This window comes from Myotis nattereri (genome assembly GCF_964212035.1).
Source record: "Myotis nattereri genome assembly, chromosome: 12".
In the NCBI taxonomy this organism is placed as follows: Eukaryota; Metazoa; Chordata; class Mammalia; order Chiroptera; family Vespertilionidae; genus Myotis; species Myotis nattereri.
In genome coordinates, this window is record NC_138087.1 from 26,481,528 (window position 1) to 26,625,706 (window position 144,179).

Sequence of the window (144,179 nt, forward strand, 5' to 3'; positions counted from 1 at the left end):
GCAGAAGCAAAGAGTTCAACAACTCTCTCTGAACACAGGGGACCACATGCTGCCCTTGGGCAGCTGGCTGGCTGGCTCCTGTTGGACCACACAGCTGACATCTCAACTGGGGCAGGTTGAGTCCGGAAGCAGGAGTTACAAGCAGTGTAATGAAATGACTGCGTTGCCTTTCAGATGGACCTGGAGGTCAAGCCAGTTTATTTGTTTTTAATTTAACTAAAATGATAGGCTGGTTGAAAGATTGCTTTGTTGGTCGGGATCTTTTGAATAGCCACACAAACCTTTTGGTCTCTCTCTTACTTTCCTCCAACCCCTATTCCCATTTGCAGGATTAGAAAAGCACATTAATCTTGCCAGCGTTGTCAGGAGTGATCAGCGAGTTTTATTAAAAGCGTTGGGATTGCCTGAAAGGCCTCCTTGTCTGAGTTTTCAATGAAAGAAGCATGTTAAGAACTTGGGGCACTTTGTCGGGACCCCTTGCCCTGCCCCTTGGACTATGAGCTGACATCCCCGGAAGAAGCACAGAAGCCCTCCTTTGTTGAAGGGATTTCACCGGTGGGCGGAAGCGAGCTGGCCCTGTCGGCATGAGCTCCGTGAGCTGGGCTGGGCTGACCGCCCTGCTGCTGCTGCTGCTCCTGGGCTGGGCCAGCCCCACCTTCATCAGCGTGAACCGTGGGGTCAGAGTGATGAAGGGCAGCTCTGCCTTCCTGTCAGGAGATGACCTGAAGTTTGCCATCCCCAAAGAGAAAGATGCTTGCAAAGTGGAAGTTGTGATGAATGAGCCAGTAACCCAGAGGGTTGGGAAACTCACTCCACAGGTAGGTCATGCCCGAGATTTTCTCTTCAGTAGTGTGTATGAATATGAGTGTGGGAGTGTGTGTGTGGGGAGAGAACACAACACAGAGACAGCCTTTCCAAGAGTTGGAGTAGGCAGTCTCTTGTGTGGTGAGATATGGTCAGTCTTTATGGGTTATCCCTGTCCCAAATGATCTCACCCATTGCTCGTCAGGGCACCTGTGGATAAGGTATCAGGATTTCAAGGCATTTTTAGGACACACCTGTGGCCGCAGAATAGCAAAGTAAAACAGGAGGGCATTTTCCTTTGTTAACATCACTTGACTATTCCCTTGAGTAAGGGAAGAGACGTGGGAAAGAGGTGAAGATAATTCTTTTTAAATATTCTCTGTTCTTCAAAAATGTCTGCATAAAAAATTTTCCTTTACTCAAAACCTCGGAGATCTTGTCATTTAAGGGAATTTTATGCCCAATCCTTTTCTAGGGTGAATAATTGCCTTCTAATTCATTGGGTTTAAAAAATCTATATGATTATACATTGTATTTGCGGAAAGTTGGAGTTTACTTGCATACACAATAGAAATATTGCTTCCGGTTTTCTTACTTGTTTCTACTGTAGCTTAATTATCCTCCCAATGTAAACAATTTTGAGAATATTCAACATTTGGCTTCTGGAAAAATATACCATTTCCATTTGCTGAACTGTGAACATTAATTTTCTTTTTCCTTTGAGTAAAGAACATATTCCTTCCATAAAGTTCAAAAGTGGTGATGGAAGTTGTAGAGGTGGACTGTAGAGACTCAGCTAGATGGTGGCTAAAATTGACATCTCTAGACAGTTTCTTTTTGACACTTAAAGTTATGGTCCAGTTCTGAAGCACCTCAGAATTCTGTGAGGGCTCTCATGTTGGGAGTATTCCTGATGTGATAGTAAACAAATACTTCCCTCCAGTTTCCCACAAGCTTTGCTTTTGCCAGTTAAAGAGCTTCAGGTGAGAGTCTAAAAAATGTTAGCATAGAGTAATGGCCCCAGGCCCCTAAGTGTTTGATAATTGCAGTATCTTTTCACCTTTTCTCAATACACCTGCACTCTGAAAATGTGTTTGATTGACATCTATCACTCAAGGAGAAAGGCGAGACCCAGATGGGCAGGTGACATAAATAAGCTCAGCTGCAAGCAATGGAGACCCAACTACAGGAACAGTGGTCATACAAAAACACCCTTGGAGTTTTGGGAGCAGTAAGATAGGATCCTAATCCTTGGGGACTGAGGTCCCTGGATGGATATGTGTAAGTGCTTTATAAAGACTGATGAACTAATAATTTGATACCCCTTCCAATCAATATATTTTAAAAACATCCAACATTTATTTCAAAGTGAGGATGAATATTTTGTGGGGGAAGAAGAGAAGAAAAATTCCTCCTAGTAGCATGCTGGGGCAACCTTTGGTCTAGCAGTAGTAAGCTCTGGCCCCAAGCATGCATCCCCCACTGAGCAAAACAAAAGCCCTGTTCTTCACCAGATTCTCTCTCCTTAGAAAGCACTTTGGGGAGGAGGTGCTGTTACTTAAGTCAGCCCATGAGGGGTATCTTCCCATCCCAAAGAGCCTGTCACTTCTGAATATATATAGCCCTTTTTCTGAGAGTAATGGACTTGTCTTTATTGTATATTTTCAATGATGTTTCAGTGATCCTCACCACTTGACTGGCTGTGAGGCGCTGGAGAGCAAAAAGGAATCTAAGTGACCAAAACTGGTTTTTTAAAAAAGTTATTTGGTCACAAGGATGAAGGGTTGTAATAAATCTCCAAGTTATCTTCATCTCAAACTTTCCCTGGTTTTAAGGCAAAATTCCATATAGAAACACAATTTGGATCAGAAACAACAATGTGCCTGGCTGACTTAGGAAAGCCCTAACTGCTGGGAAAGGGAGTGAGCCAAGACTGTCCCCATATGATCCCTTAGAATGCTGTGCTCATTAAAAAGACAACACACACACAAAAACAAAACAACAAACAAGTCCTGAATGTTCAGCGACTGTATTTCCAGAGGCAAATTTGACATTTCAGATAGATTTATATCATAGAAAGTAGATGTGTGATTTACACCTTCTAAAATTTATCCTATTAGAAGGGAATCCATTAAAATGTGAAGTTTCATCACCTTTTTTGGGTCAAATATTAGAACTTTATACCATAAAGAAATCTAGATATCCAGAAAGCTTTGTTTCTCAAACTGCCAGGTCATCTTCCTATTTTTATTATAATTTTAACAAAAGACAAGATTGCCAAGGAAAGTCTACTTTTTAAAAAAGTGTGCTTGTTTTTAATGCAGGTTGATTTAACTTGCTCCAGGGATTTATTTCTTAGGGAGTTTTTGAAATGAAGCAAAGCCAAGTACACACACACACACACACACACACACACACACACACACAGCCTACACATTATTCTTTAATAGATCTTAGTAGGATGTTGAAAGCAAGGCTTATGTGAACCCATTTCTAGCAAGATGACTGTATTAGTAACACCCTGCTGGGTAATGAACAGTTTTATTTGATTTGCACAGGAAATGTTTTGTTTAACATCTGTTCAATTAGTGTTTTCATTTCATTACTGAAGTTTGTCTTAGGACCAACAGGTTCATTTTCCTATTGGATATTTGGAAAGGGATTTCAACTGGTAAACACCAGTATCTTCTGTTTAGACAACCCTCCTGATATAGTCAATTAGATAAGGTCAATGGCTGTGTGTGTTTTTTTCATGTTTTAGGGCAAGACTTCCTCACACACAGCACTTCTCACACCTGTCCCAAAGCAAAAAAGGCCCCGGGTAGAAAAACACCCAGGTTTGGTGCTGAGCTTGCTCTTTTGAGTAAGAAGTACAGCACTAAGAAAACATCTCTAGTTTGAACCAGTTTACTGTCATTAAAGTGAGTAATGAGTTAGGAATGTGTGACAATTTAATTATAAATTGTAATTGAAAAGCAGTTGAAGTGGAAAAAAACAAAGCTCGACAGTAATTAGAAAAGGATTTAGCTCTTTTTTGTTTTAGTTAGTAAATTTATGGACAATTATGGTTGTCGCCTTTTATAAAAGGAAAACATACTACGAAACATAAAACAGATGTTTCTTTTAACAAAACAGATTGTCTCTTTATTACCCTGACTATTTGTCAATGATATGGGAAAGGTCTTTCCTTTATTCCTTCTTTGTTGTAAATTAAAAAGAGGAACCAATGATGTCTGTGGGAAAAGATCATTTGTATTAGTGGTAAAGTCTTCTCAGAGAGGATTATGTTGTCTGTAAATGTTTGAAGCTATAACGAGGTACAGGCTAAACATTGTGAACTCAACAGTGATGATGTGTGAATACCTCAAGGGAACAGTAAGTCCTCACTTAACATCATCAATAAGTTCTGCGACTTTAAACTAAACGACGTGTAACAAAACCAATTTTACCATAGGCTAATTGATATAAACAAGAGTTAAGGTCCTACTGCATCTCATCAACATTATAACAAAATGATGTTGAAAGAAACAACATTATCTGAGGACCTGCTGTATTTCCTAGTACTCTACCAAGTCAGAGTGGGCAGAATGAGGGTCATAGTGTAGGTGGAAGAGAAAATACATCTTTTAAAAACTAGAGTTCCCAGTTCTGAATGAGGTGATCCAGTTAATTATAATTTTAATTGAATAGAAGTAATTGCCTTTAGGTTGCTATTTGTCTTACCAGCCATTTCCGTTATTACATGAAGAATAACAGCAGTCTCTCAAAAGTAGATGAGAAACAACTGTGGGTCAGGTTTGGCTCTGACGAACAACATTAGTGTCCATAGTTAGTACCTTTGTTTTTTTTAATATAAAAATGCTATTTGGAAAGGAAGAAATAAAAGGAGAAGAAATATATATATATACAGAACTCATCCAGTATATTCACAGGTTGGGTAATGCATGCCTTTTCATGCATACACATGTAGACCTCCCTTACCCAATTGCTATGAACTATGAATTCCTGATGAGTGTGGGTAAATAACATTTTGATTTATGGAACCATATTTCAAATGCACTGTAGACTATAAAAAGATAATTATTTAGAGAGATGAAGCCACTCCTTAATTTATCTGCTCAAACTACTTGATCTGATTTTCATAATTTAGATATTCTCAAAAGAAGACAAAACTGTATAAGTGGAATGATGAGTGGGCATAGGTGGTGGTGATTAAAACACACACACACACACTCACACATGCACACACACACACCAAAACAAAATAAGATGTTAATAAACCATAATTTCTCCAAGCAGTACTCCACTCACTGCTGGAAAAATTAACTCTTGTACCAATTTTCTCATTTCTTTATGTGAACTAGGTCTTTGACTGCCATTTCCTTCCCAATGAAGTAAAGTATATTCATAACGGGTGCCCAATTCTTGATGAAGACACAGTGAAGCTTACACTTTACAGGTGAGCATCACAGGATCCTTGTGCATTCTTTGCCAGATAATTATTCTGTGCACTTCTTTTTCTGTGGATAGGCATTACTGTGGGGGAGTTACTAGATTCCAAACAAGAAAGCAATCAGTAAGACCTGAATGGGTGAGGTGAGAATTGCAGTCAATGTTCAGTGTTCTTTATTTGTATCATCTTTCTTGGGGCTTTTCTGGGCAAATGATTAGCCCTGTCCCGTTTCCCATTAGAATTCTTGTATAGGTATCTCTGCTTAGATCCAACTATCCCCTTATAATAGAAAATGGAAATTATAAACTATAAATTCTTAATGAGAATTTGGAGGAATATATGTCCCCAAATTCAGTAAAATTATTCTTTTTGATGAGCAGCTGCTTAATTATAAGTTTATCATCTGTTTTTAAATGTATTAGGTAATATCACTCAGCCATAAAAAAGAACAAACTCTTGCCATCTACAACAACATGGAAGGACCGAGAGAGTACTGTGCTGAGTGAAATAAGTCAGACAGAGGAAGACAAATGTCATATGATTTAACTTATATGTGGGATCTGAAAAAACCAAAACAAATGAATAAGCAGAGCAGAAACAGACTCACAGATACAGAGAACATTTTGATGGTTGCCAGATGGGAGGGGGTTGGGGAGACGGGTGAAGTAGGTGAAGGGATTAAGAAGTACAAACTGGCCCTAGCCGGTTTGGCTCAGTGGATGGAGTGTCATCCTGCGGTCTTGAGGGTCCCGGGGTCGATTCCGGCCAAGGGCATGTACCTTGGTTGCTGGCACATACCCAGTGGGGAGTGTGCAGGAGGCAGCTGATCGATGTCTCTCTCTCATCGATGTTTCTAACTCTCTATCTCTCTCCCTTCCTCTCTGTAAAAAATCAATAAAATACATTTTTAAAAAAAGAAGAAGTACAAACTGGTAGTTAGAGAATAGTCACAGGGGTGTAAAATACAGCATAGGGAATATAGTCAATTATATTGTAATAACTGTATGATGTCAAATGGGATATATATTTATTGAGGTCATCACTTCATAACTTATATGAAGGTCTAATCACTCTGTTGTATGCCTGAAATGAACATAATATTGTATGGCAACTTTAATTGAAACATAAAAATTATTTTAAAAAATAAAATAAAAGGGGATGTTGGGGATGGAAAAAAAAAAGTACCTGAGCACCAATAAATGTTGCCTTTGCTTTGTTTTCCCCACAGATTTACTGAGACAGACACTTTCACAGAAACCTTTATCCTGCGTGTCTATCTCCTGGAACCAGACTGTAACATCATCCGTATGAGTAACAATGTCCTGGAGGTGTCTGAATTCCACGGCCTGTCCCGAGCCATTGATAAGAACCTGCTTAGATTTGATTATGATAGGACGCCCAGCCTGGAGTGTACGGTCCGGCTGGACCCTGTGGGCACTCGGCTGCCAGCCCACGGCCAGGTGGTTATGGTGGAGCCTGGGCCAGAAGAACCCCGTGGAGATCAGCCACACAGTTTTTTCCCTAAGTCTCGTACGAAATGTTTTAATAATTATCTGAGGGTTACTAAAACTGACAACAATATCTGTAAATGGTCATCTTCCACTATGAGAGAGTTTGGCTCAGTATAATGTGTAGCTGGTTGAAAAAAATGTAGGGCAGTGGTTAAGAGTAGGGGCTTTGGAGTGAAAGAGATCTGAGTTTGAAAACTGCCTTTGCTATTTATTTCCTGTGTGATTTTACTTAACCTGTACAGCCTCTATGAAATGGGAAAGGATAATAGCTGCTCCATAGGGTTGTATAAGGATGGAGTAAATGAGCACTCAGTACTTCACACAGTATGGCTCAAGAATTATCAGTTGTTATTCACAGCAGCAATGACAGTGGTAGTAAGAATAATTGGTGTATTCATTAAGTATTATTAGGTTACTAGAGGCCCGGTGCACGACATTCGTGCACTTGGGGGAAGCAGTCCCTCAGCCTGGCCTGTTCCCTCTCGCAGTCTGGGAGCCCTCGGGGGATGTCTGACTCACAGCGGGCCTAAGCCATCAGTCGGACATCCTTAGTGCTTGCCAGCCGTGAGCCCGGCTCAGGGCTTCTAGCTGAGCAGAGCTCCCCCTGTGTGAGTGCACTGACCACCAGGGGGCAGCTCCTGCATTGAGTGTCTGCCCCCTGGTGGTCCGTGCACATCATAGCGACTGGTCATTCCTCTATTAGGTTGATTTGCATATTAGTCTTTTATTATATAGGATGAGCAGGTAGAGCTGGTGGGTAGCAGCCATGGTTTAAATCAGGAAAAGTTAATAGATCATTTTCTTCTGTTATTCGTTTAATCAAGATATTTTGGACAACTCTTATATGGCTAATAGTGCTCTAGGCATTATGGGAAGACCAAGAAATATAAAGGGTAATCATAGTCATAGCAACACCGTGAATCTGGACAGCAGTTTAAGGCTAAAGACATGTTTACACATGTCATTGCATTCAATCTTCTGGTTAAGAAATAGAATACCCATTTTGTACTTTAAAGAAATATATAGAAGGCCACTCAAAAACTGACAGGAAGACTGTCATCGAGATGATTATGGTTTTCAGTGGGAGCGAGCAGGTTGGTTCAGTTGGCCAGAGAATGTTTAAGGGGGAATTCACTAAAAGACTAAGTGGAGCTGGAAAGGTATGCAGGGACTCCAGTGTGTGACAAGCATGATGGGGAGAGAATGTCAGTGTGTAGATCAGCCTAATAGAGGTTGTGTGATGGATCCATGGAAGTGGGTGCTGTGAAGGGAGACTGCGGCTGGACCTGGGAAGGCTTACAGTGAGTCGCTGGCTTGTTTATCAGAGATGTTCAAGCATCAGAAAATGCATTTTATTATTTTTTTCTCTCAGTGTAACTTCTGGTGGGCAAGGATCTCATGAGACAACTGGTCAACTATTCTTTTTAGTGAAGGAAATTACAGGCTTTAAGAATAATAACCACCCACTCAGTGAATGATTGGAGGGTACATATGAGCATTCTTGGGGGCACTGAGAGGGAATAAATATCCCCAGGAGAGAGGATTGGCTTTTAAATTTTACATTCACATTGTTCAAATGGCTATCTTAATTCAGTGCTATACATTCCAGAGCTGGGAACAGAACTCAGGTGTCCAGGCGGAAGCTGTGCCCTGGGGCTGAAGAAAATAGGAAGTCTCACGGTGAGCTGTGAGGAGTTCCTGCTGATGGGGCTTCGCTATCAACATAAGGACCCTCCTTCTCCCAACATTGATTATATCTCCATCCGACTGGACCTCACAGACAGCAGGAGTAAGATCGTATACAAGGTAGAGTTTGGGTTATGTGTCTGTGTCCCCAGCTGATCCATGGGGGTGTTCATGTTGGTTCCCATGTCAGGGAGAGTTCCTGAGCCTTGTGGGTGGAACTGCTAAGTGACTCATTAAAACTGTAGGCTTGTTTATTCTGTCAGTAAGTGCTTGAAACAGAGGCTTTTGGATATAACATCATTATAAACAGCTGGGGTGACGGTTACCAGCTAAACAGCTTGGCAGTTTTCTATCTCTGGACTGGGACCAGTTTCATGCTTCCCTTCTTCCCCACTCCCCCCTTCCATGTCTTCAGCTTGTCATGTGACCTTTTGTAACACCTCTTGGATGCCTCACTTCCCCCTTCTTTATTAGAACCACTTTTCAGCTGGTAGAGAAAATCAGGGTCCACATACCCCCGCTGTGAGGCCACAGGAAACTGGGAGGGAGGGGACCTCAGCCCCTCTGTTATGGGTTTAGCAGATTACGTCCTTTTCACTCTTTCGGATTTTGAGGTGGAGGACTGGATCATCAAGGAGACAGGCCTCCAACAGCCTCCCCCATCTTCCAATTTCTTTTAAACTCTCCTGCCCTTTCCTCCTCTTGTTCTCTTCACATTGAAATGATGACATAAAGTGGAATCAACTCATCTGAAATATTTAACATGCTACTCTACCGCGTCATGTACTCTATGATTTATTTATTTGGGTAGTTGAGGAGACTGTGTACCATCTGAAACAGTTTGGATTTTTTGCTGATATTCAATAGTCCAAGATTATATTGGTGAAAGACCGTCATTGCTCACAGTCTGATTTCTCCCTAGGATTTCTCCTGTGATCCAAACATTGAACATTATTATCCCTCAGGAATTGATAAGACATGATATAATAAGGAAATGGTAAAATAGGATCAGAAAATTTTAGAATTGAGATTTGGGAAAAACTTTGAGGTAGATTTGAGTCTAACATTTAATAGTTAAGATCATGATGCTGGGCACAGATGGTTTGGGTTCAAAGGTCTAGCTGTGTGACTTTGAACTTTATGCTTTATTTCTTTAATCTTAAAATGGGGGTAAGAATACCTACTTTTTAGAATAATTGAGAGAATTATATGATGTAATACTTATAAAGCACTCGGCACAAAGCCTGGCACATAGTAAGCACCACACAAAAGCCAGTTAAAAAGCCACCCAGTAAAAAAAACCTGGTCATCAGCCAGGGTTGAAGTAACTGGATTAGCCCATCTTATTGTATAGTTGTGGCCAGAGGAATTGTATACCTTGCCCAAACATACACGGCTCATTTATGGCTGAACCAAGACTAAACTCTAGGTCTCCTAACTACTAGGGGATGTCTTCTGCTTGTTTTGATGTTTTGATGTGAAACTCCTTTACTTTTAATGCTTTCTTAGCTCCATAAAAAACAAAACAGTAGATCCCCCCTTTTTTTTTAACTTGATTGATTTTTCTTCTTTTTTCTTTCTATACTGAGTTAGAGCTTTATTTATATTTTCAGATCAGTTTTATTGGGAGTTGACCCCTTTAAAGCACCTTCTTAGTTTATTTAGAATTAACCTATTCCATAGTCAATTTGGCATGTCATACAACAGATTATCTTATGAATATAAAGTTAATATGCTCACTGCAAAGAGTATTTAAAAAAAAACACTGAAAGCAAAATAAGAAGTAAAACTACCTATATTTCTACCATTTTTAGATACACACACACACACACACATACACACATACACACACGGCGGGGAGGCATGCACACCAAAGTTAGTTTTGTTTTATGGAGTTAAATTTATGCTCTATTTAAAATTTTATATTTTTATGCTTGTGTAAGTCTATACTTATCAAATTATTTTACCGATAATTTTTTTCTAAAAATTTAAAGGTTTTCTTGTTTATCTTTGCCTCTTTAATCCACTTGCAATAAGTTTTATTATATTTTGAAACACAGGAAGAGTTTTTTCCAAGTAGCCAAAATTTTCAACACTATTGTTGAATAATTAACCTGTTAACCTTGATTTTCAATGATTCTTTTAAGGTATAGAAAGATACTACTTCAAAGTTATCTCTTCTGTTCTTCGATTTGCCTATTTATTGCTTTGTCAATTCTGGGTTATTTTAAATATAATGGGTTTATAATACACTTTAATATTTTACAGGCGGGTTCTTCCTCATCACTCCTTTACAAAACTTTCTTATTCATTCTCACCTATTCTTAGTTCTAGATAAATAATTTAATCATTTATGTTAGTTTAAAAATAAGCCCCTATGTATTATTATCAGGATTCAGTTAAAACTACAAGTTATTTAGGGAAGAAATAGAATAGTAGAAGATTTACTGTATTTAGTCTTCTCACCCAGAAGCGAGGTGTCTTACTTCATCTAGGCAAATGTTCTTTGATATGTCTCTTTAAAGTTTGCAGTTTTCTTCATGCAAGTTGACCACACTTATGAAAGCCAGTCCTAGGCAGTTTGTTTTTGTAAACTTATTGCGAATAGGCTCTCTCCCCTCCATTATATCTTCTAATTGGTTACTGATGAGAAATAGGAAAGCGATTTTTTTGGTATAATTTTCTTCTCTCTGGATTTTTTTTTTCTCTTGGATTCAATTATTCTAAGAACGTTTCAATTCTTTGGGCCTTTACAAACCATAATTATATCTTTTACTAATCATGATAATTTTATCTTTCCTTTTTCAGTAATTGTTCCTGTTATTTCTGGTCTCTTCTCCACTGAGTTGGCCAGAATAATATTAAATATAATGATGCTTATCAGAAACCTTGTCTTGTATAAATTATCATATCAACTGCCCACTCTGTTTTTTTTTTTTTTTGTTTTGTTTGTTTTAGTGCTTCTTGCCTTGGATTTATCTTTCTTTGAAATTGATATGGTCACTTTTGGTTTTTTATTTTCTTACATGATAACTTTGGGTCATCCTTTTACTTCTAACCTTTGTATATAATTTTATTTCAAATGCTTCTTGTGCAAGACACACATAATTTTATATTTAACTTCAAAATATTTGTCTTAAAGAAAGGCATATAAGCTATATTTTTGTATATATATATATGAGTTTTTTTCCTTTTGTTTTTTTGCGTTGCTTATTAAAAAGCTGCCTTACAAGACAGGCTAAATTTTTTCTGGCTTTATCTGTACTTATTTGGAAATCCTTTATCCCACTTTGTGTTTTACCAGATTAAATTCTAGATTTAAAAAAATTATTTAACCTATGTTTTTATATTTAAATTAAAAAAATAACAAGCTCACTGGCTCCTTCCTATAGATGATAAGGCTTGATCCTAGTTATCCTTTTTCCTGGCTATTACCCACCTCTCAGGCTTTGTTTATATAATCTGCAATTTTAATTCTAGCATATGTTTGTTATATTTTATTGTTTCACACATAGTATTATTTCTTACATCTTCTATTTCAAGTAAGCTCTTTTGACATTTGTATTCATTTTCTTAACATGTTTAAATTAACATTTATTTAGACTTAACTCTAGGTTTAATTGGTCATATTGTTCAGCACCAGTCCTTTTATATGGTGATTTCTCCATTTTTGAATTTTCAAATGATGAATCTTCAGATAGATTTTTAAATGGCAAGTGAATACATTCTTTTGTCTTCATAAACCACACAGGAGGGGTGCTGATTGTCTTCCCTGTTTCTTGCAGGGCTCTCTTCTTTAGAGCGCATTGCTAGCTAGTTTCTGAACTTCCAGGCTGTGGGGCAGGTGGTTTGGCGGGAGTGTTGGAGAGAGAAGTCTTATTTGATCAGCCACTATGCTGACTTCGTGCTCTTTGAGTCTGGCAGATGTTTCAAGCTGCTCCTTTGTCTCTGGGCCAGTTTCATGGTTCATTGGGAGACACCCCTGAATGGAGGCCTCTTCCCCCAGATCGCTCATCTCAGGAGGATGCATTTCTGGCCTGAGTGGGCACTTGAAATTCCTCCTGCAGCTCCTAGGATATGATGGCCACCTCCAGCTTCTTGCTGCGGGGATTCTTTGGCCTTTCAAGGAAAGGCCAGGGTCCAGGGTGACCCTAACGGTCAGGGTCCAGGGTGACCCCAGACCAACTCTCTGTCCTCCTTGGCTTGTATCTGGGAGCATTCTTGTATTATTTCCGGCCACACACAAGGACAGTAGGCTGAGCCCAGCACAGCCACCATTATTCTCCTGCCTCTGGCCGCATAGCTTCCTCAGGTCTGAGCCCAGCATCAGCCCTCTGTATGTCCCACCTGTAAAAGACACATCTGAAGGCTGGTCTCAAGGAAACTGCTCTTCTGACACCTGAGACAAGAGATGTAGGGTTGCCCCACCCTTCCTCTTTGTGTGGCTTTGGGTGTCAGGGGAGTGACTCCGCACAACACAGCACTCCTCTCTCTAACAAGCTCTCTTCCTCTTACCTCTCTCAACCCTTTCATATTCTTACAGTGGGTAAGAGGGTTTGTTAAACTCTGCCCACTGTACCTGTCTCACATTCACTTTGAAATCTGATATTTTTCTTATTGGAAGTTCAATTGAGACAGAGATCCTCCCAGATTCCATTTTTAACTTTCTGTTATCTACAGAATAACACTCATTGTTCAATAGCCAGTGTTCAGCACTCTTAAACCAATTCAACTCTGATTATCGAGCCTGGTGCTCTCAACAGTGGGAAACATCACATCCTATGATAACCAGCATCTCCTGCTAGGAGGGTGCTTCCACCTGTCGCACTTGCTGCTACCTCAGCTCCCAAGATGCACATTCACGGTTCCTCTGGAGACCCCCCCCCCCCCCCGCCCCCTGGCTTGAGGGCTCTTTCCTCACAGCTCTCTCATTTGAGGAGGGCGTGTTGCCAGCCTGAGTGGTCACTTGCAATTCCTATTATCTGCTTCTCACTTGGAGACCCAGGGATTTAACAGACTAGAAAACTGGTAACCATTTTCCAGTTGCACGAATATCAAGTGATAAGCTCATTTTCCCTCATTCTGCCCTTGCCTGGTGTAAAGCTGCATGACAGGAAGTGAGGGGGCACTTCCTGTCATGTACTTGGGAGTCTAGCATTCCCATTTTACAGCTGGGGGAAGTGAGATTTGGGAGTTAAATAACGTGTCTAAAGTCATGCAGATAGATCATAAGTGGTGGAGATAGAATAAAAGGCCAGTTCTTTCTGATGCGAAAGTGGGTGCCATTTTTCAACACTGGCTGTATATTATTCACCAGACAGCTTTAATAATGACAGTTTTTTACCCACCCAGGATGGCTCAGTATTTGAGCATCACCTATGAAGCAGGAGGTCACAATGCAATTCCTGGTGAGGGCATATACACGGGTGTCGGGCTCATTCCCCAGTCGGGGGCGTGCAGGAGGCAGTTGATCAATGATTCTCTCATCATTGATGTTTCTATCTCTCCCTTCTTCTCCCTTCCTCTCTGAAATCAATAAAAGTACATTGTAAAAAAAAAAAAAAAAGCCAGTTTTCTGGTTCCCTCCTCAGAGCAATTAAATTACAGGGAGAGGGAGCGTGGGCATCAGAATGTGTCAGAAGCTCCCCCGATGATTTACTGTACAGCCAGGTGTCAGATCACTGCCAGATACACCCTCCAGGTTGTGGTTGTATGTTAAATGTCACACTGCTCACCCTGTGTGTTCCAGCTTTATTCACATCATTTCCCCCTTCATATTTTCTTTCTCCTTCAAAAGTCAGAGAGTGCGTGGTTGCCCGTCTACATCAGAGCTGGCATTCCCAACCAGGTTCCGAGGGCAGCGTTCATGGCCATGTTTGTTCTGGAAGTGGACCAGTTCATCCTGACCTCTTTGACTACCTCAGTTCTTGACTGTGAAGAGGATGAGACCCCCAAACCCTTGCTGGTGTTCAACATTACTAAAGCCCCGCTGCGGGGCTTTGTGACTCACCTGTGGGATCACACCAGACCAGTCTCCTCATTCACCTGGAAAGATCTCAGGGACATGCAGATTGCCTATCAGCCACCAAACAGCAGCCATTCCGAAAGGAGACATTACGAGGTAAGAAGGAAGGGAGACGACACTTTTAGCCTATTTGGTGGTCAGACTTACAAAGCCACTTCCCTTAGCTTTCAGGTGAGTTTGTATATCCATTGCCCCAGAAGAGAAGCAATCACTGTCCATCTGGGTGCAAACTGGAATGCCCAGAGGAGCCAGGCTAGTGACGCAGATAAGCAAACCCTCCTGGAGGGACACTGTGGGGGACTGAGGATCGAGCTGGTGCCTTTTGAAGCAGCTGCAGCTCAGCTCCAGCTGATCCAGAGGTGCCTAGAGTTGCTCTGGCTCTTGTTTGTCAAGAAAAGTTGGGCGTCTATAATTTCTTTGTAAAAATGTTCCAGTTTTTAAAGATAGAAAACATATTTAAACATTTTAAATATATTGTGCCAGCTAGGAAATATATCTAAGGGCCACATTTAGCCCAGGAACGCTGCTGCCCTCAACAGCCTTCCTGCATTACACAGACCATGGAAGTTAGAGATGAGTTTTGTTTAAAATTTTTTAAAATAATTTATTTTTGTTTATTTTTATTTTTTAAATTGTTTTATTGCTTAAAGTATTACAAAGGGTATTACATATGTCTCCTTTTTTTCCCCTTAAAATAATTTTTAAATTAATTTTAAATTCTTTTTTGTTTGCACAAGTGTTTTCCTGGGGTCCTTAATTTTGATTAATAACACTGACTTGGAGTAGGCGATTCCATAGTCTCATATGAGGACTAATTTCACTATCCAACACTTCCCATCAGGAAAGTCTTCTTTCCATTTAATCTAAATCTTTCCTGTTCCCACTTCAGCCTCTTGCCTCTTGCTTTGTATTCAAAGGGAGTAGAGAACAGCTGGTTACAGGCTTGCACGTAATAACCCTTCCCACACTTAAAAACCCACCAGCAAGCTGAAATTTAAATGAGCAGATTGATACAGACTTGAGTTCAGGTTTATTACGGAAAATGAGTGTCCCTGGGGTTACCACATTGCCCTCCATCTAATTTTGGCATTTGCAGCATTTAGTCCTAAGGGCAGACAAAAGACTTCAGACTGTAAGGGCTGCGTTTTGCCCTTTGCTTTGATTTCCTTCATGTCATAAAAGTAAGTGGCAGCTTTTGTTTCTTTCCTGTCCTTGCCTCTCATTCCTTCCATATTATGAAGTAATTTCTCATTAGCCACCGGGTTTACCTGCAGCTCAGAAATAAAGCACTGCTCTTCTGCTTCCTGTGTGCATTTTCTGGCATTGTGTCGTAGAATCTCAATGCAGCCTTTGTTCAAATCTGTGATATTTTTGTTAGAAGGTAGCTCACTTATCTCAGTGGGGACTACGCCCTGTTCCAATACTGTGGGCGGGAAGCCCTGCCTCTCTGCAGAACTTTGCTCACTCCGCCACCTGGGGTGGGACTACTGAGGGCGGAGCCTTGGTCAGAGCCCCTGAGCCAGCTGACCTTCTCTGGGTGAAGGTCAGTCTACCTTCCAGTCACGTTCGCCTCTTTGGGAAGTTCAAACTCATTTTATTGGGTATTAGACATATTTGAGAGGAGTTTCTTAGTGAGCACATAACATACAATTTCAAGTGGTTCAACGTAATATTTACATTACACCTGCAAAAGTACTTCCTCCTCAGTATAGTTTCATTTTCAGCCCGTTCCCTTGAAGCTGTTGCTTCTGTTATGTTGGAGTGGCTGACATGCTGCGGTCTGATCATTGCTCTTATCCTCTCAGATGGACCACACGTCCTTCCAAAGCAGGCAGTGTGTCTTCCATTCCTGCCTCATACCTCATCCTTCTCTGTCAACACCTGCTGAGACACATACATCTCACCTAATAAGGCTCAAACTTATATAGCCCCACTTAGTAGTTATGGATTCCACAGGAGCAAGTTAAACCTGGATATTTAACAGTATGGCTGTTGGTATAGATGCCGCTAGATCCGGGTCTCAACAGCAGCGACAGTGACATTTGGACTAGGTAACTCTTTGTCATGGGGGCTGTCCTGTGCATGGAAGGATGTTAGCAGCACACCTCATCCCTCTCTCCACTAGATGCCAGGAGCACCCCTCCACACACACACCCAAGTATGAGCCCAGAAATGTCTCCAGACATTCCCAAATGTCCCCCGGGGGCACAACATCACCCCTAGTTGAGAACTGCTCTAGACCCTATACCTTTGAGAGAGGCACCATTGGTCTGATGCTAAGCAAAGTCAGGGGCACTTTTCCAGCATGTTTGCTTATTTCAGGTTGAGAATTCTTTTATTGAAAAGAAAAATTTAAAGATTATAAACTAAGCAGCAAGATCTAGAGCCTGAAAAGGTGAGATCAGGCTGTCATGAAGGAGATCAGGCAGCAGCAGCCTCCGTCTGTGGTGGGAAGGTATTTTATGCTCGAACATCTCCATGTGTGGCTCATATGCAACTGTTTGCTTACAGGTGGAGTTGGAGGTATACGACTTCTTCTTTGAAAGGAGCACGCCAATTACCATCCACATCTCCGTCAGAACGTCAGACACAAACGCCCCACGCGTGTCCTGGAACACAGGTGCAGCTCAGTGTAGGATGTCAAGCAACCCAACCCTGAAGGGAAGAACGAAAGTACATGTGCCAGGAAAGAAAGGCAGTTTTATTCCTATTTCACACACGAGGCAACTGAAACTCAGTCCAGTTTGGGCATCAGATAGTTGGTTTCATTTTGTTTTTCCTACTGGAAGGGTGAGAAGCTTGAATCCAGGATTCCTGAGTCCTGGAGACGAATTCTTTCCTCGGTAGGAGATAAGCCAGGACAACGTTCGCCTGACAGAGGCACGGAGTGACTGTGATATTGAGCTCCAGTTGGGCTGAGAGAGAAAAGGTCTCCAACTCAAATTGTCCAGAGGGATGGAAGGGAGGCATACATTTGTCTTATTGTTAAATTGTGTTGCTTGGAAACCACAATACATAAAGAAGAGCTTAAACGGCTTAATTTGTTTTAAACGAAGCCTTTACTCTGCCTCTCATTTCTAATTGAACTTACAGTGCAATGTATAGATTTAGGTCAAATGTAAATGTAGAATGTAAATGAAGATTTTATTCTTTCCCATTAATCCCATCAATAGTATTCAAAACATACTTATAAGCAGTGATGCTAAGTTTTGTTAAGGGGATCATATCTGTGTCTGATTTAAATCCTCTGGTGGCAGCTTAAATAAATGTGTGTGTGTGTGTGTGTGTGTGTGTGTGCTTGCATGTGGGTAGTATATGCATGCACACATGAGTATCAGTAGAGATGGATAACATTGGTTGAGCAACCTTCATTTATAATTTTGACTCTGTGTCTCATCTACCTCTGTTAGAGGGATAATGAAAAGAAAAGAAGGAATCGGTGTCCTGTTATAATCACATATTAAGTAGATTATTACATGAGCATTGAGACTTAATAGTCTGTATATTTATGTGTGATCAGGCTTGTTAAGAGAGCTCCAAATCTGGTTTGGCTACTCTGGACATTAGACTCTGTTTTTAAAATAAAATAAAATTTACTTATGAACTTATGTGTTCATTGTTAAAAACTTGGAAATTACAATAAATAGTAAAAAAAAAATGAATAGTAATGAATGGTCAAGAAAAAATGAATGATATAGTAATAAGTGAATAAAATAATTTATTACTTCAAAATCATTTATTACTTCCACGTGCAGACATCACCACTGTTAATGTTTTGCTATTTATACTTCTAGTCTTCTTGCTTGCTCTTTTGCTGTGTTCCTTGTGATGCCTTGTCCTAAGACACACTGTACACTCTTGGCTTCAAAATTGTTATTACCAGTCACAGAGATTCCTTATATGTACTTCTCCCTCCCTCCCTCCCTCCCTTCCTCCCTCCCTCCCTCCCTCCCTCTCTCCCTCTTTCCCTCCCTTCCTCCCTCCCTCCCTCCTTCCCTCCCTCCCTCTGTCGCTCCCTCCTTCCCTTTCTTCCTCCCCTTAAATATGCTGTATGCCTTAGCTCAGGTTCCCTAGCAACAGCTACTGAGGCAGGTTGCATGCACTAATCCTACACTGAAAACAGGAGAAAGGGGAAAAGGGAAAATTATGAGGAGGATAAAACACATTTACAGTATTTATTGGAAAAGGCTGTATAAATGGACTTGTGCAGCTCACACCCCTGTTGCTCAATCAAGGCTCAGGTTTATTTGTAAAAGTACTTCTGCCGCCTGTGCCCACAAAATATCTGGATGTGGCCTTCGGAAAAGTCCTTGTGGACATGTTGCGTTAGAGGCCGCTGTGAGCATAGCATCTGTTCTTTCCTTGGTGTTCACTGTCTGGCACTGCCATGTCTCTAAAGGGTATGTCCCGAGGAGCCAATGGCCAGATTGGAGGTGAGAGTACTGAAAGTGAAAATAGTACTAGCAATAAAAGCTAACTTCCAGGTTCTTAAAAAGCTTTGAGAATACAATTTCAGCTCGTTTTGTGAGTTAAAATGCATTCATTTTGTCTTAACGTTCACGTGTTGGCATGTCATAGAACATGTTTGTTCTGTCTTGCAGGTCTGAGTCTCCTGGAAGGGCAGTCTCGGGCCATCACCTGGGAACAGTTTCAGGTTGTCGACAACGACGACGTTCGTGCTGTACAGCTGGTCGCCGTGGACGGCCTGCAGCACGGGCGGCTCACAGTAAGAGGTGAAGGATCCACCTTGGTAACCGAGCAAGGAGCTGGAGAAGAAACTTCTCCAAAAGCAAATCGTGTTTAACAGGATACACACAGCATCTCTTGGGCCCCATTTCTAACTGAATTGTCATATCCCCCAAATCTAGAGCTCTTGAAACATTTGTGTTAGGTTGCCTTAGGCGCAGCTCATTATTTAAAGTTCAGATGCCTCATTGGGCTCCTTCTAAATATACTCCTTAACTGATTATCTCATCCCAGTAGGAAGACAAAATATTTTCCTCTCATTTCTCTGTCTCATAGAAATGTATTGAAAAACATGCTTTTAAAAATACTTTTAATCATTATGTTATTATGATATTAGGAGCAGTTACCATAGTTTAAAAGAAATGGATTTATAATTATAAGGATGGTAGTTAAGGTTAATGAGCCTAATAAAAATAATAGCCATACTTTATGATGATAGAGTCCATTCCTGTTAATGAGCTCAGAGGATTTAATTCAATTATCCTCTTAGTTTGCCTAATTATAAAGCAGAAAGAGAGCTCTTATTTATCATCATTTATGATAAGGAAATTCTGAAATCAAAAATAAAATGATAAATTTTCCTGTCTAATCCCAGGACTGTGCCAGGTCAGCTTATGCCTGAGCCTGCCAGTTAGGGTGGATGTTCAGCTGCATGTAGGGAAACTCAATTATAGTGGCTTAAAAATTCATATTTCCCTCATGTGACAAGTTGTCCAGATGTGGCATTCCATATCCATGATGCCAGATGCTCTTTTCTGCTAGGTCGGTGCTCACAAGATGGCACCTACACTTCTAGCTTTGGGTCTGCATTTGAGGAAGGAAGGAAGGAGGGAAGGAAGGAAGGAAGGAAGGAAGGAAGGAAGGAAGGAAGGAAGGAAGGAAGGAAGAAGTTATGCCATCTTAGTTTGCTTTCTAGCTTGCTTTCTTTAACCACTTGTCCCAGGACAATGACTTTCACTTATATCTCCTACCAACTCACATGCTATCCCAACATGCAGTGGAGTCTGGGGACATGATTTTTTAAAAATAGTCCCATGTCATTCCAAATAGAACTGGGATCCTGGTACTGAGCAAGAAGCAGTAAGTGGCTATTGGGTAAGTAGTTTGTAGCATCCATTATGCTAGTGTTTAATCATGATTCCAGTGAGGTTTTTAACACAAACACATGGTGTGGGGAGAGTAATGAGGCTCCTGCCATCAAAAATGATAAATGTTTATACAAAGTGAAGCAATGTTTATTAATACTATGAAATGAAGTATAGAGAGAGCAGTAGCCCATAAGACAATGATGTTCTGGGCTCAGAGACTATAGGAAGTAGTACTAATATTTATTAAGTATTTACTTTGTGCCAGATATGGTGCAAAATATTCTACATGCTTTATCTCATACCACTTTATGAAGTGAGGTACTATTACTATTCCTACTTTACATATGGGGAACTGAGACTTAGAGAAGTCAACTTGTCTAAGGTCATGTATCTAGTAAGTGGCAGAACTGGGATTTGAACCTTGGCCATTTGATACCAGAGCTTTAGCTCTTGGTCAATAAGCCAATGATTCTCAAGTTTTAGCATGCATTCGACTCTTGGAGGGTTTAATAAAGCACATAATGCTGGGCCCACCTCCAAAATTTCTATTTCAGTAGGTCTAGGGTAGGGCCTGAAAACGTGCATTTCTGACAGATGGTGCTGATGCTGAGGTTTGAGACCACACCAGTAAGAAGTTCTGCCGTGTAGGTTGATAACAATGAGTGAAACAAAAATTAACATTTATTATCGGCTTACTTTTAAGTTCTCCCATCCATACTAGGGACTATGAGGTAGGTATTATTTCTGCTTTATAGATGAGTCTCAAATAAATTAAATACCTGGCCCAATCTACACAGCTAGTAATTGTTACAACCAGTGTTCAAAACCTGATTTGTGGAGGTGGTTTCTCCCAAAGAGGGAAGTATCAGCTGCTCCCCTTTCCTCAGTGCCCTTTTGCCTAGTGCAGCTTTCCCTGTAAGGGCTGCCTTTGCGCCCCTCCCTCAGTCAGCGCCATCTCTGCTCTCTCCTTCAGGGGGGAAAGGCTTTCTCTTCACCGTGGCTGACCTGCAGGCTGGCGTTGTTCGCTATCATCACGATGACAGCGACTCCACCAAAGACTTTGTGGTCTTCAGGATATTCGATGGTCATCACAGCATCCGCTATAAGTTTCCCATCAACATTCTGCCCAAAGATGACAGCCCGCCGTTCCTCATCAATAACGTTATTATTGAACTGGAGGAGGGCCAGACCATTCTGATCCAGGGTTCCATGCTGAGAGCTTCAGACATGGATTCCAGTGATGACTACATCTTCTTTAATGTCACGAGACCGCCTCAGGCTGGAGAGATCATGAAGAAGCCAGGGCCAGGACTGATAGGTAAGTTCTGGGCAGTTAAGATATTTGTGCGAAGATGGGCATCCGTTTATGAGGTGAGATACTATTATTATTCCCATTTTATAGATGGGAAGCTTGGGACTTAGAGACTTGAAGTTGATTCATTCAAGGGTGGGCATCCAGAAACTTCCAGAGCTGGGCCTGAAAGTAATCATTTCACTTGGAAAAATTAAGTCAGCCAAGCACAGTGATAGAACAAATAAGTTTGAAGAGAGATGTTTGGCTTATTGTAGATTTTTGATAAAGTAATTTCATGGATAACATTTCCTTATATTTTGTTAGAATACTTTCATAACTAGTTCTTAAAATAGTCAGGAGCATCAAAATAGGGATCAAGTAGTGTTTCTTAAGACAATGTTTCTTAAAAAGACTTTTCTAATGCTAATTCATCCACATATTTTAAGACAGATGTAACAACTTTAATTTTCCTGCTTTGTTATGTATAAGCTTTTATGAAGATTCCTTAGGTACATACAACATGGTATGCTGAGAAGACTTGAGGTAAGTCCGATATCTTTATACCCAAACACTTGCAATTGGTTACAAAAATATTTGGTGTTTTGTGGACCCAATAGGCTATCCTGTCCCTGGCTTCCTTCAGAGGGACCTGTTTAATGGCATCATTTACTATCGTCACTTTGGTGGAGAAATCTTTGAAGATTCTTTTGAATTTGTCCTTTGGGACAGCCATGAACCTCCAAATCTCTCAATGCCACAGGTAAGAGGCCATTCTGAACACTTCTCAAAGACTTGTCCGCAGATATCAGTTCTGGGGAGATGTTATTAGAGACTATATGAAAATAGGTTTCAAGATTCAAAGACTGAGAAGCAATGGAGTAAGCAAAAGTAAGTCAATTTCTTTGTAACACCACTTCTCTACCATTTACTTTTTGAATGAGTTCTGCAAATTTTTGTGTGTGATATTTCCAGCACCTTTATACAGGACACCTCACAATATTTGCTGTGCTCATATCACTCAAGAAAACACTGACATTTTATATATAGTAGTGGAGTTCGGTTATAAATATAAGCTGTGGAATTCGGCTGCCTATGTTTCTCTCCTGTATTTGACATAATTATCTGATTGATCTGTGGTTCAGTTTCCCCATCTGTAAAACAGGGACTAATACAACTTCCTTATAGAATGATTGTGAGAGTAAGTAATCTACACTAATAAAAGAGAAAAATGGTAATTGGCGTACGGCGAACCGTTTTCATTGGCTAATCAGGGCTATATGCAAATTAATTGCCAACTAAGATTGGCAGTTAACTGCCAACAAGATGGCGGCTAATTTGCATATGTAGGCACAATGCAGAGAGGCGAAAGGGAAATCAGGAAGAAGCCCCCTGCCACTGACAGTGATCGGAAACCCAGAGGGGAGCTAAGAGCTGGGGGGCAGGGCAAAGGCGGCCCTGGGGCCGCCTTTGCCCTGCCCCCCAGCCATGATCAGAGAATCAGGCGCCTTTGCCGCCCTGGCCAGTGATAGCAGGAAGTAGGGGTGGAGCCAGTGATGGGAGCTGGGCACAGTCGAAGCTGGCAGTCCCAGGAGCTAGGGGTCCCTTGCCTGGGCCTAAAGCGGAGCCCACGATCCCGGGCCGCTGCAGCTGCGGGTCCCCACTGCCCGGGCCGGACGCCCAGGCCAGAGGCGTTAGGCCTGGGCAGGGGCGGAGCCTGCAACCGCAGGGAACTGGGGGGGCGGAGCCGGGGATTGGGGGGATATGATGGTCCCCTTGCCCAGGCCTGAAGCCTGGGTCAGAGGCGTCAGGCTTGGGCGGGGGGTGGAACAAGCGATCAGAGGGAGATGGGGGTCCCCTGCCCAGGCATGATTCCTGGGCCAGAAGCCTCAGGCCTGGGCGGGGGCCAGAGCCAGTGATCGGGGGGAGATGGGGGTCCCCTGTCCAAGCCTGACACCTCTGGCCGAGGTGTCAGGCCTGGGCAAGGGGCAGAGCCAGCAATGGGAGGGGTCTGGGGGTCCCCTGCCCAGGCCAGACGCCTGGGCCAGAGGCATCAGGCCTGGGCTGGGGGCAGAACCAGTGATGGGGGGAAATGAGGGTCCCCTGCCCAGGCCTGACGCCTGGGCAAGGGGCCAATCCTGCGATTGGAGGGTGATGGGGGTCAACGCCTGAGGGCTCCCAGTATGTGAGAGGGGGCAGGCTGGGCTGAGGGACACCTCCCCCCCCCCCCCCAGCGCACGAATTTCGTGCACCGGGCCCCTAGTATATATATAAAGTACTGTGAACATTCTGGCACATGGTAAGCACTCAATAGATAAATTAGCTATTATCTATTGTTGCTTTTGGAGAACGAAGAGTTTTACTACCACTCAAGGATATCATTTAAATTCACAGAATGCAGAAATAATTGTAAGGAGGGATTCTCATATAAAAATTACAGTGATGGAGTTAGTATAGTATCTGGACAACTATAAGATAAGCTCCCTGCAAGGAGAGGGTGGTTAGTGGCTGGAGTGAAAAAAGGAGAGCTGCACATAAGTGATCACCTACTACATATAGTTTATTTTTCTAGGCATTTTATCCCTATTATCTTGGAAGGGAGCATATGCAGGGCTCTAAGCAAGTCTTGAATCAGTTCTGGAATGGCTATTTACAGCTTGTGTCCCTGTTTGTTATATAATGTCTTCTCATGTCATAGTCACTCACATTAGCCAATGCATAGATGATTGAGCTATTCATCTGTTTGCTCCGATAAAGGTAATCAAAATGGATGATCAGGAAGAATGATGTCAGAGAGCTCAGAAATTGAAGGAAGTAGGTGATCCCTATTAAGAAAAATTGGAGAATGAGAAAATTCTCAATTTAACTGCTTATTAAGTAACAAATCAACTCCTTTACAAATAACAGTCCCTTCTTTTCTTGTGTTATTATATTCTACTTCTAGATTACATTTTGCTTGAGACCTTAGTTAATTTGCTATTCCTAAATGACAACTATCAATAGGATTTCTTTCTAAATCATCTGTTACATCTATTCAAACTGAGCTTTGTTTTCAACTAGAATATCATGTCACTATTAACAGACTATATGCCTTTTTAAAAATAGAAAGTTAGGGACTGCTTTTTTCTTTTCTTTTCTTATATATTTTATAAATTATATTTTTATTTCTATCATATTTAAGTTCAAGTGTAAATGTTAGATCCCTTTATAATGAGGACCAGAGTAATAAAAACTTTATTCAGTTAAAATTATTTCTAAATCTTAGAAAATAAGTCAGACTAAATACTGTAGGTCCAGTTATGAGATTATTTCTTTGGATGGATGGATGGGTTTCTAAAGAAGGAGTCATAATCACATTTTTCTCTGCTTTCATCTTATTAATCTACTAGAGGCCTGGTGCACAAATTTGTGCATGGGTGGGGTCCCTCGGCCTGGCTGGTGATTGGGGCTGATTGGGGCCATCTTGCCCAGTCCCGATTGGGGCCAATGGGGGCTGGCCGGGGAGGAACCACAAGAGGTTGGCCGGCTGGTTGGGGAGGGACCGTGGAAGGGCTCCAGGGCATGTCCAGCCTGTCTCACCTAGTCCCAGTTGGCTGGACCCCAGCAGCAAGCTAACCTACTGGTCAGAGCGTCTGCCCCCTGGTGGTCAATGCATGTCATAGCGACTGGTCGAGCAGTCGACACTTAGCATATTAGGATTTTATATATATAGATGTTGAGGGAGAGAGGAAGAGAGAGAGAACCTATAAATTACTCTATATTCATGTACCATATTTTGTTTGGCTCCTAAATATTCTCCAGCTCAGCCTTGTGTAATCACCTCTCTACTTGTCATCTCTACATGTCAATCTCACCAGGATTTTAAAAACACCATGTCCACAGACATTTAGTATATTTTCCCCCAAACTTGCACAAAACCACTGTAACTAGAATCCCCTGAAGTCATCCCTAACCCCTTCTCTCTCTCTCTCTAATATCTGAATAACTAATTAGTCAGCAAATCTAACTAAATCTATCAGATAAATTTCTCTCATCTGTCTATACTTCCCCACCCATTGCCATTGCTTTAATTCCAACCTTCATCTTTTTGGGACTAGATTAACTTAAGAATCCCTCACAGGGTCTCTTGAAGAATAGATCAGCAATATCCTTATAACTGAGGACAGTTAAAATCCACTGATATAGTAACTTTGTATTCAATATAATTCATCTAGTATCCATTCCCCAATTCTCCCTCTTGATTTGTGGCAGTGCCAGCTCACTTCCTCTCCAGACATGGACCTTCTCTCAGCGATAACAGCGCCTGTTCCAGGAAGCCTTCTCTGGTGCCTTCATCCCAAAGTTCCCCCACGCTGTGTCAGCTGGTCCTTTTATGTAGCTGATCCAATATCAAAACACTATAATGTGAGGCCATTATTTGTTTTATTGGATCAACTATGAGCTCATTGATGACAGGAATCCTAAATTATTCATCTGTGTCTTCAGGCCTTGGTATGTGACTCAGATAGAACCTCAAAAACTGTTCTGGTTCTTTCAACTTCTATTGAAACTAGGAAAAAATAAAAAAAACCTGAAATATTTTGTAAGAACTGGGGAGGTAGTGAGATGAAGAGGTAGTGAGTGGAAAGTTTAATTCTCCAGAGTTTCCAGGAATTAGTGTGTGCATAACAACAGAACAAGTATTTTATGTGTGTGTGCTGGTGAGAATTTTTGTGTTGTAAAACCCTGATACCTTCATTGAAAAGCCCAAATTTTAAGGGACTTTAATGATGAGCTAGTCTATTTGATGATTGCCTCTCCAATTTGGACAAGTATTTAGCCATGCCCTACATATAAAATTGTATTTAAAGTATTTTTAAAAATTGTAACTTTCAGCTGTTCAACTAAAGGTCCAGATAAGATGGTTACTTAATGGGAGCTTCTGTGATCTGTAGATCCCATGGTCACTGAAGGTTAAGTTAAACTCAGATGATTGTTTAGGCCACACGTGAAAACACGTCCTTTGAGAGAGGCAGAAACCGAGCATCTCCTCAGGTGGGAAACAATTTAATAAATGCCGGAAGGAAGTTGCACAAGCAGGGATGCTCCTTACCTCCTTTCATGCTTCCTAACTGGATACTCCTGCTGAGAGATCTACCTGTACATCAACAATGTGCTCACATATCAGCAAGAAGCCCCTCCCTCTTTCTATCTTGGTTGTCATGACTGTCATCAAATAAAGCCTCATGCTCTCAATTTGCCTTTTAAAAATATTCCCTTCTTTATCCTTCTCTGTAGAGAGCTTTATAGGGTTTAAGCCTCAGGAGATCTTAAACCAGGAGAGAGTAACGTTGGAAGTAAGATGGAAAATGCAAACTAAGGATAGAAGAGAGAAGCAGAAAGATGACTAAGAAATGAAAGCAGGTGCCCCAAAGGCCTGTGGGTGAAGTGGAAGGGAGCAATGAACTGAGGCCGGACGAGAGAACAGGCACCCAGGGTGTGAGCATTTAGAACAGCGGTTCTCAACCTGTGGGTCGCGACCCCTTTGGGGGGTCGAACGACCCTTTCACAGGGGTCGCCTAAGACCATCGGAAAACACATATATAATTACATATTGTTTTGTGATTAATCACTATGCTTTCATTATGTTCAATTTGTAACAGTGAAATTGGGGGTCACCACAACATGAGGAACTGTATTAAAGGGTCGCGGCATTAGGAAGGTTGAGAACCACTGATTTAGAAGAAGTCAAACCTGTTAGTGGGGTGCGCAAATTGCATTAGAAGTAGTTCCTGAGGGCAAAAAGTAGCACAGGATAAACTCAAAGGAAGCTGTGAGATAAAGAATCAGGCAGGAATCCAAGATCAGGGCAAAGAAAGGATCAAGAATCGATGTCAACAAGGAAGAGATATCAGCCCACAAAATACCGTATTATGAGCACTGGGGGTCAAGGTTAGGCTTTGTCACTCTGTGTACTGATTTGTTACTTTGTATTCGGATTCCCTAGAAGCCTGTTTTGGGGTGCTTGTGACCATAAGTAGACTGGAGGCATGCAGGGGACCCCAGCAAGTGAGAGCCCTGCGATTGGGCTGCGCATTACTTTCCCTCCATTGGGGAATGGCTATTTAGTAACGTCTTTGTTACAACCAAATTTCAGTGAAATGTAAATGGTTCATTTCTCTATGGAGTTTGTTAAAATAGGATTTTTCTCATCCACAGACACACACACAGTAATTGTTTAAACATGCATCAATATGTAAAGACACATCAACCTAGGCGATCATAAAGCATGTTGAAAAATGTGCCCACCAAGAATTACTATAGGAGTATAAAAAAGCATGCCTTGTACATTCATTTTACACAGAGAACACACTGGAGACTAAATTAGCATGGAAAATGGTCTCTTTAAGGCACAATAACTATTGTTTCCTTATTAAATCCAGTTTTTCAATTAAGTGCAGCCTCACTGATCCACACTGTGGCTGGGAAACCCCACAGAGAATTTCTGAACTTTGTAGATTAGCAGAAAACTATAATTGGGAAAAAAAAATGTGACACAGACTCCAGGAGACTGGAGAAATGACTGTCATCGTGTTTATTTATTTTGATAACTGCCTTTAGTTTTTAATTATTGAAATGCTTCATAATGGAGGAGCACATATGCTGTAGGCTTTTGTAAGAGCAATGAAGAATGGAGACGAGGAATTAACTTATTGAACACCTACTACCAAGTACTCACAGTGTTACTAGCTATCTCATTTGATCCTGACAACACTTCACTACAATAGCCATTATTATCATTCCCAATGTGCAGAGAGAAAAACTGACCCCAAAGGGGCTCACTGATTTGCCTCAGGGGGCACAGCTTGCACAGCTAATGTTCCGGTATTTTCTATATTGTAGTTTTGTTTTTTTGGCTTTGTATGTCAATTTAAAAAGGAAGTCACTTTATTTTCAAGTTGGGTGTTGTGAATACTATTATTGTAGACAAAATTGGCATTGTTGCCAGCTGGTGTTGCTCAGTGGTTGAGCATCCACCCATGAACCAAGAGGTCACCAGTTTGATCCCCAGTAGGGGGCATGCAGAAGACAGTCATTCGATGTTTCTATCTCTCTATCCCTCTCCTTTCCTCTCTTTCTAAAATCAATAAAAAAGATATTTTAAAAAGTTGGCATTGCAGATCTGTGCTTCAATGACAATATTAACTTTATTAAAATAAAGTTATTAAATTAAAATATTAAATTCATTAAAAGAAATAAAAACCAGAATAAGAATACCCATGACACCAAGCAAATGTACCATTGCAAGAGAGAATAAGTATATGCTTTCTCACAACCAGTCATGAATTATTGTAAGAAAATGTGATGATAAAAGCTGTTCGGCTGCCCAGCTAGCATGACTCAGTGGTTGAGGGTCGACATATGCCCAGGTTGCGGGCTCAGTTCCGGTGTGGGTCATACAAGGGGAAGCCAATCAGTGATTCTCTCTCATCATTGATGTTTCTATCTTTCTCTCTCTCCCTTTCTCTCTGAAATAAAAAAAATATATTTAAAAAAATAAAAAAAGCTGTTCAGCAAACCCTCCATGCCCTCCAGTAGGATCCAGACCTGTGAGTGTGCTTTAAGAATTCTTAAAATCACAAACAGGACATATTGACTCATTCAGTTAGCAAACATTGATGAAGGGCTTTCTACCTACAAAATACTGTTCCAGATGGAGAGTACAGAGATGAGCAGAATATTTATTGAGCACCTATTATGTGTGAGACATTTTTATATACATAATGGTCTTTGATCCTCATAACAACTCTGTGAGGCTGTTGTCATTATACTTAACTTACATATAAGAAAATTGACATTTTAAAAAGTTTAGTGACTTGTTCAAGATCAATAGCTACTAAGTGGCATACTTAGGCCTTTAATGGTCTGTTCACTGCCAAATTCCATGTGGTTTGTACTACTCTATGATCCCCCTCTTACAGAACTTTCAATCCAGGAGAGACTGACGTGTGAACTACTAACTAATAATATAAGACATAAAATAATAATGTTTCTCAAGGGACAAACAAATTTAGGAACAATTAATTCCAACTGAGAAATTGGGGAAAGTTTCAAGAAGAGCCATTAAGGGTAAGAAAAACCCAGGCTGCTGGAGAAAGCAGGAGAAAAGAATTCCAGGTTGAAGAAACAGCATGACCCAAAGCTTAAAGTCTAGGACCCACACCTTTGTGTGCAGCTGGAGTGCTGGCTTAATGCTGAAAGGAGTAGCAGATAAAGTGGAAAAATAGGGTGTGCAAACTGGGGGAGGGGAGGTTACATATCCTTTTCACAATAAATGTTAAAAATAATTTAAAAAACACCATAATATTGCCAAAAAGTCACTACAAAATCAAAACCAAACTGTAGAGGCCCTTAGATGCCATGCTAAGGAGTTTGAATAAGTCTGTCCCTCCTGGGTGGTTGTTAAGACTTTGAGGAAGGGAATAACTTAATTAGATTTGCATTTTTTAAAAGATAACACTAGAGGTATGTGAGTCTAGATTAGCTACTGAAGTTAGGGCCAGCAGAAAGCTGTTGCAATAATGTAAAGAAGAAATTATGAGAGCTAGAGCTAGACCAGTAACAATGGGAATGACAGCTGGGGTGGGAGTGGAGTGTGGTCCCTACGGTATTTAAGAATTTTATAAGTAGAGACTCTGGGAGGTGTTTTATACATATGTGGAGAGAGAATGAGGAGCCAAATTTTATGTCACAGTTTCTAGAATCTGAGTAGAGGCAGGTTAAAAAATGCACAGGTGGTTGTTGGAAGGGAGATGCAGAAATACCCATTCTATATAGCACTCACGAACGATTACCTATAATTGTGATAATTATATCCTTAAAATGTAATATCAAATGGGTGGAGAATGTTCCATTTTTGGTTCACATTCTTACTACCTCCTAAATCATTTCAGTGAAAGTATATTATAATTGTAAGTTTTCAAAAATCACCGTGACTAGGTGATTGTGGGGTGTTGCCTTTGGTGTCTCTTTGGTACCTCAAAGTAATGGTACAGATCATTTCTTTTCAGGTGGTGACAATTCATATCACTCCAGTGGATGACCAGCTTCCAAAAGAGGCTCCTGGGGTTTCTCGGCATCTGGTTGTCAAGGAAACGGAGGTGGCCTACCTAACTAAGAAACATCTGCATTTCATAGATACGGAATCGTATGACAGGGAGCTGCTCTATACAATAACAACTCCTCCGTTTTTTTCTTTCAGTCACAGGTATCTATGAAAGGTCATTAGTGGAGGGTTGTGTTCTAGGACTGGAGAGTCCAAAGGGTCAATATATGGTGCTGTGGTTCAATTGCTTTCTTGTCCAACATGAACATACATTCAATTCAGCATTTACTGTAATCTCAAACTTATACCTCCTTCCAAAGCTGTATTAATGGGTAAGTGACCTGTATCTTGGAGTGTCTTTAGCTTAGGTGGCCTAAAAGCAGTTTCTAATCCCCTTTTCTAAAGAGAATGCTACGTTTTTCTTTTTAGTAAAATGTAATGAGTCTCTATAGCATTATTTTTAGGTATTGCAGGCCACAAAATGGTCATATTCTATGATCCCAATCCAAGGAAGTGACATGAATATACCATAGCTGGTGTCATGTACCTGATAGCAAGGGAACATTTTTAGGATGAGAACAATGATTCTCTTTCTTAATGTCAAAGCAGAAAATAGCGTACATATTTTTTTGCAGCAGTGATGAAAATAGCATTGATGAGATTAAGCATAAGACTAGAATCCCTAACATAAAGAGAATATAAAGATGACATATTTAATTTCTTCCCACGATGAGCTCTTTTAGTTTAAAAAAATTTGGTTGTAGGCTATTTGATTTAATTCTCATTACTTGAAAAATGAGCTGATGTGTTTAATATTTCTCTTTAGACACTTGGACGCTGGGAAATTATTCATGGTGGATAGCATACCAAAGCTGACCAAGAATCCTGCAGCCCAGGGCTTGAAGTCCTTCACTCAGGTGGGATGCTGTGCTACAATGTTGAAAAAACGTGATGGAAGGAAGTATCCTCGGAGAAGTCATGGTGTTCCTAGTATTGCCCTTGAGAATGATGGCCTTTGACGTCCGTTACCAGTGCTCGATGTCTTTATTCTTTCTGCCTGTGCATTTACATTAAGCATGCAACATCTATTTGACAATGCTTGATCAAGCTGGATATGATTTCACAACCTTGTAACTCAGTGCAGACTTTTGCATTGTTTTGCCAGCAAGGACCAGGCACATATGTCTTTATTCCATTAAATTCAGTTCATTTAATATCCTGCCAGATTAGTGTACTAGTGCTGCCGTATCAAAGTAACACAAACAGGATGGCTTAAAACAACTATGAGTTATTGTTTCACAGTCTGAGGCTGGAAGCCTGAAATCAGGGTGATGGCGGGGCCATCCTCTCTCTGAAACCCCATAAGGGAATCCTTCATTTCCTCTTCCTCGCTTCTGGTGGTTTGCGGGCTGTCTTTGACATTACTTGGCTTGTAGATATATTGCTCTAACCTCTGCCTGTCATCCCATGGCTGTCTTCTTCTTATTTGTCTCTCTTCTCTTCTTGTAAGTTTATCAGTTATGTTAGATCAAAGGCACACCATGCTCCACTAGGACCTCACCTTAACTAATTACATCTGCAACAACCTATTCCCTAATAAAGCCACCTTCTGAGGTTCCGGGATTAGGCCTTCAACATACCTTTTGAGGGACACAATTCAACCAGAACATCTGTTGATCCAATTTTTTTATCAGTCTTCTCCCTACTCCTGTGGACTCTTCTCTGAAGACCTCCAAGGGTGATAAGTGTGCAGACAGCAGCTATAGCTGTAGCTTGGGTCCAATTATGCCTAATCTCCCTGTAGTTAGATGCTGTAAGTGAATATGGCAACCCTATCTCGTAAGTACTGTTATTTTATCGTTTCACTTATTTTACCGATAAGGAAAAAGAGACCTTGCAAGTTTCAGCTGCTTGACCAATACCATGCAGCTACTTGAACTGGTAGAGCTCTACTTCTGGCGAAGCTGTTAAAATTCAAGTGTCCTGTTTTTTACAGAGTTGGTTGGCTTCAAGCGCTTGATATATTTACTTACTTTCTTTGTCCTTCTCCCTCCTGATTTTTAGAAAATGTGGTTTATAAAGTGGACTTTTTTGGAATGCTCAAATTGATGATGGTGGCATTTACAATAGCTCAAGTCCTTATCAGGATGGTTCTCTGAGACCTAAGTCTCTAAAAGTCTCTAATCCTTGCAAATTGGCGTCCATGTGTCCATCTCGGTTTACTTTGTAGGATGCTGTGAACTACATGAAAGTGGCGTACATGCCACCCCTGAGTGACATAGGCCCCCGTCTAAGACACGTCCAGTTCACATTTTCCATCAGTAACCAGCATGGCGGGGCTTTGCATGGGATCTGCTTTAACATCACTCTTCTTCCAGTGGACAACCAAGTTCCTGAGGTATGTGCAATGTGTGCTGTGAAGGATGAAGAAGAGGGAGGGCCTAAGGAAAGCCTTTAAGAGTTATTTTTAATAAAGTAAAAAGTACCTTCAGGCATTTTTTAAAGAACTTTTTCCATGTTCCAGTCACAGTGTAGGAAAAAGCATGGGGAAGGGGGGCTCTTCACCTCCCGCGGGACTTCTTGTCTAAAAAGTGCGATTTTTCCAGTTGCTGAATTTGGCATTATTTTCAAAGCTTTATCAAAATCTCTTTCATTTGCTTTTCTTTCTGCCGAGTTCCACATGTTGATCAGGGGAAGGGGATTAAATTATGGGTCTCTTAGCAACCGGAAGGGCTTATTTGCTCTCACCGCAGGCCAGCTATGCTACTCTGTAATCTACAGAAGCTTTTAATTTTCCAAAATGAATTAAGATGGGCCCTTCCATTCTATTCAGTCCTACTCCCCAGTTTTTATGCAGCCCTAAAGCACTGGGGTCTGTCATGAAAACTGACTACAAAGGCAATGCCATTTCGTGTGTCTTATCTGAGAGGCTGGGGTTATACTGAGTTTGTTCCATACCCCGCCTCCTCCCATCAGAGTGCTAGGCTTAATTAGTGTGGCTATTCCTGGGCTCATTTTCCCCCTAAGAAGCCAAAAGACAAAGTAGGATTGCCCACCCATTAGGAATTCGAGCGGACTAGAACCTACACATGCCTCATCCCCAAAGGTCACCTTCACAGGTAGCTACCTGGAATATAGCCAGGAAAACACTGATGTTCCCTCTTTTGCTCCCTCCTCACCATCTCTACACCAGCCCACAGTTGTGGTGCAGATGGTTCACCCCGAGGGAGTAAGGGGCTTACCTACCCCACAGAACTTGGGTGAAAAACAGTATTTTTGAATAATGAGTTGCCAACACTTAATCACCAGGAGGTTTCTTATGAAGTCTTGATTTCTGGATTCCATTGAAAATTTGGAAGCTCTGGCAACACTGAGCCCACATATCTCATAGCAACAGTGAGGAAAGGTGTGTTCTCCAGTCCCCAAAGTCACCATTCAGTTCAGCACAGTCATTTAAATTGCCAGCGTGAACTTGTAATTTTTTGTAAAAGATGCACCAAGGAACCCAGACAGGATAATCTAAACTCTATTCTTTGACTCTTTCTCTGTCAGAAACCAGAAACTATTTCTGTGGAGGAAATAGTTTAGAAAAAAACAGTTAATTTGATTAGATTTTATTCACACCATCCTCTTCTTTATGAGACAGAGGCCTGAAGTAGTCTGGCATCTAAAGAAGGTAAAACTGTTCTTGAACAATTATGGGGAAATACTCTTTTATCCAAAGCAGTGTAAGTCATTTCCCGGAGAAAGATGACCTGTGGGGAAAGCCAAGAAGAATGCAGTGAGCAGGTACCTGCTTCATTTGAAGGCTGATTGAATACTTCTGAGGACTTGGAGCTAACCTGGCACACTGACTTCTTTTTTCTACGGTCTACGGCAGTGGTCGGCGAACTGTGGCTCGCGAGGCACATGCGGCTCTTTGGCCCCTTGAGTGTGGCTCTTCCACAAAATACCGACTTCTGCACATGGGCCACGAAGTTTCCATCGCACTGTACATGTGCTCCCGCATGTGGTGTTTTGTGGAAGAGCCACACTCAAGGGGCCAAAGAGCCGCATGTGGCTCGCAAGCTGCAGTTTGCTGACCACTGGTCGATGGGACAAATGAAATGGTATCTTAGAGACCTGAGAATAGTAGAAATAAAATTAAAGAGTTAGTTTCAGTGAAACCGGTCACAGGAGTGGTTTCCTGATTTCAAACACCCACATCACACTAGGCTGAATGATAACGGCTAGGGATCTTGACACCATGCTAACCTGAAGACCCAGCGCCTAAGCAATGATAATGCGTGGGGTGCAAATTAGCCTTGTGCTTTTATTTTTTGAAAGTTGTTAAATATATATATATGTCTCATACTAAATCATTTACTCTAACAAGGTATATTCCTTGGGATATTAATCAATGCAACACAGGAAAAAATGTTTCAAAGATAATACTCCTTTCTCAACAAGAGCGCCCTTTATTCTTTCTCCTACACACAGTGAAAATGTTAGGCTTGGCAAAGTGCGAGAAAGGCCTCTGAGGAGGGATGGGAGTGAGGGTGGCTGTAGGGAGAGAAAGCTCTTGCTTTTATGTTTTCCTTTTCTGGTGGCAACAGTTTATTAAAGAATAGGAGGCAGCTGTCTCAGGGTGGTCGGTCTCATGGTTTCCATGGCCCAGCGGGCTGTCCTTGGGCCATCCATGGATGCCCCTGGCAGCTGTGCCTGGTGGGCAGGAGGGTGGAGCAGGGCTCTGAGTGGAGCTGCGCCTTCTTCTCGCTGACTTCTCTGTCCTGGCCCGTTCCTGGTCTCATCCCTTTAACACTCTTCTCCTGGGATCTGTTTTCTTTCTGGCGGCAGCCGTTCTCTGAGGAGAGTGGCTGCTCCCATGGAGAAGGCTGTGTCCTCAGAGGGCAGGGCATCCACCAGGTCATCTGTGAGGGCTCTCAGAGCCCAGCCGGATCCGCTTGCTTTGCTTCTGGGTAGTAATACAAATTTGAGAAAATGCCAGGTTAAACAGACCTAACCTTTTCTTACTGTAGGATCTCAGAGCATTGACTGTATTCTGTGCCTTATAAATCTCCAAGGTGAAGACGTTGTAGGTAATATTTTTCCAAACTTTCTTGACTGTGGAACATTCCTTGCTATACCTTCTAACTTGCTTTTTATTTACAAATGAATTATTAGTCAGTTGAGAAGTGAGTTTTTCGATTATAAAAATATATTGATGGCTTCAATATTTAAGTCAAATGTTTGGATAACTCTATCTATTTCCTATGGAATCTTAAAATTCCAACCCATTTCCATCTTTCTTAAAAATATATTTTATTGATTTTTTACAGAGAGGAAGGGAGAGGGATAGAGAGCTAGAAACATCGATGAGATGAGAGAGAAACATCGATCAGCTGCCTCCTGCACACCCGCTACTGGGGATGTGCCCGCAACCAAGGTACATGCTCTTGACTGGAATTGAACCTGGGACCCTTCAGTCTGCAGGCTGATGCTCTATCCACTGAGCCAAACTGGTCAGGGCCGACCCATTTCTATCTTTAAGATACTCTTTATAACTGGTGTTTAAAAACTCCAATTTCCCAAGTCTTTAAGATTTTCTTAGGTTGAAAGAAAGAGATGAGTGATTTCTCTAGGGGAATTTGATAAAGCTATTGATTGTTTTGTAGATTAAGGTATATATGTCGAACAATGGTTGGTGTGGATATGATGATAAATGTTATTATTTTCTCACGTTAGCTCCACTGATAGTAACCAGTGTGTTGCTTTTACTCTATAGGGTCTGGGATAAATGAAATGTAGATAATTTCAGTTCCACAGACTTGCCTTGATTCTTCAGATCCATCCATGCTTAGAATCAGAAACATTTAGTAAATCACATTTTTCAGCTGAGATGTTCAACTATGAGCTTGACCCCTTTATCACATTCTTAAAATATTATTTAGCAGGTGAATATAGTACTGAAACTTTTTATTGATTTAACGAGCTCTTTCTTCAGGGATACTGCATGGAACAAAGCTTTCAATGTTGCTGTCCTTATTTCCAGGTACTCACCAACCCCCTAAGAGTGGCTGAGGGCGGTCACTGCGTCATCAACACGGAGCACATCCTGGTTTCCGATGTGGACACAACACTAGACAGTATCTACCTCTTCCTGCAGAGGCTGCCTCAGCACGGGAGGGTGGAGCTGAATGGATTTCCTCTGAGCACAGGGTGCACATTTTCTTGGGGAGACCTCCATGCCTTAAAAGTTAGGTTAGTACATTTCCTAGCTTTTTTCTTTTACACGCTTTGGCCCCCATCTGGATCAATTGGTGAGGCAGAGGAAAAGAAAGAAGTTTGTCTAATTCATTCAGAAGTGCTTTCCTGCCACTTAATACTTTCAAGGGTCAGTTGAAAATTAGAAATGACAAAATTTTAATTTTTCTTCAGGCATTTTCTTTCCCTCTGGCTTGCTGTACCAATGGGAATGATTTTATGGATATTTAAACAACAAAAATTCATTACCACGAATATTAAATTTGCTGAAACTGCACATATTGCAAGAGATAACAGTCAAACTAGATGAATATAGAATGAAATCATCTGTAAGGTGAATCTACGTAATTGAACTTGGCTTTAAGAAAAGCCAATTTCATAACCCTGGAAACTCTGGATAGAATTCTGTTGATCAATGTCTTCAGTGTAAATTTTATTATATTCTACTGGGAAGGGGATTTGTAGGCAAACGAATAGGGTAGGCTGTGTAGGTATGGCATGGAGTAGGACTTGGCTCTCTGACAGACACAGACAGATAGAGCAATTCCTGCCTCATGGTTCTACAGTAGTTCCCCTTACCTTGAACCTAGTCTTTAGGTTCTGTAAGAAACTTTTTACAAAATCTAGTAAAAAAAAACCAAACCTTCTCTGTAAAAACAAAAGCAACATACTAGTTAATTTCTCACAAGTTCAAGTTATAGATAGGAATTTTGGCCTTTTTGATAGAGTATAGTACAAGGTGTTAAACATCAAATGCTTAGTTCCATACTTGAATATTGACTAGGAACTAGGATTTGTACACAAGAAGATCAGTTTAATCTGACAATTTAATTTATTTACGTTGTTCAGTCTCCAATATCTTTATCTCTTTTCACTACTCTTAATCTCATTAAGATTTTGTTTTCTTTTGAGATCTCAGCTCTTAGCTTCATGTTAGAGAGCTGTTTAAGTAATTCTTACTAGGGTGTGAATGATGGGTAGAAAAATAAAAGTACCAATATTTTCCAGCATATGTAGTTCAAGTGTTCTTCTAGAAACTTGCAATTATGTTTTTTAATTTAATTTTTACATCAGTCAAACCCGACAAGGTAGATGATTCTATTCTCATATTTTAGTTGAACCTAAGGTACAAAGAGGTAGAGGTCACTTAGCTAGTACATGGAAGAGTCTAGTTTTTTCCCCTTTTATTGTTGAAAGTATGTAGGAGCCTTGTTTTAAAAGAAGTTCTGTTTGATGTCATAGACATGCTTTTGGATGTGTACTCCTAGACCTACTTGGCCCTTTTAGAAGTTTAGCATGGTAAGATAGCTTTAGCACATTATCTCATATCAGCCTATTTTTGATGAAAACATCAGGGAGCATGACAAAATAAAAAGGAGGCAGCTTGTGGGAGGGATGCTAGGGCTGGGAGGGGGACCTTCTCCACCACTGGAATAGAATCCCAAACATGAGTTCCTAGCCAGAGTATCGGGGAGACTAGTTCTGAGTAAAAAAAAATAAAAAAAAAATACACACACACACACACATACACACACACTCAATATACTATACTATTTTTAATGCAACTTTCTTTTCTACTTTGTTTTTTTAACCAACTTTGTTGAGATAAAATTTACATGCCATACATACACAATACACTTATTTAAAGTATACAATTCAGTGGCTTTTTGTACCATAATCATAGATTTGGGCAACTCTCACCATTATCAATTTTGAAATGTTTTCATTACCCCAAAAAGAAATGCTGTACCCTTTATCTGCCACCACCACCCCTCCCCCATCCTTTTTCTCCTCCCAGCCCTAGACAACTACCAATCTATTGATTTACCCATTCCGGGCATTTCATATAAATGGTGTCATACAATGTGTAGTACTTTGTGACCGGCTCCTAATTTAATTTCCTGTCTTATTTTCTTTCCTATGTATCTTAAACAGACCATTGATAAGCTAGAAATTTGGCTCAATACAACAGCTGTTTAGAACTTACTGTGTATCACTACAGTGGTCTGTAGGGTAAAAGGAAAGTCTAGGATTAGACAATTTCTTTAAGACATTTGACTGAGAATTAAAGGAAAATGAGGCCAAGGGTAGGCCAAGGCTAGACCAAAGAAAAATATTTTTAAGTCTGAATTTTTTTATAGATTGAGAGGAAGGGAGCTAATAAATAGAAAAGGGAAAATGGCAGGAGAGAAGCAATAACTAATACATAGATCAGAGTTTGAGAGAAGAGCTGAATAGATCAGAGCACAGGCATAAGGATTATTCTTAAAAGTGGGGAAGGAGGGAAAATCATGAAAATCCACACAGTGTCCTGCTTTTACCTGCCTTCTGCTCAGTCTCAGCGTCCCCCTGGCACCAACCAGCATTTTCTGTAAGTAGCCTGGTTCCCATTGTCACAGTGGCAAGCTGAAGGACTGCTTTTTTGATTTGGGAAGACATTATGTATGCATGTAACACATTTTTTCCAGCGTGGAGAAATTTTACATTCATGGACCCTTGAGTGATAAAATCTGTGACTTCATGATTACCTCGCCATCTTCCAAGGTCTCCTGCTGCATTTTTGATGCTTATTGATTAAGCATATGGCCAAAGCCATGGAAGAACTCTTGTGTCAGGCATCTCAGTGTGCTCTCCGAGTGATAATGTCATCCCCACAGGTATCAGCACGATGGATCTGAGACACTTCAGGATGACATACTCTTGGAGGTCACAGACGGCACCAATTCAGTAGAATTTGTTCTGCACATTGAGGTGGGTAGAACGTTTCCTTCCTGGTTCATATAGAAGTACAGCATCTGGTTTGGAAGCCTGCTTGGAGTCCCTGGTACAATTTAAAACAGAGACTCCAAAGAAGAGAATGGCTGCCTTCATCTGTGAATGTCTCAGGACAGGCAATAGAGGGCAAAGTTGTGTTGGTGAAATGGGCACACTGTTTCTCTCTCCAGTCCATTTAAACATACAACTGCTCTGACCTCAAATCCATATACTTAACTTGAAAAGCAATTGCTTTTACATATAAATTATTTCTAATATTGTTGAGCTGTAACCCTCAACCTGCATCTGGGCAGATTAGACCAGTATCAGTAGGGTTTTCTCTGTAGTGGGGGAGAAGCTGTGTCTGTTTATGTGTGGTGCCCCTTTGTGAATTCACCTGCGGTCTGTTTGAAAGGCTTATTTCCCCCCTTTTGACAAATGAAGAAAAATGTGCACATAAAGGTTGAGTACATGCCCAAAGGCCTGATGGGAACCCCCAAGTTTCGCTGTTGAATGACCACCCAAGTCCTTAAGCATAACTCATAGGATTTGCAGGCATTTATAGTTAGTGACAGAGGAAGGTTTTCAAAAAGTCTCATCATGGTCCTGGAAGAGTCACTGAATATCCTTACTACGCTATATCCTACTTCTGTTTGAATTTTGTCAGATCTTTGTGATATGAAATTGTGATAATAATGTGTTTGTACGATGTTTTACAGTTAATAATTAAGAATGATTACATCCATCTAGTGTTTTAAGAAGTAGACAGGGAAGGAATTCTCTCCATTTTATGGTGAAGGAATGCAGGTCCAAGAAGGTTCAATGACTTGCCCAAAGTCATTATCTTGACTGTGTAGACCTGGGCTGACATTGTCTGGTACTTGGGCCAGTGTTCCTTCCTCCTCACCACTGCCTCGATTGTAACTTACCAGGTGATTATAATTTTCATGTTGCTAACCTTTCCAGTCACCATGCAGAACCCCTCCTTCCATTTTCCCACTTACTCCTCCTGAGGGCCTTGGGGTCTAGATGAAGAGCAGCATGTTATTTCAGCTTCAATAAGAAAAGTTAGATTTTATTGGCAGACTTTTAGATATAGAAAACTTTTCTGAATTACCTTTTTTTCCTGAAAAGCAAATTTTAAGGGAAAATAATCCAATCCAACCTATTTTCTATTGATGACCATCTTCTTATTGATGACAGTGAGCAGTACATTTGGGGAAAAACAATGTGTTTATTGTTTCTTTTTAGAAAAAAGGGCATGACCTTTGAAAGCCAGTCAGATGCACAAGCAATTTTTGGCATATGATTGTTTTTTTATCTAGGAGGAATGTTTTAATTCTGTTGCCTTTGGACTTTATTATTCATTTGAAGCAGAGGCTATTTTGTGAACTGCAAGATGGTCATCATGAATGTATTAGTGAGATTCATTGATCGAGTCAAGAAAAATAATATAGAGGGTCTTCAATAAACCCACTCAGAGGATTTGAACAAAGATATTTTTTCCTAATAAGCCAATAGAAAATAGAATATTGCTTACATGTTTTTACCTGTGATTAAATAAATAAGGCTACGTTTCTATCACCCCATCCCTCTATCCATTAAAGGAGAGCGTCAACAGTTTCATGTATACTTCTTGTAGAGTTGAACAGTTGTTTAACTAGCAGGATAATTGGTGCAAATATACATGGTTACAATAATTTATTCCATAAATATTTAATTAGTGTCTTCTCTTTGCCAGGTCCTATGCTAGATGCTTGGGATGTGATGATGTACAAGACATACAAGCTTACAGGCAAGGGATGAAGGCAGACATTAAAAAGATTATTGCTGACATAATTAATTATTTAAAATACTAGAGGCCCGGCACACAAAAATTTGTGCATTCAGGCGGGGGGGGGGGGGCGGGGGGTGTCCCTCAGCCCGGCCTATGCCCTCTCCCAGTCTGGGACCCCTCGGGGGATGACCACCTGCTGGCTTAGGCCCGCTCCCCAGGGGATTGGGCCTAAGCTGGCAGTCAGACATCCCTCGGGCAGCCCGGGAGTCCTTGGGGGATGTCCACTTGCCAGCGGGGAGCAGGCCTAAGCTGCAGTCGGACATCCTTAGCGCTGCTGAGGAGGCGGGAGAGGCTCCCACCACCACTGCTGTACTGGCAGCTGGCAGCCTGGTTTGTGGCTGAGCAGAGCTCCCCCATGTGGGAGCGCACTGACCACCAGGGGGCAGCTCCTGCATTGAACATCTGCTCCTTGGTGGTCAGTGTGTGTCATAGTGACCAGTGATTCCCAGTCGTTCTGCTGTTAGGGTCAATTTGCATATTACCCTTTTATTATATAGGATGCATGTGTTCTACAAATAAATGGGGTGTTAAAAGAGTGTAAATAATAGAAGTTCCTAAATGAGTCTGAGTCCTCATGAAAGTTTTCCCTGTGAAATTCACATATAATCTGGGGGAGGAGGTAGCCAAGCAGAGAGCTGGGGGCAGAGCATACCAAGCCAAGGGGCAGAGAGCAGATGCAGAGATGGTGCAAAGACCTGAGATGTGAGGAATGCAGTGTTTTGGGGTGAAATGGAGTGGAGTGGCAAAGGCACCCCATAGCATGAGATGAGGTCAATGACATCCTAGGAGCAGCACTTGGAAGAAACCATGGAAGGTTCTCCCAGGGCAGGGACTTGATGGGAGCCAGATTGTAAAAGATCCCATTGGCTGAAGCATGGGGGAAGGAAATGCAGGGTTGAGAGTATTCACGGGGCTGGACTTGATAAATAAACATGCAGCATACACCAAGCTGCCCTTGTGAGCTCAGAGGAGGAATGCCCTTCTTTCCCATTTAGAAGACGTGCTTTTTTCAATTTCCCCATCATCTTTTTAAAATCTGAGAGCCAGTGTGAGCCCATGTGGCTTTTCTTTCCCTTCTACTTGGAGTTTTATTTTCATGACTGGGAGAGAAAAACGTTTTGTCAAGCTGAAACCTGGCATTGATTTGATGGTTATGGAGTTTCAGATTTAACTGAAAATGTTTGACGTGCAGCTGCTGCTTATTGTAAGTCCACAGAAACTTCCTGGGTGGCAGGAAGTGGAGGGTAGAAGAAAGCTTTGTAATCACCAAGTAATTTGAAGTATAAATAACTTTGATGTGGGAAATGTAAATGCATCAGGCCATGAGGACCAGACTTCCTCTAGAATACGCGTGAGTTTAATGAAGGAGGACAGGGGCTTTGGTGAAGGATGCTTTATATCACATTTATATTTTGTCTGCCTGGAAACAAATGGGATATTTGAGTTCCAAACCATAACTGTACTCTCCCATTCCTACCTCAAATGTCTCTCAGGTGGGTCGTTTCTTGCACGATGGTTCATGTGGGGAAAGTTAAAAGATACAAACTGCTTGGCCTAATTCCATGGCTATTGTTTCATGTGCCTGGAAGATTGAAAATGCCTGTCATTCTGACTATGAGCTATGGGTTACCAGTTGGGCCATTTGTCACTGCTTTCTTTTTCTTGAAAACATGCATTTTTTTCTTTCCTACTTAGGTGCTCCCCGTCAATGATGAGCCACCCATCCTGAAACCTGACCTCAACCCTCAGATGCATTGCTCAGAGGGCGACGAGGTGGTCATCACCTCTGAATACATTTTTGCTACCGATGCGGACAGTGATGACTTGAAACTGATGTTTGTGATTTCTCGAGAACCTCAGCACGGGGTGGTGAGGAAAGGTGGAGTCACGGTGGATCAGTTCTCTCAGGGAGATGTCCTCTCAGGGGCCGTGACCTACAAACACACGGGTAAGTGACAGTGCTGTGACTAGTTTGAGAGAAGGAATGTCAGTAACGTGACAGAGTCTTAACCTAGCAGTCTTACCGCGTCCATGAAAAGGAAGCAGCAGCAGCCTGTATCCCGTTGTTCAGTAAGCTCAGCATCCTTAGAAGTATTTCTGATCTCTGTAATAGAATGCAGTTCAGAGTAAAAAAGAGCAAGTGTTGTTGTTGCTGTTCATGATGCTCACACATAGACCGTCCGTTCACTCTGGGCTTGTCCTCACCCCGTTTTGGACGATGTCCTTTTTTGGCCATCACAGTTTCTGGGTTCATGAATCATAACATCATAACAGAAATGTTATTAATTGTCAAAGTTTTACTGACCACTGTCTAGCTCAGGGGTGGGCAAACTTTTTGACTCGAGGGCCACAATGGGTTCTTAAACTGGACCGGAGGGCCGGAACCAAAGCATGGATGGAGTGTTTGTGTGAACTAATATAAATTCAAAGTAAACATCATTACATTAAAGGGTACGGTCTTTTTTTTTTTTTTAGTTTTATTCATTTCAAACGGGCCGGATCCGGCCCGCGGGCTGTAGTTTGCCCACGGCTGGTCTAGCTGCTAAGAAGTAACTGGCCTGCCTTTTGAGTTTCTGAGAAGCGAAGATGAAGTCTTAGGCTGTGTGTAGCTTGTCCACACTCACAACAGTGAGGGACACAGATGAGAGATGCAGAAAACACATAGTGATCAGCATCATGCTTACATTTCTGACATCACATTATATCATTTCCCAGGTGGCATGCATTCCCAGGTAAAATATTCAAATAAATGTAATATTAATTTGCCATCTGACATCTGCAAGGCACAGTACTAGGCACTGTGGGCTACAAAGGAGTATAATCCAGACCCTCTTGTGAATAAATTTTCCTTTAAATGAGTAGACAAACCCACTCCCATGCAAAAGTGACAGGAAGTGACAGATGCATCTGTACTTCATCACCCCTTGCTCATCCTCAGAATTCTGCATTGAGGGCACTGCCTCAGCAATGACACTGTATGCTTCCTCTAACGTCCTTCCATTGCCTCTGTTACCATTTCATGTTTATCACCTGTATGCCTCTCTCGCCTGTACATTCCATGGGGGGAGTACAATTGGACATGTAGGCCACGTGACTGGTAGTGGAAATAAGAGGCATCAGAATTCAAATCATTTTCTTATTTGAAGAGATATCTAGAGAGAATGCAGGCAGTGAGGGGGTAGGGAACTCAAGGAGGGAGGATTGAAATAGCTAAGAATTTAGAAATGGGAGAAAACATTTGGAAATAACATTTTTATGTGTACTTTGGAAAACAATGATTTATTAGGATACCAATAGTCTCATGTTAATTAGTTAGTATGGCACATTTTATTTACTCCTAGACAATTTTTTTCTTTAAATGATATCTCCTTATATTTTCACCTGCGTTTAGTCTTAGATAAGGTTTATTTAGTTATTTCCTTTTCTCAGGGAACGTCGTCCAGATGTTTGATGTCTTTCAATGTCTCTCAAATATTCATAAGTAGGTATTTCTTTTTGATTTCCCCAGTCGATCTCAAATAGACTGGCAGAGAGGGACCCAAAGACCAGCGATTGTCATTTACAACGTAATTTTAACATCTTTGGCAGGCTCATGCAGCATAGATGAATTAGGGTGAGATGAATGTGTCTTCTCTTCCAGTGCCCTGTTCCAGGTGCTAAACACCAGGGATACGTGCCTATAAATCTCTTCTAGTGTGATAGCCATGTAAGGGAGTGTAACTATTTTTTTTCATAAGACCTAGTAGGACATTGGGGCAAATTATTTCATGGATGTTTTTGCTCTGTTATTAAGTTAGCAGAAATACTATATTCAAAAGGTATTTTCTTTTTTGAGTGTTATGTTTTCTTATAACGAAACGTTCACTCAGTTACTCAATTGGTAAATATTAGCGCTGTGCTAAGATCTGTATAAAAAAACGACAGTATTGTAAGATCTAGTTTCAGTGGCCTAACTCTTGTCTACATACAGTGACTATAAAGGCCACCTGAGAATGATTTTGTCACCATTATTTTATTTGCTTTCTATGATTATGAAAATAATACATTCTTACTGCAGAAAACTTGGAAAGTATCATGAAGTTTTAGAAAAACTTATCTATCACCTTATTTATCTACCAAAATTGAACAATTCAGTATTACAGTATTTTATTTTCTAATCACAATTTTTAACATAGTTGCAATTTATTGTATGTCCAGTTTTATAGATTACCTTTTACATTAAAACATCTCTAAAATGTTTAAAATATTTATTAAGTGTTATAAAGTTACTATAAACATAAGCTTAATAAATATTTTATGATATAAAATGCATTATTAATTTGCTATTCTCCCATTATTAAACATGAAGTCATTCAAAATTGTCCAACACTATGATTAAGAGTTTTAAGGATAAATCATGTCCTTAGACTATATTTTATTTCAGGGTAAAGAATTCCTCCGCTTGTGCTGTAGTTCTGGTTTAATGCTCAGGCTACTTTTCCAGCTCTTTTTGACATGTTTGCTATACTTCCATTATATTGAAATTACAGTTACTGAGTGTACTACACTTGACTTTCTCTGGCATGTGTGCCCTCCCCTCAGCCAGTACTCTCATCTTCTTCACCCTTGGTGCTTTGTACAGAATCAGACTGAGATATATGTATTTTCTGGATAATAGGTAAAAATTGGCTCAATAGTGGCAATTTCATATCATTCCATTTCATAGATGCACACATCTGTGATATTTTAAGTAAATTTGCATCTCTTTTTCTATAGACTGTGTCAGTGCCTGACACATGGTAGGTCTTGTGACATTTGACATTCTTTTGAAATGTCTTTTGACATTTTCAAAATGTCTTTGTTTCTCTGCTGAAGCACCCAGAACACTAATTGTCACATAGTAGACATTAAATATTCAATATATATTTATTGAGTGAATGATGAATAAATATATTTTAAGCCAACTTATCTTTTAAGTATATTAAAGGATGATAGGCCTCTTTTTTTCTTTTTTTTATACAAAGGTGGAGATTTATTGAAGAACAAGTACAGACTCCCACATGGGGAGAGGGAAAGAGTCCCACAGAACGGACTCCCTCGTGTGGAGGGGGAAAGGGCCCCCAGCCTCTTATTTTTTACTTTTCCTAAGGTTGAAGGCTGATTGTTTGATTCTATTTTAATTTTTGAAAAAATCTATTGATATATTTTTAGAGAGAAAGGAAAGGAAAGGGAGGGAGAGAGAGAGAGAGAGAGAAACATCAATTTGTTATTCCACGTATTTATGCATTCATTGGTTGATTCTTGTACGTGCCCTGACTGGGGATCGAACCAACAACCTTCGCATATTGGGATGACGCTCTAACCAACGGACCTTCCCAGCCAGAGCTGGTTGTTTAATTCTAATTTTCTCAACTTCAACTCTGTTTTTCCTTAAAACTGGTTTCTTGTCCTTTAATCATTTAGTTGCTCAATAATATAATTTCTCCATTATTCTAGTGTTGTTTTTCTTAAAATAGCGAGAATAATGCCAAGCATAGTATGCTATAGATGTGACGAATGTGTCTTGTGAAACAGCGATGCCGTCCCTGATCTTTTGTGCTCTAGCTCTCATTAAAACTTCAAACCTAATTGCTTCCCTTTTGGCACTTTCAAAGCCATGCATGAGAATGACCAAAAGCACATCTGATGAGCGTTTCTGTCCCCGGAGGCTGACCACTACTACCTCAGTGCTGTTGGTTAGCAACCCGAGTGGATTGTCCCGTTCGCCGATAAATGATCTAATCTTCCCTCCTCCCCTCACTGCCTAAGTTGGAGGCATTTTGAAACGCATAGGTGTAAACCCTAAAGAGTAAAAAGAAAGTGAAAACAAATCTCACTTCTTTTCCAGGTGTTGTTCTTATTTTGATAACATCGTGGCGATTTTATAACGAGGAAAATGCCAAAAACAAATGACAAGAATGTGGATTATCTTTGTGTTTCACCTATCCGTGCTCTTCTATTTCTTGGAACTACTATGTGGTTGATGGTTGTTCATTTATGGTGGTTAATGCAAATGGGCAGACAATTACCACAGGGACAAGGGTGCCTTCTGCTCTTCCTGAACAATTACGAGGGAAGAATGAAACCATCACTAGTCTAGTTTTGTGTCTGTTCCTTGATCATTTGTGAACTGTCAGGCCCTCGTTAGCCCCTTTTGCCCCTCCATATGGTGAGAGATGTCTGGCAGGGATCTCACCAAAGGCAACAGATGGGCAAGCATTTTTGCATTATTTTCACGACTCTATTTGATTTCATAGTGATAAAATGGAATTTTGCATTTTAGCCACATACTTTTTTTTTCTTGACACCCTGCGCTCATAGAAGGGGTTTGGGTAGAATACCTTGGTATTCTATATTTTTAAAAAGTCAGGTTTCAGCTACAGTTGTGTCTTCCAGGTGGCGAGATTGGCCTGATGCCTTGTTATGACACCATTACATTAGTGGTTTCGGATGAAGAAGCAGGCCCTTTTGTGAATGGCTGTTGCTACAATGGACCTCATCCATCTGTTCCTCTTCATGCGTCCTTTCCAGTGTATGATCTCAACATCACAGTGCATCCAGTGGACAACCAACCACCTTCACTCGCAATAGGTGACAGTGGTTTTCTGTCAAAGTCCTATTATCTCACCTAGTCCCATGCCCATGTTCAGTGAAATAATGCACATACAGTCAAAATGGAAAACCACCATTCAGAATTGCCTCCAGTAATTGCTTTAATACAAATTTGTGGAAAATCCCAAATCTGTAAAAGATTACAGGGCAAAATTATTTATTTATTTAAAAATTTAGATAATTCTGAATGGAGAGAGCATGCAAATGTGTGTGTGGGGGGGTGGGGGGTGGGGGGTGGGGGGGTGTTGGGATGAGGACAACATTGGAATCCTAAATTATTCTGGTTTTATTTCACATGGGAAAATACTATTTGCCTTCTGGAGAGAGCGAGAGTAATTTATTTTACCCATAATAATTTCTATCAGAACAGAATGAGTATACCAGAGAGACCATTTATATATATTTAACCTTATTTGCTTTTTAGAAAGTCATCTCTTCATAAGCATTATGTATATGTTCTGTCTCTCAGAAAAAAAAAATACAAACATATGTATGAATGTTATTGTAATTTGCAAACCATCTCCCAAGCAATGTTCTGGAAAGAAAGCATTGTCCCTGCAGAATAATTAAGCACCAGGCATGAAAAAAACGTTGGTTATGAGCAATTCATAATAGCTTGCAGGCAATTAACGCTCTGACAAACAGAGGTAACAACTGATCTTGAAGAGTACATAAACCACATTTAGTGCCTTATCATTAAAACAGTTTGGCAATTCTTATTTTCATTTGTCACTTCTATAGAGACACAAGGGAAATCAGAGTTCCTTGAGAATGACTGAAGGGCTAAACTGGAGCATTTAGCATTTCTGCTGTCTTTCCATTATTGTCTGGCTTGCTAGTACAAGAAAAAAATATAATTCCGTAAGTCAAATTAAATTCCACCCATTACCCCTGAATATTTTCACTGTAAGGAGAATTAGGCTGAAGCAAATGAACATCTCCCATGGAAGTATATGTGAATTGGAATTTCAATCACTCCCTCTGTCCTCACTATTCTGATGGGAGGATTGCACGCTAAGTCATAACTGTGCTGTTATCTGCATGCAGGTACCATGTTCGTGGTAGATGAGGGTTTCTCAGCAGCCCTCACCATTAACCATTTGTCGGCCACTGACCCTGACACTGCAGCAGATGACTTGGAATTTGTTTTGACTTCTCCTCCCCAGTTTGGCTACCTTGAAAACACCCTCCCTTCGGTGGGTTTTGAAAAAAGCAATATGGGCATAAGTATAGGTAAGTCGGTTTCATGACCAGCAGTAACTCACCTATGTTTATGGGTCTTACCGGCCATCCTATGCTTGATAACTGGGTAAGGACTTCAAAAATGTTCAAAGCACCATATACATTTGAGGAATTGTTACAGCTGATACTTTTGAATATTACTATTTTTTTCATTTTAACGTTCAGATTTCCCATGCATGCAAGTTTACTTCAAAATAAATGGAAATGTCACTTATAAGAATGAATAATTTCTGGGCACCTAAGGTGCAGCATGGGCACTGTGGTTAACAATAGTGTGTTGTATATTTGAAAGTCACTTTGTGAATCTGCTTTACTGTTCTCACTGCCATGACCACAAAATGTTAATTATGCGAGATGAATGATGTGTTAACTAACCTTATTGTGGCAAACATTTTGCGATATATATATACATATATATCCTCACCTTAAACTTACACAATGTTATATGTCAATTTTATCTCAGTAAAGCTGTGGGGGTAGATTAATTGCATTAAAGTTTATACAATTTTCCTGTGACTTAATGCACAACATAGAGCATTTTTCTCTGATTTAAGACAGTGTCAAAATACCAAAACAGCGGGTCAGCTCATTCTACTCAGTCCAACCAGTTGCTTGATATGGATGTCAAGCATGCAGATGATTGACTGACTTTGAAAGAGATGGTTCCTTTCTTTTATTTGATATTTTTAAAAATTGCACTTGATTAAACCCTCTGTTGGTAGAAAATTAATATGTAAATGAGAAATTGAGGCCCCCGGAGAGGAAAGGTAAGTCTGCAAAGGGTAGGTGGTTTCCAAGCCCACACTTTTAACTCAGCACCTCGCTTAGAAAACATTAGACTCCTGGTCTTTTCATCTGACAGCGATGGTACAGGGAACTTCCTTAGTTTCTGGTAAAGGCAGAGAAATGGCCTCTTTTCAATGACGCACGACAAGAACTGCTCCCACAGAAGTGGTTTTAATCAAGAGAAGATTTCACTGACCTAAGTGTATGAAGAATGGTCATGAAGTCCCTGCCCATCCTGGCTAGCAGTTATCAGTTATGGCTCTTCTGTTTTCCATGCAAATTTTACCCCTCCTGTAGGATTTATGGATATCCGTCTTTATGTCAACAGCTGTTAGTCTTTGTCGCAGCCCCTGAGAGCTGATTCTTAGGTCAACTGCCATGATGTTTTGTTTGATTTGCTGAGAAATAGTCTGTTGGCTAAAGGATTAAGGCCTAGTAGCTTGGAAAAAAGGCTTTTCTTATTCACCAGCTTACTCTTGGTGTGCTCCAGCCTCGTTTCAGTGGAAAGACATGAAGGCTTTGCATGTTAACTATGTGCAGTCCAGGCACCTGAGGGTGGAACCAACGGCTGACCAGTTCACGGTGTATGTCACAGACGGGAAGCGCCGCTCCCTGGAGATACCGTTTTCTGTTATAATCCACCCCACCAATGATGAAGTTCCTGACTTTGTGGTGCAGAATATTACCGTAAGATCAGAATTTTCTATTTCTCTTTTATCATTTTCTGATTTTATTTTCACCTTGTCTTGTTTACACAGGTTCAGGTGTACTTAACACATCAAGTTGATGAGGAGTGGGGAGGGAAAGTAACAAATGTCATGTAATGCAATCACTTAAAATAGTCTAATAATCATTATGCTAATGATAATAATTGCTAACATATAGCAAATGCACAGATGCAATTATAATTGCATGTATATAGGATAAATACTTTCTAGGTTGTAGGTACTATTCCATACTCCTTTACATGTGTTCATATCCTCACAATAGGCTTTTAGAGTGATGCTATTATTATTGCAATTTAGTAACTGAAAAAATGAGGCATAAAGAGGTTAACTAAGTGGTCCAAGATTATAGAGCTTGGAAGTAAGGGGTACATAGGGAATTTGCACCCAGTAGTCTGTCCACACCACACCCTCTTCAACAATGCTCATTGCAAGGACTCTTGACTCACAACTACAGGCATCTTATTTTATATAGTTAGATATATGAAATTAAAAATAATATTTGAACCATTCTTTTTATGCAGATTCTTTCTTTGTTCTTGTTTTGTTGTTAATCAATATTTTTCCAATGATTTTTTTAGCAATAGTGGAAGGGAGGGAGAGAGACACAGAGAGAGAGAGAAACATCAATGTGAGATAGACACATTGATTGGTTGCCTCCTGCACACACCCCAACCAGGGCCTGGGATCAAGCTTGCAGCCGAGAGGTACATGCACTTGATTGGAATTGTACCCGGGACCCTTCAGTCCACAGGCTGATGCTTTTTCCAATGAGCCAAACCAGCCAAGGCTCTATTTATGTAGTTTTAAAACTGTTTTTATATAATATCATTTGTTGGTTTTATTTAAAGATTCAGATACATAGCTAAAATGACCCATAATATCACCCTCAGATAACACCTGTTATTTTTTAAATAATAATAAAAAATAATGTTATTAAACAAGTCATAATGTTGATAAACATATAAGTGAAATATGAAATTCTCCCTTTTCAAGAGCTCTTACCCATAGTCACTCCCCATCAGTTGAAATTTTAGTAATTAATACTACCAAAAAATGTCTATGCACATGCCAGTATGTTTATGTGTGATTTTTCTACATGTTTTTACTTACAAATCAGGGACCTTATTATACCTACTACTCTCCACTTAAAAAAAATAACTAATTATGTATGATGGAAAATTTTTTATATCAGCATAGAATTCTTTTTAAACACTTTAATTTTTTACATATGATGATTTAATCCACACAAATATATAGCCAATTCTGATTAAATGGATGAGCCCAGACTTTGATCCACGTGAGGGAGAAACATCCATGGGCTGCCTCCAGTACACACCTAAACGCACAACCTAGGTACATGCCCTGACTGGGACTCAAATCCGCAACCTTTTGGTGTACAGGACGACACTCAAACTAGGTGAGCCAACAGGCCAGGGCTCTACTACATCTTAATGGTGTGTGAGAGCCACTCCCCAGTGAGATTTAAGTGCCAGCTCCTGCCTTTCTCCTTCCGTTGGAACATGGGTTTCTCTGAAGCTCACCTATGTAATTATGAGACAGAAAAAACCTACAAATCATTTCCTCTATACCTACCTCTATTGTCTTATATGTATGTAGGGTTTAGGGGTGAGGTTTCTGGAACAATTAGGCCATTGGACACTGTTCCATGCTCTTCTCTGAAGGTAACCATGTCTTTTCCCCGAGCATTCCGTAGAGAACCCATTGAAGACTAACAGATGTGGAGCCCCATGCGTTATTAGCAGAGCTGGCTTCAAGTGCCAGGTGATTTTTTAAAAAGTCATTTATTTTGCTTTCTTGTCAAAAAGTTTATTTTGTAGACAGCCGGGTTTCCGTCAAGTTGTGTGCAACCTGAAAAAAAGCTGGGGTTTTAGTTTAAGTTATTATAATCCATTTCTAAATCTACTAGTGAGTATCTGTATTTTGTGTTTATTGATCTAAACCTTTTATTTATCATCTCAATAAACAATTAAATGGGCACCAAAAAAAATTCCACATTTTTTTTAATATAATGTCCCAATCATCTTGTGCACTGATTTACCATTTTGCCACATTGTGAGTCTGGGAATCCCAAGCTCTCTGAAGAAGGGTAATTAGAACATATGTTTAGATTGCTTTATTCAATTTCTTGGAGGAAAGAACAAGTTAGATCAAAGTTGATTTCATAATTATATCAGTGTGCATTAAATTGTGATGCCATCTTCATCCTTAATAAGAAGGGCCAGACTTTTTTTAAAGAAGGCATAATTTTAGCTCATGTATCAGATATGGCAAGTAATTCTTCTTTATGCAAATTCAGTGAAAAGTGGTTGCAGGAAGACTGTCTTTAAAGTCAATAAGAGAGCCCTAACCAGTTTGGCTCAGTGGATAGAGCATCGGCCTGCGGACTGAAGGGTCCCAGGTTCGATTCCGGTCAAGGGCATGTACCTTGGTTGCGGGCACATCCCCAGTAGGGGGTGTGCAGGAGGCAGCTGATCGATGTTTCTAACTCTCTTCTTCTTCCTTCCTCTCTGTAAAAAATCAATAAAGTATATTTTAAAAAATATGAGAGGCTGAAAAAAAGGGCATTTTCACAAATCTAAACCATGTACATCTTAACCTGCTCAGCCATAATGACATTCCTCATCTCCTCTTCCCTTTTGCACTTCCTGTTCATCCATATTTAATAGCACTAGACATTTCCTTCCTGGCATTATAATTATTGATGGACAGGCCTTCACAGTTCCATCTAACATTGACTCGTTAGAATATGTATAGTCTCCACAAAATATAGCACAGTGACATGGCAGATTTCTGATAAGCAATGTTAAATTGATACACACTTTTTAATTAGATCTTGCTGCATTTCAAAATATAAAACAAATATTTCTTTGTTTATTTTTACTGTAAGAGAAGACCAAGACAGCTAAATACAGCTAGTCAAGTTGTAAATGAAATAAAAACATTCAGTTTGTACTTACAGGAGTAGGAAGCCTGATGGGTGTGAGAGTGGAGGAAGGTAGTTCAGGAAAAGTAGAGGTGTGAGGGTGGGGGAGAAATGAAGGGTCCGGATTAAAATTTACACCATGATGCATCCAGAGGACCCTTCTCAATTATTGTTGGTTTTAATAGAAATACAGAAGTTTTTGCAGTAATGATAAAAATATAAAAACACCAAAAAAGATACCCCCAGTGTGTCTAGCAGATATTTGTGCCATTTCTAAAACAGAAACATAAAAATTGTAAAAGGAACGGGGTCCAGCAGGTTAAAATGACAGCTTAAGATCTGAAGGTCTGTCTACACTCAGTTTTACAAGTGAACTTCTCTGTAACTTTCAGAAAGCAAGCATCTTTTGGTTGCTTTTTTCAGAACTTTAGAATGATGAAATTTTATTTGTACACAGACAGAGACACACACTCAGAATATTTTGTCCATCATAGAAATGAATAAACTGTTTTGAAATCTTCAGCAAAAAAAAAAAAATATGAGAGAGATTAATAGATTTGTTGTCATCTCCTAAGGTTATGTTAAAACAGACATATTTAGGACTCCTGACACACAAATCTCATGGACAATTTGCAGCAGCATATCTTAAAAGCAAAGAAAGACCAGTATCAGTGTGCACACAGCTGACTTTTCTGACTTGCCGTTCAGGTGTGTGAAGGTCAGATGAAAGAGCTGGATTCTTCCGCCATCCATGCAGCCGACCTGGATGTGCCCGAGGACCCCTTGCTCTTCAGCATCCCTCAGAGACCTCGCCACGGCCTCCTCATCCACGCGGTGCTCAGCAAAGACTTCCCTCAGCATAAGCAGCCAGCCAACCCCGGCCGGATGCATGAACTTGTTTACAACTTTTCCATGGAGCTTCTCAAGAACGGTATATCACGTTCCACTTGGATTTGCTTGTTACTGACTGAATAATTTAACCCAGAAAGGACAAAAATTAATCGGAGGAAGAAGAAGTAAAAGAATGGCATTTACCTACTTTATTCATTTGTCTTTCAAGGGTTTTCTCTGGGCTCTGCATTAATGTAGGGCGTAAGATCCAGCTAAAGATAGTGGGCAATTGAAAAGGAAATAATATGTTTCCATTCACTTTTAGAGCATCAGTAAAGATGATATATGTGATTTTGCGTATTTTAGTGCAAGCTTTTAACGTCATAATAAAAATTCCTTTTTAAAACTATTGAGATCATGGCACTAAACTTGAAGAGATTCATCTGCCAAAATTTCCACATTTGAACCATATATATAATAATTCATTATTCTCTGAGGAGACAATTTCCTCTTTAAGGAAATGACGCATTGGAATAGTAGTCCGAATTATATTTTTAATTAGGTGTTTAAAAACATCGATCAGAACCCATTTTCTATATGTGAAAATACTTTAAATCTTCGAGAAAAGTGTGTGAGTCTAGATTCACTGCCTACTCGCTTTCCTTCCTGTCTTCACTATTCTGTTCCCCAGCCTGAGGGTCCTTCCCTTCCTTCGCCGGCTGCCAACACTGTGCCTTCAGAACCAATTTCCTACTGGCCTCCTCCTTGGACCCACCCAGGCCCTCTGAACTATTCCTTTTCTATGCCCATGTTAGCACTTGACCAACATTTCCTACTGTCTTTTCATTCTTCCTCTCCCCAACTAGAGTGTAGGCCAGTGATGGTGAACCTTTTGAGCTCGGCGTGTCAGCATTTTGAAAAACCCTAACTTAACTCTGGTGCCGTGTCACATATAGAAATTTTTTGATATTTGCAACCATAGTAAAACAAAGACTTACATTTTTGATATTTATTTTATATATTTAAATGCCATTTAACAAAGAAAAATCAACCAAAAAAATGAGTTCGCGTGTCACCTCTGACACGCGTGTCATAGGTTCACCATCACTGGTGTAGGCTCTCTGCCCCAAGGCTTATTTTGCAATAGTTGTACAATGTCATCTCATGTTTGAATTTGGAAAGCTAATTCATATATTTCTCAGTTTTTATCAATTGCAAAGATAAATTCTGGAGCTTAAATGATGTTACCAATTAAAACCATGTGTAACAAATAATACAACATATTGTTACAATATTCTTTCTAAATTTACAGCAGAGGAAAAAGGAATAATAATTCAAATTTTACTCTTAAAAAAGTTTTTAAAAAATAACACTCATTGATTACTGTTAGGGTAAATAATTATATATTTACTGTATAAAGTTTGCACTATATAACCATTTTAAATAAAAAATAAAAATTGTTCATATAAATTAATATTTTGATGATATTCTCAGGGATTAGATTTTCACCTCTTTTTTATTTTTGGTTCATTTATGACTACTTTCTTTTTTTTTTAACTTTAGTGCAGTCTCACACACATTTCCTGACCCTAAACATATAGAACTTATAAAACTGCTAGCATTGCCCCAGCCAGTGTGACTCAGTTGGTTGTCAACCCATGCACCCAGAGGTCACCCATTTGATTCAAGGTCAGGACACAGGCTTGATCCCCAGTAGGGGGCATGCAGGAGGCAATGAATTGATGGTTCTTTCATTGATGTTTCTCTCCCTCTCCCTCTTCTTTTCCCTCTCTCTCTAAAAAAAAATCAATTTAAAACATATTTTAAAAAACTGCTATCAGATTATACAATCTGTTTATGATTATTTTAAGCATCTTTTTTACTTTTAAAATATTAATTGAAAACATGGTTTGTGTTAACTACAGTTTTTCATTCTATAGACATACTGCACTGTGATTTTATACAAACTGTCTTTTATTTTAAACTATGCAAATAACTTAATTTCTTGATATTACAAGTTACATATCAATAAGCATATTTTACATATATTTATATAACATAAATCTTGGTGTACATCTCAGTATTTCTTTTTCATAAATTTTTATAAGATTACTTGGTAACAAAAGGTGAGCATTTATAATATTTGTATGGGAAAATGGCCATTGCCACCATATGCATAAGCATGCCTATTTCCTAGTCAATAATGAATATTATTTTTTTAAAAACTTTGCATATTTATTAGTCAATAATAGTTTCTCATTGTTATCTTGATTTGAAAAATTCTTAGATGAGTAAAGTTGAACCTATTTTTATTTTTATTGACCATATATGTTTCACCTTTTGTAAATTACCTGATAATGCCATTTGCCCACTTTTTCATAGATTCAGATTGATGTTTAAGAGATAATTAAATATTAATGTTTTATTTTTGTCACATATTGTGAATAAGATTTTTCATATTTCATTTGCCTTATAACTTACGTTTTAAAGTATAGAAATAAAAAATTGTGAGTCCTCAAAAATTGTTCTTTCTCAAGACTGTTTTGGCTTTCTGTGTCTCATATTATGAATAAGATTTTTCATAATTCCATATGAATTATTTTGTTTTTTTATTTGAGGTGGGGATTTTAAGTATAATTTTCCCCAAGTAATGTACTAATTTTCTATTTCATGTGAGCACCTTGACACCTTTTTCTCATGTAGTTTATCAAATACTATACCATTTTCTCATTTATTTTAAATAGGCCTTTATCAAATACTAAAGTATTTAAATAGGAATTTTTAGATGAGCTAAGAGGATATTCTTACTGCACAAAACAGTTTAATTTCACCCTGTTGCACTGATTAATGATGGCTTGGAGATTAAACACTTATCTGTGCTATGTTTCGGAATTGTCCAATCACAAGAAAGATTTACTTTCTCCCTTTTTTTCCCCTTTTCCAGGAATGAGGTTGATGTATGTGCACGATGATTCAGAGAACCTTGCTGATGACTTTACAATCCAGTTGTCAGATGGGAAACATAAGATACTTAAGACCATTTCAGTAGAGGTCACCCCGGTCAATGATGAGAAACCCACGCTGAACAAGTAAGCTACCTGAAGAGAGTCCCCTTCAGATTCTCTATAAAATTCTGATCTGGAAGGCTAGGTGTAAATGCAGCCTTATTCTGAGAGAAATAAGTCTTTTGTTGCTGCTGTCTATCACAGTCTGTCCCACCTACCCAGGCACCTAGAACTTACGTGCAAATGTTAGTTAATGTAACTACTTCTTAACAATTCTCGAATGAGCCCTTTAATTATTTGGTTTTTCTCTAAAAGTTCTACTTAATTTTAAACAATTAAGAATGACTGAACATACAATATAAAATGATCAGTATATTAAATATTTAAACACATGCACCAAAGTGTAGTTAATATGTAGATTCAACTAAAATGTGACACTGTTAACTCCAGAAAGTCCTCACTGTGGATTTGGTCAAACCTTTAACTAAGAGTGGCTGAGGGAGATATACCAAAGCCACTTCTATTACTTGGTATTTCCTTGTCCACCAGCCCTCTACCATGCTCCATATGAATCAACATCCCTGGCCACCTGATGTAAAAATAATAGCTCTTTAAACATTCTGGGTTGATATTATTAATTGCAGACTTTCTCAGGATCTCCCTCTGTAGTTGATCAGAGTGTGATCATAGGGTACAATCTTTATCAATTATATTTCTACTAGAGGCCTGGTGCATGAGATTGAGATTTGTGCACTGGGGGAGGGTGGTATTGGGGGGGCCCCTCAGCCCGGCCTGAGCCCTCGCGCAGTCCAGGATCCCTCAGGAGATGTCCAATTGACAGCTTAGGTTCACTTCCTGGGGGGAGCGGGCCTAAGCTGGCAGTCAGACATCCTTTGCGCTGCTGCGGAGGTAGGAGAGGCTCCCAACACTGCCACTGTGCTTGCCAGCCATGAGCCTGGCTTCTGGGCTTCTGGCTAAGTGGCGCTCCCCCTGTGGGAATGCACTGACCACCAGGGGACAGCTCCTGCATTGAGTGTCTTCCCCCTGGTGATCAGTGTGCGTCATAGCAACTGGTCTTCTACCGTTCGGTCGATTTGCATATTACCCTTTTATTATATAGGATAGCTCCAGCCATTTCTCTTATTATTGGCAACTGGACAAGTTTAGACGTTTGTTTTCCAGTGATGAGTGTAGAGAAGTGTCTGCCCTTTGACCACCTTCATCTCTATAGTCAATGGTGCAGTGAGAAGCTGAGTAGACAGTCCAAGTTTTCATCAGGAAGTGAACAACTTTCTGAAAGTGTGTAAACTCCCAGAGTCTCCTCCACTTTGCAGAAAAGAGGGCCTCAGACAAGTCCCTGCCAACTTTCCTGCTATTATCTTAGGGGCCACCAGCAAGGCCCTTGAAAAGCATTATGGGAAATACTGATGTCAGTATTTTGGAGGGTTGCATCTCAGACGTCAGTTTGACTAAGAGCACCCAACAGAAATTTCTTCTCTAGCTAGAGTGTTGGATTGGTATCACTTGATATTATTTATAAAAAAGAAAATAGGAAGGATATTGCAGTATTATGAAACCTCCTTTCTGAAAGAGGTGGAAACTGGTGTTTCTTAAGTGCTTATTATGTGATAGTGTGTTTGATTCTTTCACAAATATTATGTCCTTAAAAACACCAAAATTGGGGGAAGTAGATATTATTGTCCATATTAAGAAAATCAAGACCAGACAGGTAAAATTACTAAGACACTCAATTCTATCTAACTATTTCTTGCTACAGTCTTGCTATTAAACTTCCTGGGATAGCTTCACCTACAGAATCACCAAATCTCTTCTGACCCTGCTTTGAAATCCCTCCTTTCTCTTTCCTTTCTTCTTTCCTTCTGTCCTGTGGTGAGGAAGTTATATTCCCACTTCTCTTCCTTCCAGCTGTGTCCTTGGGTATATCACCTCTTGCCTCCTCCCAGAATGCACTCCATAATATTTTTTCTTCTGCATTTCCAATATCTCTCTTTTTATTCCTCTTCTAACAAAACATAGGGATAGAGTTAGTGGTTGAGCAAGCAAATCCTGGAGCCAGATTGCCTTGGTTCAGCCACTTACTGGTGGTGTGACCTTGAATACGGCCTTGAACATGTTACTTAACCTCTTTGTCAACCTCTTTGTAAATGGGGATAATAACATATCCTATTCACAGGGTTGTTGCAAGGATTAAATCAGGGGTGGGGAACCTGTGGCCCGTGGGCTATATAAGTACTGTAAAATCATTTGTCTGTTCCTGCCAAGGCATTAGGGGTGAGTTAACTAAATGTTGGACCAAATATAGCAGGCTAATTTTTAAGTTGATAGTTTTATATGGCCCGTGAATGATGTTATAAATATCCAAATGGCCCTTGACAGAAAAAAAGGTTCCCCACCCCTGGATTAAGTGAATTAAACTATGTAAAACTGCTTGAAAAAATGAGCTAGTGCATAGTGAGAGCTCATAAGTGTTAGTTATTATTATTACAAGCAGGTATCCTCATTCTGAAACTACAAAGATGACCCATTTCTCATTTATTTCAAACTTGGGGGGGGGGCAGGAAGATATTAACCAAAAAACTTGTTTGCATATATGCATAACCCATGGACACAGACAATAGTGTGAAGGCCTGGGGCAGGGGACAGGTAAAGGCTAGAAGGGATCAATGGGAAAAAAAGGGACATATAATACTTTTAACAATAGAGATAAAAATAAAAGAAAGAATAGATCATGTTCACTTCCTCCATTTCTGCCCACTGTCTCCATCCTCAACCGCTTTATTAAAGCTGCTCCCTTGATTCCTACCAAATGTATTGGCTCTTCTCATCTTACTGGACCTGTTAGGGCATTTGACACCAGTTCTTTGACATTCCTTGTGGATGCTGCAGTAAACTCTGTTGGTTGCCTGGGCCACATCCCCACAGCCCACCTCTGACTGCGGCTGTGGCGGTGCTGAAACATGCTGTGCACACTGTCAGCGCCCACCCCTTGTGCCCACACTGTGCTGCTCCCTTCTCTGCCTCAGAGCTTCTCTGAAGCAGCAGTGGCCCATCCAGCTGGTGTTCAGGCACAGCGGAAGCACTCGGGACAGCCTTTGACATGTGGGAGACAGTGGACAGATAAATATCCCAGCCTCCTAGCCTGCAAAGCACAATTTGAGGCATATTTCACACGTTTCTTCAAAGGATCCCAGCAGCACTCAGCCCCACAGCAGTAAAAACACCCTTTGTTGCTGCTTCCTCCTTCCTTCTCTCCCTCCTCACTCTATCTCCTATTCCTGGAAGTACTTCCCAACGAAATTACCTGCAAAGTTCTTGTCCTCGGGTCTCTTTCAGTGTAATTCAGACTATGGCACACTTTCCTCTCTACTTCTCCGTGAAGAGAACACTAGCTATGTGACAGACCCCGTAGTAAATCCTTTCACAGATATTACCATGGAGACGGAGAGGAACGTAGAGGGCCACCAATTACCCAAATATCACCAAACTCCTAGTGGCAGATCATAAACCATTATCAAAGGACCTCTGTGGGTGTCTAATCTCTGTAAGTTTCTGTCTGTAAAATTAGAGCAATCATACCTGAACCACTTACTTCATGGAGCTGATGTTGTATGAAAAACAATATTAGAAACAAAATAATTTTATAAAATAAGTTATAACATAAACTTGTAAAGTTCTATATGTGTGTAAACAATTAGAAGTATGTGATTACCTCATAGCATATGCATTGTTGCTGACTGTCTTTTAGGACTTCTATGTGTAAAGGGAAATGAGAGGCTGTTGTATGAGACTGACTCATCATTTTCAGTCATTAGGATATTGAATATTATTTCCTCGTTGTTGAAGACTGGAAACTGTAATAGTCATTATGAGTGTCCCCTGCTAAAGCAATACCTTCTATTTTCATATCAAGCCAGACGCTTTCTTTTTACAGGAAGGCTGAAATTACCATGGATATGGGCGAAACTCGTGTTATTTCTGGTGCTGTTCTTTCAGCCACAGATGGAGACACTCCCAGGGAGGAGATTTACTATCTATTTGACAGGCTTCCCCAAAACGGGCAACTTCAGCTTAAGGTTAGTGGCCTTCTTACCTTTATTTTTCAAAATAGCTATCGCTGATATAAACTTTCTCAATTCACAAATTTCTACAACTGAATTTATTCTCTAATAGCCATATTTTCCCCAGAAGTAGAACATTTAATTTTCCTAGTTTGGGGATAACTCACACTATTCTAAATTTTCTTACTGAATTCAGGGTAAATTCAACCAATATTAAGGTTCTTCATTGCTCCCTCTTTACTGAGATTGTACCTAAATTTGGGGGGAGGCGGAGCAAGTTGCTAGGGTAAAGCTAGTTGTCTAGTTTCTGCTGAGAATCTTTAAAGTATCTTCATTCCCACCAGATTTTTTTAAAAAATTTAAAATAAATTTTATTCTTTAGAGCAATTGTTGTGACTATCAATAAACTGACTTTAAAGTTTATATGGAGAGGCAAAATGCATAAGGAAAACAACATCAAAGGAGAACAAAATTGAAGGACTGATACTATCTGACCTTCACACTTGCTATAATGCTGCAGTAATCCAGACAGTGTGGGATTGGTGAAAGAACAGACAAATAGGTCAGTGAAACAGGATAGAGGTCCCTCAAATACACACACACACACACACACACATACACACACACACACACGCAGCCAACTGATCTTTGACAAAGGAGCAGAGTCAATACAATGGAGAAAAGATAGTTTTTAACAAGTGATTCAAACCGTGTGCCTGATGCCCAACACAAATTACAGATCAGACACTTGCAAAGGTCACTTGGGTAATCCATCAGTTGCTTATTTGAATGGTGGATTACGGCGGGCAACAGCCACCACCATCCATCCCCAGTGTGATTATCTGACTGAATGCTTAACTCTTAATGCCATATAGACACTCCTCCATAGGCAGCAAGGATTCATTCTGTGTGGAACAGCTTGATCGCCTTAGAATAGATTGTAGGTACTATAGAGAATCAAAGTGAAGAGCAATCACTGATTTAAATTGAGGTACAGCTGTGTCCTTAATTCATTTCAGAGAGTAATGAAGCAGAAATGCAGTGAGAGCTCACACATTTGGGTGGCTTGGGAACTGAAGTGTTTTTGGATACGCGGCAATCCAGATGGGTCCGGGTTCCCAGCATGGCGCCACGTAATTCTCTCCCAGCTCTTTAGGGCATCTCCAAGACTCTCCAGAACCAGGGACCAGGCCTCCAGGCCTCCTGGAATGTCTCCAGGTTTTTGTTTTCTTGTTGACTTCCCTTAGTTTCACCACCTTGAATCTGACTCTCTTCCTCTTTGGTGGTTTGCAAATGACTTTGTCAAGTCAAAGCTCGCATTCCGGAGTGCAAGTGGGGAACTAGATGGAGATAAGAGAGCAAAAGATATCATTTTCTGTACGGACTTTCTGAGAAAAGATTACAAAGGAAAAGGTTAAATACAGTTGTAGGCTGACCAGTTTAAACCCTGAAAGAGAATCTGTTTTTAGTAATTAAATTTGCAAACAGATCTTAGGATGGAAACAGTGAGCTTAATTATTACAATGTAATTAATTTTTACCCTGTGAGCACTGGAACAGAACATAGCTGTGTACAAATATCAGTTGGGAAAACATCTTAAAAAGAGGACACTTTACCAAAAGAATGGCAAAAAGAGAAGTGGTAAAACAGCGAGAGGAGAGGAGGACAAAGCAGTTTTGCAGGAACTGGGAATCTGATGAATTAATGTGTCAAGAAAAAAAAAGAGTGATTTAAATTTCTGTTTTAGTCTCTTAAACCAGACAGGAAAAGTGCAAGATAATATCATAAAGTAAATTTTTAAGATAGTATTTTTCTTGAATTATGTCAAGTGACTTTTATGGCTTATTCTTGGGGAAAGCTATGTGTTTTGAGGGAATTATTAATCACATACAGATTTATTATTATAATACTTTCTAATACTCTCGGTTGTCAACTCCTCCTAGCATAAGAGCCTCTTTTAATTGAATATACCACAATTTATGAACTGAATTCTGTACAAAATATATGCATAACTAATGTTGACTTGTTTTAAAACAATTCTGATATTTGCAGTTAAATGTTTTTGCTGACTCAGGGTATAAATGCAGATAGTAAGAGAGAGCTTGATCATTTTCCTTTGGCTTTAGCAAGGCTGTAAAATGTATAACAAATAAGTACATCCATTCTATTTTTGTTTTAGCTTCTTCACCCATATAACAAACCAGTTTGATCATATAGTTTTTATTAGTTGTACAATGATATGAACTAAAGAAATAGAAAACCCCAGGTGAAACACATTTAATATTTAAAGAATCAATTCCAGTAGCTCAATTACCCACCTGCTCTCATTAATTGGAATATTTAATCAGCTCTGATTGCTTATGATAAATACCTCGCAAGTAGCATTGCTGTTGAATTGCCACAAAAACCCCCACAACTGTGTGAAAACCCTTTGGCTGACACTATTCTCCCCACCACCCCCCTCCGCCCCTGCCGAAGTCTTAAATTGTTTTAGTATGTCTGTATGAAAGGAAAAACAAAGGTAAGTGGTAAAAAAATTGAACTGGAGTTTCTCTGAACTATCATTTATACTGGAGGTTTTCAGGGAATATAGAAAATGTTCACTAACACAGCTTGGAGATAGAAAGCATGGGCAGCTGACTAACGCTGGCACCTTTCAGACAGGGAGGGACTGGGTCCCTCTCCACCCTGGCATGAAATGCACTCAGGAGGAAGTGGACCTGAACTCACTGAGATACACTCACACCGGGGCGATGGATTCCCCAAACCAAGACAGCTTCACCTTCTACCTCTGGGATGGCGACAACAGGTCACCTGCATTTGACTGTCAGATCACCATCAATGATATGGGAAAAGGTAAAAGCATTTCTACCCAGGTTTACTGGGATCAAGTTTTATAACCAGAAGTGAGCTGTTGTAAGCACTCCAAGTTTTCCCTCCCTCCCTCCTTCCCTTCCCTTTTTTCTCTTCTTTTCCTTTTATTCTTTACATCTGAAATTCCATCATTTATGATTCAATCCTTTGGCCCCTCACCTACTTTGCCTGAGATTTCTGAGGTTCATGACAGTAGCCAATATGTTTGTTATTTTTTAGTATTTACAAAAAGCCTATTGGCTATCCAGACTCATCCACAACATGACTGCACACCCTACTTTAATGACCAGGGTGTTTTGCTTTAAGGAAAAAATTGCTAAATCAATGTGTTTTATCATCAGAAAGTGAATTATTACTTGAACATGAATTTCAAAGGAAGGGAGAGAATGAGCAAGGGAGAGTAAGCCCTTGAAACCCAATGTCACTACCCCACACTTCTGCTTAGAGATTAGTGAGGAGGGTAAGGATCATATTTCATTCATATGTATATAGTCTAGGATCTATATATTTCCAGGACCAGGCATAGTCTTAGAACCTCAGTACGTGCTTGATTGACCGAATACTTCCTTTTTATTTATTTTTTAACTAGTGGCCCAGTGCACGGATTCTATTGCACATTGAAAGAAAATCTGGTGCAGGTGAACCAGATTCGGAGCTGACAGGGCCCAAGCAACAACCTAACCCCGTGGTCGGCAAACTGTGGCTCATGAGCCACATGCGACTCTTTGGCCCCTTGAGTGTGGCTCTTCCTAAGCCTTAGGAGTACCCTAATTAAGTTAATAACAATGTACCTACCTATATAGTTTAAATTTTAAAAATTTGGCTCTCAAAAGAAATTTCAATTGTTGTACTGTTGATATTTGGCTCTGTTGACTAATGAGTTTGCTGACCACTGATCTAACCTACCAGTTGAAGCATCTTCCCCCTAGTGGTCATTGTGCATCATAGCTACCGTTCAAATGGTTGAATGGTCACTTAGGCTTTTATATAGATTTTTATTTATTTATTTTTTTGCCTTGGCTGTCAAGAACCCCAGAGCTAAATCAGATGCTTAAGTGCAATAAAAATCTTACTTAATGTGCATGGTAAAATTACAGTTCTCCTGAATCTTTTAAAACAAAATTTAAGTTAGTTTGATTGATTGTGAGATGTTTATTTTGAGCTGTATAATAATATATTTTATTTATTGGTTTCTCAGTTGTAAAAATGTATATTCCATCAAGATGTCTAATAAGTGACTCTCAGATAAGCTAGATGTTTCTCTCTGCAAAAATAAGACTTGTTCATCATAAATATACAAGTAATATATCAGGGCAGACAACTAATGTGTTAGGACAGACATCTTCTCATCGCCTTTGCACCATACATTCCTGGGGAGCGGGGTGGGGGGAGGAGGGCTATGTTCCTCACAGACATCTGGGGACTCTTTCTAGCTAGGATTCTTCATCTCTGAAGGCCTTGGAGTCACTCCAAAAGTGAGATACGGAGGAAAATGAGAGGATTTCTTGGGTGAGGCTTGGAGACAGGTACCTGTCTTCTTATATCCCAGTGGCTGAATTGCAATTACTTTCTAGGCTAAGGGGAGGCTGAGCAATAGAAACTAGTTGCCTGCCCCAAAAGAAAAGGAAACCAGTCTGCCTCAGCTGACATGTGGTTATTTCCTAAAAGGACTTGTGAATACATTAAGCTGTTAACATTGTCAGAGGTTCCGAATTTATTCTCTTTGTTTCTTTTTTGAAAAAATATATTTTTATTGATTTCAGAGAGGACGGGAGAGGGAGATAGAGAGATAGAAACATCAATGATGAGAGAGAATCATTGATCGGTTGCCTCCTGCACGGGCAATGCCCACAACCCAGGCATGTGCCCCAACTGGAAATTGAACCATGACCTCCTGGCTCATGGGTTGATATTCATAGGTTCATCTCTCTTTGAAACTACACTGAATTGTTAGACTAAATCATAACCCTAATATTGAGCACTTGGGTTAATTTCATTTGCGAGCTATTATATAAATAACAGGCCCTCCAGGTGTGCGTGTCTTCTGATTTGCACAGTGGCCAAAATTATGTCCAAAAATGTCTCCAGATATTGCCAAATGTCCCCCGGGGGACAGAATCACCCCTCATGAGAAGCCCTGGGCAAAAGTTATATCTGCTTGCTGTTTTATTTTTACTTCTTAGTTCCTCATGGGACAGAATATATTTTAAAAGTTTTATTGACATTTATCTATTTAAAATTAGAATTGGTTTGGCATTTACTTCACTCACATTTCCTTTTGGCTATTCACCCATTTAGTGTTGAAGTATAAGAAATCCCTATATATTGAAGAGAGGAAACAAAATAATATAGAGTTTTAGTTTGTGCTCTTGAGTCAGATGGCTTGAGTAGAGACTTTAGCTCTACCTTTTATTAATTGCGTAATAATTAATGAGTTAGCATTTCTATACCTTAGTATCCTCCTCATTTATAACCGGGGAAATATGGCAGTCCACCATCTTATAGCATTGGTGTGACGATGTCAGAGGCCCGAGGCCTGTGCCTGGCACAGAGTGGAAGCTCTTTATTTTAGGTATGATCATATTTTTGAATGAATAAAATTGGATTATAATCCTTAATTTGTGGAACTCTGTATCGCTGTCCATGTGTGACCCACTCTGCTTCACTCATTCATTCATATATTCTTCTAAAAATACATAATAAACACCTATGCAACCACCATTCAACTCAGTCCCTGAACAGTATGAACAGTAACCACCATCTACCTCTTCCCATCCTCCATCCTGACTTTTGTGCTCATTTTTTTCTCACTGTTGTTTATAGTTTTCTGGGACTTGCTCACGAAACTAATAAATGTTAGTAAGCTGCATCTCTCTGGGTGATTGCAGGGAGCTGTCGTTCATCCATTTTGCTATTGTGTAAGATTCGGTTGTATGAATAGACCACAGTTTGTTTATATGATATTCACTTTTTAAAAAGGCATTTGGGTTGTTGCCAGCGTTTTCAATTAGAAGCAGTGCCGCGGTGACCTTTCCGGTCCCCGCCTCCGGGGTGCTCCTCTCCGGTGCACAGCTGGAGTGGAATCTCCGGGTCAAGGCGCACGTGATATTCAACTCTTTACAAATTAATGCCCAACTGTGTACCAATGTGTTCTACCAGAATCACAGGAAGGATGATCTTGATCTACATCCTTTTCAACACTTCACGTCACCAGACTTCCACATTTTTCTAATCAGTCGATTAGGAGATGGCAATTTATTGTGATCTTGATTTGTATTTCGATTATTGAGATTGAGCATCTATTTGTATTTTTATTGGCCATATGTGTTTCCTCTTCTGTGTAATATCTACTCATAGCTTTTGCCTAATTCTTTCATTAATCATAGTTACAGAAACCTTTCTACCTCATGCTAGTTTTGATTTCTGCACAGTTTGGCCTTTGTTTTTTGTGGGGTTTTTTTTTTTGTTGACCTTGGACATTTTTTTTTTAAAATTTGGGTTCTTGACCACAACCTCTTCTGCCCTGTAGGTGATATTGTCATCCTTGCAAAGCCACTTGTGGTGCCGCAAGGTGACAGAGGTTTCCTGACGACCAGCACTCTCCTGGCTGTGGATGGAACAGACAAGCCTGAGGAACTGCTCTACGTCATCACCTCCCCACCGCGATATGGCCGGGTGGAATATGTCCACTACCCTGGGGTCCCCATTATGACTTTCAGCCAAATGGACATAGCAGGACAGGCAGTCTGCTACGTGCATAAGAGGAAGGCACCCGTCCACAGTGACACATTCAGGTGAGCCCCTAACTGTTTCAGAATTCCTTCCCTGGCCCAGCTGGCCTGACTCAGTGGTTGAGCGTTAACATATGAACCAGGAGGTCAAAGTTCAATTCCCAGTCAGGGCACATGCTTGGGTTGCAGGTTCGGCCCCCAGTGTGGGTTGTGCAGGAGGCAGCTGATCAATGATTCTCTCATCATTGATGTTTCTCTCTCTCCCTCTCCTTTCCTCTCTGAAATCAATAAAAATATATTTTAAAAAAAGAACCCCTTCCCTGAATTAATGCTTAGAAAGATGAAAGGAAGGGAAAATGAATCCTTTTCCAGCTCTGGTATATCTGTGCTCTTCTACTACCTAGTTGTATAAAGGTGAAGGTGCACAATTAAAATGACAGCAGCAAGGCAAGAAATGAGGGCTTGTTTAAAAATAAACACATAAGCAGATTTCAATGCAAGCTGTTCTATGAGGAGGAATGTAGAAACATGAGGATGCCTTCTAAAGGGAGACATAGAAAAGGAACTTACCACTTTTTTGAGGATTTTTCCTATATGAGGGAAAGGTATTTACTAGTAAACATTTGGCATAAGCAGATACTGCCTGTGACACAATGTGTTTGGGTAACTATATCATAAATCATATTGTCATACAGTGGATCATATTTCCCCATAGAAACAATGTTATGATGGGGGGCTGTGCACCTGTTCAAGGATTGTGCATCAAATAAATCATTGGGATGAAAAACAATCTGGTGGAAAGGCAAGGAAACGACATTAGTGAAAGTCTACCTTCATTTAAAATACTGAAATCTGTTTCCAGTCACTTAAAGCAGGAGAAACTCTAGAGGGCCCGTCATCTGGCTGTTCTCAGAGCTGGCAAAGTCAGCGTCCTTGAGAGAAATGCAGGTCTTCAGGGCTAGGATAAGAACCAGGAAATCCTGGGCTAGCCTTTGGGGGAATCATGGTACATATCCAACCCTGAGTTTTACCAATTAAGAAGGAGGCCCCGAGAGCATTGGTTCATCTGTCATACCTGCAGGGACTCTGAATAACTTTCACCATGTCAGACAGAATACAACATTCAAAGGAGTGTCATCCAATAACATAAATGCAGCATACTCCTGTATTACTCAATGGTTCCTCATAAATTGTAACGTGTACCAGGACACCCAGGTTCAAATACCACACTCTGTCATACATTTTTATCCATCTAAATTCAATAGGTTTGCTGTGATAACCACAATTTAAATGCCAGTCAAAATGATTTTTGCTTGCTTTTTTTTAGAATTAAGAATCAAGGTTTGGATAGTTTAATAGTTAAACAGAAAAACCCAAGGAAGTTTGAACGAATACCTTTTTTTTTTATCTCTTGACAAATGTCCTTAACAAGCAGATAATCATTTAATTAATCAATATCTTCAGAACCAATTCAGTGCTTGAATGTTGCTAGTCATCAACTAAATAAAACAGGAGATGTAGGGATTCCTTTTCACACTGGTTCTTTTGCTCAAGAAGTGATGCCGTATAATGGTTGAGGCACAGGCTTAAGGTGAATTGCTGCCTCCATTACTCGGTCCATTTACTTGCACTTACTGCCTCCCCTGGCCCTGATCAAGCCACACTTCTCCCTGTGCTCCTGTTTCCTCTTTTGTGAAAAGGAATGATGCTCAGCGTACCTGCCTCCGGGTTGTTGGAAGGTTTCAATGAGCTTATACATATAAAGTACTTAAAATAGTATGTGTCGCTCGGCGTGTGTGGGTCAGTGGTTGAGCATCGACTAGTAAACCGGGAGGTCATGGTTCGATTCCCAGTCAGGGCATATGCCCCGGTTATGGGTTCGATCCCCAGTATAGGGCATGCAGGAGGCAGCCAATCAATGATTCTTTCTCATCATTGATGTTTCTCTCTCTCTCTCTCTCTCTCTCTCTCTCTCTCTCTCTCTCTCTCTCTCTCTTTCTCTTTCTCCTTTCCTCTCTGAAATCAATACAAATATATATTAAAAAATCAAAACAATATGTGGCACAAAAGAAGAACAAAATAAGTACTAGCTGCTATTATTACTACTGTTACCATTTTTTATTATAGCCTTTCCTGGCACCTTTTCCCCTCCCATCTTTACAACACCAAACATAATATTAAGGGAGGAAAGAAGTTACATTGTTCTTTTCACCCCATTAACTACTGGACAGTGGTGCTTCTTGGTTTAATCCATGCCTATTAGATTCAGGGCTTTTAATTTTTTGCTTGTTTCTAGAACCTTTTGCTCTCCTCTATTCCCATTCCTCCCCGTCAGTACCCACCAGATAGTCTACGGAAGACATCACTAACTTTATTGGAGAAGCCAGTAATCCTGCTGAAGAATCCAATGGATAAATGAATATTAGGTATTAATCAAATGGTGGTAATGAACTAAGAATGGAAAACAAAATCTCCACATTTGGTGATACTTAAAAACTTACCTGATTCACAGCCATAGAAAGCCTTACTAGAGGGCACTTTAGAAATCATTTATCCCAAGAATCTCTAAATTTCTAGATCCTCAAGATCTTGAGGATCTAGAAATTACCCAGGAGATTTATAAAAATCCCAATTCTTGGGCCTCCGTGCAGAGGAGGCTTTGGTAAGTCCTGTGTGAGGAATCTGTGTGAGATGGATGCAGTGAGAACCAGCCATCCCTAGCCTGGCCCAGTCCCTTGTTCTAAGTGCGTTCTGAAGAGCTTTGGGGATATCCAGAAGACACCTCAGGGTTCCCAGAGACAGAGAATCAAGGGGCTGAATTGGCGGGGCCCTGGGCCCTCACCCCAACTTACTAATAGAGCTTTGTTTTATTTTGTTAGAGCTTTGGGGGCCACACTGGACTTCTTCTGAGCAAGGTTTTCTTTTAGCAAAAAGACGGTGGCCCTGTGGCCCAAAGTGAGTGATAAAAAGATGCAACATGAGTCAGGACAGCCCAGGTGGCAGGGAATCAAGAGTGAGAAGCCACTCCCTTACTATTCCCTTCAGTGTTCTTTGTGCTTCGTATGGTTGCCAGAAGGACATCTCAGGCCCGGGCTCATATGTCCTGAACAGCTTTTCAATATTGACAGTTTTCCCTTTTTAACAGAGAGTACAAGCCGCAGACTCCAAGCCATCAGGCAACAATAGCTAGCTAGAATTAAAAACATTATTTTCTTATATGTATTTTGTAGTCTTTATGGTGGTTTTTAGTAGTTAAAAGGTTTCCTTTTAAGTACATGGATTGAAGTAAAAAACGTGAGTTGATATGAAGCGAAGTATTAGGTAATAAGAGTGCAGGTAATACAGGAAAATGGCCAACATTATGAAGGTGATCTTTGAATGACTCAAGAGTAGGCGGCAGGTCTACAGGGAGAAAATCAACAGCAGAGGTTGAACGCATTGATGGAGCCCAATCCTTCCATTGACACATGGCAACGATAGCACTGCTTTACCCCCGCATGCACCGCGCAGTGTGCTACCCCCTTTTCCGGATATCATTCCCTCCACCGCCACCTCGAGAGCGACGGTTTGTATCCATTTTATGCCTGCAAAAACTGAGGGTCCCACAGGCAAAGAAAGCCACCCCAACTGAAAGTCCAGAATCAGAGCTGCGTTTGGGCTGAGACCTCCTTTTGGAGAGTTCTTCCCATGAGACCTCACTGCACCAATAACTGGTGGAGACTCTTCACTCTGGGGAAGGAACCTCCTCGCTGTGTCGTTCTGAGGTTGGGCCAGCACGTTTGCATATTTATAACGGAAGAGCCTAGCATCTGCCCCAGGCCCTCGTTTTAATCTTGTCATTCCCTAACCCAATCAGGGGCGGCTGTGCTGTTTGTCAAGCGGCGCTGAACCAAAGCCGAAAGCCTGTTTTAATGAAAGTGTGATCGTGGTGCTTTTTAAAAATTAAATATAGGCAACCAATCTAATCACCTAAATTTATGTTGCTTGCTGTTAAATCTGGCAAGAAATTTGGCTTGGGTCGGAGAGATAAATTCTGTGGTAGAGGATCCCCCGCCCCCTTCTCTGTTTAATGTAAGGTATGGCAGCATTAATTAAACGGGGAAAGGGGGCGTTTAATGATCAGATTTTACCTTCTGCAGAAATATTTTGTGAATCATAAATTTCCCCCGCATTGTTTGGTGCTGCTGGCCTGGAAGAAAGATTTGGCAGCACATTCTAGGACAGATGACACCAAGTGATTAGCAAGCTGACTTCAGCTGCTGGCAGCCGAGCACGAAAAGAACATGCTAATGTCCTCCATTTTGACATGCCGGCTGGACTCCCCCTCCCCCCCCCCCCCCCCCCCAAGGAACTGGCTCTATTTATGATTCCATTTTTATCCTTTAAATGCCATGACAGATGGCAGATTCTTCAGCCAACTCTATTGCCAGGAAATGCAGAAAGCCTGAAAGCACCATGGTGATGGTGAAATCAGACCAGGCAGCACCAGGACAAATCGGAGAGTCATCCCCCAGATTTCAGGAGAACAATGGTCATCTTGGCTGCGCCTCTTCTCGGGGAAGTGTGATCAAGGAAACAAAACAAAATAGACCCACGGAAGGAGCTGCTACCTGCTACCACCAGCTTCCGAGTCTGGGAATGGGTGCCATCACGGCCATGGCATCGCTGTTTGGCAGCTTGAGGCTGTATTTGGAGGGTTTCTTTGCGGGAGGGAGGGCAGGAGGGGGACATTTGGAAGGTCATCTGGTTAACCTTCGCAGACGTGAACAGCGCTGCCCTCCTTGCACTCGAAGGTCCTGCTAGGCTCACTTTGACGGCTCACCCTGCCTCTGCCCCCGGCAGTGTTTCCCTGCCTGTGCGTAGTCTGCATTGTCACTTGTGAAAGTGAATGATGGGTTTGAGCCAGTCATGTTTAGAAACTGCATCCCTTTCACCACTGGCTGATTAGCTTTAGGTCAGTGCAGACAGCTGCCTGGCTGTCCCCGCTGGGAACACTGGCCTCGGTAAACATATTTCTTTCTCTTCTGTGGTCCCTGCTCTGCTTGCCCTCGCTCCCATCTGTCTGATGTCAGGCAGCCGAGTTCCAAGGCGGGCACACCTCTGTGACCAGGCAGGGAGGCGTTTGAGACGGGCAGCTTGGATCCTAAGGCAGCAGCAGCAGCATCCTCACACAGGTCGCAGGCTCATAGGTAAATGCAGCCGCCCTGAGACTGAGCTCTGTGGACCCGGTTGGTCAGGCATTGTCGGGGTGAGTTCAGTCTCCAGAGAGAAAAAACAGAGTCAGAAACTCACATTGGCGGCCTCTGATCGAGCCCCTGGCAGTGCCCGGAGCTCCCACCCAACCTCCTGGCTCCTGAACCCGCCTCCCACCTGCCTTCCCCTCCCTTCTCCTGGGAGAGTTGACGTGCTTTAATGGGGCACTGAGTCTTTAATTCCACAATTAATGCTAATACCAGGAACATGTGGCCCTGGGCTGAAATTTGTCCTAAACCATAAATGGCTGGCTGAAAATTCTCCGTAAGAGCACATTTTGATAGAGGGATCTGGTAGGGAAGAGAGGGCCACTTTATTTGTGGAAGAGGGTCCGTGGGGAGGCATGAAACGAGTTTCTGGGTGGGGTAAGTGGGAAAGGGGGAAATTGGAAGTGTTGAGGGAATGCCTAGCCGCCTCCTCGTTTTGCCTCTGGTCTGATGACAGGCTCCAGGGAGGGCATGAGAAAAAGTAACAGGAAAACAACAGAGTAAAGGCATCACCCCGCGGAAAGCTGTCCCTGAGAAGTAGACCATGATTTTCATACCTAAAAATGCACATCTCTTGACCTTTGACACTGTCAAGGTGACTAATAAGTAAAAAGTTGGACACATATTTTTGTGGGTGTGCTTCTATTTTCTTTTTTAAAAAACACTAATTTTGTTAACACTTCACGATTCAGCAGTGAACTTACCCTATTTGCTTAGAATACATTGATTAAAAGTTCAGTTTGAGGAAAGGAAAGCTGATGGTTTTGTTTTAAGGCAACAAGGTGAATTTTGTTCAACCTATAATTCTAAAGTTAATGTGATACCCGTATTCAAACTATAATGCTGTGGAGGGAAAAAAAACACACACACACACAGAGCAGGCTCTTTACAAGTCTAGGTATGTGAAATGTTGAGATTTGCTGTATTTGTTATATTTCTCTTAGCATTTTAAACTCTTTGGACATAGATTCCATTTTCTACCATTATATTTTCCTTGTAGGCAGAATCATCAACTAGATTATTAAAAAGCTCAAACATTTTAGCTCAGCCTTCAAAGCAAAATCTGGGTCAGCCAAACTCATCTCCTTCATTTTGTGTCCAGCTGCTCTTCTCCCTCAGTCCTTTGCCTCGGGCCAGCTGCTCCACTGCTTGTGTCCGCACAACCTGGTTCCAGGGTCCTTCATGTTCAAAAGCAAGGCAACAACCCTCAAACCTTGAAGGACAAGACTCATTTTTGCAAAGACTAAAGAACTTGTTAGTCAAATTTGTCAGATTCGTAAAATAAATATAAACCCCATTTCTTCTCTGGTTAAAAAAAGAACCTCCAACATGGGGGGAAGTAGGAGAGAATAAAGGGGGATGAATAACAACGGAAGGAAACTTGACTTTGGGTGGTGACTACACAGTACAATATATAGATGAAGAATTGTAGAATTGTACACTTGAAACCTATATTATTTTATTAGCCACTGTCACCCCAATAAATCCAATAAAAAGAAATAAAATAAATAAACTTGACCAAAATAAATAAGTAAATATGACCCACCATAAAGTTCTTCTATAATTTAAACTAATCTTGCTATATTCAGCTGAAATTATTTTGAGAGATTTTTACATTCATGTAAAAATGTAAGAGTGTGTCCACCATGAATATTTCTAGCAACTATAGTACCTGAAGAAAAACTAATAGACACAACTCCATGATCATTTTGAAGTACATTTTGGGGGTCTATGGTGAATTTGTCAATTTCATTTTGAGAGTAGTGATTTCCTAACTTTGGAGTTTTAATAGTGCATTTTGTTTGCTGAATTGAATGACATTCTAAATTTTCCTTAAAATAAAAATCACACATTGCAATTCTCTAAAGATCATTTAAATTAGTTTTATTTTGAGATTGGCAGTGGTGGGTATAATGCGATTTAGTGATCAATAATAATCAGAAGCACATTGTGGTATCACAAACTCAAGATTGAGAGAGAGATTTTGCTTACCTTGAATTTACATCATTTCAGCTTTCTTTCTTTTTTTTATTGCTTAAAGTATTACAAAGGCTATTACATATGTGTCCATTCCCCACCCCCCCAGCCCTAGACAGTCCCCTAGCCTCCCCTATCCCCCAGTGTCTTATGTCCATTGGTTATGCTTATATGCATGCATACAAGTCCTTTGGTTGATCTCTTACCCCCCTACCTCCTGTCCCCCAACCCTCCCTGGCCTTCCCGCTGCAGTTTGACAATCTGTTTGAGGCAGCTCTGCCTCTGTATCTATTATTGTTCAAAAGTTTATAATGGTCTCTATTATCCATGAATGAGTGAGATCATGTGGTGTTTTTCCTTCATTGACTGGCTTATTTCACTTAGCATAATGCTCTCCAGTTCCATCAGCTTTCTCTTTATAATTCTGCAGTGGTGCTCAGATGCACCACTCTTTCTCAGTGGATTGCTAAACTAGTATTTACTAATAACTCTGTAAGAGCAGAAGGTATGGGGTCCAGAGACCTGGGTTCTAGTCCCAGCTCTGTCTCCTATCTGCCTTATCATCTTTCTGCTATAATTTTCTTTTCTTTAAAGCAGGAAAATCCTTGTCTACCATAACTCTCACATACCTTGTAAGGGGCAAATGTAGAAGCACAAGAAAAAGTAAGGGATTAGAGCATCACATGATATTTTAGAGTTGGATGGTACTTAGCTATCATTTGGTCAATCTTTCACTTTGCAGAAGAGAGGAAATGAGGCCCAGAAAGATAAGTTGGACATGATTACATGGCTCATTTATGTGACCTGTCCTTAAGAAATATACAAATACAGTGAATTAGCCAAATTCAGCCTACTCAGCTCTTGATCGGCCTCCAATTGTTAGTCTTAAAAATTTAGCTTATTAAATTCCCACAAAAAAATACAATAATACAATTGAAAAAGTATAAATATATAAAATGAGTTCTGTGCAAGCTCATGCAATTGGTCTAATTGGATGTGACATTCCTATTTGGGGCAAAGAACCATATTTAGCCAGAGAAATATCACTGGCAGCATTTGCCTGCTCCACCACAAGAGTCTACCATTGATGTGAGTGAGGAAATACTTTTGGATGTGTAAGGGGCAATTTGTGTGTTACCTGGTGACTTATTTAATAGAATGGTGTCCTCTGAAAGACCTGCCCTTGATTTTTCATTTGAGTCCCAACACGACATATCCTTTAGTAAAGGTGTGTGTTGTTATCATTTCATTCCAGTAGATGGTGACACAAGAATCCATGCTGAAGGCTGCCTTGCCTCTCTTTGCCAGATTCATTGTCAGCAATGGACTGCAGACCAAGCATGGGGTGTTTGAGGTCATACTGGAAGCCGTGGACAGAGCCTTACCCGTGGTGACCAAGAACAAGGGGCTGAGACTGGCCGAAGGGGCCACGGGCCTGCTTTCCGCTGACCTCCTTCAGCTGACCGACCCTGACACTCCAGTGGAGAACCTTACCTTCCTTTTGGCCCGGCTCCCACAACATGGCCAGCTCTACCTGCGGGGCACAGTGCTGCTCCAACACAATTTCACTCAGCAGGACGTAGACAGCGGGAAGGTGGCCTACAGGCACTCGGGAGGTGGCTCTTGGACTGACTGCTTTACTTTTGTGGCCACAGATGGGACCAACCAAGGCTTTGTTGTGGATGGAAGAGTGTGGCAAGAACCTGTTTCATTCATCATCAAGGTAAGTATGAAAAATGCACAGTTCCTTGTCAGAGAGGTGTAGAAAACAGCATCAAGGAAAACTATTTCCTTTTTCCTTCCTTCACTCATTCAAATAAAATTCATGCGTGTCTACAGATGCCTGGCACCAAGCAAGGCACCAGGCTTCTTAATATGAACAAAGCAGATGTGGTCCCTGCATACGGGTAATGCTTGACCTCGAGTCAGTGGTAGGTAATACAGAAAGGAAAAAAAAATACAGGCTTTGAAGTCAGACACACCTGGGTTGAGATTTCTGCTTTGCCATTTATTAGCTGTGTGACCTTGCGAGCGTTCTTGAACTCTTCCGATTCTACTTTTCCTTCTTTGAAAAAATATGCCTTACAGGATGATGGTGAGAATTAAATAAGATGAGGTATTCAAGCCACTAGCGTGTTGCCTGAGACATATTTGTTTCTCAGTATCTTGTAACTACTGTTACAATATTTAACGACACTATTATGATCATGCTTACTGATCCAGGTCACCTACTGTAAGTTTAATGGTTTTTAGCTGAACATAGGAAAACTTACAAGGCCACATCATAATTACACGTGTAATAATGGTGAGGATAATATTTGGAGCAGCTGCAATTTTTGAACATTAACTGTGTCAGACCCACTTTACATATCTGAGATATGTTTTGTTCTCTCTATTGTACAGATGTTAAGTTTAGAAGTTAAATAATTTGCTGAAACACATAAAAAGCTCAATTCTTCCTGATCCAACGTCAGGACCCTTTCTGGGCCCTGTCCTGCCACATTTGTGTTGACCGTGATGATGATTCTGGAGGGCATCATGTGTTTTTCTTTTTTTACCCAAAAACACATCAAATATGTCTGGCTCTCAAAGTCTTGAATCTGCTCTTCTTAGATGTAGTTCACCCTATTCCACACACTTCCAGCCACTACAAAAAAGAGATATCTGTCTCTTACTTCAGAGTACCTTCTGATTATACAGAATAATCATAATTTCTCCTTGCTCTTTAGTCTCTGTACTAATCAGGATTCTCCAAAGAAACAGAACCAATAGAATATATCTATATCTATATATCTATATCTCTATATCTCTATATCTCTATATCTCTATATCTATGTCTATGTCTATATCTATATCTATATCTATCTATCTATATATGTGTATATATATATAGATATATCTATCTATATATATATCTATATATATATATCTATATATCTATCTATCTATATATATATATATAGATATATATATATATAGATAGAGAGAGAGAGAGAGAGAGAGAGAGAGAGAGAGAGAGAGAGAGATTTATTTTCAGGAATTGGCTCCACAATTGCAGGGTCTGACACATCCAAAATCTGCAGGGCAGGCCAGCAGGATGGACATCCCAGCAAGAGCTGATGATTCCTTGAGTGCAAAGGCAGTCCTGGGGGCAGACTTTCTTCCACTTCAAGGGACTTCAGTCTTTTCTCTTAAGGCCTTCAACTGATTGGATGAGGCCCACCCACTTTCTAGAGCAGGGGTCCTCAAACTACAGCCCACAGGCCACATGCAAATACAAATATTGTATTTGTTCCCGTTTTGTTTTTTTACTTCAAAATAAGATATGTGCAGTGTGCATAGGGATTTGTTCATAGTTTTTTTTTTAAACTATAGTCCGGCCCTCCAACGGTCTGAGGGACAGTGAACTGGCCCCCTGTTTAAAAAGTTTGAGGACCCCTGTTCTAGAGGGTAATTCGCCTTATTCAAAGTCTACTGATATGAGTGTAATCACATCTAAACAATATCTCCACAGCAACATCTTGACAGGTGTTTGAACAAACAACTGGGCATCATTGCTCATCTATGTTGACACATAAAATTAACTCACTGTCTCTGTCTAAGAGGGGATCTGAATAAAAAGGTGAAGAGTCATGATGACATACAGTGGGTGCTCTTCTCCTCCGCCCCCTCCTCCTCCTCCTCTTCTTCTTACTCCTCTAAAATGGGTCCTTGTGGTATTAAGTCATTATGTTTTGGAGTCATTTCTTACACAGCCATTAATAACTGGTACATCTCTGCCCCATGAAAGCCCTAGCTTTTCTTTATTCTTCCTAAGTCCCAGCTACTTTCAGGGATTATTATTTTCTTCACAAAACCTCCTCTAAATATTCCAGGTCAAGCACTTTCTCCTATTTTTCTGCAGAACCTTTCAATACATGACTTCTTAAAACAGTAATTATGTGACTTGTTTTATATTTTTTAATTTCTTTATATGTACTAACCATATCTTGTTATGTAACCCTTTATGAAGATAGCCTTCTCTTTAAAAGCAACAACAATAATGTCCTATACTCCAGTATTTTAAAATGCTTCCATTTATTCAGAGGCAGAAGACTTGCTTTTGAAGAATCTAGAGTTTTAATAAGACTTAAAATATCTTTTAGCACACGTATGACCAAAGACACAACAGGCGACCATATGACCAGAGTTCAGATACTAACATTTTTAAGAAACAAATGATCCCAATAGATATTCATTCCTCTTGTAACACTTTTGTTTTCAAGGAAAACATAACATTTTATAAAACCCACCTACACTCAGATATTTATCAACTTTCAGAAATTCTTACTTGGGAAGAAGCATTTTGATTTTCTCTCTCCTGACATTGACCACCCAACCTAACGGCCATCAGAGCTGTAATACCTTCTCCATTCCAAAGGTCCTGAAAATTAAGGTTCCCCACCTTCCACCCAACTGCACAGCAGAGTTCGCCATCCATACTTTTCAGAAGAGGAGAATGACTGTAACTTTTAAAAATGTGTGTTGCTTTTCAATTTACAAAATAATTGTTTATTGTAAAGAATTCATAAACTGCCCGGCCGGCGTGACTCAGTGGTTGAGCGTTCTGCTATGAACCAGGTCACAGTTCAATTCTGGGTCAGGGCACATGCTCAGGTTGCGGGCTCGATCCCTGGGGGGGGGGGGGGGGGGGGGGGGGCAGCGGTTGTGGTGCAGGAGGCAGCCAATCAACGATTTTCTCTCATCATTGATGTTTCTATCTCTCACTCTCCCTTCCTCTCTGAAATCAATAAAAATATATTTCAAAAAAAAAGAATTCATAAACTATAGAAAAGGACAAGAAAAAAATATCCTTCACAATCATACCACTCAAAGATAACTATTGTTGGTGACTTCCATTCTTCTGTGCAATAAAAATGGCATGATATTCTATGTATTATTATATATATTGTCTGTTTCCACTCTTCAGTATATTATGAAAAAATTTTCATGTCATTAAATCTCCCTTGAAAACATGATTTTTAAAGGCTGCATAGCATTCAGTCTCAGGTAGAGATGGTTTATAAATCCCATGTTGGACTTCTATCTTTTCTGGAATGTTAGTAAACATCCATATATATGCATTTTGTGTACATGTCTATTTCTGCAGGATATACTTAAAAAGTGAAATCTTTAGATCAAAGTATGTGCACATTTCAGTGTACATACATGCCAAATTTCTATTCAGAAAATTTTCACTAATTTGCACTCCTATCAGCAAAATATAGAATGCCTGTTCCTACAAACATTAGTCAACATGATTTATTTCCAAAAATTTTAAAAGTATACTTGACATACAATATTTAATTAGTTTTATGTTTACAACATAGCGATTTGACATTTATATACTTTACTAAGTGATCACCATGAAATGTCTAGTAACTATTTGTCACTGTACCAACATATTATAATATTGGCTATATTCCCTTTGCATGCATTTCATTCCTATGAATTATTTAGTTCATAAATAGAGGTTTATACCTCTCTATTTCTTTCACCTTTTTTGCCCATCCTCCACTGCCCTCCCCTCTAGAAACCATAAGTTTGTTCTCTGCATCTATAAGTTTATTTCTCTTTTGTTTTGTTTATTCATTTATCTTATTTTTTAGGTTCCACATATGAGTGAATCTTTTTGTCTTTTTTCCATCTATATTACTTTACTTATCATAATACCTTCTGGATTCATCTGTGTTGTCACAAATGGCTAAATTTTATTTTAATATGTTTTTATTGATTTCAGAGAGAGGAAGGGAGAAGGAGAGAGGGACAGAAGATGAGAGAGAATGATTGATTAGCTGCCTCCTGCTTGCCCCCTACTGGGGATGGTGCCCACAACCCAGGCATGTGTCCTGACCAGGAATCGAACCGTGACCTCCTGGTTCATAAGTTGATGCTCAACTACCAAGCCACACTGGCCTGACCTGATTTTATTTTTTAATGACTGAGTTATGTTTGATATATACCAATCTTCTTTATTTATTGATCTACCAGTGGACAACTAGGTTGCTTCCATATCTTGATTATTGTAAAGAGTGCTGTATTGAACATGAGGGTGTATATACTTTTCAAATTAGTGTTTCTGTTTTCTTCTGCTAAATATTCAGAAGTGAAATTGCTGCGTCATATGGTATTTCTATTTTCAGGTTTTTTTGAGGAATCTCTGTACTGTTTTCCATAGCGGCTGTGTCAGTTTACAATCACACACCCGTGCAGCTGGGTTCTCTTTTCTCAACATTCTCCCCAACACTTTTTGTTTGCTGTCTTTTTCATAATAGCTATTCTGACAGGTGTGAGGTGATCCATAGCTCATTGTGGTTTTGATTTGCATTTCCCTGATGCTTGCTGATGGTGAGCATCTTTTCATGAGTCTGTTGGCCATCTGTATGTCTTTTTTTGGACAAATATCTATCTAGATCCTCTGCCCATTTTTTAATCAGCTTGGTCTGTGTGTGTGTTTTTATGTTGTGCTGTATAAGTATTTTATATATTTTAGATACTAACCCCTTATTAGATCTATCACTTGTGAATGTCTTCCCCCATTCAGTGGATTGTCTTTTTGTTTTGTTGATGGTTTCTTTTGCTGTGAAAAAAATTTTTAGTTTGATGTCGTCCCATTTGTTTATTTTTACTTTTGTTGCACTTGCCTGAGGAGACATATCTAAAAGAAATTTGCCAAGAGTGATGTTAAAGATTTTGTTGCCTATGTTTTCTTCTAGTTTGATGGTTTGAAGTCTTACATTTAAGCTTAATCCTTTTTGAGTCTATTTTTATATGGTGAAAGAAAGTGACCTAGTTTCTTTTTTTTCTGCGTATAGTTGTCCAGTTTTCCCAAAAGCATTTATTAAAGAGACTGTGTATTCCCCAGTGTATATTCTTGCCTCCTTGGTTGTAAATTATTTGACTATATCAACATGGGTTTATTTCTGGGCTCTCTCAATTCTGTCCCACTGACCTGTGTGTCTGTTTCTGTGCCAGTACCATACTATTTTGATAACTATAGCATTGTAGTATAGTTTGAAATTAGGGAGCATAAAACCTCCAACTTTGCTCTTTCTCAAAATTGCTTCAGCTATTCAGGGCCTTTTATGATTTCATATAAAGTTTAGGATGGTTTGTTCTAGTTCTGTGAAAAAAAAATGGCATTTTTGCTAGGGATTGTATTGAATCTGTATATTGCTTTGTGTAGTATGAATAGTATGGATTTTTAATGATATTAATTCTTCCATGAGCACAGTATATCCTTCCATTTATTTGTGTAATATTCAGCTTCTTATGATTATTTTTGTTAATCAACAAGGACCTTGTCAACCTGAGAGGAAAAAGTATTTGGTTGTTACAAAATTCCATGTAGAAATACACAAGGAGGAGTGGTGCGTTTTCGCCACCCCAAGACAAATGTACACATTTGTGCAAATGCTCCCACAGTCTTGCCTATGTCTGTATGAATATATATATGTGTTTGATTTGAACCAAAATGGTGTTATAGTTGTCTTCTATTCTGCAAAAAAATAATAACTGGGTTTTTAAATCAGTTAACACTAAGTTGTAGAAATTATTATCAGTTCTTCCTACCTCTTTTTCTTTTAAATATCATATATGTATATATACATATATACATATAAATATATATACACACATGTGTGTATATATATATCTATAATAATGAAAACATAATATGCTAATTAGACCAGATATCCTTCTGGACGACCTTCCGGATGAAGCCGGAGGCTGCGAGGGAGGCCCGGGTCCTGGGTACTGGCAGCCGGAGGGAAGGAAGGCCTACTCTTACGCAACTTTTGTGCATCGGGCCTCTAGTGTGTATATATATGCTTATCATTGGCACTTATTCTCACTTTGCTATGATGAACTAAGATTTGTAGTGGTATTATTTTGGGGTAAGTGAAGTTAAGAACTGAGTTATTAGGGGTAAAGGGAATGAAGGTAAGTGATCTTGTACTTGTTTTCTGATATCAGTGGTGAAATGTGCTAATCCATCTAAACCTGCTCCATCCCTAACATACAACTGTTATTTGCAAGATGGACCAAGCTCCCTGCCACACCTGAATGAGGCCCTTTGTGGTGTTTGAACCTCTACATCTCTTTGCCCAGGAACCATCTTCACAAATTGAGTTCACCTGTTCTCATCATCCATGAGACAGATACACAGATACCTATGCATCATTACCTCTCATCATTTTCTTAGTGAGGGATTTCTCTTTTTATTGAACATTTTTGCCCTTTGAACAAAGGCATGACAAAAATATCCAATGCATTTGTAAACCCTTGTAACTTTGTTTCTGTAAATAACCAAACACTGGGAAAATGGGGGAATCTTTCTGTGGAGCTAACATTAAGTTTGCGGTACAATTCAGTCTTAATATATCCATTGAGCCAACATTCCCTGAGCTCCTGTTATGGTCAGGCACTGTGCCAGGTGGGGGAACTTACGTCCTAATGGGGGAGTGAGACAGGTAAATAAAGCTGGGTCAAGGTTTACAATGGAAAGTCCACCTCTGTCCCAGGCTCTATGAGATTTGCTGAGGGTATTGTGAACAAGACAGTCTTTAGCAGAAATTAACAAAAGAAGAGGAAAAGGGCTCCGCATAAGGTTCAGGAACGTTTGTCATCGTTAACCATTAAGACCACATGGGGAGGAGAAGCCTTTGTATAAACTTGTAATGATTGACAATTTAGGTGGACCAGTTGGACAAAACAGCCCCCCACATCACACATTTGCATTCCGCCTCTCAAGTGGGACTCCTGAAAAGTGGCTGTTACGGGATTTACATCACTTCCCGTGTGTTGAAGGCGTCAGACCCCGACACTGAGGACGATCAGATTATCTTTAAGATTTTACGAGGCCCCCAACATGGACATCTGGAGAACACAACAACAGGTACTGTCTCCCTTCATCTTGTTCTTGCTCATTGTAAAATACCCAGTGCCTGGCAATGCTAGAAAGTAATTTAATTAAGCGCAGGCCCATTTGGTAAACACTCCCCAGGCCTTACTGATAGATGCAGTGTATACATCAATATTGGTGCAAAAGAGAGTTTGAAGATGAGCCTTTCCAAGTTCATCTTAAGTGGGAGAACCAAATACTGACATGTGGTTTCCTTATATACTGTTGTTGTTTACAAAAAAACAGCTAGATTGTAATATAGTCAGAGGAATACTCAGTGTCAGAGCCAAGTTCATATTTGTGAGTTTTTTTCTAAAATAAATTCTAAATGATATCAGTTTACTTTTTTTAATTCTGAGTTTTTTGCATGGTGGTTTTTCTGGATTGCATACTACTTCTGCTTTATGAAGACAGTGATCAAAATAAATCACTCAAGAAGATGGCAAGAATTACATATTTTATTACTGTCTCTTCCTAGTCTTCCTCTATTTTTGTATTTTCTTTAAGGCACAATATTTCTGAGACAGAGTAAACTTTAGAGACCCATTTAAGTTCACTGCATATGAGTTTTAAGATAGTCGCGACAAGTGTCAATGTCTTTAAAGAATATACTTCAGAGATTTTGAAAGCCAGTATTTAAAATAAAATAGCCATACAATTTTATCAGCTCTTATTTGCTATTTTGTTTGCTCACCCACTAAAGTCCTTCCTCTCTCATTCTCTCTTTGTAGGTGAATTTATCGGTGAGAAATTTAGCCAAAAGGACTTAAACAGTAAGACCATTCTTTACGTCATAAACCCGTCTTTGGAATTTAATTCCGATACCATGGAATTTCAAGTCATGGACCCCACAGGGAACTCTGCCACTCCGCACATGTAAATTCTTTTGCTTATTCAGTAGTCCTGCATATAGTATCCAGCACGTATCTGATTAGGAAAGTGAAATGTTGTTTTGAAGCAGAATCTAAGGGGATAAATTCATAGACCATTTCACAAGCTCATGGAGTGTATTTTGGAGGGAGATTATTCTTTCTATTACTGCTCAATAATGGGAAAACCAGTAGTTTACAGAGTATTGAAACGTTAGACAGTTAAGGTGGATAGCGCTGGGTCATTCCATTTATGCAGGTAAATGCATTCACTTTCACGTGCAGACAGGTTTCTGTCTTGACAATTCACGGGCATCCAGGACCGAGCTTGCAGGCTCATGTACACATTGTGCAGCAAGAGGTCACTCTAGGACCACGTTAGCACCGAGAGTCTGAAACATCTAGAGCGGGAGGCATGAGGCAGCCAGGAGGGGTTGGCAAAAACAGCTCTTGGCTTCCAGAAAATCAAACAAAAAAAGGGACGGCTTGAGACTGCCTTTACCAATTAACGAACCTATCCTGGGTAAGATGAAGACAGTGTAAAAAGGAAAATAGACATGCAGGTGTTAAGTGACACTTAGAAGTTATATAATATGTCCAACCCTCAGAATAACAAGAGTAAGAAATCCTCAAAATTAACAAGATTAACAGGCCGCTGTAATTTCACTCACTGGGTCCCTCTTCTAGACTCTTCTTGGAGGTAGACCTTGAATAATTTACCAGTTTATCGGATGGCTGTGGAAGATGTATTACAGTCCGGTTCTTGTGGTGCTGTATTTTCTTTCTATATAAATTTGATACCCTTCTCCCGTCACCTCAAAGAAAAGTGACTATTAGCCAGATCCTAGTAAAATGACACCTTGTAAGTGAGTATAGCCTCTTTATAGGATTTTTTATGGTAGTATATGGACAAAGGAAGAAAAAATGGAGAAATTCATCTCTGTTCTCTTCATTCTTGCTTTTTCTTTCTGACCCTGATTGTAGTTCCAACATGTACCAGCAGAGGTCTCTGTAGTTATGGTTAGAAAAACCGTCATCCTTCTCTTAACAGAACACATTCCCAGGCTTCACCTCCATTGCCCTGATAAAGTGTAGTATCTGGGTGCACAGTATTAGAAACTGATAAATGGATATGAACAAGGAAGGCCTCACCACCACCAATTCAACTGCTCTTGCCTAAGAGAAATGATTCCTCAGGATTTCCTTTCTAGAAAATGTACTAACTACTTGCAATTTTAATCAAACATCTTGTAACTTAAGCCTAATCGGTTTGGCTCAGTGGATAGAGCATTGGCCTGTGGACTGAAAGGTCCCAGGCTCGATTCTGGGCAAGGGTATGTACCTGGGTTGCGGGCACATCCCCAGTAGGAGGTGTGCAGGAGGCAGCTGATTGATGTTTCTCTCTCATCGGTGTTTCTGACTCTATCCCTCTCCCTTCCTCTCTGTAAAAAAATCAATGTAACATATTAAAAAAAATCTTGTAACTCAAGAAAATGTTTTTAAAATCTTGTTCCCAAAACATTAATACATTGACTTCACTTGTGTTTAGTAGATCAAATAAGAAATATTAGAATACTGGTCAGACTTGCTACTGGCCTCATGCTGACTGCTGAGCTTCCATGTGTGAACACAGCAGAGCTGATAGGAGATATCTCCCCCCTTCCCCCCACACACACACCTCCAGCAATAGATTGATGTTGCTTCACTTACTTACATGCCCTTTTTATTCTTCATTGTTACAAAGAAATTGCTTTTGAAGATGATTTATGTTTTTAAATAATCCTCAGATTTATAGGAGAATCCTGGAAGAAATTATAACCTTAATTGAGGCTATTTTAAATAGGCTCCTGCTTGTGTTGGATATTAATGTTCATATAGCTATGCTGACGATGTTTCTAATTCAGCTTGAAATGAGTCGAACCAATGGAACAAATGATGCCTACCAAGGACTAATCCAAAAATGATTTAAATTTGATTGTAATGTATATTATTTTCTTTAGAATGAGCAGAGGGAGGTAGAAATTACTCAGCATTTATGCCCATAATTTTTGAGTGGCATCGTTGTCTCCAGCCTCATTTATTAGATGTTTTTGGAACAGGAAGCACATTTTTCCAGTAAGAAACAATCTTATCAGTAGTGGGTTGTCTTTCCAAGACAGCCAGAAAGAACCTAGTTATGCGTACAATATAAACCACAGGCATTTGCAATATAGTTGTTTTCTGCTCTGCTTCATCGCTCTTCATTCAGTCATCACAACCACCTATGTGTTAGGTGCCATGATAATACAGAATTTACACGTGAGGAGACTGAAGCACAAAAAATAGGAGGTGATTTTTTCCAAGCTGGTACAGCTAATTAGTGAAGAAGCTGGGATTCGGGCCCAGGAAGTATGGCTCTAGAGTCCATGATTTTTCTCGCTGCATGAAAGAACTTGCCCATTCTTATCGAGGTGTGCTAACTGGCCTAAGGGGAGGGAGCTGCAGACTTATCTCCCTTCCTTCTCTTCAGTCATTGGCCTACCCAGCCAGCAAGAAAGGGGAATACTTACTCTTCAAGGACCTTAAGTTTCAGTTGTTATATGTTTTTTGTGTGTTTGTTTTTAATGTAAGGCTTGGCAGGTGTGGCTCAGTGGTTGAGCATTGACCCAAGAATCAAGAGGTCACCAGTTCAATTCCTGGTCAGGCCCCATGTGGGCTCGATCCCCAGTAGGGGGTTGTATAGTTAATCGATGATCAGTGGCCAGCTAAAGCCCCACCTCTCTCCTCCTCTCTCTCTAAAAACTCAGCAAAAAAAAAAAAAAAAAGAACATTTAAAAAATGTAAGTTATAGCTATTAATATTAGCATGTACTCCATGTCCAACACACCAGGAATTAGTATAGATAATAAATAATAAACCACTGGACTTAGAACCAAAGAGTAGGGTTTGGGCTTTGACTCTGCCATTGACTTAGGTGGTTGTTCAAGCCTCAGTTATCTCATCTGTCAAGTGGGGCAATACCAAAATGTGTTTAAAGAAACAGATGAGGTAAAACATATGAAAACATCTTGTATATTCAGCATCCTTAGCAAGTTTAACTTGTGGTAGTGATTACTATTGTTGTTCATTCGTGTGGGTGTAAAGATGGACCGTGTGAAGAAGTATCCCAGAGACACTGGGTGGCCAGCTAAAGCCCACCTCTAATTAGAAATTAATGCTGGGATGATACACAAAGCAAACGATCAATATGCTCCGTAATCAATAGGCTAAATGCTGTAGTGCTTCGTGTTCTTCTCTGGCTTAGACAGTATGAGCACATTAATATTCTGCCTATTTGAATGAGTGAAGACCTGTAATAAAGCTAAAGGGACTGGTGGGTGTGCTCTGGAGCAGAAGGGGAATTCTTTTACAAAATAAGAAGGATCTATGTTCAGAGGGAAGGTCCCAGAATCTTGATTGCTAGTAAGTTTTTGCTCTTGCAGCATTTCTATGGAATACCAGCTCTGAAGAGTCAATGGTTGCTCCATTTACAAAGGTATTAGGAAAGCTGATTCGAATCAGCTAAACAAATCAAGTTATTAGTAGGTAGTTAGATTGTGTGCATCACATCCCAGAATCATAGAGAAGCTTGCATGGGATATCTCAGAGAGAGCTATAGTATGTAGCACATCTGAACTTGATTTGACCACAGAACTACTTCTCCCTCCCTTTAGCTCTCTTGTCCCCCTCAATAGCTCATGGAACAAGCTGTTCATGGAATACATGTGGGAGGCATTTTATCATGAATAGAAATTACTGTATAACACTGAAATCCACGGAGATTTGCATAAAGATTTAGACTTGGCTGAATGCCTGAATTTCAGGTACTGTGCTAGGCACTTTCACATATGTTGCCTAATTTAATTTACAAAGCACAGTCCTCTGAGGGCGAGAGGGACATCAGGCTCAAAGTGTTTAATCAATTGGCCTGAAGTCACGTAAGTGGATGAGGAGCAGAGCCGAAAGAGGACCCTGCCCTCCTGACCGCAAAGTGCACGCTGCTCTTATTCCCCTGGGTGGCCAAGCTCGAGTCTGTTCTCCTGTCCAACTTGAACCTCAATGTGCTCTTCAGAATTCTCCAACTAAACTACACAGGACCCACATCATTCATCCCAAACTCCTCTGCAGACCACAGAATGGAGCCGACTTTTGACCAGTTTCTTCATACGCCTTCTATGTTGACCTCTTCCTCGAGGGCACCATAAAGAGCGAACTTTGCCAGAAGCCTGACCCACATGGAGCTTCTTTATCGCACAGAGGCTGCTTCCCCGGCCGCTCCGTGATCCCAAGCACCCGATTCCTCTCCTTCCTCTGGCTGCCCTCACTGCCCTCTGAAGCTGGTCTAGTCTTCACTCCTGGCCTTAGAAGAGAAGGCATGAAAGAAATGAAACAGAAAAGGACTGTCCAATAGGTGAACTCTGCAGTGCTTTGGCGGCTTTTGTGAAGCACGTTATAGGGGAGGAGGTTGAAACAATCGGCCAGGTAAAGCTTTCATGTTCCCTGCGCGCCAGAAGTTAACGTATTTATTTCCAGATTCGATCTGGGAAAGCACAGAGGATGGAAAGGGAAATAGCACTTATTAAGCACCCACTGTGTACAGGTGCTTTCCACCTATTAGCACTTTTAAATTTTCATCATTTGACGTGAGTATAATTCTCCTCATTGTAAAGATAATGAAAGCTGAGACCCGGGGAGACGGAGTAACTGACCGTAATCGCACGCTAAGTGGTTGCAAGATGTGTCTGACTCCGAGGCACTTGTCTGGGTCTCACTGTGCTGCCTCCTGGCTAAACACTGTTTCCGCATTATCATGAGAGAGAGACAAAAAGGAAAACACAGGTGTTCATAGCATTGCATACAGACCTTAATAGCATCCTCTTTGAATTGATAAATCTTAGATTGACTACTTGGAAAAATATTTTTTATCATCTTCAGTCACATGCTACTTGATTATAGATGAAGACTTAGTTATAAGAATAATTTAATCACAATTTTAGCTTCTGTAAAACCTTTCGCTGAGAGGCTCAGAATACTTACTGGGTACTCATTAAGGTTCATTCGACTCCTTTGAAGCACAGACTCATGATTATGACACTTAGGGAGGTGAGGAAACTGAGGCATAGATTGGCTGCGTACTCTTTTTTACACACTCTTGTTAACCTAGATTATTGTCCCAAATCCCAAACTGGAGTTTGAATCACAAGTGTTTCTTTAAGTTTATTGTTCCAACATATTAATGAATCAGGTAGCCACAGAATAAAATGTCAGGAAGTATATATTTTTGACTTTAATCTCAACACTGTTGACATTTGGGGCCAGGTACTTCTTTGTTACAAGATGGGGGTGGGGTGGGTCCCGTGCGTTGCCGGATGTTTAGCCGCCTCCCAGTATTACCCTCCTCCCTGTGACAATCTTAGCTCTCTCTCAACATTGCCAAATGTCGCGAACCATGCAGGCACTTAGACAAGAGCATACTTGTGCGCTAAGAAATCAGGATGCTGGTAGAATGCTCTTTTATCGATGCCATCTTTCTCTCTAATCAAGTCCAATAATAGCCACAGAACCCAGAATAAGTCAGAGCTAGAAAGAACATAGAAGGATCATCCTAGCCTAGTTGTTTTGTTTTTTTTTTTCTCGAATTGTTTATAATCTAATGTTAATAGAGATGTGGGGCGGTGGGGAGGTTTGGTGTCAACTGAGCTTAGGAAACAGTGGACTAAAGGAGATTCATTTAACAAATATTTATTGAACACTTACTATATCCTACGCACTCGACAAGGGACTTGGAAATACATCAGTGAGCAAGGCCCCTTTTAACTTGGAGCATACATACTAGTAGTATCTAAGTAAATTAAATAGTATGTTTAAAATGTATGTGATACATACTTTGGAAAAGGAAAGAGTTGGTTGGGATATGGGGAATCACAGATGCTGGACTTTGGGGATGCATTGTGATTTTAAATTGAATATTTAAGTAGCTTTTCTTATACCTGACTTAGTGTCAGTGAGTGACAGAGGGGCCAGAAGCCTCATGACTTACTAGTATATTCCAGTTTAATTCCTACTGCTTCATCCTGTGTCTTCCATTTGCAATAGTGGTTTGGGGAACCCAAATTTAGTTTTCACATCAAATCAATGTTTCTATTTTGGTGAGTGCACCCAAATCACTTAGCTAAGTGTCCCTCCACTGGGGATGACTCCCCCTAAGGGACATTTGGAAATGTCTGGAAAGAGTTTTGGTTGTCGTGACTGAAGGGAAGTGGGTGCCACTGCATTTGGTGGGTTGAGGCAGGGATGTTGCTAAATATTTTAGTACCCAGGACAGCCTCCCACAGCAAAGAATGATCACGTTCCAAATGTCGATGGTGTCAAGATTGAGAAACCTTAACCCAGGGGCTACAGGAGTTCTCACCCCCTGCTAAATGCCTTGAAACGATTTCCACGTGGGATTTGCAAACCTGTATCAAGAAATTTCATTTCTTGCCTTAGAATGAGCTTTACTCAATGGTAATAGGGGAAGGAGGGGCCGTTAAAAGGGGCAGGTTTGAAACACCTTTGTCTCCATGACACCCACACGCCCAGAGCATTCCCAGGCTCTCTCCTGGGCTCCTGCATCTGGTTATCTACACGATGTCGAGCACACATCTGGGTGGCGTCCAGCAGGGGGAATTCCCGCGTGGTTGACTACACCTCTTACTTTTCTTGCAGGTGGTTTGTGTAGAGTTTAAGCAACCACAGTCTCAGCATAGAAAGATCTTCTCAGATAAAGTCCTGCACAAACCAAAAAGCATTCGAAACATGTGTTGTACACACCCTGTAGGTATACAAATGCTTCACAATTTAAATATTTTTTTTCTGGAAAATATATAGCCTGGCTTAACCTGTATGTCTTTTCAATAGCTCTTTATTATTTGTAGTGAGTCATTTCAAAGAAATAAAACAGAATATTGTGTAACAACAACCTGAACCGCTAAGCCAGCAGTTCTCAACCTGTGGGTCGAGACCCCTTTGGGGGTCGAATGACCCTTTTACAGGGGTCGCCTAAGACCATCGGAAAACACATATATAATTACATATTGTTTTTGTGATGAATCACTATGCTTTAATTATGTTCAATTTGTAACAATGAAATTGGGGGTCACCACAATATGAGGCACTGTATTAAAGGGTCGCAGCATTAGGAAGGTTGAGAACCACTGCTCTAAGCATTCTCTGGTGCATCCGGGAAACGCAGGCACATCCCAGATGCCAAGACCCTTTTTGCTTTGAAGCTGAGCAGCACGCTGCCTCGTCCCTTTATTGATGTGGTCCAGCCATCAGGCTGCATTTAGCATCAGGCCTGGAGGTCCTCTGGATCTGCACAGTAACACTGATGAATTTCCGCTTGTCCTGGTGAGCGTCAGCAATGGCTAAATCCTCAGGAGACTGGGCAGGACAACTCATCTGAACCTTGCTGAGTCTTAGCTGAAATGCATCCGTATTTATGTATTGCACACGTTCCCATTGCTTTTCTGTCTTTCCTGTTTCATGCTTTTGTTCTTTCCCCCAATCTCTCTGCTGGTTCCTGTAGGAATTCTTTGCAACATGTTATTTAGAACAATAACAGAATTAATTAGAAGACAAAGAATAGAATGTTATTTCTATTGGCATTTATAATGTCCTTGTTGCTTGTTATCTTGTACTTTAAAAAAAAAAGCATAGTCATTTATTTCTTTATTTCTTGATCTGTTTCATGCCAGATTTGAATTCAGGTGCATTAAAGACCCACGAGGTTTCCAATATGATTTAAAGTAAGGATCCTATTTTTATGTTAAAATTGTATGAAGTCCAGCATGCCAGTGACACTACATTTCTACTGATAAATGAACATCAGTGCTCACAGAAATTCAAGAACCTCTGCAATCACTCCAGGTTCCCACATCTGTCGTGCTGGTCCATGGTCACTGAAGTAGGAGGCATGCCAGTGAACTTAATATAGAGGATATGACTGTGACACATGCTTGGTGCAAGGACATAAAGGGATCATCAGAGGATAAACTTACTCTCTCATCGGAATGGTCCCCAGGAAAACCCGGAGAACCCCGTGAGATCTGAGAACTCACATTCCATCCACATGGTGGCACTCAGAATTTCTACATCTGCAAGAAAAAAAAAAAATGATTAAAAAAATGTAAATCTAGAGGAAAGAGCCTGAATCCAATTGGAAGTTTGAAAATACAGAAAGGCAACCGCTGTGGGTTTTGTAAATGTAGAATGAAAGGGAAATGAATGCGACAAAAGTAGTGGGAGTGTGTTCAATGATCATAATGAAGATTGCCTGTGTCTTGTAGATTGCTGAAGGTTACAGGGGGTGAAAAGTAACATGTTTGGAGAGACATGTTTGGGCGGAACATTTTAAGTTTTCTAACCTCACAAAGAAATATTTCACGATACAGATAAAATTGTATTTTTCTGCATGAGTTTAAACACAAGAGGCATGAACTTCAGTTGGGGAGAAAGATGGTAGAGGAGGAGGAGGAGAACATTGGCTTCAGATTTATGCTGGGAATTTCGTCTCTGCTATCTATTAGATTTGACACAGCTTTTTGTCTTTGAGCTGGTTATTTAATATCTCTTGCATTCAGTTTTCTCTTCTGAAAAAGGAAAATAAAATAAAAAAAGGTTCTCTCCATTTGAGGATTAAAGAAGACAGTTTATATCAAATGGCGGGCTCCCTGCATATATTCCAGGGGAAGGCGACCCTCCGCTCGGGTTACTCTGTTGTTTAGCTGCGTCTGAGCCACATATTAGGATGGTCCTTTTAAATGCATAGATGTGGAAACAGATACTGCTTATAAAACACCTGCACATTCTAATTCTTAGGCACATCCTCAAAGATAACTTGCTATTTAACTGAACCCAAGTTCAGAAAAGGTCTGTGCCGGGAACAGTTCTTGGGGCACTGATGGGGAAGGCCAAAGATAAGGGAAAAGGTTTCATATCAGTGTCCTTTGCAAAAGTGAATGTCTCCTTGGACTCCACAACTGCTGGCTCCTCTCCTTTCAGAACACTCAAATTGGAGCTCCCCCCACCCCACCCCCACTTTTCTTTCTTTCTTTCTTCCTCTTTTTCTTTTCTTTTCTCTTCTTTTCTTTTCTTTTTTTTTTTTTTTTGTCATTAATAACTGTGGGAACTCCAACAGTCCCTTTATTTTTTAAACAATGACACTTTCCCGACTACAGGGAGATGCCATTTTTAAAAATATATATTTTATTGAGTTTTTACAGAGAGGAAGGGAGAGGGATAGAGGGTTAGAAACATTGATGAGAGAACATTGATCAGCACACCCCCTGCTGGGGATGTGCCCACAACTAAGGTACATGCCCTTGATTGGAATCAAACCTGGGACCCTTCAGTCTGCAGGCCAACGCCCTATCCACTGAGCCAAACCGGTTAGAGCCCTAAAGTCTTTTAACCTTAATTTCTGCATTTGTAAAATAGAACTCTAATCATTTCACTATCCCTTATAGTGTTGGCAAGAAAGTGTTAAATGAGATGATGTTAGTAGAAGTTTTTTGTGAACTAAAGTGCAGCAGACAAGTGTAAGGATTTCTAGCATGGATTTAGGTTGAGGAACCACTTCCATCACCAGGATGTGCACCCAGGGGTCCATCTCCTCCCCAGCTGAGGACCTCGATCGCCATGTGTATGAACTTCTAATGAGTTTCCCTTTTCTTTTTCGTGCGTGCAGCCTGGAACTGAAGTGGTCTCATATTGAGTGGTCACAGACTGAATATGAGGTCTGTGAGAGCGTGGGCATGTTGCCCTTGGAAATTACCAGGAGGGGCTATTCCATGGACTCGGCCTTTGTGAGTGTAAAGGTAACAACTCTCAAATGTACACTGTCAAGCTAAAACATGGGTTGCTGGGTGATGCCTTTGATTGTTTTCTTAGAAAAAACAACAACTCAGAGTCACCAAGGAAATGTTAAATTGTGGAAGTGTCAACAATAGCCTGCTGGTTTTAGGTACAGAATCTCCTTATCCCTCCCTTCTTTATCTGGCTTCATTAGCTCCTAGATAGGATATGTTCAACCCATTCTTAGTTTTTAAATCTGGTTATTAAGTCCTGAAGTTTGTTTCACAAAGAGATATATCCAACCTAGTGAACTTGGGCCACACTCTGCCTTGGTAAGAAATGTTGTCGGCAAGGCATTCTGTGAGGTGCCCAGAGCCAATGTCAGTCCCCAAATGGCTTTCTCTTAGTATGCACCAGGATCACTTGCTCCAGTCTCAGTGGGGAAGGAAAATCAGGGGACAAACCTATCTTAAGAGTCCCTAAGTCTTAAATGCAAAATTAAGAGAGCATATTTCCATATAGATGCCCTGGAATAGGAGGAATTTTCAGTAATCCCTTTGGAATTAGTCCACTTGCGATTTCTTTCCATTGACGTGGACCTGGAAACACAACCTATGGCTTCTGGAATTGAAGGATTTTTTTAAGGAGTTGCTCTCCCAATAGCACTGCAAGAGAATGAACGTATGAAAAGCATTTACATACTGATGACAACCACCTTAACACTCCCCTCCTCCGTCTAATGAAAGGAATACTGGTATTACTAGTAGCTTCTGGGGAAAACAGCATCTCAGTTAAGTCTCAATTACAATCACAAATTCAAATCAGAACCTTGTGCCCCTAAATTCTGCCATCTCCAGACTCGGTATTTATCGTTCCCGTGGGCCTTGGTTCTTTGCCCCGGATCTGTGGGTGCTTTGTTGTTGGTAAAACATCAGACAGTGTGGTAGGCCCTGCCATTTTCCAGCAGATTGTTTATGGAAAAAAGAAAGAGTCTGCCTGGCTGGTTTTCTCATCATCCTCTGGTCCTCCAGAGAGAGCACCATATGCTCGAGTCTGGAGATTTGGGCCCCACTACCTCTCCCTTGCCAGGTAGAAAGAACATACGTGGTGTGACATGGAACCTTGTGTCTACTTAAGCGAATGCACACCGTGAACCTGCCAGCTGAGTGCGCAGGCCTCCGTCAGACGGCCCCGGGTCCTTCAGGGATGACTCTACCCACACCCAGAGCCTGTGCCTCACACCAGAGCTGATTGGCTACTTGACCAGGAGCCGGGAGAGAGGAAGCGCTTGACCTGGTTCTTTGCCCTGGTTTACATCATGCACCTTCACTGGACTGATTTCTCCAACCACTTTGCCTCAGATCATTCCTCTTCCCACGAAGGATTCTGTAAGCTCAGTGGTGGTAAATACTAGGTAATTGCACGTGCAAGAAGCATGCGGGGATATGCAACTCCCGGCATATGGTGGGTACAGGTGCACCATGGGCTGCCTTTCCACGGTGAAAGACTTCAGGAGGAGCCCTGGCATTGCAGGCGCAGAGCACATGGTGTTTGGGAGGTAATATCCTTCTTGAGCAAAATGTTCCCACTGCAGACCCATTGGCAGGTGGTAGGGCCTTTGATTAGAGATGGAGCTAATGTCTGAGGTCATAGAAAGAAGAATGTTAGAATTTTTAATCATGCATTTCATTCCTTGGTATCAAAATGAAGAGACATATTAACCCACTTTCCTGACCACCTGAAACATCTAAAAAATGCAAAAGTAGCAGCTGCCTGTGCTTTCCACAGGGTTCTCACCGGATGGCCTCTCCTTCAGCCAAGGGCACTGCTCTTACCATACATATTTAGGCCCCTCCGAGGGAGGTGAAGGCCATGGCTGTAGCGCCCTGAAATCACCCTGGTTTTTAGCTGTAGGTATGGGGAACAGGAGATCAATCAATCGTCTCATTAAATTAGAGCAGTTTTTGCATTGTGTGTGTGTGCAACTTACCTGATAGAGCTTCTCGATTCAAGGTGTAGATTGCCTTTCTGGGGTTGCTCACCAGGTCTCTCATCCCCACAAAGCCCTCATTCATGTCTGTGAAGAGGGATGGTGTCGTTCAGACAGGAAGATGGAGCAGACTTGCTTTAATGCATCCAGTCTAAAGGCTCTCAGGGCCCTGGAGCTTGCAGGAGGCCTCAGAGCTGGCTGCACCATCAGCACCAGGTTGTCAGGGGCACCTGTATTTCTTCCCCTCTTCACTCCCTTTCCCTTTCCTCTGAGGCATTATTTTAGAGTAAGGCAGGGATAAAGGGAAGGTAATGAAATAAAATCCTACTCGTAACAAAGAGAAAAGTATTGTTTAAAATCCATGGTACTTTCTCCAATAACTGAATTATTTTTAAAGAAGCAAAAAAAAAAAGTTTTACTTCCATTGATATTAGTTTATAAAAATGTTAACTTTAGGGAAGATCCATGTAGCTTGGATCAAAAATGGTTTATTATAATGAAAAACACACATGTTAAAAATAGTGAGTTTAGTCTAGACTAGAGGTTTCTCTATTACTGAATATTTATTTTTATTAAAAAAGGACATATTTTTCCTTTTTAGGTTAACCAAGTGTCAGCTACAGTTGGAAAAGATTTTACGATGACTCCATCTAAACTGATTCAGTTTGACCCAGGTACGTTTTGTGTCTACAGTTTATTTCATGTTTTTGTAAGAAAGTCTAGAGATTTGGGAAAAGACAGAACATTATGCAACTTCAGCCAACTAGAAACTCCTCAGGGAACCGTATCACCCACTCCAAGAGAGATCAGTTTCGACTTGAGGTTTTGCCCCTCACATTTTATTTTATTACAAGTGAATATGTATTTAAAATAAGATCATAACAGCCAGTTGGTTGGTTGGTCATCATCCCATACACCGAAAGGTCACCGGTTCAATTCCCAGTCAGGGCAGATGCGTTGGGTTGTAGGCTCCATCCATGATAGGAGGCGTGTAGGAGGCAGCAGATCTATGTTCTGCTCTCACATTGATATTCTCTCTCTCCCTTCCTCTCTCTCTCTCTAAAAATCAATTAAAATGTTTTTAAAAAACGAGATGGTAACAAATAGAGAATATAACATAACAAAGGAAACATCTAAATATCTAGGAAAAACAAGGGATGTCACTTTAAAAATAATTTAAAGCTAGGATAATTTAATTGTCTCATCTTTTTCTTTTTCCTTTTTAAAAAATTGCCTCTTATTTTGATGGAAAGTTTCAAAATGTTATATTCCTGTGGATTCCTAAAGGTCATTTCTAAATTATTTCTATTGGAATAGGTTGATAGGAGGACATTCCAAAGGAAATTATTATTTAATTAGATAGCACATATTTAGCATCCAATCTGTGAAAAAATTTTGTTAGGTGCAAAAGGGGATACAAAAATATGCTGCCTGCTCTCCAGGATGTTCTGTCATGTGGGAAATACAGACATGAAAACAACTCACCCACAGTACATGGGGACCCAAAGGATGAGTCATTGTTCTGGCTAAAGAAAATCCTGGAATATTTCCCAGAATTCTGAGCAGGTGGAATAAGAAGAAGGGGACTTTCAGTTGAAAGGCAGACAGACACACTTCGGGGGAACTGTCTTAAGCACTCAAGCTGGAGCCATGCCTTCTCTCCCTGGCGTCCGTCGGTGGGGCAGGCAGCACTCACTCACTGCTCTGCGTGGTTCTCTCTCCTCCCCTTTGCTCTGGATCAGCTGTGCAGGGGCCAATGGCAAAGGCCTGGAGAAGCAGCCAGACGTAGGGCTTTGTGGTCTCCTGCAGAGGAGGTGGTCTGTGCTCAGAGAACACACCGCAAGTCCAAGCTCTTGCTGTTGTCTGTCACTGACACATGATGTCTATGGCAAAGGCAAAATGAAATGGCTGAAAAAAATACCATCAACACTCCGAAACCGATGACTTTAATGTTAAACATAGACAAGAAACACTTTTCTGCAGCTCATTACTGCAGGAAGCATGATGTTGGACCACTCTATGCGTTTGCTGGGACTGCCCTAACGGAGAATCGCAAACCGGGTAGCTTAAAAATGGAAATTGATTTTCTCCCAGGTCTGAAGGCCAGAAGTTCAAGGTCAAAGTTTTGGCAGGTTGATTCCTTCTGAGGGCTGTGAGAGAAAAACCTGTTTCATGACTCTCTTCCATGTTCTAGTGGTTTGTAGAATCGTTGTCATGTCCTGGTTTCAGCTGTCTTCGTGTCCATATTGGCATCTTCCTCTTATGGGTGTCTCTGCTCAAATCTCCCCCTTTTTTTAATAAGACCTTTTTATTTTCAAATCAGGTCACATTCGGAGGTACTGGGAATTAGGACTTCAATATATGGATTTTGGAGTGACAAAATTCAACCTATCACAATGAGCCTTAAGTTTACATGGCAACAGCCCAAATACTGTGGTTGGCCTCCCTCCTGTGAGATCTATGTTTCTGATTTGCAAAAGTTTGTCCCGTAGGCTGACCACACTTGGTGGGAAGAGCTGTTCCCATCATGTATTTGACATTTACCTTCAGGTTGCTGCAGGCTCTTGTGTTTTGGTCAACCCTCAGGTGAAAGGGTGTGGTGCGTTCTCAGTATGCCCTTTTCGTACTTCATGTTCAGGGAGTCCCAATATGTCCACTTTTTGAGAGCCGAGAGTCTTTGTCATATGTCGTCTTTATTACTTGAGCTCAGTTTGTCACGAGATTGTGACTTTGGCTCACAGTAGATTTGAGCAGCCACCAGGGGCTCTGTTTGGAACTAGAATGTATCACACTAGAGCAGTGATGGCGAACCTATGACACGCGTGTCAGAGGTGACACGCGAACTCATTTTTTTGGTTGATTTTTCTTTGTTAAATGGCTTTAAATATATAAAATAAATATCAAAAATATAAGTCTTTGTTTTACTATGGTTGCAAATATCAAAAAATTTCTATATGTGACACGGCACCAGAGTTAAGTTAGGGTTTTTCAAAATGCTGACACGCCGAGCTCAAAAGGTTCGCCATCACTGCATTAGAGGACTCTCTGAAAGCTTCTTGCAGATTCCACAGGATAAGATAAATGCCCATTTGCCTAAAGGGTTTATATGCTGTTTCGTGTAGATACTAATGGTTTCTAGGGGCCCTAAATAGTCATGACTTCAGAGCTTATTTAGACTTGTTAAGAAATAAATAAACACATATTATCAATAAATAAAAAAACAATACTTGGTTGTTCATTGTTTAGGAACTTATTAGTCATAAACAGTTTCATAACTTAAAGGCTTACTTCAGAGAATTTCAAAACTGTGGTGCATTTATACTATGGAATACTATGTAGAGTGAAAAAGAAGGATCTCTTACCCTTTGAGACAGCATGGAGGGACCTGGAGAGTATTATGCTAAGCGAAATAAGCCAGTCAGAGAAAGACAAGTATCATTTGATCTCACTTATATGTGGAACCTAATGAACAAAATAGATCCAGAGACATAGAAGCATGGAATAGACTGTCGTATCTCAGAAAGAAGGTAGGGACGGGAGGTTGGGTGGGAAGAGATCAACCAAAGAACTTGTAGGCATATAGCATAACCCATGGACACCACAATAGTGTGGTGAAGGCCTGAGGTGCGTGGTAGGGGCAGGCTAGAAAAGGTCAATGGGGAAAAAAAGGGGACATATGAGATACTTTCAATAATCAAGATTTTTTTTAAAAAAGACAAAGAAAATAAAGTTTCCCATGTCCACGGGTCCTGTAAATATTTATTTACTCCCACTTGTCAATTCTTGCCCCTTTTGGGCCTGATGTCTCCATCCTCACACCCAGCCCTTTGGCCCAAGCAATCTGTTCATGTCTTTAAAAAAAGCAGTCTCCATGATTGGAGAAGAAATTGAGAGTGCAAAATCAAAGACAGTGGGCTATTATAAGGTTACAGAGTTCTTGGGAGGCAGCTGGAGAGAAATGGAGTGATTTTTCAAGGCTAAGGAGCTATACTCAAGTAAGCTTGCCTTGCAGCCATTGGACCAACCCAAAAAACAAATCCTGACTCCTTTGCATCCAGCTTTTGTGATTAATCTTGAGTCTAAGTATACATATTCATAATACAGGGATTGTTTTCCTCTAAAATACGTTCTTAATGGAGACTTCATCACTCCTAAGAGTCAAAATGTTTTCCAAAGGAACAGAGCTCTCATGTGGCATTCACTGAAAAACGTGGAGAAAACGTCTTCCGATGGTGAAATCTACTTTGCAGGAGACTAGCCAGGAACGGTCCTGCTCTGTAAAGTGGAGTACGTCTGCGTAAAATGACACCTTCCTCTCCTCCTCCACACCTTTTGTTTTATGGGAACAGGGGGTCAGTTCAAACCTTCTGAAATGGCTTATAATCTCTGTCATTTAACAAATACTTTTCACCTTGAAAGTGGGAAAGGAAGGAAAAAGCAAAAACAAGAACGTTCTTGCTTCCAATCTCATTAACCTAAAAAAGTCAGTCCTATGTGCACACCTGCTCGGCATAGAAACAAAGTGGAAATGCAGGCAAACAAATCAGAAGCACTTAAATGAAACTGGGAATAGTTTTTCTCTAACCATCTGGTTCTACTCCATAAAAAACGTTCTTAAAATAAGAGGACCTTCCATTAGGCTTGGAAATGTTTTCTGCTATTGGATTTTTATTTGAATAGTGCTTAACTCTATGGGCTTTGAGAGTCCAAACAGTTCTCTGAATAGTGAAAATCTTGTATTCATATTTTTTCTTCATTGTCCAGCCTCTCATTTCTTCATGCCAGTTTCATTACAGCTGTTACCCACGTGGTCTCCCAACTTTTAGCCCCTCTGCCTGGGCCCCTAAATCTTCCCACGTCACACTTTTAGTTTCATTTTTTCAAGACATCCATTTTCAAGAGCCTTCCCTGTTGCCTATGGTGTAAAGTCTGAATCCGGCCACCTAGTCAGTGTCCAGGGCTCTCTGCAGTCTGACTAGAAACTGCCACTGCAGCCTGGCTGGTGTGGTTCAGTGGTTGGGCACTGTCCCATGAACCAGGAGGTCATGGTTTGATTCCTGGTCAGGGCACCTGCCCGGGTTGCAGATCCCTCCGCAGTAGGAGGCATGCAGATGGCAGCCGATCAATGTTTCTCTCTCATTGATGTTTCCAGCTCTCTCCCTCTCCCTTCCTCTCTCTGAAATCAATAAAAACATGTTGTTGTTTTTAAAAAAAACTCCCACTGCAGCCTTATCACCCCTGTCCACCCTGGTGACCTCTCTGTTCCTGCAGCTCATCCGCTCGGCGTTCCCTGAGCAAGGCTCTCTTCACCATCTTCCTGACTCTGCGTTTGCTGTTTTCCCACGTCTTCCCTCCAAATCCTTCCTTCCTCCCCCACCCCCCTGCCGCCTTCAACTTGAGCCTTTCCAAAGAGGTTTTAAATTCCTTTATGACAGGCTTGCTTAGATGACACCTCTGGTGTTTCCCATAGCATCTAATGCAAAGGCAACTACATAATAGATACAAAATAAAATAGTTTGATAGACGGATTTATCCATCCATGTGGTGAGACTTTATAAAGGGTGTCCCAAAATTCACGCAAGAAGTAATTTTGATAGAAAACACAGGTTTATAATGAAAAATTGTACATTTTTTATTGATTCTTAAAGTATACAGTATAGGGTTATGTATAGAATAGCATGTCAGGTAAATGGCCTCCGTGGCTTTGCTGGCACATACACACTCTTTTGTTATTGCCTGAGCAGCCGCATTTTCAAAGAAGAATGGCCGGATGATGCCTCCAGCCCAAAATCTGCACCAAACAGTGACACGTTGTGGATGCATTTGTTTCTTAACAATCACTCGTGGATTTTCTGAACCCCAAATGTGACACTTTTGTCGATTAACCAAGCCATCAAGATGAAAATGAGCCTCATCGAAATTCAGCCACATTTATGCAAAACGGTCATGGAAAATTTCAACGAAAGAGTGCATATGTGCCAGCAAAGCCATGGAGGCCATTTACCCGACATTCTATTCCATACATAACCCTATACTATATTCTTTATGAATCAATAAAAAATTTACAATTTCTAATTATAAACCTGTATTTTCTATCAAAATTACTTCTTGCGTGAATTTTGGGACACCCTTTATAATATTTTATATTAGAGACTTCAACGTCTATTTTTGCAGATTGTGAAAGTAACTGATTCAAGAACTCAGCTGATATTGAAGACCTAACAAATTAGCTGTCAGCCTGTTTTTTAAAAATAAAATTATTTCAAATGCACTTAATATTTTCCCTTTGAGTGCCGCCAAGAGTAGTATAAGTTAACAGTTTCTTTCCATTGAACTCGATTGGGGATTAATGAGCCTTCCATTAGCTCACGAGGTCTATATTGAATGCCTTCAAGAAGGATGTCATGGTGCAGATGGCACAGTTGGGAGGCACAATCTGAAAACAGTCAGCAAAGTACTCAGTTCTCAGAAGGCTGGGAATAAAATGCACAACTGTAGATGCAGGTGAAATGCGTGGGAGTGCAGGCACTTAAATAGCGGATGAGTCAATGATGGAGTAAAGTTTTCAAAACTTAGTCCTAGAGGGTAAACCATAAGTTTATTATCTTTTCTTCCCCTTCAATTTGAGCCTTTTTTTCTTCACTAAACAGTACTGTTTTTTCCTGCTGCCACCACTTTTCTTCTAAATAAACTCAAGAGTCTGTCCTGTGATTCACATCATAGAAACTGGTCAAGATTTACCAGTCTCGGCGGTTTTTTCTAGCTTTCATGGTTTGTGTTTCTGGGTTGCTATGTGTCCCGGACGGCCTGGGATGTGTTTGAAACATCAAAACTGTTTATATTAAGTTCATAAAGTTACTCTAAACCAAGCTTGATTGTCACTCCATCAACAGAGGCAGACAGAAAGAAAAAAACACACAAATTGGCTCGGTCTATTTCTAGAACTCCCAGCCCATACACTCTCTCTAGGAGGATATCAAGCTACTGAGTCTGACATCATCACAAAAAGCATTTGCAGGCCAGAAAGATCCCAGGAAGTGGGGTGGCCGACGGAGGCAGCTGTCTTGAGAAATCAATCATTTTTCAAGGGTTCCATGAATAGCACCAAGTACCATCCAATAATCACTTATAACTGTCTGTACCGACCTCTTAAGAGTTTTGAAACTGGTGAGCTTTTAAGATTGCAGTACTTGTTTATTCTTAAGTAGAGAAGGGGCAGGTTGGGGGGAGGGGTGGAATGAAATCTTGGCTCTCATCTACTAACCATTTTTTTGTGCATCCCTTGCAAAATGCAGCTTACTTTTTTTGTTACAGTGTTTGCATTTAAATGAAATCATCATTGTCCGGGAACAAATGTGGTCTTTTAATATGATTTGGGAGAACAGCAGGACTTCAGGGAGTTGGGAGCCGTACAATGGCTCACTCAGGCCACTGCCGCGGAGCTGGAGACATGTTAATTAATATATTTCTCTGACACCTAGGTGATTGAAATAGCAATTAAAGAGTAATTAAAATGTTTACTTCTTGTAGGAATGTCAACTAAGATGTGGAATATAGCAATTACCTATGACGGATTAGAGGAAGATGATGAGGCCTTTGAAGTCATTCTGAACTCCCCCGTGAATGCGGTTCTTGGCACAAAGACAAAAGCTGCAGTGAAAATTTTGGACTCAAAAGGAGGTATTCTTTTTGATCCTCATCTTGAAATCAGAAGCGGTCCTCGCGCTGAGGCTGCTTGCTTTCAACAGCCAGTGTGCCTGATAACGCCTTCACATCAAAATGCTTAATTTCTTGTCAAGAAAGCCGAACCTCGGTGGTGGTGCGGGCCCTTTATTCTGCTCTCTGCTTCATGCGGTGTTCTTCCCGCTAAGAACTGTGGTTTCAGAAAAGCAACAAGTCAGTGCCGTAGTTCCTTTTTTTTTTTTTTTTTCCCCTACCCGTTTGTTGTTCTCACCGAGGGGGAAACAATGTTGGTGAGAATCTATGGACAATTATTTTCCCTCCGGGTTTGGAGGGCTGTAATTATCTTCCTCTGTTAAAGAGAGTTCTTACAGCCGAAAATCAGAGCCCCCACTGGAGTGTGACCAGGAAAGGCCTAAAAGAGGAAGAAATGGGAGAAAAATAGACATGAAAGGTGCAGCTGGCTTGGGGATTCAGGAGCAGCTGGAGAACATGAATGAATAACCTTAGATTGCAGAGCCAAATGGGTCCTGGGTAGTAGATGCTAAAAAACAACCTGTGAACTAAATAAAACAAAGATCCACCAAGGTTTCTGGTGCTTTGATTTTTTCCCTGCCAAATACCTTCTTATTTGTCTGTTTTGCCTTTGACAACTGTCCAGTTACCATGCTAGCTCGTAGTCCTATGTTTTTAGACCTGTTATGCACTATGGTCCATATGTTTTCCTTACTTTAAATCTATTATTTCCTCTTCTTTTGTCATCCTACCATAAGAATAGATATTATCATCTTTCTCTTATAATACTCATATTTCCACATCTCTCCCCACCACCTTTCCTCACCAGATTCATGTCTTTTTCAGTAGAATTTTCTGAGCACATTAAGTCTGTAAAATACATGAAGCACACACTTTTCACATGAAGTCTAACATATCCAGATGCGAGTTCTGGGTTTAGATTCTTTTCATACTACTTGGCGATGTTTCCAATAGAAGTAACCCCATTAAGACTTATTAGACCTTTGCTCTGTAGCAGATGAATGTTAATTTTTGTAACTGTGACTTGATTTCACTGCTATCATCACACAATTCCAATTTCTTTCCCTAGGAGATTGGGAAAAGGGTGGTCACTTCATGGAGTAAGGCGTGATCAGTGGCTAAACCTGAGGTATTGAGGAGAGCGATAACAGGAACAGCAGCGAGGCCCTTAGTGTACAAGTAGGATTCTAAAACCACAACAATGATTTTCATTTGTGGTTTGTGAAATCAATTTCACCTCTTTACAACCTCCCTGTGGATGGGCAGAAGGGCATGGCTTTCATGGATGGAAACTGATGAGGAGTAAAGGATTTCCTGGCAAATGGCAAAAAGGCAACATCTGCTGGGAAAACCGTCCATCTGGGTGTCATGACAAGCTGCTGCAGGGGCTGTGTCGATGTGATCACTTATCTGTTTGTGTAAATGGATGAACTGACCTGCCGTCTTGCCTGCCTCCAGGACGGTGCCATCCTTCCTATTCCTCCAACCCGAACAAGCACCACGCGTGGAAAAAGGGCTCTTGGCACCCGCCGTCCCCAGGGTCTTCCTTCCCCACCATTTCTGGTTCCTTTCATCTGGAACGAAGACCTCGTCCATCTTCCAAGCGGCCAGCAGTCACCAGGGGAGACACCCCACGGGGCTTTGATTCTGCAGATGTTTATGGAAGGAGGCTTAGAAGCCGAGGGAATGGCAAAACAGTAAGGGTGGGGACCTCCTGGGATTTGACGTGTGGGGTACATATTAAAAAATCAAAAGATATTCACGACTCTTGCTAAGCACGGAAGAAACTGTTTTGGTTCTTCTAGTGAGTGGAGACCATGGTTCCTTGCACAATCATGCAGGGCCTTTTGTATACAAATGCAGGGCCTTTTGTATACAAATGGCCACAATGCTGTCCCACTTCATTGATTATGCTAATTGAGGTGATAGACATACGGGCTCATCCATATAATTTCTGCTTTGGTTTCTTTTGTAATCAAGAAGTGACCAGTGACCCTGGTGCAGAATGGGATTAAGCAATCTGCTTGAGTGTGGGTGGAAACCATGGCTTGGACCTTATTCGCACAGCCGTCTAACCAGGCACACATTCATTAGTGTGTGTGCATGTGTGTGTATTTGAGAGAGAGTGTGTGTGTGCGTGTTTCCTTGGATGGTGTCCACTATAGATATACCAACAAAATAAGGATGGCTTTCCTCCCTAACTGGGGCTATGAATATATGAATCAACATTGATAAGCTGCGATTAGGTTCGGTGATTTTTAAAATTCCAATGATTGGAACACGGAAAATCTTGAGAAAGATGTTTTAAAATTTTTCAGACATTAATAAGATCTGACTGGAAAGGTTTTAACCTGCTGCTAACTATTATTCCAGCCAATGTTGTTTATATTTTGTTCTCTGTTGGTCTTAGGTCCGTCCATCCTCTGTTTACAGAAATGGAACAGACATTATCTATAATGTAAGCATAGTCTGAGAGAATCGCTAAATTTCTTGTGTTTATGGATGCAAAATAGTAATCTATTTTTCACATCTTATATTAATTTCTCTTAAACACCTGGTTTGACATTTGTCCTGGAAGCTTGGGTGGTCGGGAAAAAAACACCTTTTAGCTTTTATGCATTTTTTTTAAGTTTGCTTCTCTGTTTTTAATAATCTTTTACAATAACAGAAATAAACATGCCAAATACTTACATAGCACTTGCTTTATCACACATTATTTTCACAAAAGATCTTTGAGGAAGATAAAATTATTATAGCTGTTTTATTTTTTTTAATTTGTATACTGTTACTCAATTCTTTGAAATTCTCTGTTTTTTATCTTTTTTTAATTAAAACTTTTTTTTTTGAATGGCTCATTTTTACAACAAATATTTTTGTTTGCTACCATGGTGTTTATTTTTTTTCTGAACTGTTGTGTATTGATTTTCTCAGTATCATGGAATAGTTTCTCTGCAACTGGAGGATGACAGTTCCCCAGTTCACAGAAGGAAGACCAAGGTGCCCATTATTAGTCGGCCACAAAAGACAATTAAAGCGGCAGAAGGACCGCAAGCAGAGAAGGTGGAATCCACAACCCACTCACACTTCCCCAGACAGGTATGAGAATCCTTTTCCTCCCTATTCACCTTACAACGAGCTGTTTCCTGGGCCATAAAATAGCCTTCAAGTTCGGGGGCAGTTTACTCAACACAAGTGCTACTCAACAAATGAGGACCTAAAGGGGGTGAGTATGCGATCTGCATACATTAAGTCAAATCTCAATGGCCTTTCTTTCCCACAGAGCCATTTGCCCTCCTTCCCAAAGAACTGCACGCTGGAATTGAACGGACTCTTCCATTTTGAAGAAAGCCTCCAAAAGCTGTATAAGTGCGACGGGATCGTCTGGAAAGCTTGGAGCCCTCAAACCAAGGTGGGACACAGGACTGAGCAGTGTGCCCTGTGATAAGTAACAAAGGGAATGATTTGTCAACCCATGCTACGTCTGCCTGCTCTCATTGAACTTTGAAGGAGAAGAGGGGAAAATTAGCCTAAGTAGCATTTTTTAAATCACAAAATATATTAGTTATATTGATGCAGTTTAAAAAGGGGTATTTAAATCACAAAACACATTAGTTATATCAATACAATTTTAGAATTTGAAAAAAGGAAAATACATTAGTTATATCACTACAATTTAAGGAAGCACTTGTTGCCTGGCTGGCATGGGTTAGCGGTTGAGAGTCAACCTATGAACCAGGAGGTCATGGTTTGATTCCTGGTCATGGCATATGCCTGGGTTGCAGGCTCAATCCCCAGTGGGCAGTGTGCAGGAGGGAGCCAATCAATGATTCTCTCTCATCATTGATGTTTCTATCTCTCTCTCCCTCTCCCTTGCTCTCTGAAATCAATAACAATACATTAAACAAAGAAGCACTTATTTAACTATCAGAATATCAAAGGTATAAACATTTGATATTGCTAAGTGAAACATTGCTAACTTTAGTCATGTTTTCTGTAGGAAGCCATTGCATTTTTGAAGGTGGAGAATTGGGATTAGGGCTGACCTTCTTCCTAGTGACAAAACTCATCTATTCAAGGGACTCCTAGGATGCTTTAGGCTGAGAATAGACTCTCTAGATTGAAAGACCATTGTGATGTGAACACAGACACTGTTTTCCAGGAGGTGGGAGACGAATCCTGTCCAGCCGGGTGGCACCCTCACTCAGGATACTGCCACTCCCTGATCACAGCACCGAGAGGCTCATGGAACACAGCTGCCCGAGCTTGCTGGGAACAGTAAGAAACCTTGTACATTTGACTGATGTTTTTGTTTCTGCTGTCTTTTTATTTCTTCATGGAATCACAGGGTTGCTTCATCACTCACGTGTTGTCTGATACCTACCCGGCTTTGTTTTAGGAGCCCAGAGAGAGTTCTGTAGTTCAGGATGGATTTGGGACTGATGTAGCTTTTTCATGGTAAAACAGTACCATTGCCACATATCTATTGTCTTGCCTCTCTGTCTCAATCTCTTGGAGAAAGCCAGAAGGAGCTCTTCTGAGTCAGCAGCATTGCGGCTCTATCATTTTTTAATTAAATAAGCATTCCTGGGTATTGATTTGAAACTATGTAGCAATGAAAGGTCTGATAGCTTCAGACCTAGGACTCTGTAAGAGGCACTGATGATTATGAAACCAGACAAGTCGGACAAAGGGTCACTGGGTAATGGAGCACTCAATGAAGGATGATTTGTGGTCAAATAATAACATCAAAATTTGCCTCATCCAGGAAGACTTTAAAAATCATAAATATCGCTGACCCTCCTTTTTAGCCTACCTGGATATTATCCAAAACAATGCAATTAGACTGATATGCCCTATGGCTGGAAATTGAGACTAGAGAAGTCCCTGGTGGATATCAGTCAAATCTTGCACGTTATCAAATTTAAAAAGTTATGCTCTCTGAATACTCTAGTAAAAAAAAAGAAAGGGAAAGCCACCTTTGGGAAAAACCAATCTCAACTCATATATATGATGAAGATCTTGAATCTTGAAAATACAAACAACTCCTACAAATAAATTACAAAAAGACAGCCTGCTAAAAAAAAAAAAAGTAACTCCTGACTTGGAGACTTCACAAAAGAAGGTATACAATTGATCACTGGGTACATGAAAAAGTGCTCACCGCCATTAGACATGGGGAAATGCACACTAAAATCACAATAAAATACCACTTTTTAACACCCACTAGAATAGTTAAAATCACAAAGACAGACAATACCACGTGTTATAGACCAAATGGAATTCTCATGATTGTTGGAGGATGTATAAAATAGCACAACCACTTTGTAGAACTGTGTGGCAGGGTTTTTACAACTTACATGCATCTACCCTCTGACCTAGCAATTCTACTCCTTAAGATTTACCTAAAAGGAATAAAAATATATGTTAAAATAAAAAAGTTCACAACAATTTCATATCAGTCTCATTCATGATAACAATTTGGGTCATTTGTCTTTTTTGTTATTTATAGGAGTTCTTTATATTTTCTCTTTCAAAAGGCAATACTGTAGTTTCTTTTTGATAAATCTATATATAAAAGCCTAAGCAACTGTTACGATGGAACAACTGCAATGACCGGTCGCTATGATGAACATTGACCTCCAGGGGGCAGATGCTCAATGCAGGAGCTGCCCCCAGCCCACAGGCCCTGATTGCCAATGGAGCCTGCCAGCCAAACTCCTGGTCCCTCCCCCTGGCCAGCAAGCCCCCGGGCTGGGACAGGGAACCAGGGGTGGATGGCAGCAGATGCGACCCCTTTCCCAGGGGGGCTGAGGGCCGGCTCCCTCCTTGGGGCTGGCAGCCAACCTCCTGGGTCCCTCCCGCTGTTCCTCACCCCGACCAGCAGGCCCCAATCACCCGATCGGGCCGGGCCCCAGGCTGGGACAGGGAACTGGGGGCGGGTGGTGAGAGAAGGAGGATGTGGGGAGACTGGAAATCTGATTGGTCCTGATCGCCAGCCAGGCCTAGGGACCCCACCCGTGCACGAATTTCATGCACTGGGCCTGTAGTTATTTTATAAACAATAAAATGGAATGAACTTCTGAAACCTCCAATGATGTGGACAAATCTCAAAAACATTATTTAGAGAGGAAGCAACCCAACAGAAAAGAATACATATTGTGTGCTTACATTTAAACAAGAGAAAAACAACTAATCTATTAGTTGGTGTTAGAAATAAAAAACAATAACCCAGCTATCTCTGGCAGGAATTGTGGGGTGACAGGAAAATAGATGAGGCTCTAACTGTTCTATGTTTTGGTCTGGGTGGTTGTTACATGGATATATACCACTGTCAAAAATTATCAAATTAAATACTTTAAAATGTATGCATTTTATTGTGTGGACATTATACTTAGATTTTTTTAAAAAGTTAATAGGCAAAATAGAGTTTAGTCAGTGGCTGTCATGTCTTTGTTGATGTTGGCAGTATACAATAAGTTAAATTTTTAAAAAATTCTATGAATATTCTTTAAGTACATAAATTCCCATAATATTATAGGTTAAAGAACAATTAAGACATTTTCCACCAAAATAACCAAATGTCTTTGTTGCTATGTGTCATTGACTTGGCTATGGCTCTGGCGTCTATAAGAATGAGTGATGTCTACAAACCCTGCCCCCTCAGCAGCCCTGCTCAGCTCCTGTAGAGTCATGCCTATGGCTTCTTTTATGGAGTCAACCCATCTCATATTCAGTCTGTCTCTTTTCCTGCTGCCTTCTCTTTCCTCCAGCATTATTATCTTTTCCAAAGAACCCTGTCCTCTTACGATGTGCCCGAAGTGGGACAGCTTCAGTTTTGTCATGTTTGCCTACAGTGATGTTTCAGGCTGCATTTCTATAGGACTCGTTTGTTCGTCTTTCTGGTGGTCCAGGGTCTAGATGTCCTGCTTTTATTTAATGTTTGTCTTAGAAATAGTGGAATAAGTCTTGTTTACTCCTTAAGGACAGAGTTTTGATGTGTAATCAAAGCTTTCTGAATGAGCAAGGATGAGATTACAATGCTATAGAGGGGAAAGAGAATAGTTTCTCTACTGACAAAAATGAGGGCAAATGCAGAAGAGCATTTTCTGCTGGGATTTATTGGTAAAATATGATGCGCAAAGCAACAGAACCCCCAAACCTCAAATTTGCAAATAGCCTTATTGTTCATCTTCCAGTGGTTTTCAAATGATAGTGCCCTGATCAGCAATCGAACTGTGGCCTCTTGCTAGGTCAGTGCTCAACCACTGAGCCACATTGGCTGAGCTGGAACTCTGGTGATCTTAATGAGGCTTTACTTGATTCTTAATGTTATGAGAAAAATAAAGACATCTATTGAGTGTTACCTTTCCATGCATTCATCAATGTTGGCGTAAGGTCACCAACCGTCTCTTTTTTGAAGGACTAGTCTTTATTCTGAGGTTATTATCCTCTAGCTTTTTGGTGTCAAAAATTATTTCTATGGCAACTTATAGTAATATTGCTGATAGTTTCATGTTGACAACCCTACATTTGTCCTCCAATATTTCTGTTTATTTTATTTTATTGATCCCTCTAATTATAGCTTGATTTTAATGATGAGTAAGACTAGTTATAAAGGGGTTCTTCATATACCTATTACTATTACACAGTCCACTTAACCCAGTAATAAAATAAAAGCCCAAATTAATGTAAAGGCCTTTCTACTCCCTCCTGCATTTGCTCTACGATTTCAGCTACAACTTGGTTTGAAGCACCTTCGCATCACGACCCTTTTACACTGACCTTCTTCTACATGCTTCTTTGCCAATAACACCTTACTTTTAGATTACATTTTATAGAATTCTTTCACATATATGAGTTTATTTGACCCTCCCATCACTTCAGTGAGGAAAGCAGGTATTATTGTTTATATGTTACTGATAAAACAAAGAGATTCAGGGGAGAAAAATAACTTACTCATGGTTATACAAGCAAATAAATGAGAGAGAGAGAGAGAGAGAGAGAGAGAGAGAGAGAGAGAGAGGATTTTTTTTATAAATTTGTTATTATACTCTCAAAAATAGTTTCATAATTATCGGGGATATCTCATCTCAGGTGTATTGATAAGGACACTGATTTTAACTTTAACTTTGTAATGGGCTAATCTAAGTCAGGTTTTCAAAATTATATGTTAATCATTTTGTACCACAGCAAAGACATATTAAGGTTTTTTTAAAAAATTAAATTATGAATACTAAGTTTTCTTTGGGTTAGAATCAAAACAACCTCTTGGAGCAAACCTAAGGAAGATACAATCAAGTTCTGAGTTTATAGGTTCATTCATTCAATAATTATTTATTTGGACACTTACTGTAGACCAGATCACACCTTTAAGTATTATCCCCCAGTATTGACCCCACAACCCAATAACTAAATTATTCCTCATTCATGTATGAGCTTCAGAGATATAGACACCATAACTCTTCATGTGGCAACTCCTTACACCCTGCATTTTACATCAGTAAAGTTGTCATACAGTCTTGATAATTTCCTCCCACATAACTCTTCCCAGAAAGCTCCTTTAAGAATGTAAAAGTCACTGAATATAAATGACAGAATTCATCTTTCATTGAGTTGATGTTTTACTATAGATTGAATTAAAAAGTTCTCTGAACCTAAATGTAACCATAGGGCTTACAAGCAATATGTGTTGCTTGCATATACAAAAATATTAATGATATTTAAAAACAATATAAATAGGTAGATATTTTGTTCTGCAATAAACTATTATAAAATCTATTATAATGATGTAAAATTCCTATCTCTCCTATTAATTCAAGGAGATTAGTGATATATCTAGCAAATCAAACACAAAATAAGCAGTGTCAGAACTAATTTGTTCATGTTTTGAGGTTATTTTAATAAACTCTGGTCTCAGAATTGTTTTCAGCTGTAGGACTGTTCCTTATTTTTAGATGTAAAATTCAGAAGCTTTCAGAACAAGAAAAAGCTTTTAGGGGCAAGTAGAGTTTCTATTTTTATAAAGTGACTATATAAATATCAGTTATGTAAATATTTTTTTTTGAATTACACATTATCTATTCACCGTATTGGTCCAGAATTAAAACACCTATCAAATATCATTTCTCATAGTTTTCCAGGATGTATAAGAGAGGCAAAGAAGATATATATGGTTTACAGTTTTTAAAATATTATAAAAAACTTCTGATTTGAAAATTTTAATTGAAAGAATGGGTATGAATGTTTGATCTGATTTTATTGGTATGGTACTTTAATATGCATTTTATTTCAGAAGGACAAGAATGATTACCCCAAGAATAGTTAATACTAGTTACAGGCATTTCAGAAAGTGTCTAGCTGCAGATAAAAAGCAAACTAAGAGAAAAATGAAAAATCTCCAAATCCCTTTGGATTAGTCATTCTAAGAGGAACATTTTTGGAAGCAAGGGCACCTCCTCAGTACAATTTTTCTCTGAACCCCAATTTCTCCCTTACCATTCAACATGTTTTCACTCGCTGTGGGCCTCCCTGCTTTCCTTCCCCCATTCCTTTTCAGGTTCATTTTCTTCATTTTTTTTCTCCAACCCATATGGCTTGAAAAATGGCATTCCTCTGGGAATTATCAACTCTTTCTGCAATGTAAAATTATAATTTCAACATTTTATAACCTCGTGTTTTCTTTCTTATAAAATATGTTTATGAGATGGTTTTAAATTCTATAATTAGAATTAATAAGCACCTAGTATGTCTTTGAGTTGGTCTCAGGGACCATTATTCAATTTTGAGCTATGTTTCCCCTGGCTGCCTTGCTACTTGGAGGTCCTTTACAACGGGTCCTTTACAGCACCCATGCTTCAAGAAGAACAGCCAATTTTACTTTATCCCTTGTCCCTAATCAGATCACTAGCTCAAGTCAATCTTTATCTCCAATCTCCTTTCCTCCCCATTGATGTTTTATTATTTTTCTAACCCAGAGGAGCCAGACTGCTAGATTGGGTATTTCTTGAATTTACATATTGTAATCTCATCTGCTCATTTCCTTAGGTAGTCATTGTACATTTGATAATTCTATTATTATAGATCATTATCTTTCAACCCATCTTGTTTTTCCACAGGAGTGTCTGGAACCCCTGCTGACATAGTCGTAAAGAGTTACTCTGAAATATGTCTATGCTTAATCAAAAAGTATCAAAAAAGTAGATATGTGTTTCTAGAAAAATTAAGGTTTCTGTTTTAAATACTCCACTTTGAATGATTCAAAATTTCAAAGCCGTCAAAAGATTTATTTGCATGTAGATCTCTGTATTTTATTTTTGTTTCTCTCTGTATACGTAGTTATCTATCTCATATCTATCATACTTTCTGTATGTAAGCATCAAAGGAATGATATTTTTATAAAATAATCAACATTCAAATGCCTAACTATTTTTTTTACGAATAACTATGGTCTCACATTTTATCTATCCTAAACACAGCTATTTTCTCATCTTGATCTTTTAGGACTTTTTGCTTCTCAGCTATTTTCTCATCTTGATCTTTTAAGACTTTTTGCTTCTCAAGAGTCAAAAAGGGAATGAAACTTGCACTTGACCAGCTAAAATGGATTTTATAGGCTCTTTTAAAGATAATTTCAAGAATCTTAAAGCAGGAGGAGGTGCTAAATACAACTTGTTGCTTCCTGATGGTGAAGATGAGGCTGAAGTTACATCTATAAGGGAGTTAGGGTCAGAGGAGAAAGTGGAAGCCAGGCCTCCCATACTCTGTCCAATATACCATGTAGCCTGAGGAAGTCCCTCAAGCCTTCCTTCAGCCTATATTTAGCACACATTTAATGTTCTGTGTCCTAACTCTCATCACATTAGAATTACCACATTGGATGTGAGGGGTCTGGGAAAAGGTGTGCTTTCATATCAGCTGAACTGTCAGACAGGAGCTGACAGTAAATAATGAAATCAGAGAGAAGTCACAAAACCCAAATCCAGATACCTAAGGCCATTCAGAAAAGGAGTAAAGAGCCTTACGCAGGGGTCCTCAAACTTTTTAAACAGGGGGCCAGTTCACTGTCCCTCAGACCGTTGGAGGGCCGGACTATAGTTTAAAAAAAAAACAACTATGAACAAATTCCTATGCACACTGCACATATCTTATTTTGAAGTAAAAAAACAAAACGGGAACAAATACAATATTTGTATTTGCGTGTGGCCAGTGGGCCGTAGTTTGAGGACCCCTGGCCTTACGTATCTCAGAAGGCCTAGAAGTACCACTGCATTATAGAACAGTAAAGGACTGGTATTGGTGGGGGGAAAGCCTTAAGAAATGGCTTAATTATGTTCACTATATGTAATCTGGAAAAACAAAGAAATGGATCTGAAGTTTGGAAAGATATAGGCAAATTGAATAAAATTCAATTCAACTATTTTCTGTTGCCACACTTGTTTTTTACTTTTTAATATATCAGTTGATATTAACCAGGCAAGAAGATCATGGTTACTTCGTTTCTTGTTGGAAACTTTCTGTTCTAAAAAAAGAAGAAAATAATTACCTATTAGCTTTTTACTTGAAGCATCTTAAAAGAGCTCTTAGTGAGCACTGCTGGGGAATTATACACAATCAAATATTGCTTATAGGAATAATTCAGCTAGCTGCAAAAATAATTCACAAAGAATTGTGCCAGTTAGAATGTCTATCATCAAAAAGATGAGATAAGTTCTGGCAAGGATATGGAGAAAAGGAAACCCTTGTGCACTTTTGGTAGAATTGTAAATTAGTGCAGCGGCTGTGGAAAACAGTATGGAGGTTCCTCAAAAAATTAAAAATAGAACTACCATATGATTAGGCAATTCGACTTCTGGGAATATATCTTAAGGAGATGGAAACACTATATTGAAGAGATATCTGCACCCTCATGCTCATAGCAGCAATGTTTGTAATAACCAAGACATGAAAACAATCTAAGTGTTCATGACCAGATGAATGAATAAAGAAGTTGTGATATATATATATAATGAAATAGTACGTGTGTGTATGTGTGTGTGTGTGTGTATGTGTGTGTGTGTGTGTGTGTATATATATATATATATATATATATATATATATATATATATATATAAAATGAAATAGTATTCAGCCATAAAAAAGGACATCTTGCCATTTGTTTCACATGCATGAATCTTGAGGGCATTAAGTGAGACAGAGAAAGACAAGTATTGTATGATCTCACTTATATGTAGACTCTAAACAACAACAAAAAAAAATCATAGAAAAAGTGACCAGATTTGTGGCTACCAGAGGTGGGGGATGTGGGGTGGGGAAATTGGATAAAGATAGTCAAAATGTACAAAGTTCCATTTATAAGATAAAAAGTACTTGGAAATGTAATGTACAACATGATGACTGTAGTTAACACTGCTGTATGGTATAACCAAAAGTTATTAAGAATTCTTATCTCAAGGAAAAAAACTTTTCTCTCCTGGTATCTACAGGAAATGATGATGTTAGCATATTGTGGTAATCATTTCATAATATATGTAATTCAAGTCATTTGCCATACACCTTAAACTTATAAAAAAAAGAATAATATTTTATAGGAAGGTATATATCTATATATATAGATATAGACATAGATATATAGATATAGATATATTTATATTTAAGAACAGGTGCTTTAACTTCTACACAACATCAAAAGGTTTGACAGTGAGACCTGCTCATTTCACTGGGTATGATAAAACAACCACAATTATTGGGATATTTAACTAAACACACCAAGTTCAAAATGTAGGCCTCAAAGTCATTTTATTTGAATTGTCTGGGTTACCTTACTGATCACATTAACTGTATAATTGCCAAATTTACTAGTATGCCAGATAAATTTCCTATGAAAGGAGTAAGTTTTGGCATTGAGTAATTAATCTTTATAAGTAGGGTGACTTTCTACTTAAGATATAGAAAGACCTATTGAATTTGTGGTTTAAAGCCCAGATATTATCATAAAATGTCACTTTCTTGCTAGTCACTTATCGCACCCTGGAGGCGCTCATTAAATTTTAAAAAAGGTGTAGTATTAAAAACTTGGAAAGTTTTTTCTGCATATGTATATTTTTCTGTTTAATCTGGGTTTGATTTCTGCTATGCAGATCATATCAACAAAAATGCTGAACTCCTTGTCATTGACGCTCTCATTTTCATTCATTTGCATGTAGTCACCTGGGCAGCCTGGTGACTGTCCTGTCCAGGCAGCATATGCGGTGGCTCTGGGACTTCAGTGGAAGAAAGCCCTTCTGGATAGGCAAGTATTTGCGCGGCACTGAGCAGGGAGACAAGAACGCGAGGAGACTGTCTCTCTTCTATGGGCCAAATGGTTGTGATTTATAATCTTTAAAAACTCATCTTTTTAAAAATTTCTTTATTGTTTAAGGTATTACATATAGTAGTACATACGTCTCATTTTCCCCCCATTGACCTCTCCCCGGCCACCCCCACCCCCCAGCAATGCCCTCACCCCCCCGGTGTCTGTGTCCATTGGTTATGCTCATAGGCATGCACACAGTCCTTTGGTGGATCTCTCTCCCCCTCCCCCCGCCCTTCCCTCTGAAGTTTGACAGTCTGTTTGATGCTTCTCTGTCTCTTGATCTATTTTTGTTTATCAGTTTAGTAAAAACTCACCTTAATTACACAAAACTTTCATTTTCAGACACATCTCAAAGAAAAAATAAGGGATGTGGGTCTATTTATAGATAAGTGAATTCAACAGGTGGTATTTCTAAAAGTAAAAAAAAAAAAAAAAAAAAAAAAAAAAAAAAAATAGCCGAAACCGGTTTGGCTCGGTGGATAGAGCGTCGGCCTGCGGACTGAAAGGTCCCAGGTTCGATTCCGGTCAAGGGCATGTACCTGGGTTGCGGGCACATCCCCAGTGGGAGATGTGCAGGAGGCAGCTGATCGATGTTTCTCTCTCATCGATGTTTCTAACTCTCTATCTCTCTCCCTTCCTCTCTGTAAAAAATCAATAAAATATATTTAAAAAAAAAAAAATAGAAAGAGCTATAAATAGGGGATGATTAAATAAATTATAGTATAGTCATGTGAAGGAATATTTAATATTTAGTGCTTTGTGGAAGCATTAAATATTAATGACATGACAAAATGTCTCATGCTTATTAATACTCAATAAATATATATTGGATGAACATTATACATAAAGTATTTGTGGCAAGGTACTTAGTAAAAAGGCAGAGTGTACAAACATGAAACATGAAATAATTTAAAATAAAAAAGAAATTTATATACATGAACTATATATATTTATATACATGTAACATATACATATATTAAAAGAAACATGTCAGAAAATTAGAAATGTTTAGCCTGCAGTTGAGAATTATAGGTGATTTTAATGTTATCCTTGTTTTCTGAATTTTTAATATTTCCTACATTTTAAACAATAATACAAATCCTTTCAAGCCCCTTAAGAACTAGAATTCTCAGGGCCCCTCAAAGTCAGTGTTCTCACCATCTCTCTTGAAAGGTGGTGTGTTTCAGGAAGACACTAATAAACCATTCTTGGCTTCTCAAGATCTCTTTACCCCTCAGGGAGTCTCTAAATTTAAAATTATCTGAAAGTATTAAGTTAAAGCTGAAGGATGAGTTTTCTTTACATCCACAGCTAATCTCAAGGCTCTGTCCCCACAAAGTTCTAGGCATAGTGTGACCTGGTCAATAATTCAAGGAAACAATCTAGAACAAGATAGGTTATTCCTAACTACAAGTACTTCATTTTATTCTACCCCAAAATATTGACTGAGAATCGGTTGAGAGAAGATTGTATGCTATGTAACTAAGATTGTTTTCACGGTCACGTGATTTTGCGATTCAGATCATGCTATTGAAGGGGATCCTTTTCTCATTTTCTTCTTTTTTATTTCTCTTATAAAAGAAAATGAGGGGGAGGAGCACTTCTTTAAGAGAAATTCCAAGAGCTTTGCAACATTAAAGTGTAATTTCCAAAAATTGCCAGTGGGAATAAAGAGACAAGTTGAGAAAAGCTGCTTTTTGTTGAAATTGTCACAGATGGAAAAAGTCTTAAGCTTTAGACTAAAAATAAGACTGAGTAAGCTAGTTTCACATAGGAAAATCAGGACATTTAAATAATGAGGAACAAGAACAATAGACAAGAGTGTATCTGTGTCCCTGTGATAGAAGTTCTGCCTATAGGATAAGATAAATAATAATTGCCATTTAGTAAACACATATATTTCATGTGCTTAACATGCATGATCTTATTTCACCCACAAAACGGCCTTAGATATACTATTTTTAAAAAATACTTTTTATTGATTTTTAGTGAGAGAGAGAGAGAGAGAGACATCATCAATCAGTGCCCTCCCATTGCCTACCAGGAATTGAACCCACAATCTGGGCATATTCCCTGACTGGGAATTGAACCAGAAACCTTTTGATGCACAGGACAATGTTCAACCAACTGAGCCATACGGACAGGGCAATATGCTATTTTTATTCCAATTTGTAAATGGGAAAACTAAAACTTAGAGGGGTTGAGTAACCTTCCCGAAGATGTTCAATGCATACATGCTGAAGCTAGGTTTATATATTTTTATTGATTTCAGAGAGGAAGGGAGAGGGAGAGAGAGATAGAAACATCAATGATGAGAGAGAATCCTTGATTGGCTGCCTCCTGCATGCCCCACACTGGGGATTGAGCCCACAACCCAGGCATGTGCCCTGATGGGGAATTGAACTGTGACCTCCTGGTTCATAGGTCAATGCTCCACCACTGAGCCACACTGGCCATGCTGGAGCGAGGATTAAAACTCCGATCTGCCAAACCCCAAAGCCTTAAGTGCTTAGTTGTGCTGTGTAGGATCCCCAGATCCAATCCCATGTTTTAGAACATCATGTTTGCATGTGGCTATTGAGATTAGAATAGACTGATATGATATCCAAGTATAAATGTAATAAAATCGTTTGGCACATTGTTTTGGTTCACATTAGGTTTGAATAACAAAGTACATGCTGGCCACTGGGAGTGGATTGGCGGTGAGCCTGTCACCTTCACCAACTGGAGCAGGGGTCCCCCTCGACGTTCAAAGCCTGGCAAGAACTGTGTTTTGGTTCAAAGACAAGGAAAATGGCAAACCAAGGACTGTAGGAAGGGCAAAGCTCACAATTACGTGTGCTCCAGGAAACTCTGAATGTAACTGGCCTTCCAGGTACCCAATGGGATTTCTCACCTATTTATTTACAAGATTTATGCATATTGCTCAATAGAAAACAAGGTGTCATGACTAACTTGCTACATTTTTTTTGTCATAGTGTATGATTCATTTTATTTAGTAAAAAAAAAGGGGGGGACATAAATGAATACCTTCAGGAAGACTGATAAATGAATATTTCTTACAGGAAGAGATACAATTCTTACATCTCAGTACTTTTCAAAATAAATGCCTGATGTATTATTTGGAACAAGATTTGCTCATTCTAGGAGACCACCACTCCAACCCCATTCGGTATCTCAGTCAGCCCTAATTTCATGGTCTTTGGATTTTTTGGTCCCAGTACTTCAAATGAGTCTGTTCTGAAAGCCATACTGCCGGTGCTTCTGCCGCTTCGGCCTGAGTGAAGCTAACCCTAGTTCATTCAATCGGGGTTGGACGACCAAGGGCTGCTTTGTCCCTTTGGAGCCCTTTCAAATGTGAAACCGGAGCTAGGAGGCTGTGGATCAGAAGGAGAATTCTCTGTGGTGAAAGGGAAAGCTTTAGATGGAAGAAATTTGCCAATGGAAGCTCATCTGCAAAGCTCTAGTTCCGGTAAGAATTCGGAGGCCACCTGTGCTTCGGGGGGGTCTACCCATCAGTACTCAGGAGCCAGATCTCCTTTTGGAATAAGATGTTGGCCTTGTGCCGTTCCAAGGCTGATGATTGCATTTCTCCAGCCTTACAGAGTCATGAGAAATTTGAAGGAACATGAGCCTCTCTAATCATTTATGTTTGTAACACTGACTAGGATTTGTCAAGGACATTTTGGATAAAGAGTATATATAAATGATGCTTAATATATGGCAGAAAAATACTGCTTCCTCAGAAGAGTCCCAATGAACTATGCTGATGAAAAACAACAACAACATAATACTGAAAACAAAGCCCTTGAAAGCCTGTGCTCTCAGAAAGGAGTTTGATGCGAATTTGAGCCCTTCAACCTGTAATATCTGTAGAAATGCCACGTGGACGCGATTCTCTGATGTAAAGGTACCGTGTTAATTTATAACGTCGTCCGAGTGAAACATTGCTGTAGCGGTGAAGCATGTCGCAGACTTATAAGAACTCCCTTCTGAAATCAAGGTTTAATTACAGGAAATTAGAAATTTATTTCTAAAACATTTACTCAACGTTTTCCTCTTTTCATAATCACTAAAAAATATGGTTGTGCCAAATGTAACTTGCTACATGAGCACCAGAGGAACTTCAGAGTCAATATGAGGTTACCCAGAAGACCAGTGCTTCAGTTCAGGGTTTATTATAATAATTCTTTGGGCAAAACTAAAAAAGACTGAAGAAATTCAGTCAAATTTCTGGATATAAAACAGCACAAGCTTGTTTTATTTCTGCTCATTTATCAAGATTTTTGGTTAATAGAAATTTACAAAGAGAGGCTGAGATAAGATTTAGATATCCTAGGAGAGAAAGAAAAAATTCAAGGAATGAGGAATTCAAGGGCCACACCTTCCTACTGGAACTCTATTAACTATTTAAAACTGAAAATTCAGAACCATGGCAACCATGTAGAACCTGTTTGGCATGGTAGATTTTATTATCCAATGACTATAACTGCAGTGACAGTGCTACTTAAATGTAATTGCAATGTTAGCACAAAGAGAGACTGTTTTGAATTTTTAAAGCAACTAGAAATACCACAAGAATGTTTTAAAAATATTCCTGATCATGAAAGCATTAGTCAAGTTGTAAAATCCAAGTAATTGAAAGAAGAGACATATAAAAATTCAGGCAAGTGTGGGTGCTAGGCAATATTCATCATGATCTTCACTTCTTTCTCGAGATTGGGCTTGACTCAGGGTCCGGGGAAGAATTAAATGATTGTCATGGTTCTCTCCACCTTGGTTGGTCACTGTGGCCATTCGGGTTCTGGGCGGAGCAGGAAGGAAGGAAGTGGAGTAATGGTGGAATGGGAATGGGAAGAGCAAAGGGAAAGAGGAGAGGCGGGGTGAGGAAGAGGAGGGGACTGGTGGTAGCTAAGAGGAAAAGCACCCGGAAGAAAGACCCGAAGCCACCCCGCCCTTCTCCCCACACTTGCCGACTAACTCAGGAAAAGACCCGCTTTATCCAAGGGCAGCAAGCCAACACAACAGTCAGTAGCTTTTCAGAAAATTGTGATATTTGGTTTTTAACAAAAATAGACATGTACACAGCATATATTTGCTCAACATAAACTTGTAAAACGTATGATCTTTATTTTATCTCCTTGCAAGGAGTGATACAAATGAACCAGGTGACATTTATTTACATTTCTGCTTTTGTTAATTTTCAATACAGCCCTAAGTAACATGCACCTATTTTAATTAACAGTTCAGTTCTGTATAATTTAAACCATAAACTGGTGCTAAAGAATTTCTGCAAAAAAGCAGCTTATTAAATGTACTGTATCTATTATTGTATCAAAATCAATAAAATAAACATTTCTGAACCACTATTCCTTTTGTTTTCAACATTTTATATTTATTCTATCCATTATAAGAAGGGATGGAGAAGAAAACTCAACATGTCTTTTTTGTTGTTGTTAATCCTCACCAGAGGATGTTTTTCCATTGATTTTTTTTTTTTTTTTTTTTAGAGAAAGTGGAAGGGAGAGGGAGAGACAGAGAGAGAAACATTGATGTGAGAGAGACACATCGATTAGTTGCCATCCACATACACCCCAACCAGGACTGAGGATTGAGCCTTCAACCGGGGTACACGCCCTCGACTGAAATCAAACCCGGGACCCTTTAGTTCAGAGGCTGACGCTCTGTACACTGAGACAAACTGGCTAGGGCATCTTTTTTATTCTTACTTTTAGATCAGCCTTTAGTTATATGGCTTCCATCCATTCACCCAGCCACCCAGCCACTCATCCACTGTTCTTTCAACAAATACTGAATCATGAGTTCCAACGCCGAATAGCACATACATGCACATTTCTAATTGGTGTGTGTGTGTGTGTGTAGCTTTTTATCAGGGAGGATGTCACAGAGGAACTCACTGATTATATCATCTCTTTTCAGAAATGGAGGAAAACACACTGACAAAAAGTGCTCAGCCTGTCTTTTGTTCTATTTCCTGATTATGACACTGGTGTTAACGCAGTGAGTTTATAATCAGCTCAAAGTGTTATTGACAGCAGCTATCAGACATTTTCTGTCTCCAGATTGAGTTAGAAACTAAAGTTTTCAAATCTAGCTAGTTGTTTTTGCAACTATTATTTTTCCCCCAAAAAAAGACAGGAGTATGTCTCTCTGTGTCTTTGAGGTTTCTGGAGTAACAGGAATTAAAAAAAAAAGAGAGAGAACTTGAATATCATCTCACCTGATATCCATATTGTACACCAGAGGAGACTAAAGTCCTTGAACATTAAAGTGGGAAGAAACCACTAGAACGTGGGTCTTCTAATTATTCCACATATCTAATTACCACTCTGAGCAAGTGGTTTTACTGTTGTCAGCTAACATATATTGAATAATGAGTATGATATGATAAGGTTCACCATACATTTGAATATACTGTAAGTGAAAGACACAAAAAGCCATGTATTGCATGTGGCCAGAATAGGCGAATCTGTAAAGATAGAAAGTAGACAAGTGGTTAACAGGGGATGAGGAGAAGGGGACATTGGGACTAATTGCTAATAGGTAAGGGGTTTCTTTTTCTAAGGGGTGGAAATATTCTGGAATTAGATAGTGGTGATGGTTGTACAACATAGTGAATAAACTGCAAACCATTAAAGTGTGCACTTTAAAATGGTGAATTTTATGTTATAGGAAGTGCATTTCAATAAAAGTGCTATTTAAAATCTCCATAAAAATATTTATTTCAGAAAGCTATATATGGCTTGATGTATTTGACTCATCCAAGATACTTTTTCCAGTCCTTGTCCCATGTCTCACCCAGGTTTCTGTTTATCTTTTTTTGTATAGTTGGTTAAGCAGGAGAGAATGCTTATTTAACATATTTTTTAATTTACAGTGCTGTTTTAGTGATTTTCCTTCGCTTTCTCTCCATTAATCAAGGGGAGGACTGTTAGTGATTCAGAGTGTGTCTGGATGTCTGTAATGGCCTGAATGCCATGATTTTCCTTAAATTAATTTTACAGGTCTTTAGAACAGGATCGTGCAGGAAATGAATATACTGTCCTCATAACTTACACACATAACTGTTTACTTTTGAACATTTTTATAGGTCTTATATTCTAGTAGGCAATAAAGCTTAGTTTCTCTTAAGACAGAAAGAGAAGCTAAATAAACCAACACTTTAATTAAAGGCCTTATGGTAACCTGCAGTGCTTTTTCCAAGCAATGAGGTATGAGTTTACCTTTTGCTCTATCCTTCTCTGTATTTTTGCTTCCCAAAGGCAATCAATCCTAATTTACCCTCCAGAAGAAAAATGAAAAAAAAAAAAAAAGATATACTGTCCTTAAAACTAGCCAAAATAAAGCCGGAGTGACTATAATAATATCAGAGTATATTTTAAAGCCAAGATTATCACCAAGGATAAAAAAGGTTATTTGATCATTTAAAGGGACCAATGCATCAAGAGGACACAATAATCATAAACATGTATGCATCTAGTAACAAAGTTTAGAAATACATGAAGCAAAAACTGATACAACTGCAAAAAGAAATAGACAAATCCATAATTATAGTCAGAAATGTTAATACCCCTCTCTTAATAATGAAGAGAGCAAGAAGGCAGAAAATCAGTAAGAACACAGAAGTGTGGGCATTGTTGATCAGATTAACTTAATTGACATTTATAGAACACTCCACCCAACAAGAGCAGAAGAAGCCTTCTTTTCAAGTGCATACAGGACATTTACCAGGGCAGACTGTTTTCTGGGACATAAAATGAATCTCAATAAATTTAAAATTATTCAAATCACACAAAATATGTTCTCTGACCACAATGGAATTGAATTATAAATCAACAGAAACACCTTTGGAAAATCCTCAAATATTTGGAAGCTAAATTATAGATTTCTTTAACTCATGGTTAAAGTAGAAATCAAAGGGGAAATTAAAAAGTATGGTGAACTGAATAAAACTGAAAACACAACATATCCAAGTTTGTGGCACGCCCCGAAAGCCTTACTTAGGGGAGTTGTATAGCACTAAGTGCCTAAATAGAAAAGAAGAAAGGTCTTTTTTAAAAAAAATAATTTTTATTTCTTGAAGTATTACAAAGAGTATTACATATGTCTCCTCCCCACCCCTTGACATTCCCCCGGCCCCTACCCCCTAGTGTCTTGTGTCCATTGGTTATTCTTATATGCATGCATATAAGTCCTTTGGTTGATCTCTTAAGAAGAAAGGTCTTAACCTCTAGTTTCAACCTTAAGAAACTAGAAAAAGAAGAAAACAGAAATAAAGAAATAACAAATTATTGCAGTGGAAATCAATAAAATATGAAACAGTGCAACAATAAAGAAAATGAATGAAACCAAAGCTAGATCTTTGAGAATATCAATAAAACTGTTAAATCTCCAACCAGACCAATCAGGAAAAAAAATGAGTAAGGAATGAAAATGAGAAGTTATATCAGGAATGAGGTTATATCGAGTGACATCATTAGAGATTTTACACTACTAAACGAACAATAAGGGACTATCATAAACAGCTTGTATCAATATACAAGTTAAATAAAATGGGCAAATTCCTTGAAAAACAAACTATCAATGCTCAATCAAAAATTTAAAACCATGTAACCTATAATTATTACAAAAATTAAATTTACTGTTTAAAACTTCCTCACAGTGAAAATTCCAGGCTCAGATAACTTTACTACTGAATTCTACAAATATTTAAGGAAGAAATAGAACCAATTCTACAAAACTCATCTAGAAAATGGCAGAGAAAAGACTACTTTCTAAATTGTTCTATAAGGCCAGTTATTACTCTGAAACAAAACCATACAAAAATATTATAATAACAAAAAAAAAAAACCCCACAGATTGATCCCCCTTATGTATATGGATGAAAAATTCTAAGCAGAATTTTATCAATTCAAATCCAACAATATATACAAAAGGTAGTACATCTTCACCGAGACACTGTTAAGAGAATGACTAGCCATAGAATGGGAGGAAATATTTTCTATGCATATAATGATAAATGACTTGTATCCAGACTATATATATAATATGTCAGAAGATCTGAACAGATAATTCACTAAAGAAGACATATAAATGGCAAATAAATATATGAAAATATGTCAACATATTTTCATTAGGAAATTGTAAATTGAAGCTAAAATGAGATAGTATTTCACATCTAATAAAATGGCTAAACTTACAAAGAGTGGTCATATCAAGTATTGGTAAGGCTTTAAAGAACTGAAGTCTCATAAACTCCTGGTGGAAATATAAAATAGTCCAACCACTTTGGAAAATAATTTAGTGGTTTCTTTAAAAATGGTAAACATATACCAGCCATTCCACTCCTAGGTATTTACCCAAGAGGAAAGAATGCATATTTTCATTCAAAGACGTATGCATGAATGATCATAGCAGCTTTGTAACAACCAAAACCATTATCAACCAAATGCCCGTTATCATGTGAATGGATTAAAAAATGATATCCTTTCAAAGAAATACTATTCAGGAATAAAAGCAAATGAGATATTGCTACAACACCTGGAAGATTCTCTAAATAACCATGCTGAGTGAAAGAAGCCTGACAAAAAAGAATGCATAGTGTGTATGTACTCCATTTATAGAAAATTCTAGAAAGTGAAAACTGACAGAAAGGAAATCAGGTGTTAACCTGTGAATGGGAGAGGAGGACAGGAACTGGCAGAGGAAGAGATTGCAAGGGGACATAAGGAAACTTGGGAGCGATAGATCTGTTCACTATCTTGACTATAGTAACAGTTTCACAGATATACATACATGCATATATATGTCTAAATCTACCAAATTGTACAGTTTAACCACATGTTATTTTATGTCAATTTTATACTTCAATAAAGAAAGAAAAAAATCATTTCTACAAAGTGGTAGAAAATTTTAAAAAGAAAATGAAAGCTACTTGCATGAAGATATCTTTATTTCAGGGCACTAAAAATTGGAGCAAAATTGTATGATTTAAATGTCCAATTAAAGAAGAATGCTTAATGGAATATTATATTACCACCATTGAAATAATAATTCTATCACATAATGTTAATTTAAAATAGCAGAATACAAAATAGTACATTCACCATTTTAATAGCTATGTTGCAATAGGCAGACTGATAGGGAAGAACAAGAGATAGATTTATATCTCAATTCTACTGCTTAAACTTAGGTTTCTCATCTATAAAATGAGGGTACCTATAACTCCCTAGAAGTAAAAGTTAAATGTGAAACTATAAAGAATATGCCTGGGACATAGTAGTCACTCCAAAAAATATCTTTTTAAAAGGAGAGAGAGAGAGAGAGAGAGAGAGAGAGAGAGAGAGAGAGAGAGAGAGAGAGAGAGAGAGGCCAACTACTTGGAGGAAGGTGAAACTTCAAACAGTGCATGTCCTCACCCGTAAGCAGGGAAGGAGGAGCTGGGGGAAGGAGAATTGGGATTTTAAGTTCCATATTACAGGGGAGAACTTCCCACATGTTAGCACATTTGTGTTGAACAGTGTTTCCAGTTTGGGAAGAAATCTGGGTGACCGAGGAAGCTCTTTTTAGAACTCCAACATACCTTACTTTCAGACATCATCTATGATACGTCCACAAACTGTGACAGGTATGACAAAGTGCATATCTATATCTGATTATAAAGAGAGTCAAGTTAGGCATCATTTTTTTCACATGACAAAAAGGATTGGTTGCTTTGCCTAAAGGATTGTTTGTTGCTAAGGACTTAGGGGCTGTTTTCTAAGAATGGTTTTTCCATGGAGCCTCATTTTCAAAATGTCCCTTTGCATTCAGTATGTGAGGAACACTCTTATTGCATATATTGAGCGTTCATCAGGCCCCAAAGAAGAATAACATGACGCTAAGTGAAGGGAATGGTGATTCAGGGCATTTGGGAATCGGGAAGGATTCAGGCTAGAAGCTAAAGAACAGAAAAGACCAGCAGACACTGGCTCCCAGGAAATCACCGCCTTGCCTACAGAGTTCCTACCCGTTTCAATCCTTGGGCCATTTTAGTGCCTGGCCACAAAGAATAGGCTACTCAGAGTCTCAGATTTGAATCAAGAGTTGAACTTTTGCAAATGTGACTAAGGCCAGCTCTGCTTTATAAGGCTCGTGGGCTCAGGGTCAGGACACAGCGGAAGGCAAGCCTTCCTGGAAAGTTCTGCTTTGCTTTCGCATTTTATTGTCATGATTTTTCACACTTTGCCTCATGCCACCTTGTTACTTAATCCCCACACCTCGGAGGGAAAAATGTGTAATATTTTAATATTTATGTTACAGATACTTAACATTATGTTTCTGCCTAGGTGTTGCCAAGATAGTCAAGCCAACCTTTATTTATAGAGGGTAGAAAATGTAAATCTGTCCAAAACGTTTCGTGAAATGGTCTTACTACTTCCAGAGCTGAGTTTGGTGCCTGCTCTTGGAGAGCCTCCGAAGGGCTGTCAATACAAGGTGTCATTGTTTTAGGTTTCCGATCTGCGACTCGCTTTTCTCCCCAACATCTCTCTCTTTTGGCAACTTTTCCTCGCATTCTGTCCTACATTTGGCCCCGAGTCAGTTGAAAGCTTTGCAAGTTGATTTTCCATTCCCATCTGAATTTTAGCTCAGCGGCGGAGCTGTTTTCCATGTGTTTTTAATCATTTGTTCATGTGTTATGAGCTTATAGGGACAGTATGGTTCCCCCAAGCTGCCTGCATCGTATAAGCAGAAACTGGCAAGGTGGCCAGTGGGGGAACGCTTTTCAGACAGATGCCCCTACACGCCTCTCTGTCGGTGACACACCACCCCCATCTCCCGACTGGAGGAAAACAATTTACAACCTGCGTCAGGTTAACTGACACACACTGAGTCCTTTGGTCTGAGTGGCCTTTGCTAGGAGTGTAATTCTCCTTCAGCAGAGACTTGCCTGGGAACAGTGGCTGGTAAGACAAAGTTCAAAGACCTACTCTGACCCTGTGGCCAGGTGGGGAAATAGAGGCGTATTCTGAGTCTTCCCAGGTTCTATGGAAATTCGATTTAAAAATAGGGCCTAGACACAGAGAATGAAGGATATGTTCTCCAGGACAAAGCGATCCCTTTTCGAAAGGAAAGCACACGGAAGACCTGCATCAGAAGTTTCTGTCCACATTTTTATTGGATCGGGCATGTTAAAGCAAACATTCCCTCATCTCCTAAGTGTAGAGTGAGGGGCCAGGAATGGGAAATAAACAGGCAGATGTGCTCAGCAGAACCCCTGTTCTCAACGTGGCTGACAGTGCCTGTCCAACAAACGAGACCTTGCCTCTAAGGAGCCTGCTTTCCTGGTTAGGAGGACACACGTGCACCCCAATTAAGCCAAGTCTGGGAGATTGCTAAATAGTAGAGTAAATAAGGCACTTTACTGGTGACCCAAATAAACCCTGGTGTTATGAGTGAAATCCGCTATTACGCAGGGAGCTGACTGGATAGCAGGTCTGCTTTTGTAGGTTAAGACTTCAGGATTCTCATCGTTCTTTTGCCCGTTCTGGCCTTTTTTCTTTTTCTATTTTATTTAGGACCAAATTCATGATAAATGAGTTAAGTGTTTCAGAGAGTTCCAACAGCTACAAGAAGGTGTGGGTGATCCTGGGAAGAAAGATGTAAAGGTTTCCTGGAGTGAAAAGCAACACCTCAGTGGATTGATATGTCAGTGGGTGAGAGAAAGTGGAGTTGGGATTTGGATAACTCTTTCCAAAATTTGCCTCAGAAGGTAAAAGACAACACTAAAGTGCAAAACCTGAAACCTTTTATGAAGTCAAGAGGCATTTTTAAAATATTCAAAACAAGCCAACATTATATTAATGCTGATGGGGGGCAGCCAGTGGAGTGAATGAGGTTTGACAATAAGAGGGGAGACTATTCAATAAAGTAGGCTGTATGGAATTCCAAGAGCAGAGTGGAAAGGAGAAATCAGTTGGTATGGTTGATGGTCAAATGGGAGGAAACTGTCCCATCTGTTGGCTCCTGTCTTTCTCTGAGCAAGAAGGGGCAAGATCATTTGCTTAAAATTAGTAAAAAGGCAGAGCAGTCAATGGTTTGCAATAATAGAGAAGCTTTAAAATTATCTATATGGAAAATGAGAGAGTTGACTAGAGCAATGAGAAAGATTGCTGGGCAGAATTGAAGGTTCAGTGAAGACTGAAGATAGTTTATTTATGTAGAATCAATTTTTGCCATTTTGTTACCGTCTCTGCCAGCAGTCTACAGCCCAGGTGTGGCCCCAGGAAGGTGGACAGCTGGCTGCTTCCAGGGCTGGAATTTCACTGGACACGTTCAAGAGAAGGAAAAGGGGGCAAGAGAGTTAGGAATATTGCAAAAGTTTGAATTAATGGCCTTAAATACAACCTGGACAGAGAAGGAAGTGAAGCAGAGAACTTATAGATTTCATTCATTCATTATGTTTAAACCAATGTTTTGAGGCATCTACTACATGGAAGGAACTGTTCTAGGGCATGAAATGGTGACTAAGAAAGACATAGCTCCTACCTTCATGGACTTTACATCCAAAGTGGAGACAGATGTTAGACAAATGTTCACACCAATAATGATTTAACTACAAATGCAGTAGTACTATTGTGCTTAGTCTGGGATGTGGAAGTCACAGGTTAGAGGTGGAGTAATTGCCGGTAATAACCGGGGTCCAAATGTAACAGGGATGGGGAGACCAGTTGGAGTAGGGGTCATCATATTTTGGCCAGGGTATTAGATGTGCGTGATGTAATACCGATGGTAAGTGATCTATCAGACCCATCCATGTGGTCACTGAAGTTGTGCAGAGTGGTAGTTGGACTAGGGGTGAAAAGAAAAGCAAGGAGCCAGATGAGGAAGGCAGAGCAGGTGTTATTGTCCCGGGCAATGTCTAGGGCAGCGATGGTGAACCTATGACACGCGTGTCAGAGGTGACACGAGAACTCATTTTTTTGGTTGATTTTTCGTTGTTAAATGGCATTTAAATATATAAAATAAATATCAAAAATATAAGTCTTTGTTTTACTATGGTTGCAAATATTGAAAAATTTCTATATGTGACACACCACCAGAGTTAAATTAGGTTTTTTCAAAATGCTGACACGCCGAGCTCAAAAGGTTCACCACCACTGATTTAGGGACATGAAGTCAAATACCTGAGATCATGTAGCTTACACACTGTAAGGCAGAGCCAGAAATGAGATAAAGTTTTTCTGGCTTCAAAGTTGCTTCAACTGACGTTACTCTCTCTGAGAGCAGCTTTCTGCAGAATGGAAAATGATCAGGGTGAATGTTAAGGATGAGGAAGAAGGAGCATGACAGAGGCCAAGCGTCAGTGAAAGCCTCCTGGGCTGTGGCAGTGGGGGATGGATGGAGGGACGGGGGCACACAGGGTGAAGCCATCAGTGAAAGCCTCCTGGGCTGTGGCAGTGGGGGATGGATGGACAGTGGGACGGGGGCACACAGGGTGAAGCCATCAGTGAAAGCCTCCTGGGCTGTGGCAGTGGGGGATGGATGGACAGTGGGACGGGGGGACACAGGGTGAAGCCATCAGTGAAAGCCTCCTGGGCTGTGGCAGTGGGGGATGGATGGACAGTGGGACGGGGGGACACAGGGTGAAGCCATCAGTGAAAGCCTCCTGGGCTGTGGCAGTGGGGGATGGATTGACAGTGGGACAGGGGCACACAGGGTGAAGCCATCAGTGAAAGCCTCCTGGGCTGTGGCAGTGGGGGATGGATGGACAGTGGGACGGGGGGACACAGGGTGAAGCCATCAGTGAAAGCCTCCTAGGCTGTGGCAGTGGGGGCTGGATGGACAGTGAGACAGTAGGACACAGGGTGAAGCCATCTCAGCTGCCATGGCCTGCTGTTTAGATTCGCAGGAGCCCCCTCTGCAGTCTCGGTTAAGAGCTGATGAGTCATGTAGTCCATGACTTGTGTGCGGTAATAGAGACATTCCCAGTTGCAAAAAAATAAATGTTCCTCCAGGGGACGGGACTGTTTTGGACAGAGATCAATAAGATGACTGAATCTGCAAACAGAATAATGAGATGTTAAAAGGTGCCTAAAAGAGGAGATGGGGGATTTTGTGACATGCTACCCCATTTGGTATTGGTTCTTTTCCATTGGCTATACAGTTTGTTCTCTTAGTGTGATATGATTAGTTTGCTGGGGCTGCCATACCAAAGTACCACAGACTGGGTATGGCAGTGGTACTGCCATACAGTACCACTTTCACACAGTTCTGGAGCTGGAAGTCCAAGATCGAGGAGTTGGTAAGGTAACTTCTCTCTGAGGGCTCTCTCTCCTTGGCTTGGAGGCAGCCACCTTCCCTCTATATCTTCACATGGTCTTTCCTCTGTATGTGTCTTTGTCTTAATCTCCTTTTAAGACACCATTTATGTCTTATGAGGACACAATTTTTATTGGAATAGTGTCCACCCTACTGACCTCATTTTAACCTAATTACCTCTTTAAAGGCCCTGTCTTCAAGGACAGTCATATTCTGAGGCACTAGGGGTTAAGATTTCAACATATGAAGTTTAGGGAGATATAATTCAGCCTAGAACAGGTGAAAACTTCAAAATATTACATATAAAGAAGTTGATAACAAGTTTGTGTGTGGGGGGGAGGTTGGGGGTTAAAGGGGGGGATGAGGACACATTTGTAATTCCTTAACTAATAATAAAAAAAAAAAAAAAAAGAAGAAGTTGATAACAGTAATTGGCCCCATGGCAGGATGGGAAGCCTGGGAGATCAGAGGAAGAGTTACCTTTCATTGTATACTTTGTATCATTTGAATTTTGTTACTGCATATATTTAATACCTAGTCCTATATAATAAAAGCCTCTCCTGATGTCGTCACAAGATGGCCACCACAAGATGGCTGGTAGGGGAGGGTAGTTGGGGGCTATCGGGCTGGCAGGGGAGGACAGTTAGGGGCCATCGGGCTGGCAGAGGAGGGCAGTTGGGGGCGATCAGGCCAGCAGGGGAGTGGTTGGGGGGCAATCAGGCTGGCAGAAGTGGTCAGGGGGGAATCAGGCAGGCAGGCAGGCCAGCAGTTGGGAGCCAGCAGTCCCGGATTGTGAGAGGGATGTCTGACAGCCGGCAGTCAGACATCCCCTGAGGGGTCACAGATTGGAGAGGGTGCAGGCCGGGCGAGGGACACCACCCCCTCTCTGTGCACAAATTTTGTGCACCAGCCCTCTAGTCAAGCATAAAAGGAAACGATTGCATGTCTATTGCCCATCCTTGAACTTAACGAATATCTAGTGAATAAAATGAGCAGAAACACAGTGTAACAGTTTACTGTGCCTTTGGGACATGGATCTGGCATCCCTGCTTAGTACAGGAATGGTGTCTGCCTAGCTCAGTGGCGGCAAACTCATTAGTCAACAGAGCCAAATACCAACAGTACAATGATTTAAATTTCTTTTGAGAGCCAAATTTTTTAAACTTAAACTATATAGGTAGGTACATTGTTATTAACGTAATTAGGGTACTCCTAAGGCTTAGGAAGAGCCACACTCAAGGGGCCAAAGAGCCGCATGTGGCTTGCGAGCCGCAGTTTGCTGACCACGGGCCTAGCTGTTCCTTGTGTAACTTATTTTGAAAAAACTAGTCTCTCCCCAGTTAATTGCAAATCCACCAGGCCCAGACAAGGATCGCCTCACCATTTTATCCTGGGACCTGGCACAGAGGTGGCACTCAGATACCTGCTGTGTGAATGAATGAATCCATCCATGATTCCCATGAGTGGAGAAGTTTGGGAATGAGCTCTTTCTGCTGTGGTCTTCCCATAGCAAGTGGCAGGGAGGGCAGTGCATGGGGGAGTGGTCTATGTTTTTAATAATTTAGTAAGCTAAATCATGACCAAAGTTTCAAGTAGAAACCGCGTACTCTAGTCTGCCCTCTTTTTTTGTCGTTGGTAAAGGAAAAGAATCTGCCTTCTTTTGGGCTCTTTTTAAACAATCTTAAGTCTCTCAACACTATATGCTGTTCTATATTTTGAAAAGAGGTAGTTATGAGGCAATGGCATGCACCCTAACAGGCTTCTTTCGCAAATCCACCAACCCAAGTTCCCTTTTCTGTCTCTCAGTTTAACGCCAATGCCCACCTTCTTCCCTAACACTGCCTCTCACCTTTTGTTGATTTAGGCCTGGGGTTTTCATGGCCTCTCTGATTTTCCTCAGAGAGTGCTAGACCACCTTTTAGCTCCTTTCTGAGAGTCTGTAAGAGGGACAGAAAATGTGGCTTGTTACTGTCCCCTCAGGGGCACGTTGGGAGCTCAACCGGGTCCTGAAGATATTTCAGCGCTTGGGAAAACCAGGTCATGTTGAAATCAGAGAGTTCAGATCATGCTGAGCGTGACCTGTTAATTGGAATGAATGAATGGATTATGAGATTGGCCCCACTGACTCTCACACAAGCAGGCAGTTCTCCCAAGAAGCGGACGGAGCAGGCTTGGGCACGTGGGAGTGCAGGCCTGCCTTTCTGTGGCATTTGGTATGAAGCACACCAACAATTTGTGGTGCTCTCTCCACACAGCAGCTTCCTGCTGGGTCTGGAGGCCCCCTCCAGTCCTACCTCCATTTGGCTTCTTCCAAACTGGGAGGCGACCGGATGCCTGCGTCACTGAGGCCCCCCAGAAGCAACATGTTTCTGCTCTTAAGAGTAAGTGGCAATGTATCACATTCTTAGCGTTCGAATTAGTGAGAGGTGGCGAAAGGTGAATGCCATCTGCCCTTACCTGTGAGAGACAGGGGTTGACGACAGACGTATGCACCATGGTTCTCATCACAGCGGCTTTCCTTCGCTAGATTAACCCATTGGGATGTTAGCACATTTCCCCAACAGGAATGACAGATCACCAAAAGGGAATTCTCCATGAGTCCTTTTAAAACGGCATTTGTAAACACCAAAATTAAGATCAGAAGAAGGGGAGTTTAGGACAAAAGAAAATTAAAAGTGAATAACTGACATTCTTTTTTTAAATATATTTTTTATTGATTTCAGAGTGGAAGGGAGAGAGAGAGAGAGAGAGAGAGAGAGAGAGAGAGAGAGAGAGAGAGAGAGAAACATCAATGATGAGAGAGAATAATTGATTGGCTGCCTCCTCACACCCCATACTGGGGATGGAGCCTGCAACCTGGGCATGTGTCCTTGACTGGAATCGAACCTAGGACCCTTCATTCCGCAGACCAACACTCTATCCACTGAGCCAAACCAGTTAGGGCAGTGGTCAGCAAACTCATTAGTCAACAGAGCCAAATATCAATAGTACAGCGATTGAAATTTCTTTTGAGAGTCAAATTTTTTAAACTTAAACTATATAGGTATGTACATTGTTATTAACTTAATTAGGGTACTCCTAAGGCTTAGGAAGAGCCACACTCAAGGGGCCAAAGAGCCGCATGTGGCTCGCGAGCTGCAGTTTGCCGACCACAGAGTTAGGGCAATAACTGACATTCTTACAGCTAATATAATAAAGTTAGAAAATGTGTGGTAAGACTCCACAACTTGCTTGAGGGCAAGAACCAAGTGTTTATCATTTGCCATCATCTTCTAGTATCTAACAAACTGAGTCCTCTACACATTTTAATTCAACAGAATCCCTTTATTTGTGTCCTCTGTTCAGAGCCATGTCACCTGAGGCCTCAAGTGGAATCTCTGGGACAGCCTTCATTTTGGAGAAATGTTAGATGCTGTGATTGATGGCAATGACACTTCAGGCACTAAAGTAAAGTTTAGAGCCGAAACCGGTTTGGCTCAGTGGATAGAGCGTCGGCCCGCGGACTCAAGGGTCCCAGGTTCGATTCCGGGCAAGGGCATGTGACTTGGTTGCGGGCACATCCCCAGTAGGAGATGTGCAGGAGGCAGCAGATCGATGTTTCTCTCTCATCGATATTTCTATCTCTCTCCCTTCCTCTCTGTAAAAAATCAATAAAATATATTTTAAAAATACATAAATAAATAAATAAAATAAAAATGCAAATCAACCTTGTCTTTAAAAAAAATAAATAAATAAAGTAAAGTTTAGAAAGAATCAAGAAACCTATCATAGTTGGCTTCCATGCTTACTTATAATCAGGGAAGAGTGGCCGGCTCCGGGAAGTCTATTGCATTGGCTACTGAGGGGAATTCAGAATCAAATTAGAAAAATCCTTGAAAAGAAATGGCCAATGCTAATGCTCATTTAGTATGGATCAATTGTACCACTCGCACAGGCCTTGTGGTATTTGGTACAAGTAAAATACAGGGTGGGGCAAAAATAGATTTTCAGTTGTGAGTACTCAAATATTCTTGTACTAATATATATTATATATTTTTCTATATGAACAACTGTAAACCTACTTTTGCCCTATCCTGTATATCTCATCTGATAGAATTCTGGAAAAATGATGATCCATTTAAAAATAGCTTATCATTGTAGGCTTTATCTCACAGAATTGGGCATGACTATTAAAAAGAACATGTCTGAAAAAGAGTCCAATGGGATTAAGTCTTTTTATTGTTTTATTTTAAATATGTTTTTATTGATTTTGAGAGGAAGGAAGAGGAATAGAGAGAAACATCATTCAGCTGCCTCCTGTATGCCCTCTACTGGGGATCGAGCCTGCAACCCGGGCATGTGCTGATTAAGTTTTCTTAAAAAAGAAGACAATCAGTAGTAAAAAATGTGGTAGGGAGCATGATCCAGGATTGCATGTGTTACTGAAAGTAAGGAATATGGTGATTAAACTAAAAGGGTAGAAATACAACAAGTATTGGGTCGATTCACAATGGAAATACTGTTCAAATGGTGTGGAAGGTCGATTGGACTCAATTCTGGGGTTTCAGTTTTGTGGACAGGTTTCTCACGTTTTTGAATGATAGTCACCTAGCAAATCTTTTTTATTTATCCTGGTCATCAGTTACTGTAGAATAAGGAAGATGATGTGGATTCTATAACGTCAAGAATTGACCAGCCAGCTTCATGCCCAAAGCTATCAAACCTGGTTCTTAGAATCCACGTTTGCAAGTCTGGCTCTTTGTTTAGAAAAAGAAAAAATAAATCAGTAGGGAGACCCTTCCCCATCCCCAGTGAAGACTAATGGTCATCAGTCTACTACTTAGTATCTTGTTGAGAAATTTGTGAACTGAGTTTATCTGACCAGCTGTGAATTTAGCACCCAGGGTTTGATTCTTAAAGTGAGGGGAATAACTTGGAAATTGTGAGTTTCCCTTTACTCTGTCACCACACAAAATCAACCATCGCAACCACATCTGAGTAAGAGGGAGAGGCCTCTGCTCAACAAAGTTAACATCTTTCTATTTCTTCCTTTCCCTTCCCATAAACACACTTTGGCCTACTTTATCCCGGCACAAAGCAGATGCACTGCAAATGTTAGCTGAGTCTGGTCCTACCAATAACCGTGGTGGGAAGTCCAGGCGAAGAATGTGTTGTTTTCACTAATACTGCTCTTCCAATCTCAGACGATAAAGTGTCAGCTAATGACCCCCTGGGTCCTGGGCTTTCCCTGGGGCCTGCTTAAATACACAAAACCCAAGTGAAGGCAGGACACCATTAGCACTACATAATTCAAGCAAACAAATGTGTTTACACTGCCTGGCTACTGACCACCTGCCTTCCCATCCTACAAGGCAGGTATCTATATATGGGATCTGATCTCCTTGTTCACAGTCCCGGGGAGGGAGCCTCTCCTTTGGGCCTCGCCATCTGTGAGTCTGAAAGAAGTTTGGGCCCCCGACATCATGCATCTCCTCTTACTTCAGCTGCTGGTGCTCCCGCCACTGGGGAAGGCTGTGTGGCCCCAGGATGGCGGCCAGAGTCAGAGTTCTGTTCCCCCTGTGCTCCTACTAGAGAGGAGTCCCAGAGAGCTTCCCCTGGGCAACCACGGGGAGGCTGAGGAGAAGCCAGATCTGTTCGTAGCCGTGCCACACCTGGTAGGTGCCAGCATTTCGGGGGGAGGCCGGTGGCAGAGAGAGAAGATGCTATTCAGGTTTGGCAGGTTCTGGAAGAAGCCTGAGAGAGAACTGCACCCAACCCAGGACCCCGTCAGTGAGCAAGGCCCACCTGGGACCCAGGCCCTTCCTCAGTCCAAGGCTGGGATGCAGATAAAGAAGTCTCCTCTTCAGGAAGAAGCCAAGAGATTCTGGCACCGCTTCATGTTCAGAATGAGTCCGGCTTCTCAGGGGGTCATCCTCCCCATCAAGAGCCACGAAGTGCACCAGGAGACCTGTAGGACCCTGCCTTTCAGCCAGGTATCTGCTCTGGGGGGAGAGGGGATCAGGGCTTGCAGGACGCGGGTGGGCAATTGGGGCAGATGGGGAGGAGGGGAAGAGGAGTTAGTCTTACCTAACTCCCAGACTTGGTCCTTGGCCATACATCCTAGGATTTGGCAAAGTATGGTCATATTTCCTAAATTTCCTTCGAAACTTTCCATTGTTTCTTGGTATTCTGCAGACGCTGCAGGAATGGTTCGATTGTCCTGCCAATATTAGGAATCATTCATATTGATGGCATAGTGTTGTTTTATGTGGCTTTCTTTCTTTATTTTTACAAGGAGGATGGTCTTCCCAGAGAGATAAGACTGCACCCTCAGTTAGGAAACTGGGGATTTAGAGCTATCACCAGAGTTCTCTCTAGTTATATCTCTACATTCTATTAGAATGTGGGTGATCAGGTCAGCTCCATCTGTGGATAAGGTGGAATACATTGGTCTCGTCCCCAAACACTCTCATGCCCATTGATGGTTTTAATCCCTGTATTTCACATGTAACTACTTCATAGGTCTATAAGATATGTTGAGGTTGTCAGGCATAAGTTACCATATCATTTCTAGTATTACCATAGCAAAAATGATTTAACTTCACTTATTTTCTCATAACCTTTTAAAAAATAATCTCAATGTGAAATTACATTTTCTCCCCTTAGTAACACCCATCTCCTCATTGATGTTGTGTTGTTTGATTTATAGTTATCATGATTGATTGATTCCATACTATTAAGACAAAGGGGCATTCTACTCTCTACTTCCTCCAGTCAGTCCTGACAACCTCCATACTCCAAATGTTAAATTTAAATTGAGAAATTGCATCAGGTCCTTTATGTTTATAAAGATACTGAACCAAAAGCAATGCAGGGTAAAGTTTTACAGCCCAATAATGTTGCCTAATTAAGCAGGCAGTACTATAAGGTAATTGGGTGTGCAAGGCAGTTAAGTATTCTGCCTAAAACGGTAAGGGTATGTAGCAATAGCAAGTAAACCCTCAAATAATACTGACTGCTTTGTTGGTCATGTGCAATTAGAAAACTGCTCCTAAGAATTGCGTAATCAAATTTTCTTTGAAACTTTTATTTTAAATTCTATTGCTGATTAAATTCAAATTAAGGTGTTTTACTCTTGCATATTTTGAAGGCCACATAAAGCTAAGGGTCTGGGGTTACAGGAGAGGCAAAGGTGATGTTATGCATGATGATTTGCAAGCATATGTGTTGCAACTTCAAGGACTTGAATGTGCTATAGGCACTGCAGAATGGGATAGAATTAGACTCATGATATTCTGATCTAGTCTATGAGCAATTGAACAACATGTATTGAGAATCTGTTATGCACAATGCTCAGTGAGGAATAGAAAGGCAAGGCACATTCCTTACTTAAGAAGCCAACTGCTAGAATATTTTTTACTGGTAACATCCAATTAGACAGAATTTCTTAACGTTTGGCTTTTAAAAAATAGAGTAACATATTTTCATGTCAACTTAGGGATTTCTTACAGGCTAATTTATTATATTACTCAATAGAATAAATATTTAGTTGAGGTAGCTTTTTGCCCTTATCGATACGATTACTTGAATTTTGGCAAACATCCAAAATTAGAAAGATTTTGAAATTTTAGTCTAGCTTATCCTCAGACCTGCAGTCTACAGCACCTGCATCCTGTGTGTTAATGAGATGACAGGAGATGATTTAATGGAGATGTGTTTGCCTTTTAGACGGTCACCCATGAAGACTGTGAGGAAGTGGTTGTACAGAACAGCCTTTGTTTTGGGAAATGCGGGTCTGCTCGTTTTCCTGGAGCGGCACAGCACCCCCATACCTTCTGCTACCACTGCTCGCCCGCCAGGTTCACCACCATGCACTTGCCGCTGAACTGCTCAGGCCTCGCCCCCGTGGTCAAGGTGGTGATGCTGGTGGAGGAGTGCCAATGCAAGGTGAAGGAGGAGCACCGTGAGCATGGACGCCTCCTACAGGCAGGCTCCCAGGCGGAATTCCATGCCCAGGAGCCCTTTATCCCAGGGGTTTCACCTTAGAAAGCTATCCCACTGTTACCTAGAACAGCAAAACCACAATAGCCAAGTTGCTGATGATTCAGTCTGGAAATATTCAGTGGGTACATAATCTTTCAACTGAAAGGTGGTTTAAAAAAGTAGTAAGATAGAACAATTTGGAGGAAATGGTATTCATCTGGTTATCAGTACGCAAATGGTATCTAGTTTTGACTCTGCTGCTTACTAGCCATGGAATGTTAAGTTGTGGAAGCTTTCTCCACCTGGAGCTGTTCATCTATAAATGAGGGACTTGAACTAGATGATCTAAAGTCCTTTTCACTACTAATATTTCAATAATGACCTACTGTCTCCACGTTTTGCTAAAATCCCTCCCTCTGAAGGAGGCAAAGAAATAAACTAGATCATAAAACTAGGCTTCTTTAATAGCTCGTGAAAGCACCAGCAAATGTATATATACCTAACATTCACAGGAGGATTCCTCATATTTATAGCTGCCTTTGCATTTCAGGCAGTAGTTTATTTGACTTCTATCGGATGAGTAAGTCGTTCCACAGATGTAAGGAGTAACTTGTTTGGTTGCCTGCCTATTTTTGATACTCCCCATATAAAATTCTCTGGTTTTGAAGAGGAACATTGATGTTACTTTTAGTGCTTTCCACGGAGATGAGGAACAATCATGGGTAGCCAAACAAGTACCTATTTTATGGGGAAGGAAAAATAGGTAAATCCAGAATTAAAGGTCAATCCAGAGATGCTAATGAATGTAACCAAGAAATTCCAGTAGATGTCGAGCCAAATAAATGGCAAATGATTTAGAATGGAAACAAATCTATAAGTGAAATCCTTTATCCACATGCATTTTGGATTAAAGAGTAAGGGTTCAGTGTTTGGATGACTGTTTTTTGCTACTGTATAAAACTTTGTATTACAAATCTTATTCTCCAAATGCCACAATTGCAAGTTCTGAAAATATTCAGAATATTTTAGTGTATTAAATTTTAGTGTATGAAGCATTCTGAGAAATGTCATGACATTCGATTGCTTTATATTAAGTCCTATTTGTTTTGTCTGTTCCTAATTTGAAGGCACTATCTGGAGATTATCTAGCTAGAAACAATTTGGAAATGGCTTTCAAGGCTTTTTCTGACACTTCAAACAGCTTTCTGTGAAGGTCCTTCAACCACTGTCTTCTGCGGTTATATTTGTTCTTCTGCATTTGTTACTTTATATGTATGTAGTATACAGAACTGGCTTTCTCTAGCCATCTTTCCTCTTCTATAATCATTCTTTAACAATTTACCTTAGACATTATTTTAATTATTTGGATCCCTTCGTGTTCAGTATGCACATAAAAAAGTGTTTCCCAGAATAATGATTATTTTCTTTTAAAAAAGAAATCAATGCATATTTTAATTCTATTCCTCTTTGCTCACACTGTCCTGGTGTTCTGAAGAAGTGAATGCATTTATATTTAGTGTATATTCTACAACACATCAATATAATAAAATATGTGCTACACAGATACACATGTGGCATTTACATCGGAATATATTTTACCCTTTGGTAGCCAAAGACAACCCAATTGACCAAGATATGGTCATACGAATAGAACTGTTAAGCGTTAATGGTATCCCAGCTGGTCAATATATTTTGGTGCCAAAAGCTATTGAGCAGCTGTCTGGTTTGCAGTTGCCTAACCCTGATTGTGTAAACCTATCTCTGCCAATTGGACTATCCTTCTCCTCCTCACACTGCAAATCCCTTTTATCTATCCTTGCAAATCAACTCTCTAGCCCAAGCCCCAAACAGTCATCAGCTTTATTTAAACTCTAGTCTGCCTTTCCCTCACATGTGAATCCAAGATGAGATGGCTGATAGTGGTATCAGAGCTTACATTTATAGAGTAACAGCATGAAACTCATAAAGTTGCCCATATTCAATCATTTCACTTATAAAAAAGAGCAATTTCCAATGGTTCCACATAATATATGGGAACACAGGAAAACAAGAGGAAACACACAAATATCGAGCATCTAATTAAGTGCCAGATACCGTGCTGGGTCATAAACATACAAATTATACATTCCTCACGAAATCTATCTGTTTGATAGGTGAGGAAAATAAGCCTTAAAATTTTTAAGCAACTTGGAGTATATTTTATACTTGTATTAAAATATTTGCTCATTCATTGTCCATCAATTTATATTTAACTCTTCTAGGTCTCATGACTATAAGTCTCAAAGCTAATTTCTTTTTACCTCTTTCCTAGCTCTCATGATTAAAGGACATTAATATTACCTCTTGAAAAGGAAATCATGCTTAGGTCTAGTCCTCGGACAAACGTTGACCTGACTTGAGAGGTGGTCATGGCAAGCCCACTCATCAATTTTTTGTCTCATTTTTCTCCTGATTAAAATAAGGCAAATAATGATTTCTTCAAAATTATTGTGATGACCAAGTGTAACTCATAGCACATTAGAGAGCTTTACATCCTTTATAACTACAAGAAATTAATTCATTCTTCTCCATCCAGACATTTAAA

At 40.2% G+C, this 144,179-nt stretch overlaps 2 protein-coding genes across 3 annotated transcripts; both read left to right on the forward strand.

The window, feature by feature from the left end:
• Positions 1-584: 584 nt before the first annotated feature.
• On the forward strand, positions 585-121,169 carry FREM1 (FRAS1 related extracellular matrix 1; the record flags this gene model as incomplete). Of its 2 annotated transcripts, none has more annotated exons than XM_081103710.1 (36): positions 585-818; positions 5,169-5,263; positions 6,486-6,787; positions 8,378-8,574; positions 14,252-14,575; positions 16,991-17,099; positions 19,081-19,212; positions 21,287-21,631; positions 22,225-22,367; positions 30,655-30,851; positions 31,516-31,606; positions 32,920-33,087; positions 36,721-36,929; positions 39,590-39,683; positions 43,219-43,471; positions 47,938-48,132; positions 49,201-49,386; positions 50,672-50,868; positions 54,562-54,784; positions 57,629-57,773; positions 61,642-61,787; positions 64,433-64,624; positions 68,172-68,436; positions 76,899-77,313; positions 84,324-84,525; positions 85,263-85,407; positions 95,149-95,278; positions 97,847-97,919; positions 104,776-104,925; positions 106,420-106,658; positions 107,372-107,419; positions 107,893-108,057; positions 108,242-108,392; positions 109,107-109,236; positions 118,164-118,249; positions 120,970-121,169. In XM_081103710.1, 36 exons carry the CDS (start codon positions 585-587, stop codon positions 121,167-121,169), a joined length of 6,576 nt encoding a protein of 2,191 aa, XP_080959836.1. The 2 variants fall into 2 exon arrangements, with proteins under 2 accessions (XP_080959836.1, XP_080959837.1); XM_081103711.1 differs by having other exon boundaries at positions 108,242-108,370; positions 109,121-109,236.
• A 17,765-nt stretch (positions 121,170-138,934) lies between these two features.
• CER1 (cerberus 1, DAN family BMP antagonist) lies at positions 138,935-141,658 on the forward strand (the record flags this gene model as incomplete). The annotated part of the gene is made up of 2 exons (XM_081104038.1): positions 138,935-139,605; positions 141,341-141,658. The coding sequence occupies exons 1-2, from the start codon at positions 139,096-139,098 to the stop codon at positions 141,656-141,658; spliced, it is 828 nt and encodes a 275-aa protein (XP_080960164.1). The 5' UTR covers positions 138,935-139,095.
• Positions 141,659-144,179: the final 2,521 nt, after the last annotated feature.